At 38.2% G+C, this 144,179-nt stretch overlaps 1 long non-coding RNA gene across 1 annotated transcript; it reads right to left on the bottom strand.

Moving 5' to 3' along the window:
- Nucleotides 1–58,510: 58,510 nt before the first annotated feature.
- LOC130043197 (uncharacterized) lies at nt 58,511–130,739 on the bottom strand. Its single transcript, XR_008795330.1, has 3 exons — nt 130,626–130,739; nt 60,887–61,013; nt 58,511–58,798 (listed from the first exon to the last, which is right to left on the bottom strand). It is a non-coding gene; the product is annotated as an uncharacterized LOC130043197 (long non-coding RNA).
- Between the last annotated feature and the right edge of the window lie 13,440 nt (nt 130,740–144,179).

The following is a 144,179-nucleotide window of genomic DNA, read 5'->3' as shown; positions in this document are numbered from 1 at the left end:
ACTCTCTGCAACATCATTACAAATGGGTTGTTTTAAAATAACAGATCATTAGATTTTTATAAAAAATTATGTAACATTCCGAGTATCATTTTAAATTACTTCACCTACATATTTCAATTTCTAAAACTGCAATCTATATGACCTCTAGGAAAGAAAGCCAACCAAAAATACTGATATGAGTCATTTTACAAGATGACTTCCCATTGAAACAAATGGTTTAAAAGAAATATGACCCTATAGGTACACTATTTATACTTCTAATATACTAAATTTATTCCAGTCTCTTGTGATTACAAGACAGTCTTGCCTATATCATTCTATTATCTTTCTCAAACATAAGCTTAAGATATAATTTTTTAATAAACTTATTTTTATTAATGAAAATAAAGCCCACTGGAACGATAGCACAGCGGTAGGGCGTTTGCCTTACAAGCGGCCAACATGGCCGACCCGAGTTCGATTCCTTCGCCCCTCTCGGAGAGCCCGGCAAGCTACCGAGAGTATCTCGCCCGCACGGCAGAGATACTCTCTGCAGAGCCTGGCAAGCTACCCGTGATGTATTCGATATGCCAAACACAGTAACAACAAGTCTCATGATGGAGATGTTACTGGGCCCGCTCGAGCAAATCGATGAACAACAGGAGGACTGTGACCGTGACTATTGTAATTTGATCATAAGTGCATGAAAAACAGATTATTTTAAAAAATATTTTTATATCCAGCCCACTGGAGCGATAGCACAGCGGTATGGTGTTCGCCTTACAAGCGGCCAACATGGCCAACCCAAGTTCGATTCCTCCGCCCCTCTCAGAGAGCCCGGTAAGCTACCGAGAGTATTCGATATGCCAAACACAGTAACAACAAAGCCTCCAATGGAGACGTTACTGGGCCCGCTCGAGCAAATCGACGATCAACGGGAGGGCCTTTACCTTTACCTTATATCCAGCCAGTGATTATTATTTATTTGCTTGTGGGCTTCAGTCAGCAGTGCTCAGGGCTTTCTGTTGGCTCTATCTTGAGAGAATATTCCTGTCAGGAATCAGAGAACCAAATGCAGTTCCCAAGTTCAAACCTGGGAGCGCCTGTCACAAGGAAAGCAAGAGTCCTGCCCTTTGTACTAAGGCTCTCTTGCCAAGTCTGCAGAATCTTTTAAGTACACTTCCTTTAGAAGTTGCTCATTGAAGTAACTATTCTTGAATGGAGGTTGAAAGAATAAAAAGAGGAATCATCAGATACAATTAAAAAGTCAGTTTTCCTAATTTCTTGGTTTGTTATTTAGCTTTACGTGATTTTCATTTCATTGACAACTTTACTTGTTAAGACTCAGAAACAAGCACTCATCAACTACAGAAAAAATGAGATGCAAAAAATCAGCCTTTAAAAAAAATTCTCAAACTTCAAAAATTTTTAGTTAGCTTGTGTCATCAAAGAATTCTGCTAAAACTTAACTTGTTAATATCTAAACATGGCTATGCGGGAAAGAGGAGAAGAAATCTAAAGAATGGAGAAGAGGACTTAGTCTCATTACTCAGCAGACACATGTAATACTGATTATCAGTCACTCTTCTGGTTGATAAGCCACAACAACTTATTGAACTCTAGCAGATGGCCCAAGTATTTGATGGATAATAAAGCAATTGATTATGATGTAGAACTATGTTAATGGAACTGAAAAATGTAAATGAGGCAAGTACAGTTTATAGACTAAATAGAATTTTATTGAGTCTAGTGATCTTTGAAAATTGTGCATCTGAAATAAACAACTTTAATATTCAATTTTATTTAGTACTCATTTAAAGTAATCTTATTGTTTAGTATTTTTATATTTATAGGTATTTTTCAAATTAAAAAAAAGAAAAGTGATATAAAGGAATTAAATATTAAGACAGGAGCAGACAAGGAAAAGACATTCAAGCTTATTGTTAAGTGAGAGAAGCCAAACAGAACATAATACATTATTTCAATTTGTAGCATGCTAGACGCAAGTCAGTGATTGCCAGGATTCAGTGATAATGGGAGAAAAAATAAAGGAGTGGAGCAAAGAGAATTTTTATAATAGTGAAATTATTCCATATGACATGGCAGTGGTGGCTATATGTCATTATGAATTACCAAAGTCACATAGCTATTAAACTGTCACTGTCACTGTCACTGTCTTCCCATTGTTCATCGATTTGCTCGAGCGGGCCCAGTAACGTCTCCATTGGAGACTTTATTGTTACTGTGTTTGGCATATCGAATACATCACATGTAGCTTGCCAAGCTCTGCCGTGCGGGTAAGTTACTCTCGGTAGCTTACCAGACTCTCTGAGTACAAGTCTTAATATAAATGAGGAACTATAATATTGTATGAATAGGCACTCATTTACTATAATAGGAATACTACACTAATGCATGGTGTTAATAATAGGAAAATTGTGAAGATGAGAAGGTTATTCTCTCTATAAAACTACTGAAACATAAAATATAATTTTAAAGGAGATATTAACATATACGTAATTCAAATTATTTTTATGAAATAAGAGTATGGATTTTCCTTCCAAGAAAAAAACTAGCCTTTCCCCCCACAGATTAGAAAAGTTCATTCCCATTTTCTTCATGAATAAAAAAAATAGTAATGCATATGTATATTTGCTTTGCCTATTCACACTAATGTTCAAAATACCACTGCTATTTATCAAAAAATTGCTATTTTTAAAACAATAGGATGCCAATTTACACATAACTTTAAGCAAACCAAAATGTCTTGAGCATTGAGAACTCAGTAAGTAGGAACTTAGACCAATGATAAGTTGGAATTTTTTTATTTATATACCACACATGAATTCATGGAGATTAACAAAAGGTTGACTTTGTATAAACAACAGTTTTTTTACTAGCTGAGGTCAGATATAGAAAAAGGAAGTCTTTGAAACAATGCCTGCTCAATATTTAAAGTCCGTTGAGACAGATGGTCATGGAACAGACTGAGGCCCTTTCACCTTTTGCCTTCTTTATGTTATAGCTTCTAATTGTTCTTAACAACCCCAGATGTGCCTTGCTTTAAACTTCTTTCTCTCATCCTTTCTGACTTCACATCTTTCGTATTTCTTCTAGAAACGGTCTGTGGCATCGCCTTTCCAAATTGTGACTACAAATAATACTAAGAGTGCATTTCCAAAAGACCACAGCCCTTTATTCTAAGGCAATTGAAAGGTTTTAGCTCATTCCTAGATAAACTCCTTTTAAAAGATACTAAATAATAAATAATGATAATAATAATAAATTTCTATAAGAACTTTATTCCTATTTCAATGACAAAATAAGGTGATTACAGTATAAAATAATGATGTGACTATTTTCACATTATCTGTCTCCAAAGTTATGCATTTTTAAACTTAACTTTCAGATCTCTGTTAAATGTATTAGACATGCCAGAATTTCCAAAATCTTTTTTATTTTAAATATATTCTTTATTCTTTCCTTGACCACAAAAACTACTAGTAATGCACTTGAAGCTGAAATATTTTGTTGAATAATAAATTATATTAGTTAAAAGCATTAAAATAAAAACATTCAAATAAAAATATTCAGCACCCCCAAAAGGAAAAATGTACTTGAGATGCAAAATAATTTATTTTCTATATTAGTAGAATTATCTTAAATATTTGTACTTATAAATATAGGTTAATAATTCTTTATAAACATAATGACCACTGGATCTTAAAATTACAACAACAATATATGATAAAGCATGAATATTATATATTATGTAATTTTTGTTCTTACAGTTGACTATTCTTTCAAAATTTCATGAGTTAAAATATTCAACATTATTAAAAGCTGTCTAAAATGACAAGTGAAAAAAAGATAAAAGTAAAGAAAAAAGATAACTTTAAAAAAATATTTCAGAGAAAATAAGGTATTTCCTAAGGAAATATAGCATACCTACAAAGTATATTTTACCTAATATATTAGCAAGATAATAATTGTTCTTGCTGGAAATCTAACATCAGCATATATGTTTTTTCCATCAAAGAAAGAGCATTTGCTTCTTAAGTCTATAATTTTTGTAACTTTCCTCACAAAGCCTGCTTTTTTTTAAGTAAGTGATAATCCTCTTAGCATGAGATTTTGGTAAAGTATAATTACATACCATAACCTGAAAAACAGTTTCAAAATAAAGCTTTCATGTTTGGTCTTCTTTTTATGCATTCTTTGAAATTTATCGTAAAGAAACAAAAATTAAAAAACATTCTTTTCAGACCAGATTTCTAATAAGTATTAGACAAAAGCCCTTATCTCAATCTTATGATGATCTACAAATACAGTATCAGTTCTCTATAAAATTAACACATACCTAAGTGGATGTGAAAAACTTAAATAGAAAAGTATTAGCAAGACACACTGAATTCGAAATCAGTAGTAATGGTGGGAAAAGGAAGAAAAAAAGGGATAAGACAGAACAAAATGAAACAAAAAAAAAGACCATCTACCATAAGTAAGATAATAAAATAAGACTGATCCTTGTGAATCAGAACTTGATATGAGAAAATTACAAAATTGTAACTACAGCTAACAGCAGAAAGCTCATACAATAGTGAGTAAAGGTTTTTTTGTTGTTGTATTTTGCTTTGTAAACTTGAAACATTATAATAATACAAATAATACACCATCATAAAAACTCAAAATAATTAATTTTGGCATCTCAAACATTGAAAAATACTCCAAAAATATTTATGGCAATGACTAACTCTGGAGAGTTGAACAAACCACAGCGGTCCACCCAAACCCTGCTCTATAATACAAGTGAGTTCACAGTGACTTTCCAAGACGTATTTGATAAAGATAGACCAGGTGATTATTGAATGAGTTATACAGTTCAAAGGAAATACAAAAGAACGCTCCACATCTACTTCAGCTTTTCAACTTTGTAAAGGAAAAGGCAAGTTTAAAAATTTCTCTCTCTCTTTTTATCAAACATAGACACCTCACACCACCCACCCACACACACTAACATACACACAAACACACACATACACATACACACACGTGTACACACACACACACACACACACACACACACCTTTCTAATTAAGTGCCTTAGTCACATCAGTGCTCTGAACTATTTTCCATACATTAGATACCAGTTCTCCAGTTACTGTTGACCAGATAAGATCAACAAAGTTAAGACAAGGCTAGCTACAAATTAAGGGACATTCTGAGGTGGAAGAGGAGCTAGTCCAAATGTTCATTCAGAAAAATGTGTTGGAAAGCAATAGTCATTGAGCCAGTTAAAAGTGGTAGTCAACAGAGAAAGAACAGAATGGAGACATAGGACATAGTTCAGAGGGCATGATGGGACAAGCCTGAGGTCATTTTCTCATCAGCAAAGAACTCCATAAACTCGATAAAATGGGGAGCATGAGGCACAATACCAAGACCAAATAAGAATGGCTGGTTTTCTAAATCTGTGCCTGGGACAACTATGGTCCAGACACATATCCAAGGATAATTCTAGGTCACATTAATACTTGAATATCCAAGTAAATAGACTCAAAAGACTAAACCAAAGAACCTAAAGTCATCTTAGCAGTCAGTGAAAGACTAATCAGGTTGACTGGTTTAATCACTGTTGCTAATTGTGTGCCATTGGCAAGCTACTTATTCTCTCTTTGTCTCAAATTCTACCTTTGTAAAATAAGTATAATTACAATGACCTATCTCATAGGTAGCCAGAAGAATTAAATAAGTATGTACATAAAATATAAGAGGAATAATCAGAAGAGTTGGTTATTATTTTTATTAGTTTTCAATGTCAAAATGCACTAAAACAAAAAAAAATGCACTAAAACACGAGTTTTATATTACTTTGACCTAAAAAAAATAGCATGTTTGTATTTTACCTATTTTCAGGAAGAACACAGTGTGTTGTCTGAAAAAAAAGTGAAACTATTTCCTTGATGGACATTCAAGCTGTGGGAACCTCATGAAAATTCCCATCACAGGTCAATTGTGTGTTATCCTTTAGTGTTATTTTCAGTGAACACTCCAGGAAAAGACCATATAACTCAGAATTCAGTTCTCCAGAAAAACATTAATTGGATTTCTTAGGGTTGCTGTGGATAGAATACATTGATAACTTTTTGGCTTATAATTATCCTGCCAATCTCTGGCTGTGCTACACAAACTAGATTAGGCTTCATTTAGAGGAGGTGAGCCAAGCAGCACTCAAAGCTATTCTACGAACAAGAATCCTCATCTTCCTGTAGATAATTTAAAAAACTCTTATCCAATATATGTTTTTTTAAATTTTTTTTATTAGTGAGACATATGAGGTACAGTTGTAGACTTACAAATTTTTGTGCTTGGGTTTCAATTATACAATGATCAAATGCCCATCTCTCCACCAGTGCCCATTTCCCACCACCACGGATCCCAGTGTCCCTCCCAACCCCCATCCCCCCATCCCACCCTGCCTCTGTGGCAGGGCATTCCCTTTTATTCTCTCTTATTGGGTGTTGTGGTTTGCAAAAGAGGAAATGGGTGACAATAATGTTTGGTCTATAGTCTACTTTCAGCATGCTTCTCCCATCCTGGGAGGATCCTCCCAACACATTTATTTGGTGCTTCCTTCTCTATATAAGCTCCCTTTTCCCCTAGCATATGTGGCTGGCCTCCAAGACATGGAGTAAAATTCCTGGTACTAATCTTGGCCATTCTTGAGTGTTAGTCTCCTATTTTGTTACTTTATGTTCCCCAGAGGAATGCAATCTTTCTATGTCTATCCCTTTCTTTCTGAGTCATTTCGCTTAACATGGTACTTTCCATGTTGTACCACTTGTATGTAAATTTCATGATTTCGTCTTTTCTAACAGCTACATAGTACTCCATTGTGTAGATGTACCAAAGTTTCTTTAACCAGTCATCTGTTCTCAGACACTCAGGTTTTTTCCAGATTCTGGCTATTGTAAAGAGTGCTGCAATGAACAAACAAGTGCAGATGTCACTTCGACTATACTTTCTTGCCTCTCTGTGATAAGTTCCCAGGAGTGGTATGGCTGGGTCAAATGGGAGCTTAATTTCTAATTTTTTGAGAATTGTCCATACTGTTTTCCAAATCAATAAATGTTTTTAAGGAGCAATTTTAGATTCACAGGAAAACCAAGGCAGAGGTTTGCCATATACTCTGTTAGCCTCCCCTGTAGTATCATCCACCATAATGGTACATCTGTTATAACTGATGGATCAATAAACAGGGGGAAAATCAGGGAGATAGTAATGTAGCACTGCCCTCCCATTATTCATTGATTTGATCAAGTGGGCACCAGTAGCATTTCCATTGTGAGACTTGTTACTGCTTTTGGCATATCAAATATGCCAGGGAGCTTGCCAGGTTCTGCCGTGGGGGTAGGATACTCTCAGAAGCTTGCTGGGCTCTCCGAGAGGGACGAAGGAATTGAACCCAGGTCGGCTGCGTGCAAGGCAAATGCCCTACCTGCTGTGCTATCGCCACAACCCTGAGAGAGATAATAATAGTCATAGAAAAAATTGTTCATTCATTACATTAATAAAATCAGCATTCATTTAACAAGCATTTAATAGAGCCAGCCCTGGGGGAGGCAACGATTTGTTTTTATGCAGAGCATAAAATTGATTTTCAAAAAAGTGTTTCTCTCAGGAAATATAATGTATAGCAATCAAAAAAAAACTATTACTTTTCAATCTCACTTAAAGATGAGAATGGAATTTCCTTGTCCTCTAGTATCATAAACCATGATGCCAGAACCTGTTTGTGTAAAATAAAATTGAATGAAATTTTATAAAGATAAAATTTTGCTGGAACCAGAGTATAGTGGGTAAGGCATTTGCTTTGCATGCGGCCATCCTAGGCTCAATCCCCAAGTTCCAATAGTACTCTGAGCACTGAGTGATTCCTGAGTTCTAAGCCAGAACAACCCCTGAGCATCGCTGGGTGTGGACCGATTCCCAAACAAAAATTAAATTTATTAATAAAATTTTGCTATGGGAGCAATTTGTTTTGAAGGGAGGGAAACTTCATACAAAATGCTATATAAAGTTTTTCTCAAACTGAAATTTGCTGGAAAGAACTGTGTTAAAAAATATTATATATATTTATATATTATATCTTATATAATATATAAATATATGCCTGACTTTATAATTGTCAGTAAGTCATAGCTGGGCATGTGGGATTTCTTTTCTTTTAATCTGAGTAATACAGTCTTCTAAAAGCCAAAGGAATTACTGTTATATGGGCTGACAATATTAACATTTTAACAGTGTCCTAAGCTTCCATATAGGAAGTTAGGGTTATAGGAATATTTTCACAGCTTGCTGTTGGCCTTTTAAGATTTGAGGGTTGAAGGTTGCTACAATCATTTGCTTTTCATAATCTGCTTGCCTTTTTTCATGAGGTGAATAATTCAGGAGTCTGGAAAGCAGGGTTAAGGTGGGAGTTTTGCCTAGAGATCTGTTTAGATTACTTGCTAAGCCTCCCAGCTTGTGGTCATTGAAGGTCACTTGGTAGATAGCTAAAATTTCTATTGGAAGCTTGTCACATAATCAGGAATTAAAACCCAGCAGAGACTCTGTATCTCCTGTGAAAGGGGAGGTTGTTTTATGATTAGCTTCAGAATGTTAAATTAGGGGTTGGCAATTATGAGCCATTTTTGTAGTTTAAATTGCTCTATGGAAACACCTGTCCAGAATAGCAAAGGGAGGCATGCTTTAAAAAAAAACTGAAAAGTCTGAGTCTATGCATGAATAGTTCTTCTTTTATTATTAAAGCTTAGAAGCCACACTTAATGACTCTTGAGAAAGAATACTTTTTTGCATTCTTCAACAGTGATTCTCAAAACAAGAACCTAATTAAAGGATATCTCCTGTAGGTAGCAAAGGAAAATGATTTGCATAAAATGCTCAATTTTAAATGCCAGAAATATGTTCTAATATATTTTCAATATTTTTCCTTTTCAATAGTCCCCCTGTTTTGTGTTCTTAGAAAAAATTTTACCAGTGTCCTATTGAATTATTTTTTGAAGTGAGCAACTTTTAAGAAAAAAATCAGCTATGTGTAAAGAATATAATATATCTTAAGTAAGAGAATTAAGCCAAAAGATTATTGAGAGGATAGGAGGGAAACACCGAGTGAATTTCAAAATCATTAAAATTCTTTTGATCACAACATTACACCAATTTCTCTCCTCTCAGGCCAAAGAGAGATAAGAAAACAGAAAAGGTTGTCTGAAAAGACCAAAACTGTCAAAGCTCATTGTACAATCTGTTGAAGAGGAGAAAGATGTAACAAAAAATGAAAGAGAGGAGTTGTAGAGATACTACAGCAGGTATGGCTCTTGCCTTGCATGCAGCTGACTGGGTTCAATCCCTGGCATCACATTTGGTCCCAGAACACTGCCTAGGATAATCCTTGAGCCAGGAGTAAGCCCTGAGCATGGGAAGGTGTGAGCAGGTATGGTCCAGAAAACAAGCAAACAAAATATAATAGGTTAACTTGAAGTAACAGGGAACATATAATGAAGCTCTGGAATATTAAGGAAGCTCTGTATGGTACTATGGAAGTTATTAGTGTGCATCCAAATCATAACTGTCAGTCAACATATTATAGAATGGGAAAGTTAATTGGGGCAGAGTTAATGAAGAGATGGGGCAGAGGATCATGTACACTTGTGTGCAGTAACTTTGTGCAACAATATCATAAGCTTGTAAGCTGTTGTAATTCTATTGCCTAAATCATTGTAAAACTAAATATTAGAATAGGGTTGATGAAACAGTAGTGGGTAGGGTGCTTGCTGTGTGTGTGGCAGGCCCAGATGCATACCTGGCACATCATATGGTTCCCTGAGTCCCCCAAGAGTGATCCCTGATTGCAGAGCCTTAAGCACTGCTGGCTGTGGACCAAACCAAACCTCCTCCCCAAACAGAACACAAAATAAACAAATTGAGAGCTCTTGCTGGTGGCTAATACTGGTTTGATTCCTGGTACCAAATATAGTTCACAAGAGACTGCCAGGAGTGGCCCTTGAGCACAAATGCAGGAGCATCTATTGAGCACCACTGTGGTCCATCCCATCCCCAAATACATATAAAATAAATTAAAAACCCAAATGGAATGGTCTAAAGACAGTGTCTAGAAACATATATGATAAAAATATGTAAGATAAAATGTGAAAGATTAAAAATCTATACTCTGTGATTTACTTCAGATCAGAGGTTACCAAAGAAAATTCTAGTGAATTTAGAAACTAGTCAAAATGAAATGGGGTATAAAAAGGACTGAAAAATGATCACAATATCAATGATTTTTGGAATAATTTATCAGATTGTGTATTTTAAGTATATGTGTTAATAGTATCTCAGTAAACTTCAATAAAACTTTAAAATGATGTATTATATTTACCCTCAGGAATTCATATTCAGAAAATTAAAAGGAGAGACTTATAAACACAAATACATAGCAAATAGACTAGCATCATCTTTACAAACATATAAATAAGCAACTGGGAATAATAAACTTGTTCATTCAAAGCAATTGTTACTAATCAAGCTAAAAAGATGCTAAGAGAAAACATCTTTAGCATCTTAGACTTTTATAATATCTTAAATTTTTCTGCCTGTGATAATATATCTAATATTACTGAAATAACATTTGCACAACCTCTTTTAACCTTTGCAGAGTACATTACCCCAATTCACGTTTTCAACATACAATTAATTTTTTTAGAGATAAAACTTTTGAGTAGATTTAATTGCCAAAATAACTACCCAGGAAATGGAAATAACCTTCAATTATGAACTATGATCAAAGAGAGCTTTTTCATTTTTCACATTGTTTAATGAAATGACTTTCGTCCTCCCATCACCTTTTAAGTAACTTTGACATAACATTTTTCATCACTAATAAAATACTTTCAGTTGAATATGTTTAATGAGACAGAACCTTTGTTCAATTCTAACACAAATAGGTTTATATTTTCAATAAAGAATGACCAGATGCTAATAGGAAACTAAGTGGTCTTACTGTTTACCAGTTTTGTTTGAATGCTTCAGGATAGCTCCATGCAGCAACATCACAAGCCATGAAGGTGGCTTTCTGAAACTGATTTGAAAATCAATGACAAAGGGATATTTCCTGTCATTGACTCACTGAAAACGCATGGCCATTTTTATAGGATCGGGAGTCAAATATGTCTTTTTTCTTGTCCCACTTTCAGGAAACCTTTCCTGACTGTTCACTGAACATAATAATTTGTGGAAGGAGGAAAAGACAAAACAGATGAAAGAATGTAGAATATTTAGAATATCACTCAAAATTTTCTTGTATATGAAATATGTTTGGAAGAATTAAAAAAAAAATATTCCACCACATTTCTCCCATCCATCATCTGAAAAACATGTCATCAAGATACGGGCATCTTTTTCATGATATGTTCAAAGAGTTTGTAAGATGAAACTCAATTAAAGAAATGTTTTAGCCTTTAAAGTAAATATGCTATTTTGCCAATATGATTGATGCAAATAGTATATATGTGTAATTTTATTTGTCTTATTTTTTATTTTGTTACATTACTGATCTTATAGAAATTATTTCTAGCAATAATATGCAAATCCATTTATAATATGAAATTGTGCTTCCCGCCATAAAAAATAAATGTGCTATTTTAATATAATTAAAGTAAATGTATATACATATACAAATGTATAAATTCTACATATGTTTATGAGTAGAAGAACAGCTTGAAAATAAAAAATATATTTAATCCAACTCATCTTGTTGGGAAAGTTAAAGAAAATTTCAAACATATATGATTTCATTTTGGATATTTTTTTCACTTCCAGCTCTTTCCTTATATTTAAAAATTGTGTGGCCATGAGGAAACAAAATGGGTGAAATGAATGGAGCTATATTGATTACATTCTCAATTCACCTTAAAATACTTGCTTGACAAAATTTGATTCAATCAGTATGTTACCTTCTTCACCCACATCATATTAGCTAAAGGTTAATCATTAATTGCAGAGTGAAACCTCAGATTACTGCATGAAATTAGGGAGACTGGTTCAGACAGGTGAAAAATGAAAACAAGATTTAGTAGTCTCAGAATGAGAAAAAGAAGTGCAGAAATTAATAAGACTTATTAAATTCATTCATAATCAATTATCACTTCCTATTGAGTATTACATTTACCTAACATACGGAAGAAATTTAACTGTAATTTCATGAAAGGTAGAAACCCTACACAGCTACAGATGACTCTAAAATATATAAATTATATATTTTATAATATTTATTATTTTATAATATAATAATTATAAATATATAAATTATATATAAATATAGAATGTTAACATATTGAACATGAAAATTGAAAGGCTTTTTTACCCAACATCTAGATAAGAAAATATTTTAAGATGAGAGATAAAATGGAGATATCAGCCTGCCTAGGGATCTTGAAAAATATATAATTTGTGAGAAAGGAATTTAGTCAACAACTGGTTAAAATACTTACACACGATTCATTCAGTTAAGGAGCTTACAGTGTGACCCCAAACACACGGAAGATAGTAATTCTTTCCCCATTCATTTTCACAGCCTGACTTGAATGCTGTACCCTGATCCTTGAAAAGTTTATGTATTTCTCTCTTCTGTTTTCTTGTTTGAGTCCCATTAGTTTCTCACTTCACACTAACTGCAATGTCTTCAAATTTCCTCCAAAGTAGTTGGTACATGAAATTTAAGAGCAAGGTCTTAAATTTTTTATGATTGAATTAATTGCATGTTTCTCATTAGCTTCCTATAAGAGTTAGAACATGTCAGGAGTTTAGTACCTTTGAGAATCTCTTTCTTTTTTCCTTTCTTTCCTTCTTTCTTTCCTTCTTTCTTTCCTTCTTTCTTTCTTTCTTTCTTTCTCTGTCTCTCTCTCTCTTTCTTTCTTTTTAATTTTAATTTTATTGAATCACCATGAGATAGTTACAAGCTTTCATGTTTGGGTTTCAATCACACAGTGATCAAACACCCATCCCTCCACAAGTGCACCACCAATATCCCTGGTATAACCCCCCTTTCCCAACCGCCTTCTGCCTCCATGGCCGACATGATTCCCCATAATCGCTCTCTACTTTTGGGCATTATGGTTTGCAATACAGACCTTGAGAGGTTATCATGTTTGGTCCTTTATCCACTTTCTGCACGCATCTCCCATCCCGACTGATTCTTCCACCCATCTTTTTCTTAGTGATCCTTTCTCTATTCCAGCTGCCTTCTCCCCTTTGCTCATAAGGCAGGCTTCCAGCTATGGAACAATCTGTCTGTCCCATGTATCTACTATCCTTAGGTGTCAGCCCCATGTTATGTTGTTTTATACTCCACAAATGAGTGCATTTCCTTCTATGTCTGTTCGTCTCTTTCTGACTCATTTCACTTAGCATGATACTCTCCAGGTCTATCCATTTATAAGCAAAGTTTATGATTTAATCTCTCCTGACAGCTTCATAGTATTCCATTGTGTAGATGTACCAAAGTTTCTTTAACCAGTCATCTGTTCTAGGGCAATTGGGCTGTTTGCAGATTTTGTTTATTGTGTACAGTGCTACAGTGTACTTATAGATACAGATGTCATTTCTACTGTGCTTTTTTGCATCCTCAGGATGTATACCCAGAAGTGGTATTACAGGGTCATATGGAAGCTCAGTTTCTAGTTTTTGAAGGACTGTCCATATTGATTTCCAGAAGGCTGGACTAGTGGCCATTTCCACCAACAGTGAAAGAGTGTCCCTTTTTCCCCACATCCACGCCAGCATTGGTTGCTTTTGTTTTTTTGAATGTGTGCAAGTCTGTGGTATGAAATGATTCTCAATATTGTTTTGATTTGCATCTCCCTGATGGCTAGCAATGTGGAACATTTTTTCATGTGCCTTTTGGCCATGTGTATTTCTTCTTTGAGGAAACTTCTGTTCATTTCTTCTCTCCATTTTTAGATGGGGTTGGAGATTTTTTTCTTGTACAATTGTACTAGTGTCTTGAATATCCTGGATATTAATCCCTTATCAGATAGGAATTGATTAAATATTCTTTCCCATTCTGTGGGCTCTTTCTGTATTTTGGTCACTGTTTCTTTTGAAGTGCAGAAGCTTCTTAGTTTGAAGTAGTCCGATTTGTTTAAGTTTGCTTCTACTTGCATGGTCAGTGCTGTTTCATCCTTAAAGATATTTTTAGCTTCAATGTCGTGTAGAGTTCAGCCTACATTTCCTTCTATGTACCTTATGTATTCATGTCTGATATTGAGGTCTTTAATCCACTTTTTTTATTAAAAACTTTTTTAATAGTGAGACATCATGAGATACAGTTGCAGACTTATACATATTTGTGCTTGGGTTTCAATTATACAATGATCAAATACCCATCCCTCCACCAGTGCCCATTTCCCACCACCACGGATCCCAGTATCCCTCCCATCCTCCATCCCCCCATCCCACCCTGCCTCTGTGTCAGGGCATTCCCCTCTGTTCTCTCTCCCCTTTTGGGTGTTGTGGTTTGCAAAAGAAACATTGAGTGGCAATCATGTTTGGTCTATAGTCTACTTTTAGCATGCTTCTCCCATCCTGGGAGGATCCTCCCAACACCGTTATTTGGTGTTCCCCTCTTTATCTGAGCTCCCTTTGATTTGACTTTTTTCCTGGCATTAAACAGAGGTCAGAGTTCCTTTTTTTACAGGTAGTTATCCAGTTTTCTCAGCACCACTTGTTGAAGAGGCCTTCCTTGTTCCACTTCACGTTTCTTGCTCCTTTGTCAAAGATTAAGTGGTCGTATATTTGAGGGTCTGTGACAGAATATTCAACTCTGTTCCATTGTTTTGCAGGTCTGTGTCTAGCCCAGTACCATTCTGTCTTAATTACTAATGCTTTGTAGTACAGTTTGAAGTTGGGGAGGGTGATGCCACCCATCTTCTTTTTCCCAAGTATTTTTTTAGTTATTCATGGGGGTCTATTGTTCCATATGAATTTCAGGAGTGTTTTGTCTATTTCTTTGAATAATGTCATGGGTATCCTGATAGGGACCACATTGAATTTGTATAGTGTTTAGGGCAGTATTGCCATTTTGATAATGTTAATTCTCCCTATCTATGAGCAGGGGATGTATCTCCATTTCCTAGTGTCCTCTTTTATTTCTTGAAGTGGTGTATTGTAATTTTCCTGTATAGGTCTTTCACCTCCTTTTTTTTAGAATTTCTTTTTTTTTATTGTCTCATTTTTTTTTAAATTTTTATTAGTGAGACACCATGAGGTGCAGTTGTAGACTTATAAATGTTCATGCTTGGGTTTTAATTATACAGTGATCAAATACCCATCCCTCCACCAGTGCCCATTTCCCACCACCACGGATCCCAGTATCCCTCCCACCCCCCATCCCCCCCATCCCACCCTGCCTCTGTGGCAGGGCATTCCCTTTTGTTCTCTCTTTCATTTTGGGTGTTGTGGCTTGTAAAACAGGCAATGAGTGGCAATCATGTTTGGTCTATAGTCTACTTTCAGCATGCTTCTCCCATCCTGGGAGGATCCTCCCAACACCTTTATTTGGTGCTCCCTTCTCTATCTGAGCTCCCTTTTCCCCTAGCATTCACCTCTTTGGTTAAGCTGATTCTAAGGTACATGATTTTCTGAGGTACTATTGTGAACAGGATTTCTTTTTAATGTCACTTTCTTCTCATTCGTTATTTGTATATAAGAAAGCCATGAACTTTTGGGTGTTGATTTCGTAGATTGCCACTTTACTAAACTGACCAATTGTTTCTAGGAGCTTTTCTATACAATCTTTAGGGTTTTCTTAGTATAGTATCATATAGTCTGCAAATAGTGACAGTATGACCTCTTCCTTTCCTATCTGTATTCCCTTGATATTTTTCTCTTGCCTAACTGCAATGGCCAGGACTTCCAGTACAATATTGAATAGGAGTGACAAAAGTGGGCAACCTTGTCTTGTGCCCGATCTTAGGAGGGAAGGCTTTTAGGTTTTTGAGAATGATACTTGCCATGGGCTTGTGGTAAATGGTTTTGACTACATTGGGAAACGTTCCTTCAATGTTCCTTACCTATTTTGCTGAGAGTTTTCATCATAAATGGATGCTGGATCATGTCAAATGCTTTCTCTGCATCTATTGATATGATCATATGGTTTTTATCTTTTCTTTTGTTGATATGATGGATTATGTTGATCGATTTCCAAATGATAAACCATCATTGCATCTCTGTGATGAATCCTACTTGATCATGGTGTATGATCTTTTTGTGAATGAGTCGTTGGATTCTATTTGCTAATACTTTGTTGAAGATCTTTGTGTCTGCGTTCATCAGGATATTGGTCGGTAATACTCTTTCTTTGTGGTATCTCTGTCTGTTTTTGGTATTAGGGTGATATTTGCTTCATAGAAACTGTTCAAAAGTGTTTTTGATACTTTAATTTTGTGGAAAAGCTTAAAGAGGATTGGGAGTAAGTTTTCTTTAAAGATTTGGAAGAATTCACTAGTGAATCCATCTGGGCCAGGACTTTTGTGCTTGAGGAGACTTTTTATTACCGTTTCAATTTCCTTGATGGTGATAGGTCTGTTCAGGTATTACAGGTCTTCTCAGTTCAGCCTTGGGAGGCTATAGGAATCAAGTAATTTATCCATTTCCTCGAGGTTTTCATGTTCTGTGGCAAAATGCTTATCAAAGTACTCCCTAAGGATCCTTTGAATTTCCATAGTTTCTGTTGTAATGACCCCCTTTTCATTTCTGATTCGGTTTATTAGGGTTTTCTTTCTCCCTTTCTTTGTGAGTTTTGTTAGAGGCTTATCAATCTTGTTTATTTTCTTGAAGAAACATCTCTTTGTTTCATTGATCTTTCGATTGTTTTTTGGATTTCCATCTCCCTAATCTCTGCTCTGAGTTCTATTATTTCCTTCTTCCTGTTCGGATTGGGCTCCTTTTGTTGCTCATTCTCCAAGCTCTTACAATGTAAGGTTAGGTTACTTATGTGGGCTCGCTCCTCCTTCCTGAGGGATGCTTGTAGAGGTATAAACTTTCCTCTTAACACAGCTTTTGCTGTGTCCCATAAGTTTTGGTAACTCGTGTCCAGATTTTCATTCCTTCCCAGGTATCTTTTGATTTCCTCTTTGATTTCCTTTCTAAGCCACTCGTTGTCCAATAGTGAGCTGTTTAATTTCCAGGTGTTTTATTTAGTTTTCTGTTTGTGTGTGTGATTTACTTCTAATTTCAGTGCATTGTGGTCTGAGAAGATTGGTGATACAATTTCTATCTTCTTAATTTTATGGAGGTATGTTTTGTGGCTCAGCATGTGGTCTATCTTGGAGAATGTTCCATGCACACTTGAGAAAAATGTGTATTCAGCTTTTCGAGGATGAAGTGTCTTGTATATATCTACTACATCTCTTTCTTCCATTTATCCCCTCAGATGAAGTATGTCCTTGTTAAGTTTGAGTCTGGTTGATCTATCAAGAAGTGATAAAGAGGTGTTGAAGTCTCCCACTAGTATTGTATTGCTATAGATGTCTTTCTCCAAGTCGATGAGTAGTTGTTTTAAGTACTTTGCTGGTCCTTCATTAGTTGCACATACATTTAGTATTGTAAGTTTTTCCTGTTGTACAGATCCCTTGATCAATAAGAATGGCCTTCACTATCTCTTGTGACCATCTTCAGTTTGAAATCATTGTAGTCTGATACTAGGATGGCTACCCCAGCTTTTTTTTATAGGAGTTGTTTGCCTGTAGGATTGTTTTCCAGTCTTTGACTTTGAGCTTGTGTTTGCTCTGACTATTGAGACGTGCTTCTTGCAGGCAGCAGAATGTTGGGTTCAATTTTCTAATCCATCCTGCCACTCTGTGTCTTTTAATTGTTGCGTTTAGCCCATTGATGTTGAAAGAGATTATTGTTATGGGGTTTTTTCCATTTTTCTGTTGAAATTTGGTGTATTTGAGGGGTCTGTCTTGTTTTAAAGTAGCCCATTTAGTTGTTCTTGTAACCATGGTTTTGAGTCTATGAAGTTCCTGAGGTATTGTTTGTCTATGAAACTGTATGTTTTTCCTTCTGTTATAAAAGAGAATCTCGCTGGGTAAAGTATTTTTGGTGAGACATTTATGTCATCGAGTTTGTTCACTATATTCCACCACTGTTTTCGGGCCATGAGGGTTTCATCAGACAAATCGACTGTGAATCTTAAGGATGCTCCTTTATAGGAAATTTCTTTCTTTGATCTTGCTGCTTTCAGAAATTTGTCTCTATCTAAGGTTTTGGTCATTTTGATCAGGATGTATCTTGGGGTATTTTTATTTGGATTTCTTCTAGGTGGTACCCTTTGGGCCTCCTGAATGTGGTCGCTTATTTTCTTCAGCTCTGGAAATGTTGTAGCAATGATGTCTTTGACAGTTTCTTCTTCATCGGGGTTTTCTTCCTGTCCCTTTGGGACTCCAATAATTCTTATGTTATCCCTCTTGGCTTCATCACGATCTTCTCTTGCCTGGATTGTAAGTCTCTTTTCGATTTTCTGCTTTTTTCTGGAGAGTCTCTGGACTTCATCTTAGAGCTCACTGATTCTGTCCTCAGCAGCTGTTACTCTGCTGCTGAGGCCTCCCACTGAGTTTTTCAATTCACCTACAAGGTTTTTCAGGTCCGACATTTCCATTTATAATTTTGTTTGCATTTTCCTCATTTCTACATTCAAATTCACTTGTCTTTTATTGGCATTGGTTTCCATTGTTTCTTTTATATCCCTAAGCATCCTTAGTAGCTCCCTTCTAAATTCTTTGTCAGGGAGGTTGTCTAGCACTTCATTACTGTTGGGGTCTTCTGGGCTACCCTCTTCAATAAGTAAGCTAGGTAGGGTTCTACGTTGCTTTACCATTGTGACCTGTGTGGTTTAGACCTTCATGCTCACTATTACTATTCTGATTATTAAGCAGAATTAATTGAGATGTGTTTAAGGAATTATTGGCTAATGTGTTTCTGGTGGTTAAGCTAACCTAGTGAAAGTTCCATCCAAGAGGGTAACGTATGGTTCCTAAGGGATATGTAGGGGGAAAATAATGCAGCCATGGCTCCAGGAAGGGGCCCTGCTGCCGGGTGGGTACCTGTATGAGTGAGCAGAGGGTGCCCGGAACGGTTTGGGTTTGGGTGTGTATGGTATACCTCAATTCCAGTCCCTCACAGAACAAGGATGAAGACCGGTCATTCTTTGTGTGTCTAGTTAGACTTGCAGTGCCGAGATTATCCTCTAAACAACAGCAAAATATCCTCATTATTACTAAAATAATATATGTCTTACAAACTCAAGGTGTAAGAAATAGATTTTCGACTCATCCAGGTACCTGCCCAGTGGCAGGGCCCCTTCCCAGAGCCGCGGGTACCTGAATGAATGAGCAGAGGGTGCGTGAAACTGTTTGGCTTTGGGTTCACGCAATGTGCCTCAATTCCCGTGCTCCATAAACCAAGGATGAAGACCGGCCATTCTCAGGGGGTCTAGTTAGACGCACAGTACCGGGAAGGGGCCCTGCCGCCAGGCGGGTACGTGGATGAGTTAAGAATCTCTTTCTTACACCTTGAGTTTGTAAGACATATATTATTTTAGTAATATTGTGGATTTTTTGCTGTTGCTTAGAGGATATTCTGACCAGTCTCTGGCGACCCAGAGAAATTTTAAAATATCAAAGAACATATTTCAGTGGCTGGAGTGATAGCACAGCGGGGAGGGCATTTTCCTTGCATGCGGCCAACCCGGGTTTGATTCCCAGCATCACATATGGTCTCCCGGGCACCTCCAGGGTAATTTCTGAGTGCATGAGCCAGGAGTAACCCCTGTGCATTGCTGGGTTTGACCCAAAAAAGCAAAAAAAAGAACATATTTCATATATATGCACATATATATATATATATATATATATATATATGTTTACCTCTATGATTTGTTGCCTACTATTTGAACCCCATCATATATAGTCTGGTAATTATCGAGAATGGGTAGGGAGCTTTTTATGATGTGTCGCACGGCCACAAAAACTATCTTCTTTAGGAGTCTGTTGCCTTTTTAAAAAAGTTTTGTTTCTTGTTTTCTGAATACCATATCCAGTGGTACTCAGGGGCCTTTTATGGCTCTGTACTCAGAATTGAATTCTGGCAGTGCTTGGGAAACCAAATGCCTTGGTGGAAATTAAAAAAAAATGTTCAGCTATATACAAGACAAGTGCTTTATTTACTGGAATAGTTCTCATATATTTCTCATACAGTGAAATATATACATATGCATGTATACATATTTTCAGATATATATAACAAAGCTCAACATCACCCAAACTTTAACAACATGCTAGTGATACCCTATAGAATGCCTTAGTGGCTCCTGCCAAAATAGAACAGTCTTCACACTGTTTCCTACATGAACATTTTTTGCAAGCATGTTCAGCAGTTCTTCACAATAATCACTGTATCACTGTATCACTGTCATCCCGTTAATCGTTGAATTAATCAAGCAGGATCCAGTAACGTCTCTATTCCTCCCAGCCCTGAGATTTTAGCAGCCTCTTCTTACTCATCTCTTCCCAATGATTGGAGGCTTTTTCAGTGTCAGGGAACGAAACCTATTGTCGTTATTATATTTGGCATATTGAATATGCCACAGGGAGCTTGCCAGGCTCTGCCCATAACCGACAATACAAAATATATCATTTCAGTTGTGTTTTGGGCTAGAGCAATAGCATGGGGAGGGAGGGGTAGGGCATGCAGCCGACCCAGCCAACATGAGTTTGATTCCTCCATTCCTCTCAGAGAGCCTGGCAAGCTTCTGAGAGTATCTCGCCCACATGGCAAAGCCTGGTAAGCTACCCGTGACGTATTCAATATGCCAAACACAGTAACAATAAGGCTCACAATGGAGACATTACTGGGCCCGCTTGAGCAAATCGATGAACAATGGGAGGACAGTGCTATAGTGCTACAGTGTTTTGGGACAGGGATTGAGGTTTGGGTTGGAAACATTCCGAATTTGGTGGTGGGAAGGTGTAAAGGTGGTGGGATTGGTGTCTGAATATTGAATGTAATCAAACATTGTGAATCAATTCATAAAATTAAAAAAAACTTAAAAAGTAACATGAAGTTCATGACCAATTAAATCAGCTTAATCAAGGGCTGAATAAATAGCAGTGCTCCTACATTACTAAATAAAAAAAAGTATACAAGATTCTGTATATATTTTTTATATATTTTCTGGAAGATGTTACAATGCTTGTATCAGAATCTTAAAGATGTTTTGTCTCTTCCCCAAAACAAAAAATATTTTTCTAGACGCTTTACTCAATCAACTAATATTTATTAATCCATGTCATTTGTGGTATACGCTAGATACTGAGGAGCAGATATGAGTAATAATTCTTTTCCTAAAAGTTTGCTTCTGCACCAAGTGGAGGGTGTTTGGAGGATCCTCCCAGGAGGGATGCAGGTTGAAAGTAGACTGGACTGAACATGTTCGCCACTCAATGCCTCTTTGGCTGATCACAGCGCCCAGGAGGAGAGAGAGAACAGGGGGGAATGCCCTGCCACAGCGGCAGGGGGGGATGGGGGGATGGGAGGATGGGGGGGAGGGATATTATCCTGGTGGTGGAAAATGGGCACTGGTGGAGGGATGGGTATTTGATCGTGGTATGACCGAGATCCAAGCACAAAAATTTGTAAATCTACAACTGTACCTCATGGTGTTTCACTAATAAAAAAAAAAAGTTTGCTTCTGAACGACTCTAAAACAAATCACCATTGTTTTACAATGCCACCAATTCTGTAATAAAATCATTTGACTATTTTCTAAGCATAAAATAAGAAGAAATTGAGATGATGAGTCAAAAGTGTATTATCTGAACACTGAATGGATTGTGAAGCCCAGAGAAGATGAAATGCAGTTGCATATCTTCTGGCTCATTGGAGGATGAACTACAAGAAGTTGGAATACAGAGTCCTGATGGTTCTTGTCTCACTTCAGTACTTGAAAGGAGCTTAGTTGAAACTTTAATTGACTTCAGAGATTCCACCAACTTCTCTTAGGATACACTGTCTCCCTTAATTCTGCTCTGCATTTGTTTTGAAGCTACTCTGAATATTTTTCTTAAGTTTACTCATTCCTTCCCCATGTTTTTGTGCAACTTCTAATGATGTTCAGAAAAATATACTCTTTTGGGCACCTGGGAAGTCAGTGATGAGTGATTATTCCCCTATTTGGTGGGTCAGAGGTCCAGATTATAATATATTTATATATATATATATATATATATATATATATATAATATTGCTCACAGAGGACATATGCATAACCGTTTGAGATCAGAAAACTCCACAGTTCCCACAAGATCATTGTTGAAAGAATTGTCATTTCTCTGTTCTTTTGATGTTCTTGCTATTACTGCTGTTGGCAGTGTGGAAAGACCAAGCTCTGTGATTATTAGTTCCCAGTGTGATTCTCAAAAACCAGGTGTATTGGATATTCCTGGATATTACCAATGTTCCTTTGCTCTCTGCTGCCAGTTCTGTAAGCATATTCCCAACTTTGCATTATGCTTATAGTTACTCACACCTGCAACTTTCTCACAGGGGTTTGCCTTTGGCTACTGAAGCAGGACTGGAAGTATCTGGAGTCTGGAGTTTAAAAATATTCTTACCACTATTACCTTTGCCCAGAAGCTAGCTCAAGCCTGGTTCCTCCTGTGAGTAGATAGAATATCTGCCCTCTGGCATCAAAGCACAACAGCATGTGAGTTGCAATTTATATTAAGACTCACTCAGAGCCCAAGCTTCTGCTTGACCTGAAATCATACCCCCTCACTGATATTTTCCTTCATGCATCCTGCTTTTCCCATTTCTTTCCCATTCTCACTCTGTAAACCACCTTTACTTAAATTCTCTCACCCAAGAAATTGTTTTGGAAAACTCCATTCTAAGACATAGACTCAATCTTATTCCTATAAGTCCTTGATCTAAAGAAAAGTCTTGGTTCTCTAACTCTAGGTTCAAAGATATGCATTGTCTTGATTACTTCAATGCATTATATTCAATGCATTATTTAAAGAAATTCACAAAAATTGACAATGATCACATTGTCTCCCAAGGAGGATTCTGAAGGATGTAATTCTCAAAGTAATCAGGTAGAATTTTTCTAGATATAGATTATAAAATCTTATCAGTGGTCTTAAAATATGTGTGTGTCTTGAATGAAGTTTACCAGGTTTGATCCCTGGCATTCCACATGATCCCTCTAAATCAGGAGTAATTCTTGAGGGCAGAGCCAGGAGTAACCCTTTGAGCATCACTGGATGTGAACCAAAAAGCCAAAATAAAATTGAATCATGTGAGAATAAAATAGGATCTGGCAATGTAAATTCCATTTGTACTAATGAGAAAACCGTTCTGGCAAAGTGGTGAGAAAGAAAAAACAGATTATAGTAAAGATTGTATGAAATTAGCAAAAGTAGAGCCAGGTAAGTGTGGTTTTCCCATACCACAATCCCCACTACAATGGCATTCTATTAAGGAAGATTTATCACAAAATGAAAATTTAGAATGTAACTTGAAGAAAACTTAGGAATAAAATAAAATACTTTTGAAAATAACAAATGGATATATCGATAAATTCTAGAGAAGGGGTTTAGGAAAATAAGTGTAAATATCAGAGGTAAAATGATGACCAAGATCCTATAGTAAGGAATAATATCATAAAGAGAAAGCTACGTTTGAAAGTTAGCTTTCAAACATGATGGAAGATGAATAATGACAGATTCTGAGATTAGAGGTCAAGATGCCATGAAGAGAGGGAGATTAAACTCTTCCAAATACCCTCTTTTTTGTTTGGAAAGTCAACTGTTGGGGATTAAGAAGGAGAAAGCTAAGCAAACTCACATTTTGTAATTTTATAAATTAACATTTAAAAAAGTAATGTGAATAATCTGAACAGCAACAATAAGAAATATGAAAAGAACCATAATCAGAAGCAAAATAATTTTACTAAAGATCCAGTTGGTTTAGAACACAAGCATGATGGTACTTCTCAGTCCCAATGAAGAATTTTGACCTTGAGCAACAATGACAAATAGTATATAAAATAGATATTTTTAAATAAAATGAATGACTAGACCTTCCCTCTGGTTGTGCAATGACTAGCTAATGACCAAAGTATGATAAAATACAAAAAATGAAAGTGTCAATAAAAATGTTTTTTAAATATTAAATCATTATGTCTATGTTGAGTTGAAGGAAATATCATCAAATGGAAATTGCTAGATCAGAAAATTTCAGGAAAGTAGAGAATAAATAAAATTCCAAGGTCAGGGCAAGTTTTCCAAAAGTATAATGACACTGAAGAGAATCCCAAGAACGTAAAACAGGTTTGCTGTGAATAGATATAGACAACCTTTAAAGCTCAATGGGCTTAATTAGCCACCTGAAGAGGAAAATAGAATTGTGTGGGTAAATACATTGTAATATTTGGAAGGATAAAAATGTAAGGTATAATGAGTATATTTAGAAATACCCATATTCATTGATTTTGCCCTGAAAAAGTAGAAGAATGATATAACTTACAAAATGGAAAGAAACAGGTCTAAATGGAAAAGATTAATTCATTTGTGATGAAACTTACAAATGACAATTTCTTCCATACTAATTGGAAATACACATTTAAATATACTGGATGAGGTCAGACCTGATGTGGCCATTTTTAATAGATCTCTGGTATTAAATATATTGACCTTCTGTCTCTATGATAAGCTTCCCCACATTGTCTAGTTTTCCCACAGTAATTTCCAATTCAAGAACTTTGCTTTGATTGTCTAGGAGATGTAAAAGAAAGTCTTTTGATATAAGTCGCAACCTGGAGCACTAAATCACAAAATTTATTATAGTTACCATTGTTGGGAAATAATTTATTTTCAAAGTAGCTATATGGCATCATTTTTTTGAAGCCCATACTAAGTTTGAGAGGAATGTTGTAAAGTTTGAGCACAGAACAAAAAACACCTTGTGATGCTTAGGAAAATTATCACAACTTGGCATATATCATAATCTGCTGGATCTGCTGCAGTTAGGAGTATGCTCTCTATGTATGCATATTATTTCTCTTAGGACACTTAAACTCTAACCAAAAAAGAGATAGAAAAATGTATATCCTAAGGACTTGACGGAGTTTATTCTGCTTCAGAAACCTAGATTTTTAACTTTCCCTTCAAAGCTGGATTATTACTAAATAACTTACCTATCACAAATTTATATGGATTATAAACATTGTCTCTTGGACTGTTCCTTATTCCATAATAATTATTATGGAATAAGAAAAATATTGCTTAAAGATTAATCCTAATCTTTATTAGGAAAAGCCTCTGAGATATATCTGCTAATTTTGTAATTAGTTATAGGTATATGTCTCAAAAATATACGGTACATATGAAATTGAGGTTAAACATATATTTAAAGTATAGTAAATAATATTAAATATCTATTGACTATATATGTATATATATTTAACCCCCATTCCATTAATCAATATTTTATTTTTCTGATCTTATTTCTTATTTTATTTTCCTATCTAAATCATCATAGTGGCAATCAAGTTTCATATTAGTGAAAAAATCCCAATTTTATAAATAAAAATGATTTATTGGATAAGTACATTGCTCAGTTTTCAATTATTCCTTCATCTAAAATACAGATGATGTATTTTTCCCCGAAGGGTATACAATTATCCAATTAGATAGGGGTAGTGTCATTTATCACTTTTCTACTCAAATATTTGCAGAAACAGTTTTATCCATAGCTGAAAAAAAATTGTCTTCATCACCAAGGGTGTATCCTTGCAGTGATTGACCAAGCACAGGTGGTAGTCACCAGTACTTAGAAAAGAAATGTTTTCCCCGAAGTGAATTGCTTCTTACAAGAATATTCGTAGCACAGTGTTCCAGGCACGCAGCACCTGTTACCCACTTGTTTAAATGTCTCATGAAGAGGACAGAGAAAAATAGTTTCTGTCTCTAGACACATAAATTTAGCATAAAGCTCTTTTTGGCTATGCACACATTTGAGTTATCTTATGAAAGGCCATAGGATTTAATTTCTTGGAGATGCCTTCACATTACAATTTATTTTGTTAAATTACTTCAGAAGAAGTGGTGGGCCAGTATAAGAGAGGAGAAAGATAGAGTTTAGTAAGAACAGGGAAGGTGTAAAGGGAAGAAAGGCATTGTTACAAATCCAGGTGCAAATGGGATTTAAAAAAAAAAAGAGAGAACTCATCAGTTTTCAAGTTTACATTCGCAGTTAATTTTACATTTGCATCATGTCAAGTATTGGATCTGCTATTTCCATTTGATTATGGGACATACGGGAATAAGGAAATAGTGAAAAAAAAACAGTATGTATGAAGTTTTCATCAACTGTCCTTAAGAACAAGTTTAAGGTTATACAGATAGTACAGGGGTTCAGAAGTGTGCCTTGCATGTTGCCAACCCAAGTTCAAATCCTGAGCACCACAGATTACCAGGAATTACCAGGGTTTACTCCTGAAGCCAGAGTCAGGAATGAACCATGAGCACTGTCAAGTGTGTTCTTAACCCTTTTCTCTATCCGTTTTCTCAAGAGAGAGGAGAGAGAGAGAGAGAGAGAGAGAGAGAGAGAGAGAGAGAGAGAGAGAGAGAGAGAGAGAGAAGCAGGCTTATAGAGATTGGAACTACAGCAGTAGGGTATATGCAAAAGGAGTTTAATCCCTTGCATTACTTGACCTCCTGAGTATTGTGGAATACAGACCTGGAGGTGCCCAAGAACTGGTGGGTTGGTCCTGAAAGAACCCAGCACCATAGCCACGAGCAGCTCCCACACCCTCAGCCTCTCAAATTGAACCTCCTGACATGATGATTAAGAAATTTCTGAAGGACCACAAGCCTCCTGAGCACTGCTTGAGAGATCCCTGGTGAAAAAAAATATTAATTTTACTACACATTGTGGTGACCTCAGTCTAAAGAAGGGATTGAGTTTTTCTTTATGTGATTAGCTCTAACTTCATAAACATCAGAATTTAAAATAACCTAAAATTTATTTTAGTCCAACATTATTTTGCATACAGTAATTGACATAATTAGAAACAGGATCATTAGAATTATTTTAGAACCAAAATCACTTTATATAGATTTAGTTGCATCATGATCTCAAAGAAGCATTATCTGCTATAGAATTCGTACACAAGTGAGGAATCCCAAAGTGAGTATGTGTGAACTGTGAACACACATTAGCTTGTACACTTACATGGACAGTGAATACCCCCTCACTCTGTTCATACAAAGTAATGGATGCTGAATACATGACCTCTTCAGCATTTTATTACATTATTAAAGGGAAACACCTGTCTATACACTTTGGGCCACTGTAACTTTTAGACAACTGTTTATTAATAGACAGTAATTGAGTAGTTCTCCAGCCTTCTGGGGCTACTTTCAGAATTACAAACACACTCATAAGAAGGGAATTCAAGGTCAGCAGTCAGTGTTAATCAAGTTCTATATTTATAAAGTTTCTAGAAATGGATAACTTATAATTCTTCCTCCCCAAGCCTGCTGGCCTAGGACCAGTCACGGATTTCTTGAAAGATTTTTTTTAACACAGGGATGAACATCTAATGTGCATCTGCGGTTTTAGCTCACCCTAAGGGTTTACAGTTCTTAGTGATTAGCTAAAAACTAACACCTTGGAGTCGGTCCTAGTTTCTCTTCCTGCCAGTCTGGCTCACCTCAGGAGCAGGTGTGAAATGTGGAGCAGTATCCAAGCTTGGAAAAACTCTTCATTGTTGCCACTGTCCTGTCCAGGAACTATGGGAATGTGCAGTGATAAGAAACATACTTGTGATACTGTGCATATGTACGTATGTTTCATTCTCATTTTCTTTTCATTTCTTATTTATTTATTTATTTTTGTTTGTTTGTGTGGATGCCACACTTGGCTTTGTTCAGGGCTTACTCCTGGCTCTATACTCAGGGATCATTCCTGGTGGGGCTCGGGGGACTATGTGGGCTTCCAGAGGTTTGAACCCAGGTGGGATGTGTGCACGGAAAACACCTTGTCCAGTATATTATTGCTCAGATTCTTTCTTTTATCCCTTTTTGACAAACCTGTGGTTTCCGATTCCGATTTTGTTTTTAAGAAAGTGTTGTACTGTTTTCGGTTATTATTTGTTTTGAAAGATGACCTCAAATAAGATGTTCTTTTGGTCTGCTTTTTTGACAGGCAATGGGAATTTTGCACATATTGGATATGCAATTCAGGTATTATATACATTGACAGCTGATTTATGCACAGAATAGTGAATAAAGAAAATGTCAATATTAAACATTAAAACTTTAGGGGGCTGGAGCGATAGCATAGAGGGTAGGGTGTTTGCCTTGCACGCGGAAACCGGGGTTTGATTCCCAGCATCCCATCATTTGATCACTTGATACCCCGTTATTCATCGATTTACTCGAGCGGGTGCCATTAAAGCCTCCATTCATCCCTGTTGCATGCTAGCGTAGCCCAATGGCATCTGCTCGTTCTAGGAATATGCAGAGCCTCAAACCAATCATTCAGGGTCTTGACGAAGAAGGCTGACCATCTTGTAGGTGGGCATCCACGCAATCTTTAGAAGTCCCGTGGAATACAGTCAGTAATGGCTCTAGTCCAGCGGTCATCTCTAAACCTCATTATGTGTCCAGCCCATCTGATTTTTGATGCCTTGGCAAATGAGACAGCATCCCTGATTCTTGAGCATTGACGGAGATCGGAACTCCGAATTCTATCTCTCATTTGAATGAAGCGTGATACTCCAAGCATAGCTCTTTTGATTCCTCTTTGAGAGACCTGAATAGCGTTCTCATCCTGTTTTTGTAGGGCCCAGGTCTCTGAGGAATATGTTAATGCAGGAAGAACAGTGGAATCGAAGAGATGTGCTTGGAGCTGGAGGTTTTTTTTGTCCTCTTAGTTATTTCTTTAACGCTCTTGAAGGCATTCCAAGCCGCTCTCTTCCTCCTGCATAACTCAGGTGCCAGGTCTTTCATCATGTTGATTTCTCGACCTAGGTATATATAACTATTGCATTTGGGAGATGGTGGTTCCGTTGAGAGTGAATGGAGCATCAGGAACAAGACTGTTTCTCATGAACATTGTCTTTTTGAGATTCAGTTGTAATCCGACCTTTCCACAGTCACGCTCTAAGTTGGTTAGCATTTGTGCCGCGTGGCTGATGTTTGGTGTTATTAGAACAATGTCATCAGCAAAGCAGAGTGGTGTAGTTGCCGACCATCTATGTTCACTCCCATTCCTTCCCATTCCAGTCGTCGCCTGATGTTCTCGAGGGTGGCACTGAAGAGTTTCGGTGAAATGGTATCACCCTGCCGAACCCCTCTCTTGACATGGATGATTACTTCTTTGTAGAATGGTGAGATCCTTGTAGTGAATCCTCAATATACCAGCATCCCATATGGTCTCTCAAATACCGTCAGGAGTGATGTCTAAGTGCAGAACTAGGAGTAACTCCTGAGCATCGCTGGGTGTGACCCAAAAAGAAAAAAAAACTGTATAAATAAGGTCAAAGATATAGGGGAAGGCATTTGCCTTGAATGCAGTTAGTTGATCCTGGTTCGATTCCTGACACCACATATGGTGAGTACTGACAAGACTCACTCCTGGCAACAGAACAAGGATTAGCCTCTTAGCACCATTGGGTATGGCTCAATCTTTCCTTCCCCAACACTCCCAAATAGAAATATTTATAAAATGAATGTAATTATTCCCGTGTAAAATTTTTTAGATATTATTCAAATAAGTGATAGAATCCACACATTTTATCTAGAAATAATATACTTCCCTGAAATCTCACTAAAACATTTAAATGCCTTTAAAATTATATTTAGTTTAAATGCAACAAATATTTGGCAAAGAATAATAAAATGATTTATAGTACTCTATTTTATATGGCACCAAGTGGACATTTAGTGTATTATTGTAATGATGGATATAAGTGATCTGATAAAAAATAGAGGACTATTAGTGGTGAATCTAATGCACATATATACATATGTTGAATTTTCAATGACACAATTCTGTAAATTTTATAATGTCATAATCCCATGTAATTTCAATTAAAAAATTTGAGAAAGTTATCTAATAAAGAAGATAGTTTAGAAGGCATGGCATTTTTTCTGGATGAATTCAACCCAGGTTTGAGAATTACGGTACCCTAAGCCCTGCTAGAAGTGATCTCTGAATGTAGAGCCATAAATTGGCCCTGAGCACTGCTAGGTATGGCCTCCAAATCAAAATACACATATATGCTAAAATAATTATTTAATAGATAAGGAATCAGTAAAATAATATTATGATAGCACAGCGGGTAGGGCGTTCGCCTTACAAGCGGCCAACATGGCCGACCCGAGTTCGATTCCTCTGCCCCTCTCGGAGAGCCCGGCAAGCTACCGAGAGTATTCGATATGCCAGACACAGTAACAACAAAGTCTCCAATGGAGACGTTACTGGGCCCGCTCGAGCAAATCGACGATCAACGGGAGGGCCTTTACCTTTACCTTTATTTTGAAATAAGGGCATAGTACTGAGAGAATGGATAGAGATAATATTTGTTGTTTCTAAAGGAAGAGCACTTGGAGTGAAGTAGCTAGTTTGGTGGAAAGGTGAAGGAGGACCTTGCACGAAACTTTTATTAGTTTCTGCTTTTAAAAATCCAATAAAAATTAAAATTAAAAATTTAATTTTGAGGCTAGGTAGGGTATTTGCCTTGAATGATTCAATCCCTGGTATTCAATATGGTTCCTTGAGCACCACCAGGAGTAACTCCCCGAGTGCTAAGCCAGGAGTAACCCCTGAGCATTGCTGTGTGTGATACAAGTTATCACTGTCATCCCATTGTTCATTGATTTGCTCAAGTGGGCACCAGTCAGTAACGTCTCCATTGTAAGACTTATTATTACTGTACCCCCCCAAAAATTTATAACCCACATTCTTAAAAAATGTTTCTAAACTGTCCAAAATAACACACTGAACCTTACTAAAACATAGGTACACACAGGGAAGTATATCTATTAATCTCAAAAACAGATTGGAAATTTTTAAAAAAATCTAATTCAAGTAGGTAAAGGGGGACAGGATAAGTTCATCTCAATAACAGGTTAGAAATAAAAAAAAAACATTCTAATTCAAGGAGGTAAATGGGGACAGGATGAGAGAGAAGGTTGCTAAGGGGAATAAAAATTAAATTGATGGAAAAATGAGTTTGGTATCCTTGGTAGCAAAATGCCTTTAAGATCTAAATATTCTCTTAGATACTTTAAGATCTAAATATTCTCCAAAAGTCAAATACATTTTTAAATGGGTTATATATAAATAATCAATATTTTAGAGAAGGACTGTGTTTTTAAGTTCCTATCATACTAGGTCCATTGTAACTACAATGAAAAGAAAATTAGAATTCATGTGACTGTTTTGAAAATAAATGGACAACCACACATCTGTCAAACACTGTGGGATAATCAATTTTTCATTACTTCTAAACCTAATTCCATTTCTTTGGGGGGATGAGGTTGCTAAAATCAAAGCACTAAGGCAGGGGCCAGGGAGATAACTCAGAGGTCAAAGTTACATGCAACAGAAGCATCTAAAACTTACTCTCGTTTGTATCAACTGTCATCAACAATATAACGATGATGGTATTGTAAGAGTAGCATTGTAGCACTGTCCTCCCATTGTTCATCATTTGCTCAAGCAGGCCCAGTAATGTCTCCATCATGAGACTTGTTGATACTGTGTTTGGCATATTGAATACATCACGGGTAGCTTGCCAGGCTTTTGCAATGTGGGCGGGATACAGTAGCTTTCCGAGCTCTCTGAGAGAGACTGAGGAATTGAACCCTAGTCAAACGGGCTGGCTGTGCGCAAGGCAAATGTCCTACCACTGTTGCTATCGCTCTAGCCCATTGTAAGAGTAAAAGGTAAAAAAAGGTAAAGGCCCTCCCGTTGATCGTCGATTTGCTCGAGCGGGCCCAGTAACGTCTCCATTGGAGACCTTGTTGTTACTGTGTCTGACATATCCAATACTCTCGGTAGCTTGCCGGGCTCTCCGAGAGGGGCGGAGGAATCGAACTCGGGTCAGCCATGTTGGCCGCTTGTAAGGTGAACGCCCTACCCGAAGAGTATTATTATTAAATTTGTATTTTACTTTTTTTTTGGAAGGGGGGAGAGGATACAGCTAATCCAACAGTGCTCAAAAGCAGTGTAACTCAGAGGACCACGCAGTACCTGGTATCGAACCCAGATCTCCAAAGACAAAGCTTATTGAAGTTTATAGTTCAGTACCCTAAGCAATCTCTCCAGCCTTCCATTTCTTTTTTATTTTTTTACATCTGTTCAGATAATAGTTATTGAGTGTGCCAGGCATTGTCTATAGTTTAGAGTTAAGTGGTGACCAACATGAGGCTGACATTCAAAGAAGAGAAAACATGGTAAACAAGTAAGTAAGTACAAACTAAAAATATCTTAAAAGAGAGAAATAATTAACTTTAAGAAAATGCAACAGGAGAATAGAGGCATTAATTTCAATGTCGTGGGTCATGAAAAATCTCAGAGCATTGGGTCATCAGAATGTCACTTGGCCTAACAACAACTCCATGTAAATTCCATGACCTTGGCCAGAGAATTTCCCTCCCCCACTTTTTTCCATCTTGTGAGCAGTTTGACAAATTATCATTTTATCCCCATGGTCCAACTTAGAAAGCATTTTTTGGCCTGTTCTCTGGACTTCGTCCTCTGAGATTCTGAACTGCTGACTCTCAATTTGTTTTCATCTAGGCCTTATTTTTGCCACACTTTTTACCTAGACAGCAACCTCCTGATTTTTGACCCAGCTTACATGTGACTTAGTTCTTGCAAAACACCTCCTGGAATTCAACTTGTCTAATGACCTGGAATTGCATTTCTTTATGATTGCAAAAAAACTGCATTCTGAATAATAGTCTAATATGTCCTATTACAGAGTAAATGAGTGTTTTCTGCTTTCCTTTACTGGATCAAAATATTCCCAAATTTTCCATGTGATAGTCATCCCTTTACAGCATACAGGTTAAGTTGCCTTCAATTATTGGCGCACTTTAATCTGCAAGGGGTTTGAAAGTCTTTAACAGTGTTCACTAGAACGAATAATTATATTTTATTGTTCCCAGTTATATCACAGTGATACTTCATTTAATTAAAAATGGAGAAATCCTAAAAGTGAATCTTCCTGATTGTTCATTATATATATATATATATATATATATATATATATATATTACTCTAACATAATAAGTAGTTGTTTTTCTCAAATGTTGGAAAAGAAGGAGAGCCTGGTGTAAATAATTTCCTACAAGATATACTAATTAAAAATTCAACAAATGGAACATTCAGAATTTTATAAACTACCTATATAAACAGTCCATTACAAGTGCCTGGACCATAGCTTAAGTTACTTCCAGACATGTCATTTGTTAATGGATTTTCTAACCCTAAATTCTTCTCTTTGTTTCCACAAGAAAAGTAGTCAGGAATTAATTTAGGTTTCCCTGTGGTGTAGTGTATTTGTCAAAAAGTATAATCTTTCCCCTCAAGGGTGCTTTTGAAAATAGAAGCTACCACACACTTTCTTTTTAGAAGTTGGATCCCAGTACTGAAATGTTATCTCCTGATGTTTTGAACATCTGTTCAGTGATTTTACTACTTATTTTTCTTTCCCCACTTTTTTCCCCACTTTTTTCTCATATATGAAAATTACTTGACAAATGGGATTAGGAACCTTAGTTTGCATACATTTCGGTGCTCACATCATTAATAATTTTCGCAATATCCCATATAACAACATTTTATGCCTCTTATAGTTCAAAAATTATTTGTTGATAAATGGATGGTGTGTGCCACCTATTATAATTCATGTAAGTAACATTCAACAGAAATAAACTTTATTAACTGAAATGTTTAAACTTAAAAAAATTTAAATATATTAAATATCATTTTATGATAATATTATGTATATATATTTATATGCGTATGTGTAGATTTATGAATAGCTAGGTTTATCTTATCTGGTTTTTCATAATAATGTATAACAGAGGAAAGCCAAATGAGCTTTAAATCTTAAACCAAGATACAATGAGTAAAGGTAAATAGGATTGATTTCAGATTACAAGAAATTCTGAGAAGTACTTCTGTCAGAGTGATAGTATAAGCATAAGGTAAAGGTAAATGTAAAGGCCCTCCCGTTGATCGTCGATTTGCTCGAGCGGGCCCAGTAATGTCTCCATTGGAGACTTTGTTGTTACTGTGTCTGGCATATCGGATACTCTCGGTAGCTTGTCGGGCTCTCCGAGAGGGGCGGAGGAATCGAACTAGGGTCGGCCATGTTGGCTGCGTATAAGGCGAACGCCCTACCCGCTGTGCTATCGCTCCAGCCCTATAGTATAAGCATAGGAAAGAAATCTATAAGTATCAAAAACAACTAAATCCTTCCATAAATTGTTCAATATGAGACTGAATCAGTTACATGGTTGTAAATAGAACAGAAAAATCATTAAACGTATGACTAATCAGACAAAGATTATACTTTTTACAAAAATCCTTGTGCTCATAATCAGTATACTGCTTTAATTTGTGAATTTTAGGAAGCAAAGCAGGGGCTGGAGAGATGGCACAGCAGGTAGGGTGTTTGCCTTGCACGCGGCCGACCTGGGTTCAATTCCCAGCATCCCATATGGTCCCTTGAGCACCACCAGGAGTAACTCCTGAGTGCAGAGCCAGGAGTAACCCCTGTGCATCGCCAAGTGTGACCCAAAAAGCAATATATATATATATATATATATATATATGTATATATATAGCTATATTTATATATATGAAGCAAAGCAAATATAACTTTCATTACATATAAGAGGAAGGGAAGATTCTAGCAACCTTGGCCCACATTGTAGCTCAATCTGCAAATTAGAACATGAAGTATCCACACTCCATTCAAGTTCCTTTAAAATTAAAAACTTAACATGTTACCATTAGGTCCAGTGTAGATATAACCAGGTAACTAAATGAATTTTTATTCCTAATCTACGCCTAAAATTACTTTCATAAAAATTCTTCATTATTTAAAATTTATTCTCAGAATTAATTTATATGCCAAATATACAGACCTGTTCTCAAAGTGTCAACCAGAAATTCCAAAGTTGATTCTAGGCACCTTTTTATTATCTGACAATTTCCAAGCTATAATGGGGAAGAGGGGTGAAGGGTGGGCACATTTGCCCCAATAGGAAAGTCTATACTTCAAAATATGATTCCCATGAGATGGATGAACCTCCCTCCCAGCAGATGTGAAGTTTCAATGATTTCCCTGTGTTTCTAAGAACTGGCTTGTTACAGCTGGCACCTTCACTTGATCATTTGACTTCCCGTTAATCATTGATTTGCTTGAGTGGGTGACAGTAACGTCTCCATTTGTCCCTGTCATGTGCTAGTGTAGCCCAATGGCATCTGTTCATTCTAGGAACATGAAGAGCCTCAAAACGATCATTTAGGGTATTGACGAAGACCTTGCAGGTGGGTGGCCACACAGTCTTTTGATGTCCCATGGAATCCAGTCAGTAACGGCTCTAGTCCAGCAGTCGTCTCCAAATCTCATTAGGTTCAAGCCCATGTGATTTTTGACACCTTGGCAAAAGAGACAGCATCCCTGATTCTTGACCATCGGTGGAAGTCAGAACTCCAGATTCTTTCTCTCATTTGAGTGAAACGTGATACTCCAAGCATAACTCTTTCGATTCCTCTTTGGGAGAACTGAATAGCGTTCTTATCATGTTTGCATAGGGCTCAGGTCTCTGAGGTGTATGTTAATGCAGGAAGAATAGTGGAATCGAAGAGATGTACCCAGAGCCAAAGGTTCTTTGTTCTCTTAGCTATTTCTTCAACATCCTTGAAGGTGTTCCAAGCCGCTCTCTTCCTCCTGCGTAACTCAGGTCCCAGGTCATTCGTCATATTGACTTCTTGACCTAGGTACACATAACAGTTGCATTCGGAGATGGTCCTCCTGTTGAGAGCAAACGGAATGTCAGGAACAAAATTGTTTCTCATAAACATTGTTTTTGTGAGATTCAGCTGGAGTCTGACCTTTCCACACTCACAGTAGAAGTCGGCCAACATTTGTGCCGCTTAGCTAATGTTTGGTGTTATTAAAAAGATGTCATCAGCAAAGTGGAGGTGGTGTAGTTGCCGACTGTCTATCTTCACTCCCATTCCTTCCCATTCCAGTCATCGCATGACGTTCTCGAGCCATGTTGGCGAATAAGCTCAAGAGTGTTCGAAGACAGGCTTTCTGTGTGGTTATCTCTCTCTTGGCATTCCTCGCACAATCATGGAGGTGCTGAACCAGTCCATCGCATTACTCATCAATGTTATCAATGATGGCATCTTCCCATGTTGCCGCAACTGAGCCAAAGAGCTCCCAGTTGGTGGTAATTCTGGGAATTCTCTTCTTAAACTTTGCAGCCCTTTCTACCCACTTTGTGAAGTAGAATTTTGCACAAAGTAGATGGTGGTCCGATCCCATTTGGAATTTTGGGACAACAGCGACCATCAGGCAAAACCATCAATTGAATATGATGTGGTCAATTTTATTGTGGAACCATCCACTGGGAGACTCCCATGTCCAACATTTGTATTTGGTCATCTGGAACTGTGAGTTACCACAGATGGTCTTGGTTGACATGATGAACTCAGACAGTCTCTCACCCTGTTCCTTCCATTCTAGGCCATGGGTCCCAGTGTGGAGTTCTTTGGCTGATCTTGGTCCTACAGCTGGCACCTTAACTGATTGAATTCCTAACATTGAATAGAAAACATTTAGGACCATAAGGAAACATGCAAATCTCTTACCTTTACCCATACTATTAATTACTCCATTCATGGGCTTTGAATAGTTTCCTACAGATTCCACATGAAGGCCAAGATAACTCTTAGTTAAATACAGATTACTGATTTCCTTTTCTTATTACCACAATAGTTCCTTTCCCTACCCTGTGTAAAATAGAAATCTCTGAATATAACATATAAGGAAACTTGGTCACATTTTTGGCATTGTTATTAATGTCAATGAGTTTCTCCAGAAATCTACATTGATGTCATTTTCAGATTTAAAAGGATTCACTCTGCAAACATGAACAATATTAACAGGTTTTTATTTTATAGCCTTTGCCTAGATAGAGGATATAGAACTAGGTCCTAACTGATTTTTTTAATTGAATTTTTAGAATTTTCCGAAGGTTGTTTTTCTCCTCTATGTTCTTAAAATTCAGATAACATGTGAGAGAAACAATGAAATTTCTTTGGTGTTGGTATAGTGTCATCTTAAGAAACCAGGAATATCTTGAGCCATGGTTTGCTTAGAAACAGACTGTCCATTCCTTTTCTTACACTTATTCTATCATTCTCTGCTGAAGTCAATCATGAACAGGAGATAAAACTTTATTTTGAAGGTTTAAACTTTGGTATCACATGGATTTGTCTTCTCTTCTGCCTGTCTTTTCATGGAATCTAGAATTTCTTTGATAACCAATAACAGAGATTATTTGCATTGTTATGTCCTTGGGGCGCACGTGGCTTTTTATTTTCCCCTATCAATTTTTGCATATAATCCCCTACAATCTTTGGAATGCATAGTACCATAAAGAATTATTCTCATAATTTCTGCTTCTATCTTCATGACAAATAAAAAATGTATCTACTGTATTATAGCCAACTTCTATTTGAGGAAATACCTCAAGATTGAGTAACTGTCTTCAGGGGGATTGCTGGTCATCTCCTTCAGTAGGCAACCATTTTTTTTATAATGAGACCAATTCTAATCCCATGTCAAAAAATGGAGAATGATCAATCACTTAAAATAATGAATATATTCAGTTCTGAAGTGAGATGTATTTCATAATAATAATCATGGGATAGATGAACTGAATGAGAATTCACTGAAGCTATCTTCTTTAGGAGTTTGTGGACTTTTTTTTAAAATTTTGTTTCTTATTTTCTGAGTACCATATTCAGTGGTGCTCAGGGGCCTTTTATGGCTCTGTACTCAGAAGTGAATCCTGGTGGTGCTTGAGAAACCAAATGTTTTGGTGGGGATTAAAAAATGTTCAGCTATATGCAAGACAAATGCCTTATTTTTTGGAATATTTCTCTATACCTTAAGGAAGAGTTTTAAAATATCAAAGAACATATTTCAATGAATCAATCTAATCTTTCTAGGTTATTACCAGTACATTTGAATGAAATCGCTTAATATGTCTAATTTTGTCATTAATATGTTAAACTACATGTGTATTTTTATAAATTAAATTATCTAAAAGAAGTAAGATATTTAAGTATTTGTTTAATTTTTACCTAATAGCACAGCGGGTAGGGCGTCTGCCTTGCACGCAGCCAACATGGCTGACCCGAGTTCGATTCCTCCGCCCCTCTCGGAGAGCCCGGCAAGCTACCGAGAGTATTCGATATGCCAGACACAGTAACAACAAAGTCTCCAATGGAGACGTTACTGGGCCCACTCGAGCAAATCGATGATCAACGGGAGGGCCTTTACTTTACTTACTTTACTTACCTAACATATTTAAATATTTACACTTTTGGGTGTCTATGATAGTTTATTAAATGTATTGTTGGGAGCCAGAGTAATAGTTCAGCATATGGATCATTTTTCTTGCACACATTGATGTGGGTTGGAGTCCTGGCAATCCATATGATCTCTGAATATTTGTGGGAGTGGCCCAAAATTCCAAAATAAACAAAAAAATTACTGCTTTTGTAAACTTGACTTGGTCTTTATGACACACTTGAACATTAGTACAAAATGGAACTTCCCAAACAGAATTTTCCAGAGGTCGTATCAAGCCCAAAGTTAAATAAATCAATACCTTGACAAATTTTAGGATCACTATACCTATTAATCAGTAGTTCATATATAAAATGACATTGTGTACAAAAGCACAGATTCTTCCACCTCAATGAGTAATTTTCAATATGTATCCTAGGAACAGAAGCATTTAGGGATGATTATTAAAATTGAGTGCAGATTACTTGGCCCTTATCCAAGTGTTCTGATCAGAATCCCTGGGGCTAGAAGCCAGGAATTTGCATTTTTAATAAGCTCCCCATTTGGTTCTCCAAGATACGGAAGTTTAAGAGGCACTCATCTAAAAGCTCACACAAAATACTTTAAAACTTTATTTTGGTGGTTAAAAAAAACGGTCAGTGTGTTTTCCACGTTGAATGTTACACCAAGGTATCCATGAGGTAAAAATCAGCATATTTTTTTGCAGAGTAAGACTCCCCCAATTTGCTAAAGTAAATAATAGCAAAATTAAGAATGAGCTATAAATTGTACTAAATGCTGATTACTTGAAATCTTGAAAATGGAATAAATTACTGACTATTGCACTTTAAATGGACATTAAGAGAGTTCCAAATTACCAAAGGTTTTGCCATTTTGATAAATTGGTTTTAATTTTTTATCAGACTATATTTAAGTACCCTCCTGTAGCACATGCCAGACAGTTCCATTAGGCATTCTCAATTGCATTTATTTTCTTTAATGTATGAACTGTATAAAGTAAAGATGATTTCGAGAGCTTACTCTATTCCACTGCACCACTGGGAAGAGTGCCCCTTGGATTTGGAGATCATTTCACACTAAACACCTGAGGGGGAAAATATGGAATTGCAAGGGAAACAAAATTTGGAGTGCAATAATTTTTTATTTGATTTTGCGAATACTAGTCTAGAACAAAAAGAGAAAAATCAAAATGCACCTGGTTAAAATAAAATAATTTAATGAAGAAAAAGAAGTAAAATTGCTATCCTCTCTGCAAAGTAGAAAGGGATCTATATAATAAAGGCATTCTAGTTCTGAGTATCTAAGAGAGCATAATTAACTCCTTGGCACTATGAAATAGATTCTCCCTGCATGTGGTTCATTGCCAGTAAAGGACATGCCTGGAACCTCTGGCCAAGAAGAATTACAGGCATTTGCTGTTACTTTAAAATATTCATGTTTCAACTACAACACCGCATATATTCAATTGACAGATATGGAAAAAATATTAACTTTTTTCACCTCCCTTTCCTGGCATAAGAACCCTACGGAATTAACTCTTTCATTTAACATAACGAATAGTTTTCATCACAAATATGGAATGAGGACAATAAGAATTTCAATATATATTGTGTGTTCGTTGTTTTTTTGAAATAGTACAAAAAATTGGAGCATTTACTTAGCTACATCAATATGATTTATGTAGATTTATGCTTTTATGATGAAAACCCAAACAGAGTACCAAAAATCATAGCATGGGTAGGCATTATAGTTCATCTGGGCACACACCACTTTGCTCAAGCTTGAAACTACAGGTACACAAAAGTAATGGGCAGATCTTTGAGGATTTTACAGACTCAAAATTAATTAATGTGTTAATTCAAATTAAAACCCTATATGACTGATTCTTATATTTTAAGAACAAAGATTATGATTCAGATGCAAAACAAATCTAAAAATATGGACATTAAACTCACCAAAACAATTTTTATAAAATTTATTTTATTTCTCTCTTATTGAAAGAAATTTTCCTCCAATTTACATTATAAACTGATGCAATTTCAGAATGTGCCATTTATTTATTGCACTCTTAAAACTCAGTATTGAAAGGTGTAGATAGTTAGCTGAAGGACTGGAGTTCATGATTTAATAGGGAGCCCTGAGTTTGATCCTGTCCTACGCACAGTGCTCCAAGCACTGCTGTGTGTATCCTTCCCTCAAAGAGGCAAAAATAAGGAAGAAAATTTAAAAGTTGCATCATGTTTTTGTCTGTTACATTACTAGTGCATCATTGTAGATACTGGGTTCTTTGCATATCAAGAATAAAAAAGTGAAGATCTGTTTTCTACATAAAGTATATTTTCGAGTGCACCTCTGACTTATATATAGCATTGTCCCTGACATATGTATAGAAGGATAACATTCTACATTTTTTTAAATCCCTCCAACTCATTCTCTAAATGCATTTCCTTCATTCCATGCTTTGGGTCGATTAAATTGCCTGGGATTGTTTTGTCTAAATACCCTTGCAAATTGCTTCCTCCGTGTCACCACCAAATTTCAGCATATAAATTAACAACAAATGTACAATCATTTACTCTTCACATGTCAGAAGCAAGAATAGTACTTTGCATGTGGCAGGAGCTTGCCATGCTTAATTTGAACTAAACTATATCCTGTAGATATCTATACATGCCACATTGTGATTGGAATTTTTATCATTTGTGTTACTAATAGAACAGATCCTTTTTGAAATTTTTCTTTCTATTATACTTCTAATGAAACTTGTTTTTTTATGCATGCCATCACTAAGTTATACCTACCAATGAGATTCATCGCTAAAAATATAAAGTTTGATGATTCAAGGAAGTGTTGCATCTATTTTCTTTCTTATATGGTTATTGCTTCCTTTCATTAAAAAAATCGCTTGACTCAAAATGTAGTATTGGTCACTGAGAATAAAAAATTTAATAGGATGATCAACTTGACATTGTGTTAGGACGTGACTGTTTTCAAAGCTCTGTGTGGATTATTTTCTTTAGTGTTTATAAGAACCACTTAAAATATATACAACACTAACATCTTTATTTAAAGAAGAAATTTTCACTGCACGTAAAGTGAAATATCCTCGTAAACTATATGATAACTTTATATCAATCCATTGTAAACTGAAAGGTAAATTTATATCCCCAAAAAAGTTATGTGGGAACAAAGAGATAGTACAGGGTTTAAGAAACTTGCTTTTCATATGGTTGACCCATCCCAGCATCAGATATGGTCACTCCCAAAAGCACCATTGGGTATAGCTCAAAAAATCCCTGCCAAGGAAAAGTCATTGAAAAATACTTTATCTTCAAGATCTTTCTTCATGATCCTTGGTACAGAAATTTTTTTCATTAAAAAAAATAAAACACCTTGAGATAGAACTAGTAACTTTCACACTTTAATGATTACATTTCAGTCAAATAATGGTCGAGTACCCATCCCTCCACCAGTGCCCATTCTCCACCACCAATGTTCCCAGTATCCCTCCCACCGCCCCCGCCCCATCCGCCCCCCTCCCTCTGTGGCAGGCACATTCCCTTTTACTCTCTCCTTTTGAGTACTATGGTTTGCAATACAGGTAATAAGTGGCCATTATGTTCGACCTATAGTCTACTTTTAGCACACATCTCCCATCCTGAGCGAGCCCTCTACGCATCTTTTGCTTGGTGATCCCTTCTCTATCTCTATCTATCTCTATCTCTATCTCTATCTCTATCTCTATCTCTATCTCTATCTCTATCTCTATCTCTATCTCTATCATCTCAGCTGCCTTTTCCCCCAGTATGTGAGGCTGGCTTCCAAGCTGTGGAGAAACCCTCCTGGTCCTTATCTCTACTATCCTTGGGTGTTAGTATTCCATTATGTTACTTTATATTCCACAAATGAGTGCAATCATTCTATGTCTGTCACTCTATTTCTGACTCATTTCTGACTCATTTCACTTCTTTAAATTCTAACCTTCCTAGATATTTTAACTTTTCTTTCCTCCAAAGAACATCTTTTTTAATGTAGAAGGCCCCTATCTCAAGATCTCATTAAAAAATGCAGATTACTACTCTTCAATTCATTAACTACAAATAAATGTGATAAATTAATAATTAAATTAAATTTTTCAATGCAGGCAGAACAATATGAAATTCCAATGCCAATATTTCTCAGGTTTATTAGCCTAGTTTCCTTCTATGGAAGACTCACAAACACTAGGGAATAAAGGATACATTTCCTTCTAAGATATTGCAGTGGACCATTAATCCTATAAATTTGGGAGAGAGAATATACATCTTACTGTGCTCAGGATCAATCAATGCAGTGCTCAAGGGACCATATACAGAGAAACCAAGTGTCTGAATTATCACTCTGTCCCATCAGATTGCCATTTTAATGGCTATATTTTTTAATTAGTGTCTCGTTTGCCAAGGTGTCGAAAATCAGATGGGCTGGAGACGTAATGAGATTTAGAGACAACCGCTGGACTAGAGTCATTACTGACTGTTCCCACGGGATGTCAAAAGATTGCATGGCCACCTACCTACAAGATGGTCAGAGTTCTTCGACAAGACCCTAAATGATCGGTTTGAGGCTCTTCATGTTCCTAGAATGAGCAGACGCCATTGGGCTACACTAGCACACGATAGGGATGGATGGAGATGTTACTGGCGCCCGCTTGAGCAAATCAATGAATCACGGGATGTCAAGTGATCAAGTGAACTTTTTAAGAAAGAATGTTAATTCTAAGATCAAGCTGCCAGCTAATGTGGTTTCTGAGGTTTTCTGGTCTCTGAGAACCATAGCATGGGTAGGTATTAACCTGGGAACGTTTTCACCTTCCTTAAAGATGACCACCTTCTCTCTTTACCTTTCCAAGCCATATCTCAGTGTATAATTTGAATGTGCGAAAAGAAACACCTCTCTGGTATCTCTTCTTAAAGGTACAATAACCTACTCGGATAAGGATGCCACATTTGACCTCATTTATCCTAACTTCAGCTTGTAAATTTGTGGAGGAATATAGCATTTGATCCATAGAAATAACTTCAGTTTTTTTTATCAAAATAATATTATCACACAACAATTCCTCTATTTAGATCATCTTGTGTTATTTGAATTTGATAAAAACTGAAACATTGTATTGTTGTATCCTAAGCATGAGTTATAGCATAGTGGATAAGAGAAGAGTAGAGTATGCCTAACAAATTTTGAATTCTAGCTCTGTATTTCTCATGTGCTGTGAACAATTTATATAATTATCCTGTTTTAGTCTCCTTATCTTTAAAAGAAGAAGAATAGAAATAATCTGCATAAAGTCATTGTAAGAATTAAGTAAAGTAATCCTTAAAGGAATTTAGTGCCTGGCATATCATAAGAACATAGTGTATGTTACTAATAATAATATAAAATGATGCTTAAAATATAAATTAATTTTTAAATAAAAGAGCATGTTTACCCAAATTTAAAGATTAAAAATTACTTTGCATAATAATCACGATACCCAATATAAATATTACAATCAGTACTTTGTTTAACTTATATTCTTAGCTAATAACAATCTGAATCTTTATTTATTTGAGTTTTGGGTCTCTTTTTGGATCTTCCAGTACTAAACTGGTTTCTGTTCTGCAGTCCAAATTCTTTCACCTTATAAGAACATGAGTGAATACTGCACTGTGTGTTTGCATGTCAGATTGCAGTAAACCAAAAAGAAATGGGAAGACTTGCCAGAGAAAAAATTATTGAAATCATTTTCTATTGTATTTTTGACATTAAAATTGAAGAAAAAGAAAAATAGTGACTGAATGATGAGTGCATTGTACAGTCACTTAAAAATATTACGGTAGTAAAGATATCAGAGACAATAACTCAGCATTGAATAAAACTTAGTGTGATCATTGTGACTGGAGCGATGGTACAGTGGAAAAGGCACTTGGCTTGCAGTTGGCAAACCTGGGTTCAATTCCCTAGCACTCCATATGGTCACCAGAGACCCATCAGGAATAATCTCAAACTTCAGAGCAAGGAGTATGCCCTGACACTGCTGGGTGTTGCCCCAAAGTGAAAGAAGAAAGAAAGAAAGAAAGAAAGAAAGAAAGAAAGAAAGAAAGAAAGAAAGAAAGAAAGAGAAAGAAAGAAAGAGAGAGAGAGAGATAAAGAGAGAAAAAGAGAGAAAAAGTGAAAGAGAGAGAAAGAGGGAGGGAGGGAGGGAGGAAGAAAGAAAGGAGGGAGGGAGGGAGGGAGGAAGAAAGGAAGGAAGGAAGGAAGGAAGGAAGGAAGGAAGGAAGGAAGGAAGGAATTAGTATGACGAATTACATATACTGACTAAGTCTGTTTATGAAGGTACCCCAGTGATATCTTAGCAGACCTGACCTACTTCATTTCATAAGGTATAGAAGATGAGTAGACCAAAGGAAAATAAAACTCAGAGGTAGAAAAGTAGATAGCTAAGTAGAGAATGGCATATGATTTGCCTCAGAAGGACAGCTAAACTATATCTATAAAATGTCTTAAGACTTTAGAGGACTATTCCAGTAACAGAAAGCATCCCAAAAAATTAGAATGAGTTAAGCCTATGAGGTGTAGAATGATCTAGACAAATGGACAGAAATCATGAGTTCATGGCTGACTGGGAAAACATCTGAAAACAATATCAGAAGCAAAAAGGTCAAAATTCCTCACTATTTTAAGTGTATAATGGCAATAAGGAAGTGAGGGGATATAATATGATATATGTTAGACCTAAGTGTCCATTCAAGTAGTCACATAATGCTGTGAAATTTTAAATAAAATTTAAAATTTATCACCTATTCACTTCAGCTGCATTTTAAGAGTTCAAGAGTCACATGTGAGGCTGAAGATATCCCAAGGTTAAGGCATTTGCCCTGTATCCTGTCGACCGTGTTTCAAATCTCTGACACCACGTTGAGTCCTGCAAGCACTGCCAGAGCCAGACACAGTAACAACAAAGTCTCCAATGGAGACGTTACTGGGCCCGCTCGAGCACTCCTTAGCACAGATCCAGAATTAGCCTCTAAGTACTGCTTGGTGTGGGGGAGTCATATGTGTTTAGTGGCTATTATATTGCAAATTAGATGCCTTTACCATTAAAAGTTCTATTAAACAATAGCATATCAGACTTTTTAAGTACTGAAAGCCTAAACTTTTATTTATATGTAGATCATTTTTCTTCCCAATGAATTGTAACTACTCTTGCCCTGAGAATTCCTTCATCATATCTGTGATACTGTCAGAATATTTTGAAATGCTTTTACAAATATCAAACTGTATTTCTGAAAAGTTCTTTGGGGGGGGATGTCTACATTACATGTATGTCATCTTTCAAACATTAATTGTCCCTGATTCCAAAGACAGTGAGTGAAACATACTATTTCTTTATAAGAATTTGTAGATCCGGGGCTGGAGAAATAGTATAACGGGCAGGGCATTTGCCTTGCATGCGGCCAACCTGGGTTCGATGCCCAGCATCCCATATGGTCCCCTGAGGCCGCCAGGACTAATTTCTGAGTGCAAAGCCATGAGTAACCCCTGAACATCGCCAGGTGTGGTCCAAAAAGCCAAAAAAAAATTTGTACATCAGCTTTTCTATGCCTTTAGAAAATAAGAGTAAATACCTACCTTGGCCACCTGAGAAGTTTCTGTTCAGTCAATTGTTAAGAACTCTGAACAGTGTAGACCTTAAGCTAGACCACAAATTCCCAATTTGTACAGAAATATAAATGAAAGATTGAAATTAGCAGCATATCCTTTTTATTTTTTCCCAGTGTCGTTGAAGTATTGTTGACATATAGTCCTGTATAAATAGCATATATATACTTCAATGACCACTTTTATATATTGTAAATGATTAGCAAACTGTGTAATATTTACTATAACATATAGATAACAACACAGAACTTTTTTTCCTAGTAATAAGAACTCTTAGTCACTACTCTTTTAACAAATTTCAAATATATGTTTAGCACTGTTAACTGTAGTCAACATATAGTACTTATTTCCCCAGTTCTGATTTATTTCATAATTTCATAATTTATTTCATAATTTTCAGCTTATTCTGGACCATCTGTATCCAAGCATATCATACCATCTAACCCCCTTGCTCTAATAGCCTCAATATAATCTATTTTTATGACTTCAGTTCTTTGCTTGTCATTTTTAAGATTCTGCATATAAGTAAAGTCAAAACAATTGTTTTTGTCTGACCTCCTTTGCATAACAGCAGGAATCTCTCTTCTTCATAATTGAATATTTCGTTATATAATAAATACCGGGCTGGAGCGATAGCACAGCAGTAGGGCGTTTGCCTTGCACGCAGCCAACATGGCCGACCGGAGTTCGATTCCTCCGCCCCTCTCAGAGAGCCCCGCAAGCTACCGAGAGTATCTCGCCCGCATGGCAGAGCCTGGCAAGCTCCCTGTAACGTATTCAATATGCCAAACACAGTAACAACAAAGTCTCCAATGGAGACGTTACTGGGCCCACTTGAGCAAATCGAGCAATAAATACCGGAGCTCTGCTCGGGGTGGGGAGGGAAACACAACCTGCCCACATGGCAGAGTCTGGCAAACTCCCCATGGCGTACCCAATATGCCAAATACCAGTAACAATGATGGGTCTCATTCTCCTAACCCTGAAAGAGCCTTGAATATGGCACTTTTTAAAATCACAGGGCTAGGACGAAGGAGACGTTACTGGGGCCTGCTCGAGGCAATCGACGAATAACAGGATGATCGTGATCGTGATCATGATAATAAATACCATAATCTCTTCATTTGTTTGCTAATGAACATTTAGCCTGCTTCCATGTGTTTGTTAATGCAAATGATTCTAAAAGTACTTCTTAACCTGAGCCTTGTATCCATGACCCAAGAATAGAATTCAGGAAGCTCATGCGTTTAGAAGTAAGGGGGGGGTGGGATGGACGGAGGATGCATTGAATTTTCACCAATCTCTCACTACCTTATCAATTGACACAAAATAATAGTAAAGCTTTATTTATTATTCTCTGTGGTAGAGATTCATATTTTTATAACAGTCTTAAAAATGCTATTTTGACTATTTTAGAAGTATGGTATATAACACTACCAGATCATCTTATTAACTACTTATTAAAAGTCATAATATGGTCCAGTGAGATAATTCAATGGAAGTATGAATATGGGAGTCTTCGTTGATTGTTGGCACTCACTGTCAACCAACACTACTGGTAGTGACCTCTGAGTATCAACCTAGAATTAGTCTCTGAGTACTGCTGAATGTCACCCAAACATTTTTCAAAAGCACACATATCGACATCTTGGAAAGAGTTAAAGGCAAATACAAAATTAGTCTTTTAGAATTATCATTATATATTCAGCTTTTAACTCCTATATAATGTATTTTTTTCTTTTTGAGGGGTGGGTCACACCTGGTGATGCAAGGGGTTACTCCTGGCTCTGCACTCAGGAGTTACTCCTGGCGGTGCTCAGGGGACCATATGGGATGCTGGGAATTGAACCCAGGTCGGCCGCATGCAAGGCAAACACCCTACCCGCTGTGCTATCTCTCCAGCTCCCTATATAATATATTTTTGTTTTAAAAAATTTTCTTAAACAGATTATACAGATCTCCTCAAAGGGTCGTGTGTATCCATAGTACAAAAATAACTGGCAATCTGAGTTCAGATAGATTGAAAAAAAGGAGAAAATATTCAGATAAATAAGTTTTTTTTTAAGGAGCAGAATGAGAGTTTCTACATCTTTGGAGGTAAAATGATGAATTCATAGTTTGCATTTTAAATATAAACCCACTTGTTTCAGCTGGCTTGAATCCAGCATCAATATGCGTTTGCACAACCAGTGTCAACAGACATCATAATTAGCTGTCATTTCATTGCTGTCCAATGAACATGTTTATTAAGCAATAGAGAGTAATCTATTCAGGTAAAGTCAAATAACAGATTAGACTTCTAGCTATTATAGCCTTTTTTAGGACTAAACAGTAAATCATCACTTCTTAAGTAACCCTAACTCCTTTTAGACCAGTTCCTTGAGCTATAAAAACAACTCCCTAGAGAAAATAAATGCACCAGAATAGGCTGAAGGCCAAGATCCATTATGTTTGCTGAATGCAGAGCTAGTATAAGCGTCCCCAGAAATTTTTTATACCAAATAAGCTCATGGAAGTTGATTGAATTTTATAGACTTTCTTCAGTGTTTTATGTCTATCTTTATCCTATGTCCTCTCACTCCATAAGCACTGACATTTCTCTTCAGAATTATACAAAATCTCACTTTCTTTTTCTATGAACAAAAATTTCTTTTGATATTTTGCTATTTAGTCATATACACACAAATTTTTATTTATAATTTTTAAAAGTCCAGTTGCTCAATGACTAAATAGTAATCTAAAAGGTATTTGAATTTGCAGATGAGTGAGTCAAAATTGACTCTCTACATCTTTGTATAAATAAAAGAGAAAAATTAGAAGAGGGGAGAGACAATGAAAACTTTTGTTTTGACATATTTGAATATTAATTCCACTTTCCTCTATTAGTATATAACTTCCCAGTAAGATATATACTGGATTCAGCTGAAGAGAAGGACAACATGGAGGGCGGGATCCACAGATCCCGAAGGAAAAAAAAAAAACAGGTTCCAAAAAGAGCATAGATCATCGGGACGCCCCAGATGGGGTAGGTACCACATCCCGCTTCCACCAGATGGAACCCCGGTGACCAGAAGCCTCTACAACCACAGCTCGAGTATGCGGGAACTTGGACTTTTCCTCAAAACCACGCGGCCGCTCATGCGGCTGCGCGACATCTCTCTATATACAAAGTGATCCATGGGAAGTAAACCACCCAACGTTTTTCTCTGAAAATCATAGTTAAGTTTGGAGTACGGCCACAGCCCCAGAAACACAAGGACTTAATGCATAACCCAGCAGCTTGGAGCAGAAAAGTGAATGGGCTATGCGTTAATCCAGGCCATCATGACTGTCTGGAGGGGAAAGGGTGTTGCCCCATTCGCCCTCTCCTCTCTGGAAAGAAAGATGGCGGCCACATGGGAGCCTTGTGGACAGCAGGTATGAGCCGGGGGTGTGGGGGCGACTAAAACCTCATGGGAATGGGGGCGTTCTGGTCCGTCCTTCACGCCCTAATGAGGTCACCAGTTGCCCCCTGCAAGCGGTTCTCCAGCACGGCCACGGCCACAGAAGCACAAGGACTTAATGCAGAACCCAGCAGCTTGGAGCAGAAAAGTGAAAGGACTATGCGTTAATCCAGGCCATCATGTCTGCCCGGAGGGGAAAGGGTGTTGGTCCCTTCCGCCCTCCTCCCTCTGGAAAGAAAGATGGAGGCCACATGGGAGCCTTGTGGACAGCAGGTATGAGCCGGGGGTGTGGGGGCGACTAAAACCTCATGGGAAGGGGGGCGTTCGGTCCATCCTTCACGCCCTAATGAGGTCACCAGTTGCCCCCCGCGAGCGGCTCTCCAGCACGGCCACGGCCCCAGAAGCACAAGGACTTAAAGCAGAACCCGGCAGCTTGGAGCAGAAAAGTGAACGGACTATGCGTTAATCCAGGCCATCAGGTCTGTCCGGAGGGGAAAGGGTGTTGCCCCAGTCGCCTTCTCCTCTCTGGAAAGAAAGATGGCGGCCACATGGGAGCCTTGTGGACAGCAGGTATGAGCCGGGGGAGTGGGGGCGACTAAAACCTCATGGGAAGGGGGGCGTTCCAGTCCGTCCTTCACGCCCTACCGAGGTCACCAGTTGCCCCCCACGAGCGGCCCTCCAGCACGGCCACGGCCCCAGAAGCACAAGGACTTAATGCAGAACCCAGCAGCTTGGAGCAGAAAAGTGAAAGGACTATGCGTTAATCCAGGCCATCATGTCTGCCCGGAGGGGAAAGGGTGTTGTTCCCTTCCGCCCTCCTCCCTCTGGAAAGAAAGATGGTGGCCACATGGGAGCCTTGTGGACAGCAGGTATGAGCCAGGGGTGTGGGTGCGACTAAAACCTCATGGGAAGGGGGGCGTTCCGGTCCGTCCTTCACGCCCTACCGAGGTCACCAGTTGCCCCCCGTGAGCGGCTCTCCAGCACGGCCACGGCCCCAGAAGCACAAGGACTTAAAGCAGAACCCGGCAGCTTGGAGCAGAAAAGTGAACGGACTATGCGTTAATCCAGGCCATCAGGTCTGTCCGGAGGGGAAAGGGTGTTGCCCCAGTCACCTTCTCCTCTCTGGAAAGAAAGATGGCTGCCGCATGGGAGCCTTGTGGACAGCAGGTATGAGCCGGGGGAGTGGGGGCGACTAAAACCTCATGGGAAGGGGGGCGTTCCGGTCCGTCCTTCACGCCCTACCGAGGCCACCAGTTGCCCCCCACTAGCGGCTCTCCAGCACGGTCATGACTCCAGAGCACAGAAACCAATTTCTTAACTATCTGACTTTCAGTAGAAATACTTCCAGGGTCAATAAGTAAAATAGCAGAAATCCAAAACCAACATATAATTCTTGAACCCAGCTATAGAAAGCAAATCAGTTCACAATGCTTTGTCAGCATGTCTGATTTGGGGGTGGGAGGGTAAACTCTAAATAATAGTGGTGAATCTTTTATTGAAACAATGAATCTAATCAAAGCAGATAGAGTGTTAACTAGAATTCATCTGCCCCACAGGGACTGGGAGGGGTGGGTGGTGGGGTTTTATTGGGGTTCTTCATGGTAAAAAATAAGTTTTGGTAAAGGGAAATGTGCTTGATATTTGCATGACTGAGACCTAAACCTGAAAGCTTTGTAACCTTTCCCATGGTGATTCAATAAATAAATTAATTAAAAAAAAGATACATACTGGCCAAAATTAATCTGTCACTTACCTTCTGTTTAAGATGGCACAGAAGGTAAGATTAAACTGCTTCTACCTCCCATAACTGAGCACCTTCTCTCTCTTTTCTCTCTTCTTTCAACAGTAGTTGACACTAATGCTCGTGAGTCTTCTTATTTGGGACTCAACTTGATTTCTTTCTTTCTTTTCATTTCTTTTTAATCGAATCACCGTGAGATTGTGAGATATACAGTTATAATGTTGTTGTTCATGACAATCAGTCATACGATGTTCCAACACCCATCCTTTCACCAGTGCACATTTCCCACCATCAATGTTCCCAATTTCCCTCCTTCCCTCTTACCCACCTCCCACCTCTCACTATCCATCCCTAGATTCTCTCTCTCTATATATATATTCTGTCTCTCTATCTCACTCTCTCTTTTTCTCTCTTCCTTTTAGATACTGCTGTGGTTTGCAATACTAATATGGCTGTTGAAAGGATATCACTTTGCCTCCTTTCACACCCAGTTTGTGTTCAGAGTGAGCATTTCCAATTATCATTGCCACAGTGGTCCCTACTATTGAGACTAGAAAAGAGGGAATTAATCTCTGAGAGTTGAGATGGTGTGACTATTCACACTTGTTCAAACTTACTTTATCACCAGCCAAGGTATCATTTGTGTTCATTGACTAACCTATTTAATTTTTTTTATTTCATTTTAACACCATGGTTTAAAATGTGTTCATAATACAGTTGTACAGGCTTTTGATGCTCCAATCCTACTCCCACCACCTAAATGACCTTCCCTCGACAGTTGTCCCCATATTTCCAACCGTTACTCCAAGCCTCACCCTTTAGCAGACACACAATAATTTGTTTTATATTGCTTGTTACAACCAAATGTCTAAAAGAACTATCAAACATACTTCAGAAAAAGAATATTTATGAAAATTTTTATATCTTACTATGGGATTATTAAGTCTTTATGTGAGGATTTTCTAAACTGTCACTAGTTGAGCCTTCAGTGTTATTGTTTCCATTTGTCGGATTTAGTTAGCTTCTCTGTTGCTTTGATTTACCTATTTTTAACAAGAAAATATTCTTTACTGATACCACAATGTTAAGTTACATTGTTAAAATTCAAGACTTCAAGGCATTGTTTTGTTGTTAAAATGAACTCAAAGATTCTGTAGACAAAAATATATACAGAAGAAATAATGTGAAGTATAGATGAGGGAAAGAAGAACATCGGGACACTCACTGTTGAGAATTAGAGGTAGGCACAAAATCAGAGTGAGAAAGGAATTTGAGCATGCTAACCTTGTCTAGCATGCAGAGTTATCAAAAAACTTTGTTGGCAGAGCATATACAATTTTGAAAAGCAGTGAATTGCTCATTTGGAATATTTCCATCCTCTGTCCTGCACTTCTGTTGGGAAAAGGAAGATGTAAGTAGCAGATGTACAGAATCCAAGTATAAGTTTACCAACACCAAATCTGAAGCACACGACATAAAACTAAACATGGTATAAGAGCTCAAACACTAACTAAGGGTAGATTTAGTTTTGTCTTTGTTACTTTGATTTGACAGTAAGATGAAGAAGGTAATCTCTATGAGTGTTTATTAAACCATGTTCATCAGGCTGAATCCTGGCTGCTATCTGCTTTTTCTAAATAAAGTTTATATATAAATCAATTTGAAAGACTGTGTCACTCATTAATGCACTGAACGATTGGATGTTTCTCCACAATAATATGTATATGGACTAGTTGTGACAAAGTGCTGCAGGGGTGGAAATCTTTTCTGTTTGACTCTGCTGGAAACGTCTGATGAATCTTGGTCTATCTTAAAAGACTATAAAGTCTTTTTTGTGATGAAATCAGAACTGTGGGACACATCAAACCACTGCCTACAACAGGAAGATGACTCCACTTCTCCCTATAAGGTCTAGAGGCAGAAGTACATAAATGGAGATAAAATGTCAAAAGAAAAATTTTTGTGAGATTGGAGAGCTAATAGAAAAGGTAAAGTGCTCATGTGACCAATCTTTGTTTGATCTCCTAAACATCTCTAGTAGTTACCCCTGAGCACAGAACAGGAGTGAGCCCTGAGTACTATTGGGTGTGGCTCAAAAGAAACAGAAAAGAAAAAGAGGAAAGAAAGGAAAGAAAGAAATAAAGAGAGAGAAAGAAAGAAAGAAAGAAAGAAAGAAAGGAAGGAAGGAAGGAAGGAAGGAAGGAAGGAAAGAAAGAAAGAAAGAAAGAAAGAAAGAAAGAAAGAAAGAAAGAAAGAAAGAAAGAAGAAAGCCTCTTCGTAATTTACTTGGTAACATTTTTGGCTGACCCACTCTTCAGACTCTGGGCATCACTTCTCTATTTAAGAACTAATTAATTGGAAAGCACCACTGAAATACTAAAAAAGAAAAATCCCTAACTGACGCCTGAGTGATGGGTGCAGGCAACATTGATGAAATTAGCTTGCCCTGAAAGAAAAACGGATTTGATTTGAGCACACGCTCCATCTTATATTGCAGTGCATTGACTTTATTATCAATAGTCTCTGATAGGAGAGTGGAAAAATGAAATTTTTTAGTCTTCTCTTAACCCAAATCTAAGTAGTGAGTGATAGAACCAGAAAAACCTTTATGCAGCATCTTATTCTACTCTGCTCTTTTTCCTCTTCCTTGAAGATGCCAAATACACTGACAAAGATGTCTTTAAAAGTTCTACTAATTTGAGCTACTCATGTGCACTGCTTGTATGTTTTGTTGTTTTCATTGTGTAACAATTACAATTATTAATACCATTAAAGAGGTACCCATTAACTTGCCAGTTATTTTATTTTCCACCCCTGTGGAAAAGTTCAAGGCAATATGCAGAATAGTAAGTATATAATTCTTAACAGCAATGACCTCTGTTAAAATCCACATTTCTTGGTCTGAGAGATAGTATTGAGGTTAAGACACTTTTCTTGCATGTGGTCAACCTGGGTTCAATTTCAGGCACCCCATATGATCTCCTGAGCCCAGACAAAAGTGATTCCTGAGTATAGAACCAAGAATAACGCCTGTATACTGCCAGGTGTGGTCCAAACACAACAACAATAACAACAATAATAAAGTTCCAGATTTTTTTTCTTATTTTTTGGCTTCTGGGGCATATCCAGTGGTGCTCAGAGACTATTCCCAGCTTGGTATTCAGAGGTTTCTCCTAGAGCTAGTCGGGGTACCATCTGGTGACAGGTGTCTAGCTTGGGGTTCCCTCATATAAAGGATGTGCTCCAGCCTTTGAGCTATCTCCTAGCTCAAGTTCCGGATCCTTGTACTAACTGTGCGGAATTTTCATAAATTGACTACTTCTAGTTTTTGTTTCCTCATCTGTAAAATGAGACTAACAATAACTTACACAATTCATAACATCGCTGTGGATATTAGAAAGTGAATATGAGATGAGAAACACAATGTTGTGGCCGGAAAGATATTACAGTAAAGAGGACTCTTGCCTTGGCTGACCTGGTTCCATTCCCACACTGGCTATGGTTTCCGAGCCCCACCAGAAGGGATCCCTGAGCACAGAACCAAGAGTAAGTCCTGTACACTGTCAGTTGGGACCCCAAAACAAAATAAAAATTAAAACAAAAAATCCAAGCAAATACTAATAAAACCACTCTTGGTGTTTGATGGACTGCTCCTAAAACAAAGAAAGCAAAAAATACTTCTTTTGAGTTCCTAGATAGCAATTTGGGAGCGTTCTCCCCCATTTTTCTTCTTCCTACCTATCTACCTTCACTTACTCTCCTCGACAAATCACTCCCCAAATGCGAGAAAGTTAGCTGGTAGAAAAATATTTCAGGACCTTTCTTCACAAAACCAACCACAATTGCAGAAAGTCCTGATTTAAATATAAAACCAATTGAACATGTGAAAAACTACGTATTTGGATCCAGAGGAATGGTTCAATGAATAGGTGCTTGCCTTGCACACAGGTAACCTGGGTGATATCCCTGACACCCCATGTGGTTCATCTAACCAGGAGTGAACAGAGTGCAGAGTGGCCCTATGCATCAGAGTCCAGAGCTGGGAATAAGCCCCAAGCACATCTGATGTAGAGAAGGAAGGAAGGAAGGAAGGAAGGAAGGAAGGAAGGAAGGAAGGAAGGAAGGAAGGAAGGAAGGAAGGAAGGAGGGAGGGAGGGAGGGAGGGAGGGAGGGAGGGAGGGAGGGGAGTATGTTTACTTTGATTTAAGAAAGGGAAACAGCTTTAAGGAATTTTGAAATGAGAATATCCTAAAAATAAGGTTTCTTTAAAAGTCTTAGTGATATATTTCCTTTATTCTGACAGCAGTTTTTAGGTTCCAGGTGTTTTGTTGTTGTCTTAATTTAAGATATACCAGGATAACACATTTCAAAAGTAGAGCTTCTATAAATAACTTTAATAACAAAACCCAAGTCATTTCATTTCCTCTATGTATTAATTAGCTTTCCATTTTTTTGATAGGGGAATTTAAAACATAACAACTTTCAATGTTAAACTAATAAGAATATATCTACATATTTCTGGAAGTAGTCAACCCTGTTATCTTCCACTTAAAGCTCAATTATTCAAGAATGTTATAGATGACTATGGGTCTTTGGGGGAAAATCAGCAAGACTTTAAGTGCCCATTAGCTAAAGCTAAATGGTAGCGAAACACCTAGAAAAGTGCACATAGTATGTACCCATATGAGCATAAATTAATTCACCACACTAACTCTGCTAAGATAAAATATTAACAAAATATTCTCCATGGCATGAAAAAAGTATACTGAAAAATAACAGTCCTTATGCTATGATATTTGTCAAATAAAGATATATTTCACTATGTTTACTGAGTGTTAGCTCAGAAGCAAGGATTACTTAAAATATTTACATTATTGAGAGGTGTCTATTCTGTAACTTGGGTGGGTCATTGCTATATCTGTATATATTTGGGGGGATTTGTGGTTACAGCTGGTGATGCGTAGGGATACTTTTTGCTCAGCACTCAGGAATCACTCCTGGTAAGACTCGGGACCATAAAGGATATCAGGGATCAAACCTCAGGTCGAATGCATGCAAGGCAAAAATCGTATCACTTTACTAACTCCCTTGTCTCAATTACATACATTTTTAATGATTGTATTTTGAAACATTTTTCAATGGTAGCATTTTTAATAAGCAACCAAGAATGTCTGACATAAAAAAAAATAAGAATAGGACGGCAGAGGTAACTTAAGTGATGGAGCGCATGCCAAGCACGTAGGAGACCCTGAAATTGACCTGGGCACTGAAAGCCTCTCTAGCACTTTCAGGTGTGGTCCTCATGGCACCCAGTACTGCTGACCTAGCCATCAAACTGCCATATCCACACTGCCTCAATGGCTTTGTTCCCCAGAATTCCTGGGGTAGCCTCCATGTAAAAAGAATAAAAAGAGGCTTAGATATTAATCAATTAATAGTGTGTGTGCATGCATGCGTGTGTGTGTTGTATGTTTAATACCTAGAATGCTCAAGAACTGTCCTTGATGTTCTAAACAGATTGAATAAAACAAATATACTTTTTCTCCCTCTCAGAATTCATAAAATTCAGTTGTGGAAGCATAAAATAAAAATGTAAATAAATATTAGTGTGTAACTATGGAGAAATAACTGTTGACATTTATAGTGGAGGGGGGGTCGCATTCTAGACTTGGCACTGAGCCAAGTGTTTTGCAGGGGTCATCTGCCTTAACTTTTCTAGCAATCCGTGAGGGTAAGAACATTCTTATTTCTCATTTTACAGGTGAGGAATCTGATTATTAGAGAGATGCACTCTCCAGCCCACAAACACAGCTGGAAATAGCAGCACTGGGACTCAAGTTCAGCTTTGACAATACCACTCTTACTACATTTTATAAACTCAGCAGAGACTCTAACAAATCAGTGCCTGGCTTTGAATTGTAGCTTTATCCATTCCTTGCTTGGTGACCTGGTGCAAATATCTTCAAATCTAATAATAGAAATAGGTTTCAGATGGTTAGAGGTAATCTTGTAGAGTAGAGTCATGGAGTCAAATGGAGACAGGGGGAAAGTCTGCATGGCAGAGGGATACTGGCTAGCATAACACAAGGTTCATTGCAGTCATGGGAACTAAGCCTGAAATATGAGAGAAAGTAGATAGTGGTGGATCTAAAAACCTTATTTTAATGGCTAGCAAATACTAGAGATTGATAGAAAAAACAGCTTGACTTAATATATTCTATATTATTTCCTTATTATTTGTCAAAAAATCATACTTATCTTAAATGATATGGTTCTATGTTTTAAATATCAACACAATATAAAGTAAGTACTAACGCTCTTTTGTTTTTGTTATGGAGTTTTAATTACAGTATGGAGAATAATTCAGTGCTGGCATTCAAATACTTTGTAAGCAAAGTAGTTACTTTTTCAGAAACAATAAATCATACTAAATTTTCTTCTTATACCACACTTCTCTTCACCTCTAGCAAATGATATGGGAGGAAAATATCAAAAGATGAAAACTGGTAGAATTAGTTTACCAAATAAGTAATTATTCTAAAGCATTTGTTCTTTATAAGCAGGTTGACTTGATTAATAGTCAGTAGACATAGGAAGATTGTCTTTGGCAAGCAGTAAAATATCCCAAGACATATATTTTCCATGTTTACCTATATATAGCAGCTAAGTAAATACATTTTACCTCTCTCATGAGACAAGACTTTGGAAAATAACTCAATGTAGTTAGGATGTGAGAAAGCAAATTGTCTATATTCTCATGGTTTTCCCATCATTCATCTTTCAGAAGTCTTTTTTTTTGTCCTATTGCAAAATGATAGTTGTCTCTCTAAATGTTATACACAACTCAATGTATGAGATTAAAATTCTAAATTTCACCTATAAATTCAAAAAAAATGAAATAATATTATGATGTGGTCTTTTTAAAGTACCAAATATTCAACACACTTTGGAAAGTGGTTTCTGAAAAATAATCTTGGCTTTGGGCATTTTATTATTCTTGTTTTATTTCATTTCACTGCAGTAAAATTTTATTGTAACTGTAGAAATTCCAAAATTATGAGTTGAGAGAAATATTAAATACTAGTGATTACAATGCAAGATGCAAGGGTGTCTTATGATGTTTCTCTTCTGGGCAGCAGCAGAATGGCCAGAATCTCACTCTCCTTTTTGCTCCATCTTCTCTCACCTGAAATCCTATTTAAAATAATTAGAGTTAAATGGGACTGGAGCAATAGCACAACCAGTAGGTGATTTGTCTTGCACGCAGCTGACCCAGGTTCGATTCCCAGCATCCCATATGGTCTCCCTAGCACTGCCAGGAGTGATTCCTGAGTGCATGAGCCAGGAGTAACCCCTGTGCATCGCCAGGTGTGACCCAAAAAACAAATTAATGATAATAATAATAATAATAATAAAATAGAGTTAAAAAATCTGTGTATGAACTAAGGGAAATGAGCACATATTATTTTTTATAGATTGTATTTGGGGGTAGGTTGGCAGTTTGTAATTGAGTAAGTTAAGCAAAATAAAGTATCAACATGTTCATGTACTACAATTTAGGCTCCAAAGTGAAGTAAAGGTGGTCCTATCCTGGAGCTAATTTTATCACAAGATCACCTTTTGCAGACGATGTGAATGAGCCATAGTTCCAAAAAATGCGCTTTGGAAATTGAGACCATCACCTTTCTCTCCGGGAAGCAGAAGAGACCTATTTGAAGAAGAACTGGTTCCCTGAATTGATATATATTTTTTTTGGGGGGGACTGTGGTAACCCTACGACTGACCTAACATCAGAGAAAGGAATCTTCTTCCCAGTTTTTAAAACAAAAATACTGTTCTCCCAAAGACCCCATCTGACTGTGTTCTAATTAACTTCAGAAATTGAGCTCCCAGCATTGTAAGCTATTGGTCAGTTTTGGATGAAGGAACAGGGCAGTGAATCCAGTTAATCAGGATAAGTTCATCATGCATTGACCCAGAACCTTTTTCCAGAGCAGTTTTGTGAGCTTAACAGCTGGGCAAAGAGCATCAAAGTCTCCCTCTCGATACACTGCCAGCTTTTTACTTTGTATTTTGTTTCAGAAGGGAAGGGACTAAATCATCTTATGTACAGTGTCTTGAGTGGAAAAAAAAACTTTAACATCTCAGATACTTAGGAATGAAAAAATGGCAATGCAATATGGATGCTTTCATGAGTATAGATGTTTCCATGTTGCTGTATTTTGCTGACGATGTTGATTCACCAATTTGACTTTAATTTCCCAAATATGAAAACGAAAAAAAAACTGCCATTTACTTGCTTCGACTCATGCTGTGAGGATTTAATGAGGTAATAACATCTGTTAAAATTTAAGCTTATCCTTCCTAAAAGTTTATATATCTTCAGGCAAGTCAGTTAACCTTTTTGGGTCTCAGTTTCTTGCAAAACGGTGATGAGAATGTTTCCGTACACTCATTTTAAAGGTGGTGGTGAGTAGCTGAATGTTTTTTCACACACATCTAATTAAATGTATATATATAATATATTTTGATATGTACACATATCAAAAATGGTATACTTTTGATGATTTATAAAAATAAAAATACACTTTGAAGCTAAAGAAAATTCTGTACAGAGTTTGTGGGAATGGTTCAAGTCATTTTAGCTGAGTTTTGTAGACATTGAGTTCATGCTACTTCCAGATGTGAAATAAAGTCAGTTAGGTTATTTTTACCAGGTATTTTGGGGTATAATGTGAACATCCATCAACATTTTGAACAAATTATATATTTATATACTAAAATATAAACTTTTTCTTTAAGCATTGGCATCTTGGTTCTTTCCCTGTTATGTTTATTTAAAGAATTTATTTAAATATGCTCAGTGAGAGAATCATTAGGTCTTCAAATCCAGGTCACTGTGCTACATAGGCTATAGGATGCGGGGATATCATGGGTCTTGCAATCACTGAAATATTATTCGTACCCTTGCTTAGTGGGCTGGAGTGATAGCACAGTGGGTAGGTTGTTTGCCTTGCATGTGGCTGACCCGAGTTCGATTCCTCTATCCCTCTCCAAGAGCCTGGCAAGCTACCAAGAGTCTCATCTCACCCGCATGACAAAGCCTGGAAAGCTCTCCATGGCGTATTCGATATGCCAAATGCAGTAACAACAAGTCGCACAATGGAGACGTTACTGGTACCTGCTTGAGCAAATCGATGAACAACAGGAGGACAGGGCTACAGTGCTATGGTGCCACCTTTGCTTAGTTTTCCTTCCTTGTTCCTCCATCTTTGCATTTACCTGGTTCATTTTGGGTTTGGGCATCACTCCTCCTTTGACACCTTGCTGGTGGGATGCTGCAGACTTGGTCAGCATATACCTTCCATTCCTGATTCTTTTTGAGCCATGACTTGCATTCCACTTCTGCCTGTGACAAAGATTTAATCCTGAAACAATATCCTAAGCATTAGCCCACAAAATCACAGTCCTGATATGCCAACCTACTTCCATACTGGTTTTTCCTACTCCAACTAATGATATAAATATTTCCTACTCCAATAGAAAATACTTATAAATACTTATAAACAGTAATATTATATATATTATTATGGATAATAATTATGAATGTATATTATTTGCCTTGCAAGCGCCAACATGACCAACCTGAGTTTGATTCCTCCGCCCCTCTCGCAGAGCCTGGTAAGCTTCCGAGAGTATCTCACCCACACAGCAAAGCCTGGCAAGCTACCCGTGACGTATTCAATATGCCAAACACAGTAACAAGTCTCACAATGTTACTGGGTCCGCTCGAGCAAATTGATGAACAATGGGAGGACAGTGGCAGTGATTATATATATTATATATACTGTTTATGGAGATAAGAAGCCAGCAATGACTTTCTAGAGCTAATTTTAAGGTATTGGCAGGCTGTATTCCTTCCTGAAAATTTGAGGGCTAGCACAGTAGTATAGCAGGCTCTTGCTTTGCACACAACTGACTTAAGTTCTCCCTGGTACCACATATGTTTCCCTGATCCCCGCCAAGAGTTATGTCTGAGCCCAGAGGCAGGAATAAACCTTGAGCACTAGCAAATATGAACCCTCAAAGCAAAAGGAAATGGAAAAGAACAGAAAGCTTCTTTGATTTCTTACTGTCTTGTTTAGGCCAATGCTTGTTTGTGTCCTGGAACACATCATATTGCTATTTGCTTGTAGGTCTTTTGCAAGAAAGTGAAGTTCCAAAGAAAGGTGACTAATGCATTTCAGTTATTCTGCAATTCACATAGATGCTGTATAACAGTTTAACAAGGCAATGAAGGAGCCCTCCCAGAACTGGTGAGAATGCAGCCGAAGAGAGCTAAAGATTCCGGGCAACACATACACAACTGCAGCGGGAATCTGGAAGCATAATGGAGTAAAAATTCCAAAAGTGATAAAGATTGGATGCAGAACTAAGAGACAGGCATCACCCATTAAACTTCATCTTGGAATAGTTTAATGCAAGTTCCTTGTTATTTTCCCCATTCACACTCCTACAAAATGCTGGGCATACAAGAGGACTTACTGTATGTTTTCTGACTGAGAGATTCTCTAATTCTGGCTCAATATAACTAGGCCAAAAATAATATAAAATCCATAAAAAATGTATATTCTTCTAATGTCATTACATTAAATGACACATTCACAGTCACGGTCCTCCCGTTATTCATTTATTTGCTCGAGCGGGCCCAGTACTGTCTCCTTCGTGAAATTTCTTGTTACTGTGTTTGGCATATTGAACTGTTAATATTTTTATTTTATTTTATCGGTTCAGGGTTCACAAGTTCAGGGCTTACCCCTGGCTCTGCACTCAAGGATCATTCCATATTGTGTATTGGGGATGGAATCTCAGTACATTCAAGGAACACGCCCTACCCACAGTACTATCATTCTAGCCCCTAGACAGTGCATATTGATTGGCTTCCTACAAAAGAGGTATATCTGTATTTGCTGATGAGCAATGATAATAAAACTGTGAAGTAAAATCTTCTCTAGAGCTTTGTAGTGTTGACAGAGGAAATAAGAAACATATGTGCAAACATCAGTGAAAATAATTTACTGTATATGATTGTGCATATATAAATATATGATTCTATATACCTAGATCTTGTATGGTGATAACTGTACCCAATAACACCCTGGAGTGTAGGTCAGAACACCACAAAAATGGATAATAGGAATAAGAGATATGGTTTCCTTTTCAAATCTATTCAAATTTCCTACATTGCATAATATTCATGTAGTTGTTCCAGGGAGCAACTCTTATTAGAGGGTGGTTCTATAAGAGCACACTTAAGGAATTTTGTTTTGTAGATGTGACATACTAGCATGGATATCCTATGTCTGTTGCCATTTCTCTCCTGTTGTCCTGCAACACTGGAAAAGTAACCTAAAGAAAGGCCAACAGATGTGGCAGAACTAAGAAAATCACTAAGACTGGAACAATAGTTTAATTTATGCCTGAAGTCTTCTGTATCTCCATGTTTTTCAAGTACTTTACCTATCTTTTATACTGTCTAAATTTCTATTGCTTGATACAAAACATGATCCGATAGTAAAGGAAACAGTACCTACTCCCCATCCTCACATATTTTCTAGCTTATTTGTTTGGCAGGAATCTTTTGAAAGCCTCATACAAAAGAAAGTATTAAGGTCACATGTATTGGCTGGGAGGTTCTCTAAGAGTTGGAGCATATGATTTGTATAAAGGAAACCCAGGTTTGATCCTAGGTACCACATAATTCCCCTACTGCTGCCAGGAATAACCCCAGAGCACCAAGTTGGGAAGAATCCTTGAGTTTCACTGAGTGTGGCCACCCCCAAAACAAACCAACACTCATAAGAATCTATAAGAATAAGTATAACATATGGAAGAAATGCTAATAGTGGTAAGATAGTACTGAATATTGATAATGATAATACTTAGCAGTATTTAGGTGAAATCTATAGGTGAAAACATTCCTGTATAAGAACAGCCTGAGAGAGAAAGGTGATATCTGTACAGTAGTTATTGAAGTACTAAGAATGTAATGATACTCACTGCAAAGAACAGGAGTATTGAAGAATCAGGAGATGTTGAATTGCTTCGGTCACTCAATCAGTGGTCATTATTGACTGAATAATGTAGAATTTGTACCAATGTATTACTTTTCATTGAAAGCAAATGTGATTCAACAGCATAAATATAAGAAAAGTAACAACAGGTGGTGCATACAACTCAAGACATTAAATTTCCCTGAGTCACTGAAGCCAGATGGCATGCATTTGAGATTTCTTAAGAAATTGAAGATCAAAGCATTTTAGATGCTAACAATATGGGCAATATATCACATAAAACAATTATCAAACTTAAGGAGATTGCCAACTTTATTATATGGAATTATTAAAAGCACAAATTATTCAGTCAATTTAATTCAATGCAACGAAACCTAACATATTGATTGTACATCACCAAGGGCAAAGCACTTTTCTAGGCGCAAGGCATTCAGAAGTACTTAATGAAGGTCATGTTCCTACATAATCTTACAACTCAGAAGGTTGCTGGCATTCTCAGCAGCAGTCTAATATACATAATGCAAATAAACATTTATAAATCTGGTAATATTTAAGAAATTCTCAAAAATATGTTTTTTATTTTAAGATGAATCGGCCAAGAATGAGAACTAGATAACTGAAACCATTCTAGTTAGGTTAAAAGAAGGGATATTTTCATGCTTTCAGAGTTCAAGGAGGACTGGAGGGGATAGAGTCATAGCACAGTGGGTAGGGCATTTGCCTTGCACGTGGCCAACTTGGGTTCAATTCCCAGCATCCCATATGGACCCTCAAGCACTGCCAGGAGAAGTTTTTGAGTGCATAAGCCAGGAGTAACCCCTGTGCAACGCTGAGTGAGACCCAAAAAGGAAAATAAATAAATAAATAAATAAATAAAGAGTACTGGAAGAAATATATCCATATATCCTAAACTGATTCCCCTGAAATGGCTTCCAGAAAACACTCTAGAACTGCCCTTCTTAAGACTCTGGCTCTGCCATGAGCTGAGGATGAGAGAAGCAGGAGGATTCAAACTCCAATGACAAGTGAACTCTTTCGCAACTTCTTCCAGTAAAAAGAATAACCTCCACCCACCCCAACACACACACACACACACACACACACACACACACACACACACACACACACACAATAAAGCTTTCTTTTAAAACTAGAAGTCCCAGACATTGGAAAGCCTAGTATAGATGTCTTAGAAAATAATAAACCCCAAGATCATGCTTGTCAAAAAAAAACTGAATAGGAAAATGGCATCATCCTCTGAATGTCCATTTCTACATTCCAAACTTCAGTGATGTACCTAGAATGAGTAGCTGTAAGGGAGTTTAGGAAATGAAGACTTTGGCAGTTCTGTACCATAACATGTAACATATACAGCATGGTAGGATATAGGATATTACAAAGTATAGGAGAAAAGAGGATAGCAAAAATTATAGGACATTTAGATCCATGAGATAGATGGTAAGGCACCTGCCTTACATGCAGTGCATCTAGGCTCAAACTCTGGCATTGCAGATGGTCGCCTGAGTTCCACCAGGACAAATCACTGAACAGAATCAGGAATAAGATTTTTAAAAAGGCATATATTGTAAAAAATATATATGCACGCGAAAGGGTGATGTGTGTTTGAACACTCTCTGGCGGTTCTTTTGCTGCCCACATTTGGTGCTCTCAAGCCACTGTGTATGAACTGGATCGGGATGGCTATTGGCAATAGGCAGGTGAAGTAAGGAATGAGGGCCAGGCTGTTCAATATCAATTGCAGTTTATTCCAATCTCCTCTCCATTCTCCTGTGATTCCCCTTCTTCTTCTCTCTCTGGAGCCTCCAAGCCTGCTTCTTGCTCTGATGATTCCCTGACTGTCTTTTTCTGTTTCCAACTCTGACTGCTGATTCTCACTCTCCCCTCTGATCATATGGTCTAAGTTTATATACCAATCACATAGGGTGGTGATACAAAGGTGAGTTGAACATTAACAAATCAACAAAGAGAGGTAAGACCACCCCTCCAGGGGATTAACTCAAGGATAAAAATCTCATCTAAAGAGATTACTCCAGATTACTAGGAGATCCGCTCAAGGGCTGGATCCCATCCAGAGTGTGTGCTTTCTTCTTTTCCTCAGCTAGTAAGGTAAGGTAAAGGTAAAGGCCCTCCCATTGATCGTCGATTTGCTCGAGCGGGCCCAGTAACGTCTCCATTGGAGACTTTGTTGTTACTGTGTCTGGCATATTGAATACTCTCGGTAGCTTGCCAGGCTCTCCGAGAGGGGCGGAGGAATCGAACTAGGGTCGGCCATGTTGGCCGCTTGTAAGGCAAACGCCCTACCTGCTGTGCTATCGCTCAGCTAGTAATCCACTTATATATTTGTAGTAAGTCTACTCCTAATATTTCTAGCAATGTCATTCTGTATGAGCATAATAAGAGATATATCAATTTAAAGTTTGGTTCTTCCTGAGGACATCTCACTATATATTCCAGACCAGAGTCCTCAGGCCAGGTTAGTCTTCCTAACCCCAGCAGAGTCTTAATATCATCATTACTTCTGGATCATGACAGCATTTATCCATGACCATGCTCTCAATTTGTAGTTAAGTATTGTGGCCTAGTCCATTTCAATGCCAGGGTAACTCACAGCTTGCCCTGTGTTCATTCAGTCCCTCGTCAGCACCCTGCTTTAGGGGTGCTAGGAAATAACAGCAACTGAGTCATGAAAGCAGATGCCCACGAGTAAATATTATTCAGAGTTAATTAACTCCCAAGTTACAAAGCATAATATTAACTGTCTTCCTGTGTCCATATAGAAACAACATTGCTTTAAGGTAAACTAAGTTTCCTGTGGCAAGGCTGAAAGGACAAACCCAATGTTATCCTACAATATATGGTCTAAACTAAAAAGAAAAACAAAACAAAGGACCCAGAACGCAGTTGGAATAATTGCTGAGTCAGCCTGTTCACAATCTCTGTCTTCTTATTTAGATTATCTTCCCCGTTATTTATAACTAAGTAATTTTTTAGTCTACTTCCATTCACAAATAGATCCCAAAGCACTAACTATTCTACTTTTTTATTATCTTCACCATCTACCCTACTATTGAGGACATAGCATTAACTATCCTTCTATTTTTTTTATCTTCATCATCTACTCTACTATTGAGGACATAGGAGTCAGCATGAGTTTTATTAACAATGAGCTTCATTGACTAGACCAATAATCAAATGGTCAATTTATATTAGTTCTATCTCAAATGCCTAAATATATGCTCCTTTCACCTTTTAAACAATTACATTTCTTTTTTTTTTTTTTCCCTTTATTTTATTTTATTTTTTTTAAAGTTGTAGATTTACAATTTTTTGTGCTTTGGTTTCAATTATACAATGATCAGATACCCATCCCTCCACCAGTGCCCATTTTCCACCACCATGGATAATATCCCTCCCACCCCCATCCCCCCATCCCCCCGTCTCTGTGGCAGGGCAATCCCCTGTGTTCTCTCTCTCCTTTTGGGTGTTTTGGTCTGCAAAAGAGGCATTGAGTGGCAAACATGTTCAGTCCATAGTCTACTTTCGACATGCATCTCCCCTCCTGGGAGGATCCTCCAAACATCCTTTATTTGGTGCTCCCTTCTCTATCTGAATAGCCCTTTCCTCTAGGATACCCGGCTGGCCTCTAAGTTATGGAGTAATCCTCCTGGTGCTGATCTCAGCTATTCTTGGGTATTAATCTCATACTTTGTTACTTTATATCCCCCAGATGAATGCAATCTTTCTATGTCTATCCCTCTCTTTCTGACTCATTTCGCTTAGCATGATACTTTCCATATTGTACCACTTGTATGTAAATTTCATGACTTCATCTTTTCTAAGAGCTACATAGTACTCCATTGTGTAGATGTACCAAAGTTTCTTTAACCAGTCATCTGTTCTTGGGCATTCAGGTTTCTTCCAGTTTCTGGCTAACAATTACATTTCTTTACCAATAATCTAGTAGATTCTTTCTCTTAAAGAAAATCTTCCATTTGTCCTGATTTCCAGAATTCTCTTTCTAAATGAAAATTTTATCATGTCCCTTCTTTGGCTAAAATCCTCCTCAAACTCCCAATTTCCTGTGGAAGTTTATAAGAAGTCTAAGTCTTGTCATGGCAATCAGAATCATCTCCAAGAAGACAGTAACCTGCCTCTTAAATCTCTCTTTCTTTTCTTATATTCATTTAATTTCTAATGTAATGTAACTCTGCTTTTTCATCACTCCACAAGAATTAGATGTACCCATGTCTCTGTCTCCCTTCATTGGTGTTTGGTTTTTCCAATCTGGATTGCATTTTCCCAAATCTAATAAACTTTTATTCATTCTTCAAAAGCCAGGATAAATTTTCCTTTTGTAATTTCCCACACAGATTCATCTTTACTTCTTCTTTATCACTAACATATATTTTTAACATAGCTATTTGTGTGCATTTAATAATAGACACTTTTTTCCATATTATATGTTCTCCTCTAAACTAAAAATGCTTTAAAAGGCAAAGATATAGTCTCATTCAGAGTCATGCATCCCTCATCTTTTCAATCTACCACAGAAATTGGCACATCAGAGTATTCAATAAATCTTTCTTAAATAAACCCATGAGGAAAATATAAAAGCATTTTTAAAAATTTAAATTAAAGTATCCAAAGACTTAAAAATAGATCTATGTCCACCCATTGGGAAAAAAAATAAGATCCTTCTTTTCTTACATGACTCCAAGAGAAAAATTTAAAGAGGTTAGAGAAATAGGTGTAGTGCTCTTTTTAAGATCTGCTGAGTTTCTAAAAAATATAAATTTGGCAGTCTAACTTTAAAGACTCAAAATGAGCACATAGAAGTTTCTTACAGGAAGTATTGGCTCTGTACCCAGAGTGAGCCAGCAGAATCACAGAAGTCTATAAACAGTTTTTCTTGTACTATGTAGTTGTTTAGTAGCTAGATGGCTATACGGAAAGTTATTGACTTTCATGTAAAATCTAAAAGGAAGAAAAACCACTCAAATCCAGAGAATTTATTGAGTTCAGAGACAACTAAACTCAATCTTGTAACAACTCAAATAATTATGAGGACAATATAAATATTTAATCTAAAATATTCAAATAATTATAATGAAATAAATAATTATGATGAATAATTTGAAATACATTTAAAACATAAATACAATAAGACAACTCTATGCATACAATTGGTCCCATAAGAAAAATTCAACATTGTGTGATATTGTATGATGACTTCTTTTCTCAAATTACCTTTGCCTGGGCTGAAGCGATAGCACAGCGGGTAGGGCGTTTGCCTTGCAAGCGACCAACATGGCTGACCCGTTTGATTCCTCCACCCCTCTCGGAGAGCCCGGCAAGCTACCGAGAATATCTTGCCCACATGGCCAAGCTTGGCAAGTTACCCGTGATGTATTCGATATGCCAAACACAGTAACAAGTGTCACTATGGAGATGTTACTGGACCTGCTCGAGCAAATCGATGAATAACAGAAGGACAGTGACAGTGACAATGACCTTTGCCTAATAATTAATTCATTTAAATTGAATTATCACTGGCATACAAGTTTATAAAATTTCATCAGTTTAGCTCCAAAACCACAACTCCACATATGTATAATTCTTTTCATTTGCTCCACTAGAATTCCAATGCAGAGAGTGAACACAGTTACTGAGGCACTTGCCTTGAATACAACAGGCCTAGGTTTGATCCCTGAACATTGCTAAAAGCCATCAAAAAGCTAGGATTATGCCTTGAGCAACACCAGGTATGGTATGAAAGACAGACAGAGAGACAGAGACAGAGAGAGACAGAGAGAGAAAAGAAAGAGAAATTCTAGTCTTATCTCACCAACAGAAAAATACCCTTCTTCTCATTCCCCCCACCTAACTCTCCTTTCTTTTTGGTTTGTAGCATCATCATTTTCACAATGTCTAGAGGTTAGTTTTATTATTTTTTATGCTAGTTTGTTTGGAGGGTTTTGGTGGTGTTTATATTGCTATTAGTCAAAACATCCAGTCTTTCATTTTCTTATTTATTTCACTTGGCATAATAATCTCAATATCCATCTGTTTTGTAGAAAAGGCACACTTTTTATCTTTTTAATGACAGTATTGTATTGAGTACATGGACCAGAACTTCTTTATCCAGCCATCTACTGGTGAACTTTCATGTTTATTCCATCTTTTAACTAGTGTGAATGATGTTTCTATAAACATATGGATGCAAATATCCTTTGAATAGCATTTCATGTACTTTGTATATCTGCCTAGGAGAGATATTCCTGAATTATATGAAATCTATATTTACTTTCTTAAGGAATCTCCATACTACCTTATCTAGAGGCAATACTAATTTATATTATCACTAACAGTATACCAGAGCTCTTTTTTCTCTATGCCGATTAATATTTTTAACCAATATTTTTAATATAAACCATTCTCACTAGTGTGAGGTAATGTCTCAATCACAATTGTGTCTGACCCAATATAATTATGGTAGCCATTCATGTTAGAGAATTGTTTTCCCCAAGTATGTCTAGGGCACACCCACTAGGGGATTTGTGGTTAAAAGAGTATGAAAAATGAATCTAATACATTGTCTTCTGGGAATATCACAAAACAATTTGCAGAGTAAGTTTCTGAAAAGTCCCATTAAGTGATTTTTTGTTGTTACTGCTGTTTGTTTATTTTTTATTTCTTTTGGGGGTGAGGGTGGGTCACACCTAGCAGTACTCAGGGCTTACTTTTAGCTCTGTGTTCACTTTTAGATCTGGGTTCAGGTCTCTCTCCTGGCAGAGTTTGGGGGATCATACGCTATGCCAGGGATAAAGCTGGATTCTGCTGCATGCAAAGCAAAAATGCCTTGCCTTCTGTACTATCTTTTAATCCCCCAAAAAGTGTTTTAAAGTTAATATTTCTCAGGCACATTCTGTTACTCTTCTTTTAATTTAACAACTATTAGTATCCAGTAGGATAGCAGAAAGTTAAATTGTTGGTCCTGTGACAACTACCTACTTCAGGTTGATCCCTTCAATCCTACCATGACCATAAATAAAATGAAATAAAATAAGCTATACTGCACACAGAATGATTTCCTCCATACAGTGACTGCCAAGATATTGTACCTTCATGCTAATCTCCAGAGACCTATGATTATTACCTTCGATGGCAAAAGAAATGATTAAATTAAGATAATAAATGAGGAGATTTTTCTAGATTATGAATATCTTTATCTTTATAAGACAGACACACAGAGTTCAAGGGGGTGGTGAAGATAAAAGCCAAGATTGAATACTAAGGAAACACAAAATTGGAAGAAGAATAAACCTCTTCCCTAGAACTCCTGAGGGGTGTGTCCTGCCAACAAATCTAATTTCAGACTTCTGACCTCCAGTACTGAATGAAAATAAATTCCTGTTGTTTTAAGCTATCAAATTCATGGCAATTTGTTACAACAGCCACAAGAAACTAATACACTCCAGTTGAACAAACTGAGAGAAGTACTAAGCAATATCTTGCCAACAACCTTCATAATGTTCCCAGAGTAAGGGATGTGACTGTCACTTCCATTTCTGGTTGCAATTTTGTTTAATAACCTGCTATGGTCCTTCTTGAATCTATTTATATATAATGGCCTATATAATATCTTAAAGCAATAAGTTTCATAAATTTATTATCCACTGTAAATAGCATCTTTGTATATAGACTTTTTATGGTACAGTGTATTTTCATGATGAATCTATTTGTTCCTTTTTTCAGCTTTTGCTTAATATTTCTATCATTAGCTTCAATAAAGTAGGAGGAGGTGATACTGACCTCTGCTAAATACAACAAAGGTCAGAGAGGAGAATATGAAACTATTAGACCATATTCATGAGATGCATAAAGGACAGTTTCTTTTGCAGTTAAAAATCTCTGTGGAAAGTATTCTGTTGTAGTGTGAAGATTTTCCTTATCAGAGGAAGGGCTAGTGGCAAATATTCATCATGAAACCATTTCTATAGGAGATGACCAGAGGCAAATTCATAGAGAATCTAAATTCAGCACAGGGACCCACCTATGTCAAATAATAGGAAACATTTTATTTGTCATTAATAGAAAAATAACTATCATTTGATCAACATTCCATAGTTTTTTGTTTAAAAGAAAATTCTTAAGAATTAAGTTCATAAAAGCTTCTTTTTGCTTATTTTGATTCTTACATTCCTCCCACTTAAAGATTTCAGTGCACAATTTTTAAGTAGTAATTTACTATAAATAATTAGAATTTGGATTCTATACTATTAAGTATCACATAGATACAATAAAGCAGAGTCTATAAAGCTTTGATTTTTAGGCCTCACTTAAAAATATAGGACATTTAGGCCAGAGTGATAGTACAGGGGTTAAGGCACTTACTTTGCATAAGGGTGATCCTGGTACAATCTCTGTCAATGCAAGAAATATCTGAGCTCTGCCAGCAGTACAGAGCAAGGCATAAACTTTGAATTCTACCAGTATTGCCCCAAAACAAATAAATAAATAAACAACAAAAAATGTAGGACATTTACTCTCAAATTTTAATAAGTGTGAGAGTAAATAAATCACCTAGAGAATAAGTCAAAAGATGACTATAGTCGTCTTCTATAGTGTCTCCTATAAATGGTACCCTTTGCATTGGTTAAAACATTGGTCATATCAACAGAGGTCAACAAAATATTTTCTGGTTAAGAATGAAAAATTCAAATACCTGGTGTTAGTGTTACTAAAATATTGAATACATAAATCTGCTCAATATATTATCTTCATCTAAAAATATTTCAATATCCACCCCCAAAACATCCCTTTTATATGTTTTTGTGTTACTGAAAGAAACTTATAGACTAAAAATTATCAACATAATTGTCAAAATAATCTGATAACTACTCACGTGCCAACACTTTTCCAAGTGCTTTTTGCCCACTAATATACATAATTTTCATAAATAGATACCTTTCTGCCCAGAGCGGTCTCCAAGTGAGAATTAAAATAGTTGTAATGATAATGACCTTGTCCTCAAATTCTTTGGGGTTTACTCAGGAGGGCAATTTATGTTATCAGTAGAGGAACAAAAATACTCTAGTTGGTGAGACTAATATAGCAAGATTGTATGTCTAAAATTATTATTAACACTATTATAAATCAAAGTAATAAAAAAAATAGAAAGCTATCCAGTCCCTCAGCAATCTAGCAAACTACTTCTTTCTGCTTCAGTTCTTGTCATTTCCTCTGCTGAGAGCTTCTTTTATAATCTGGAGTTTCACATATTTTATTATTTTACTGCTCATCATGTATATTTGCCCCAATTATATCCTTCAATCCTTCAGAGCAGAGAGGGACTACGTACTAATTGCCCCTGACATTTAGCTTTGAAGTCTGATTCCTGCTAGGTGCCTAATAAGAATTGGGTACTTGACTACTTAGTAGCTAAATTAATCTGTTGAACAAGAGTATTTAAATGACTCTGTTCTATTAATTTTTTTTTTGCTCTTTGGGTCACACCCGGTGATGCACAGGGGTTATTCCTGGCTCCGCACTCAGGAATTACTCCTAACGGTGCTCAGGGGACCATATGGGATGCTGAGAATCGATCCCAGGTCGGCGACTGTGTTCTATTAGATAAATCTGAGTTCTCAACCAGTCCTGGTTTAAACTATTCTAGCAACCTTACAACATTTCTTTGTACTTCTGCTCTTTCCTCTGTAAAATAAATGTAAATATATCTAATTCAGAGTGTGTTATGATGGTGAAAGTATAATATGTTGGAGCTACAGAGATAGTAAGTGGGCAAGGTGCTTGATTACATAAAGTCAGTCTTAGTTCAATTCCTGGCACTGCATATGGTTTCCCAAACAACACTTGGATTGCTCCCTATTCACAGAGCCAGGATTTAGCTTTCAATGCACCCGGGTGTGCAATCCTCAAACAATGTGGAATATGAAATGCTGCAGTAAGATTTGGAAAATCGTAAATTTCTCATTATTGCACAAATAGTATAACTATTATAAAATGAAATGTGATATATCTGTATTACAAGTACAATGATTAAAAAGGGATAGGTCTGATGATGCTAAATCACAGAATAGTTTCTAAGGATTTTAAAGTTAAATATGTAATAAAAATGGAGTTAAGAAAAGAAATATTGAAGGAAGAAATAATGATACTTGGAACAGAAAAATAACTAAAATAATGATGCTGAGAAATAATGGTAGGGTCATTGAACAGCAATCAATTACTAAGATTTGATGTAGAGCACAGTGAAAGGTTTTAGGCCATCAAATAGCATGTGAAGTATTTTTGACATAGGTGAGAATAGGATCTTTGAGGCTGGAAGATATTTGAGGTCAAAGAGAACAAATAAGACTGCAGTAATCCAAGATATCCTTATAGATACCAGAGGGCCATCCCTTACAAATGCTAATAAACCAAAGCTAAATGAGTTCACTTAGGCAATTTTGGGGGGAGTGTTTAGTAGCACTTGCTGAAGAAAAAGCCACTTATTGACTGAAGTTGAAGTAACTAGAAAAACAACTTTACTTGAGAATGCCTCAAAGTGAGTTAATGGCCAATCCCAAAGGGGAGAGGAGTAAGCACTTTTCAAGCATTTGCTGATCAAGACGTTTGCATATTTGAGCTCCTGCACATCAAAGAGGACTTCCAGCTGGGTTTGCTTACCCCTTAAAGAAGTTCTTGAATTTAAGGACAGAAGTTCCTGCAAGTGGAGATTTTCCAATAGTTAGAAGTTGCCTTCAGACCAATAGAACTGTTTTTCCTATTAGAAAATGGTGCAGCTGGAATGTTATTAATTGAATAAAAATACTTCCCATCTGGAGCCCAAGTGACCTTCATAAGGGGTGATTTAAAAAATTGGCAGGTATCAAAATTCAAATGTGAAGGACTTTGTAATTACCATGAAGGATCTGAATTCAAGGGTCAAAAGTCCCCTCAATGAGAGGTCAGATTACTAAGGTCAGGATTTCCAGAACTAGGTCACACGGGTGAAAATGTTCTGCCTACAAGATTTCAATCAGAGAGGGAACTGAATTGATTCCTATGTATGAGGAGGTAGCAAGAAAGATAAATGGACCTAGCTACCAAGTTTAAGAAATGTATGTTTGGAACCACCTAAATATAAGCTGGTTTAGTTAAAAGTTGACAAATTTCCAAGCAGTAAGGTAGTCCCCATGAAGAATTCAGAGTATAATTTTTATTGTTTGTGGCACAGTCATGACCTAGATAGAAGATAGAAGATCACTTTTCCTATCTTGTGCTTAGAAATGACTATTGGAGTAGAATCTTAAAAGTGTTTCATTCTTTCTGTGTCACAGAAAGATTGCATTCATCTGGGGAACATAAAGCAACAAAAAGGGAGACTAACACCCAGGAATGGCTGAGATTAGTACCAGGAATTTTGCTCCATGAATGGAAGGCCAGCCACACGTTCTAGGTGAAAAGGAAGCTCAGATAGAGGAGAGAGCACCAAATGAAAGGTGTTGTGAGGACCCTCCCAGGGTGGGAGAAGCATGCTAAAAGTAGTCTATAGACCAAACATGATTGCCACTCAATGCCTCTCTTGCAAAACACAGTACCCAAAAGAAGAGAGAGAGAACAAGGGGGAATACCCTGCCACAGAGGCAGGATGGGACGGTGGGGATTGCGGGTGGGGGGGGGATGCTGGGACCCGTGGTGATGGATGACGGGCACTGGTGGAGGGATGGGCACTTGATCATTGTATAACTGAAACCCAAGCACAAAATTTGTAAGCCTATAACTGTACCTCATGGTGTTTCACTAATTAAAAAAAAAAGTGTTTCATTCTTTGGGCTCAAATGCCAACAGTTTTCTAGATTTGTCTTTCACATATTTGCAGAAACCAAAATGAGATTTTAATCACTAACGGTATTATCTTTAAATATAGATAAATGCACTTAAAAGTTTTTATATGTTTGTTGCTGTTGTTGTTCTTTTTAATTTACCCCCACCTTACTTCCATAATAATTTAGAAGAGAAAAAAAAAGAAAGCTTTTTTTTTTATTTGTTTTTGCTTTTTGGGTGATAACCCGGCAATGCTCAGGGTTACTCCTGGCTCTGCACTCAGGAATTACTCCTGACGGTGCTCAGGAGACCATATGTGATGCTGGGATTCAAACCTGGGTCGGCTGTATGCAAGACAAACGCCCTACTCGCTGTGCTATTGCTCCAGCCCCCCCAAATCAAGAAATCTTAATGTTGTCATTCAACTTCATTTTATGCTTCTATTATGAAAGATTTAGTAATAATTTTGACAAAAACAATCTTTGCAATCAAGCACTAGCAAAATGGATATTTATGATAAAATGTTAGATATATATAGCATTGAAAAATAAACTGGATAAAAATTAATCATACAAGCCTTAACATTTTTATATTTTTAAATTCACAGAATATTTTAATGCATATTATTTTATTTTATGCCATGATAATATATAATACAACTGCACTGCACTGTCCTCCCGTTGTTCATCAATTTTCTAAAGCTGGCCCAGTAACGTCTCCATCGTGAGACTTATTGTTACTGTGTTTGGCATATCGAATACATCACAAGGACCTTGCCAGGCTTTGCTGTGTGGACGAAATACTCTCGGTAGCTTGACGGGCTCTCCAAGAGGGGCAGAGGAATTGAACTCGGGTAAGTTGTGTCAGCCGTGTGCAAGGCAAACGCCCTACCCACTGTGCTATATTTTCTGTAATGGCTCCAGCCCATTACACATAATATACAAAGCATACATAATCAAGTTAACTTGGTATAATTTTTTGGTATAATACTCGATTTGCTCGATTTGCTCGAGCGGGCCCAGTAACGTCTCTATTGGAGACTTTGTTGTTACTGTGTCTGGCATATCAAATACTCTCGTAGCTTGCCGGTATAATACTCATTCAAATAAAAAGACAATGAAAGATATTTCCAATTTTAATATGTGAATTTAATTAGCTCCAGTAAGTTTAGATAGATCATCCAATATGCACTTCATCAAAATTAAGTTCATATGACCTGAACTTATATCATTAAAGTGTTATCACCATTGGATCTTCTTGTCTCAAAAATGTACCCTGCACTAAGCACAATATTGAGGATGTGCATAATACAGAAAGGCAGTAAAGATGCTAAGAACTAATTTGATTTTCCTTTCAAGACAGTCTTTTCAAGATTGTTCTCAGGAGAACTAAGGATTATTTTTCTCAACTAGCAATATCCAATTTCCTCCTCTAAACAACAACAAAGAAGTTACAAAAGTTAGATTTGCATTTTGTAAAATTATTTCCTCAAAAAGTCAAAGGATGGGGGTATGTTGCGGCCAGCAGGTCAATGTGTACCTGTTAGACGAGTGTATCAACAGCCTGATGGTGCCTTCAGACTTCCAGATACCCCAAAATTGCTGCTGTGCCTTTAGCCAGACCCCAACAACTTGTGGCAAAGTTTACCAAGAAAGTAAACAGTCGAAAGTTAGGTTTGTGGGAAACACACCCACAAACCACCTCCGGCTCAGCTGTATAATTGGAGACAAGTCCTCTCTGGTTCCTGATCTAACTGCTTAACGGCCATGATCCCAGAGACTCAGAGATAAATCTCAGAACCAGCAGCTTTTGGCAGAGATGTTTCCAGTTCCCGCAATGGGTTACCAGTGCCGGACCCCCCCAGGGGGGAAGGGTGTTGTCCCTCCACCTGCTCCCCCTTGGTGGCTGGGTGGCAACCATTCTTCAGAGGCCATTGGACAGTCAAGTTTGGACTTCCAATGATGACACACATGGGACCTCATGGGATGGGGTGGAGCTGGCCCTTTCCTCCCCACCTCAATGATACCCCGAGTCACCACCCACGAATGGTCTCTCTGGTTCCTGACCAAGCTGCTTAATGGCCATGATCCAAGAGACTCAGAAACAAATTTCAAAATCCAGTGGCTTTTGGCATAAATGTGTTCGGTCTCTGCAGTAGGTTACAAGTGCTGGGCCACCACAGGGGGGAAAAGGGGGTTGTACCTCCACCTGCTCCCCCTTGGTGGCTCAGTGGCCATCATCCTCCAGAGGCCATTGGACAGTCAGGATTGGGCCTGCAGTGATGAGACACTCAAGGCCTCACAAGATGGGAGTGGAGCCGGCCCTTTTCTCCCCACCCCAACTAGATCCCGAGTCACAGCCAACAAATGGCCTCTCTGGCTCCTGATCAAATTTTCTATGGTTGCGTTTTCAGCAGATCTAAGTGTTGGGGTAAAATCCCAAATAATAATGGTGGGTTTGGTGTCAAAATATTGAATGTAATCAAAGTAGAGAGAGAGAGTAATGTGGAAATCATCTGCCCCACAGGTAAGGGGAGGGTGTGGGATGGGGAATATACTGGGGGTTTTGGTGGTAGAAAATGGGCACTGGTGAAGAGACAGATGTTTCATCATTGTATGACTGAGATTTAAACCCGGAATCTTTGTAATTGCTCTCACAGTGATTCAATAAAAAATTATAAAAAAAGGTGGGGGGAGTCAAAGGAAATTGTACTAAAGACATAATAAAGGAGTTGAGGCAGTTGCCTTACAAGTGGCTAGTTCTGACTAGATTCCTGCCACTGCTTTTTGTTTTTTGAAGCCTGGCAAGCTACCTGTGGCATATTCAATATGCCAAACACAGTAACAACAATTCTCAAAATGGAGATGCTACTGGGCCCGCTCGAGCAAATCGATGAACAACAGGAGGACAGTGTTTATTTGTTTGTTATTTTATTGAATCACTGGGAAATGAGCAGGTAGGGTATTTGCCTTGCACGTGGCTGACCTGGCAGACGCAGGTTCGATTCCTCCACCCCTCTTGGAGATCCCGGTAAGCTACCGAGAGGATCTCGCCCTCACGGCAAAGCCTGGCAAGCTACCTGTGATGTACTCGATATGCCAAACACAGTAACAAGTGTCACAATGGAGATGTTACTGGGCCTGTTCGAGCAAATCGATGAACAACGGGAGGCTAGGAGAGTGACACAGCGAGAGAGTTAGAAGATTTCATGTTTGGGTTACAATCACACAATGATCAAACTTCCATCCCTCCACTCTGCCACTGCTTTTATACCTCCTGAGCAACTACCAGGAGTGATTCCTTTGCAAAGGGTTCCAAATAGTTACTGAACACTGCTAGGTATGCCCCCAAATTTCTCCTCTCTCTCTCTCTCTCTCTCTCTCTCTCTCCTCTCACAAAATGTGAAGTCTAAAGTAAATGTGTGACTATAGACCCACTGTTCCCATTATAATGAATGATAATGCATCATGACTTCAAAGTATACACTCTGATTTTTCTTACCTCCGTTATAAACATATTGGATTATAAAAATTGCATGTTATGTTGTTATGATCAATTTAATATTTTTAAACAACAGGCGGGGCTGGAGCGATAGCACAGCATTAGGGCATTTGCCTTGCGCGCAGCCAGCCCAGCTGAGCTGGGTTTGATTTCTCTGCCCCTCTTGGAAAGCCCAGCAAGCTACTGAGAGTATCTTGCCGGTACAGGCAAAGCCTGTGACGATGTATTAAGTATGCCAAACACAATAACGACAAGTCTCAAAATGGAGACATTACTGGGCCCACTCAAGCAAATCCATGAATAGTGTTTGGTTTTTTTTTATTTGAATACAACAGTAAAACTTTGTATTGGTATGAACAAATAGTATTTGACCAGATTGTCCTAAAGATGAAGATCTTCTGTGACAGTCCCTTCTTCAAATGATTAGAAGCATTCTAAAAGCTGGGCAATTATCTTTAAAAGACATGTTAAAAAATGATGTTACTAAGATTTTTGAGACTGAGATTTTCTTGGAGTAAAATCAAACATTTGATGTGTACTTTGTTTCAAGAACAATTTGGGGGTCAGATGTCCACTGATAATACTTAATTCATTCAGGATGTGTTTGACCCAACGTAGTGAAAAATTGTAACATTTTCTAAAAATGTATTAAAGCGATAGCAAAACAGGTAGGGCATTTGCCTTACACGCGGCCGACCTGGGTTCAATTCTTCTGTTCTTCCTGGAGAGCCCAGCAAGCTACTGAGAGTATCCCGCCAGCATGGCAGAGCCTTGGCAAGCTCCCAATGGCATATTCGATACGCCAAAAACAGTAATAACAAGTCTTAAAATGGAGACGTTCCTGGTGCCCACTCGAGCAAATCAATGAACAATGGGAGGACAGAGCTACAGTGCTGTTGAAATGAAGACACCAAATCAACCATACAGCATACTTAATGTTTCCCCCAAATTTGCATTTAATTACATATATTTTAAAATTATTTTTCTAAAATTTATTCTTAACACTTCAACCAAGTGAATCTTATCAATCTATAAAAATACCAGCATAGAGGTTTTTTCCTTGGGAGTTTTATGCAAGTATTACCATTGCTATCAATATTTCACTAGTTTTATGTAAATATAGAAATATTTTACACATATTCATCATGCTTCCTCAACTAGATCTTAGTTTTATCAAAAACAGGGAAGAGAACAAGCACTAATTCACCTGCTGTAAACAAGAGAATGTGCTACACAGTTTTCACCCTCCATCCCAAATAATTGTTGAATATACATTGTCAAAGCTTTGTAATTATTGATTAACTTCCAAAGTGCAGGAAAGTATTGGGGTTGAAAAGTACTTGCATATTTAAAAATAGTATTTCAAGTCATTTTCTTCCATAAATGCTATCAGGCTGATTATTACCCACTAATAAAGGTCTAAGATTAGCTGATTTTCACATGCATGGAAATTTTAGTCTCATTTTAATGAAAGCCAGCAATTCAGAGAAAATATCTTGAAGTAAGGCTATAACTTAAGTTTGACATGTTTTATAAGTTATTTTACTCTTCTCTTTATCCCTTTTAGAGAGATTCAATATGAAAGAAAATATTTTCAGTGAAATTTCTATCAACTTATATTATTAAATTATAAACTATATACTAAGTTGTATACTAAACATATCTGGATTCAGATTCTGACTTCAACGTAAGTCAGTTATTTGAATTAAAGACTAGTTCTTCCATCCGTAAAATGAAGATAACAATATGTATCTCAGATGTTAATTTGAGAATTTTTTTTAAAAGCAATGCTCATGAAATGCCTGGTGATGAGCAAGTTTTCTATAATTACTATAATTTTATTAGGGCATTTGCCTTGCACGTGGTCAACCCGGGTTTGATTCCTCCGCCCGTCTTGGAGAGCCCGACAAGCTACTGAGAGGATCTTGCCTGCACCACAAAGCCTGGCAAGCTACCCGTGGCATATTCGATATGCCAAAAACAGTAACAACAAGTCTCACAATTTGTTGTGAGATGTTACTGGGACCCCTCAGGCAAACTGATGAACAACGGGAGGACAGTGCTACAGTGCTACTCATAATTTGTCTTTCCCCATTTCCCTAAGAAGTTCAGAAAAATAAAATCAGTCTATTAAATTACTGGGAAAAAATGAAATAGATAACTTAGACAACCTCTTTCCTCTCACTACCCTAGTGTCTGAACTACAGTTTGGATTAGTTTATCAGATCAGAGACCACACTTACATATACCAATTTCCCCTATTTCTTTTTCTTACCCATATTTGCTAATAAAACCTTTTCCCATGCTTTGTTCTGGATCAATATATTAATAGAGATCAAGTGATCATGTACCAAGAGTCCTAGTCATTCCTTTTGTGCCAGTTAGAGAGGATTTGCTATTGCATTCTTACTTTCTCCCCACTGATGGCTACCTCAGGAATATCTGCTTTTAGCAGATGGATCTTCTGAAATTCTGATGCCAATTCAGAGGAAAATTGATAAGTATAGAATACCCAAAACCAATGCTCAGACTGGATTCAGAGGACGAACACTCAGGGAGCTTTGGAATTAAGAAGGATGTGGTAACTGCACCATGTGAGAAGAAAGAAAAAGGAAAAAAGAGTAGAAAGGGACTTAGTACTAAACATGTGGAACTCTTTGTAGCATTGTAGAAATAAAAATAAAGACATCTAGTGACTTTAAGATAAGTTTTATGTTCATATTTGAGATTTTTTTTTAATTTTAATTCTTTTTTACCTGCCAGGGAGTTAGTTAAAAGGGATTTGCACGTGGGAGGCCCAGGTATGGCACATAGTAGATTACTCTAGGTGGAAGTAGCTTTAAATCACTGCTGTCCTTAGGGTTTTTTGTTTGTGAACTGAAACAAACAAATAAAACCCAAGTTAAGAGCATGTCTAAAAAGATTAGTAGCACTGCCGCACTGCCCTCAATTTGCTCGAGCGGGCACCAGTAACATCTCCAGTGTGAGACTTGTTACTGTTTTTGGCATGTTGAACAGCTCACGAGTAGCTTGTCAGGCTTTGCCGTGCGGGCGGGATACTCTCGGTAGCTTGCTGGGCTCTTTTAGAGAGGAGGAGAAATCAAAGCTGGATTGGCCACATGCAAGACAAACGCCCTACCCACTATGCTATCGCTCCAGCCCAAAAGATTATGAAGTAGGAGAAAATTATTTTGGTATATAGATATGCATTGTAGTTTAATAGGAACATTTTTGTTGCTCAAATAGCTAACTAGCTTAAATCCTAGGTTCCACCGAGCAGCAACGACCATTCAATCAGTTTTAAACAGTAGCATTCATTCAAATTTTAATATTTTCAGTTGTCCTACAAAACTTTTAAATACTACATTTTTTTCTTTATCTACTTCTCTGCATCCATGTTGAACCTTGAATTCACAAACACTTCAAGAAGGTAATATTTTGCTTTAGACTTTTGTATCTTGAGAATAGACAGTCCCAAGGAAACACAGAGTATATATACCTTATCTTAAGAGAATTCTAGACAAGCCTTGCTTCCTCTTTCTTTTCTATTGGTCTCTTCACAAATGTTGCACTCATCTTTCAAAGATCAACTTTATCTACTGCCAGAGTACTATAGAGTATGTCACTGCGAAATCTTGTTTTGGCATATACTATTTTGAGCTGAAGATAATTAAGAAAAATTGGATGCAAGAAAATTGTCCTTCTCCAATTTGTCTAAAGGGAAGACATAAATTTGTAAAGGTGTTTCCCCTCTGCTCTTTGCCAGGCAAGGCAGAAGTTAATCACTGAAGACAACTGTAGACCTTTATCAGCTCAGCAAGGGCACCAGGGGAACTTATGGAACAAATCTGATTAACTGGTCCTTATCTTCCAGTAGTTCCTTCATATATTAACCTTCCCACAATTTGGACCCCTAGAAACGAAACTTAAACTCCTTTTTCTATGACTTTTCATTTTAACAACAACAAAAAAGTATTATCTTTCTTTAACTGCACGAGCTCAAATTTTTATCACACATGTGAATTAGAACAGAGTTATTTTATGTGTATGTAAGGTAAACATGTTAAAAACTTCTGTTTGTTTTTTTTTTAATTTGATTTTGTAATCTAACTCATAAGGCCTCAAACAATGAGCCTAAAGTAAGTACAAAAAAAATTTTTTTCCTCCATTATAAAATTCCTTTGGCAGCTTAGTACATATGGAATAAAATCCTAACTTATCCTATAGGAAGCCCTTTTCAACTGATAGCCATCCTGACTTTTCAACTACCAATTCCCAACACACTATAGTGGGCCAAACAAAATGTTTTCCTAAACTTAAGACAATTTACCTATGGGGCTGGAGAGATAGCACAGCGGGTAGGGCGTTTGCCTTGCATGCGACTGACCCTGGTTTGATTCCCAGCATCCTATATGGTCCCCTAAGCACCACCAGGAATAACTTCTGAGTGAGTGCAGAGCCAGGAGTTACTGTGCATCGCCAGGTGTGACCCAAAAAGCAAAAAAAAAAAAAAAAACCAAACAAACAAACAAACAAAAAACCCAACAATTTACCTAGAACCAAGGGAAGAGAATTTCCTAGAGCATTTCCTTTCTCTAGAATATTCTTCCCTGGGAAACTATTCTGCTATCTAAACATGTTAAGTGTAATGTTTGCTCAGCTACTCTAGGTAGTATTAATGGTGGAATAATAATATTTTAAACTTCCATTTCTCATAACAAAAACACAGAAAATTCTTATTAGTATCATATGCAAATAATAAATTAGGGGTTATAGAATCTAAAGGAAAGTTGTCACACCGTGCTCATGTTTAAGTTGTTCCTACTGTGTACACCTATAAATGTTTGTGCAACTTCATTGTACTATCAGGAAGCATTGAAATGTATATCTCAGTGTATCCCCCTGCAATTCTAATTAGATTCCTTATTTAGACTACAAACAATGCCAAATAGGACTTGGTATTGTTTCTGGTATTCAAAAATCTTGGTAATGTTTTCTGAATAAATAAAGTAAATAATCAATTAGAAGTTCATTAATTTAAGGAAAAAATAAGTCAGAAGCTAAAATACTGAGAAGTTTACACTCTTTACCAGATTCTACAAAGATCATTCAGAATTATTTAATGTTTTATCAAAACTTTATAGTCTTCCTAAAATTTAACAAAATCATAACATTTTAACCACATAAAAAAGTCTTCTGAACTTTCTAGGATTAAGTGATAACTGAAAATTAGTTGTGTAAATTTTTGAAGTGCTATAGCTTATATAACAATATAGAAAAATCCAAGAAATAATCATATGTATGGGTTAAACATGGCCAACTAGTTCTTTTTATATGAAATAAAAACCTAGAAGTCTTCTATTTTATTTATGCGCTTGCTGGATGATAAACATTCTCCCTGTTCTGTTTTGTGCTCTTCTATTTTAGCCTCTTTTGGAGGCAAGTAGGACATAAGATCAACCTACCTTTATTAGAAAGGACATTTCATTATCAGTAGGCAAAAAATAGTCACTAACTCTATATATCTTAATAAATTATAATCGCAGGAAAACATAGATAAAAGTAACTTTAATTTTAATAAAAGTTAACGAATTTTGTTTTGTTTGAGTTAGGGGTCACACTCAGTGATGCTCATGTCGTACTCCTGGCTCTGCACTCAGGGATCACTCCTTAACATGCTTGGGAGTCCACTTGGGGTGCCAAGGATCTACATCAGGTCAGCCACGTGCAAGGAAAGCAACTACCCATTGGACTCCTTCTCCAGCACCAATATGTTTGTAGTATACGTAATTTAAAAAACTCAGACCACTGTTTTCTAGCCACAATAAAATTATTAGGAATGACAGAATTCATATTTTATGATTATTGGATCATTTTCCATACTTTTCCAAAGAGATAAATGTTGTCAGTTTAAGTGGAACTACAGAAAATCTGCAGAGAAAATGTCTTTTCTAACCACGTTATAATCATGGTTGTATCATAATAGTGTCTAAATGAGAGGAATATACTCAAATCACTGCAGGACCAAATTAGCAAATTGAATATTTTTTGTGTGTTCACAGAATATCAAATTAAATCATATAACCTCAAGAGAGCCATTCTCCAGTACACAAAAGCATCACGTAGGATGAATCTCTGATCTAAAGATGTAATTGGACATGGATGAAGAGGCAAGTTGAAAATATCCCAATTCTTCTCTAATTTAGCCTAGACCAATATAATTGGCCTCTAGCCTTTAAAAAGATAGAAATAATGATTATCCTGAATCTTTCTTTTATAAAAATAATTTGCAGAGAGAAAATCACTCTGAAATTGCCAAGTTTTCAAGTTGCCAGGTTTTCTCAAGACAAAAAAGACCTTGAAACAAAGCTAACTCCTATAATAAATATAGCTAATACTCCTATAAAGGTAAAAAATACTGGGTACAAATATTCAGCTTATTTTCTCCCAAAGTTCCACTGAAATTATTGCAGGTGACTGAGATGAGGTGGGAATCAAGGTATCACTGTATCACTGTATCACTGTCATCAGGTTGTTCATCGATTAACTTGAGCGGGTTCTAATAACATCTTTATTCGTCCCAACCAAGAGATTTTAGCAGCCTCTCCTTACACATCTTTCTCAAAGCTGCTGTATTGGAGCCTCTTTCAGGGTCAAGAGAATGAAACCTGTTATTGTTACTGTTTTGCGCATATCAAATACACATTGGGTAGCTTGCCAGGCTCTGGATTCAAGGTATAGCCTCAAAAAGACAATCTACCAAGGTCACCCTAGAAGTTTCTTGGAGGGTTAGAACTGAGAAGATTATTTTTTTAGGGTTAGGGCTGAGCTGATTAATTCCTCATTTTTGATATGAGAAACCAAACCACAGACTTTGCACCTCACGAGCTTCATGAAAAAATCATTAAATTGCACCCGAGTCCCATTTGATCTACATGGCATGGAGTTTAATTTCTAACACACAAAGATTTTTCAGGGAACCATGGGCTCAGGCTGAAACAAGTTGCTGCTCTTTATAGGAAAAGGAAAATTGGTCCCAACCTCTGTCTGAGTTTTTTTTCTTTCATGGTCCATTGTTTATTTGAGAATTATGAGGGGAGAAAAAAAGAGTCAGACATAGAGTAGAAAATGTAAGCTTCTTAAGAGTGGAAGGAGCTTTCAGTGAATGCAGGACATATAATGTGTGTTGTAAAGCAAAATATTTTGAGTATACTTGAAAGACAGAGATGAAGGTGATGTACAGGATGGGGAAATACAAGACTCTCTCTCTGTAAAGTTATTTTTTAATGTTTTCCCAAGAATTTTGTTGCTGCCATGATGTTGAGGATGAACATTAGGAACTGTTAATTCTGTTGTTGCTTTGGTGCTATTGTTATCTGGGAACCGTACCCGGCTATGCTCAGGTGATTTCTGGCTCTGCACTCCGAAATCACTCATGGTAATGCTTGGAGACCATACTGGATGGCACGGATCAAACCTGAATCAACTGTGTACAAAGCAAGTACCTTACCTGCTCTACTGTCTCTCTTCAGCCCCTGTTAATGATTTTAAAAAAAAGTTTTAATCTGGCATTTGTCCCAGTGTTGGATGTTGTTCTCCTAGAAGTTTCTAGGGTCCAGAAGTTTCTCTGAGCCTGGAATTCTGCACCCCAAAGACTTTCCAGGATCCTCAGAATGGTCCTGTGTTTCAGAGGTTTTCATTTTTTGGAATTTGCTACTGGTTCTGGTCAGTGTCTTTCCCAATTCACATTATCAGGAGCCTCATCTCCCCCTTACCTGCAACAAATTGGCAGCAAGGGTGTTCAAAAGAGAGTACATTGATAACAACATTATCAAAGGACCTATTGGAAGAAAATTAAACCACATAGAAGTGCACCTAAATTGAAGAAACCATGCCCTCATAAAATACAGACTTGAACAGTGTTATCGTCCAGGAAAAACTTTCCTGCTAGGTAAAGATTCACTGAAATTATAGGCAAAGTAAATACCAATTTGAAAGAAGAAATAAACTGTGTCCTTGGGCGTATTTGGAAAAACAAAAAACTATATAGCCATACCAAACCCAGATAACTTGGTTGCTACCAGAAATGTGTTTGTATCATGATGACGAAAAAACCTGAAATGCCCAAGAACTCAATATGACCAGAGTTAAGCAACAACAGTATTCTTCTACCACCCCTCAGGGTCAAAATAAAAAAAAGAAAAAAAAATAGTTTACCAGATTCTAAGCTGTACTGGTAGAACACAAGTGGAAACCATGATGGGCCTGTCAGAAACAAAGAACAGAGGGCTGGAGAGAAAGTACTGTGGGTATGGCATTATTATTTCTTTTTTACACAGCCAACCTGAATTCTAACTTCAAGCACCATAATTGCTTCCCCAAGCACTGCAAGGTGTATTCCCTGAGCACAGAGTGGGGAGTAAGCCTTGAGCACTGTAGATGTGGCCCAATTCATCCTGCACCCCCTTCACACACACACACACACACACACACACACAATTTGAAAAACAAACAATTGAGAACAGAAAAGGAAGAATGTGCTGGCAGAAGAGATGTGGTGCAGACTCTGCTATTCCTGAACTGCTGTCTGAGATGATGCAAGTTCCAGGCACACATAGACAAGGAGGAATAGCCTGGTTTCTCTCTTCATCCCACCTGGGGAGAAGGCAAAGTTTCCACACCCCTCAAGGCTCTTCTTAGGCTAGATGAATTGAACAAATTAACATCAGACAGATTAGAAAGAGGAAAAGAGTCAATTCTATTAATATGTATGGGGATTTACATGAGTATAAATTGTGAAGTAAATGGGACAAACCATGAGTTTTTATTCTGAGATAAGGTACTGCAGTATCAAAATGAGAAAAAGAATGTCTTTGTGATCAGGAGAGTGTCTTAATATCACAAAATCTAGTTTCTAAATGTTTGTTCCAGGGACTGGAAAACTGCCTGCACAGCGGGCAGGGTGTTTTTGGCCTTAGATGTGGTGAGTTTCCAACCCCTCTTATGGTCCCCTGAGCACTGCCAGGAATAACTCCTTAGTAAAGAGCCAGGAGTAACCTCTGTTGCATCACCAGGTGTGACCCAAAAAGCAAAATAATAATAATAATAATAATAATATTAATAATAATTCAAAAAATAAATGTTTATTCCATCTGAAACTAAAGCATTTTTTAATTAAAAAATATTGAAATCACTTCTGATGATGTTCTTAAATATAGGTAATCTACATGTTAAAGTGTGGTGACAGTTACTCCTAAGGCTCCAAGGTTTCCATTGACTTGACTTCATAACAGAATAATTCATATTGGAAAAATATCTATTCTAGTTATCTTGGGAAATACTGCCTGACAATTTCTGGGAAACCTATTTTACAATTCAGATCTCCAGTCTTCTACCTTCTTGTGACTGAATAACACTGTACACCACTGTCCTCCCATTGTTCATCGATTTGCTCGAGCGGGCCGGGTAACATCTCCTTAGAGAGACTTATTGTTACTGTGTTTGGCATATCGAATACGACACAGGTAGCTTGCCAGGCTTTGTGTTATTTTTGTTTATTTGTTTTTAATTTTTATTAGTGAAACACCATAAGGTACAGTTGTAGACTTACAAGTTTTTGTGCTTGGGTTTCAGTTACACAATGATCGAGTATTCATCCCTCCACCAGTGCCCATTCTCCACCACCAATGATCCCAGTATCCCTCCCATCCCTCCACCCCCCACCCCGCATCCCATCCTGCCTCTGTAGCAGGGCATTCCCTTTTGTTCTCTCTCTCCTTTTGGGTGCTGAGGTTTGCAAAAGAGGCATTGAGTGGCAATCATGTTCAGTCTATAGTCTACTTTCGGCATGCATCTCCCAACATCCTTTACTTGGCGTTCCCTTCTCTATCTGAGCTGCCTTTTCCCCTAACATTTGTGACTGGCCTTCAAGCCATAGAGTGAACCTCCTGGTACTTACCTCAACTATTCTTGGGTGTTAATCTCCTATTTTTTTACTTTATATTCCACAGATGAATGCAATCTTTCTATGTCTGTCCCTCTCTTTCTGACTCATTTCACTTAGCATGGTCCTTTCCATGTAGTACAACTTGTACGTAATTTCATGACTTCCTCTTTTCTATGGGCTGGACCGACAGCACAATGGATAAGGTGTTTGCCTTGTAAGTGGCCGACATGGCTAACCCCAGTTCAATTCCTCCAACCTTCTTGGAGAGCCCGGAAAGCTACCAAGTGTATATCGCCTGCACTGCAAAGCCTGGCATGCTCCCTGTTATGTATTTATTATGCCAAAAACAGTAACAAGTCTCACAATTTGTTGTGAGATGTGACTGATGCCAGCTCAAGCAAACTGATGAACAATGGGAGGACAAGGACAGTGGCATCTTTTCTAACAGCTGTACAGTACTCCATTGTGTAGATGTACCACAGTTTCTTTAACCAATCATCTGTTCTCGGGCACTCAGGTTTTTTCTAGACTTTGCCTATTGTTAATAGTGCAGCAATGAACATACAAGTGCAGATGTCATTTCGACTATACTTTTTTGTCTCTTCGGAATATTCCCAGGAGTGGTATAGCTGTGTCAAATGGGAGCTCAATTTCTAATTTTTTGAGAATCATCCATACTGTTTTCCAAAAGGGCTGAACCAGTCGGCATTCCCACCAGCAGTGAAGGAGTGTCCCTTTCTTTACACATCTGTGCCAACACTGGTTGTGGTTGCTTTTGTTCTTTTGGATGTCGGCCAGTCTCTGTGGTGTGAGATGATATTTTATTGTTGTTTTGATCTGCATCTCCCTCATAATTAGTGATGTAGAACATTTTTTAATGTGCCTTTTAGCCAATCGGATTTCTTCTTTGAGAAAGGTTCTGTTCAAGCTTACCAGGCTTTGCCATGCGGGCAGGACACTCTCGGTAGCTTGCCGGGCTCTCCTGAAGGGACAGAGGACTCGAACCCGGGTTGGCTATGTCCAAGGCAAACGCCCTACCCACTGTACTATCACTCTAGCCCATGACTGAATAAACTCAGATAATTGCCAAGGCAACCTTAAAAATATGGTTCCTGCTAAGTGGGCCAGAGCACTAAGCAGTTACAAACTATATCTGAAGTCATTCAGCTATATAAATACTTGTCAGGTGGGGTTTGGTAGGGAGGTTTAGGGAACACTAAAGGACAATGGTGAAGATATACTGGCACTTCCAAAGGTGGGGTGGTGCTATAAAGTATGCCTAAAGCATAAATATTTACAATACTGTTAACCAAATGACTTCAATTCAAAAAAGGAAGAAACTTTCTTAAAAGCAGTAAGGACTCCTCTGAGCAAACAAACATTGTAGAGCAAACAAAACCTCATTCTCTCTCTTTTTTTTCCCTTCTAGTAGGGAGAAGAAAATCTGTTTGCACACCTCTCTCTTTACTATTAAGTGCATCTGTTGTTTTTCACATGTAAAATTCTTGGCAGTAAAAACCTATATATGTTATTTTTACCCCAGGACACTAGGTAGACTAAGAACAGTTTACTTGGAAAAATTTAGAAATTTAAAAATGAACTAAAGTGAATAAATAATGAACGACAACCTCAAGAGAAAACATTTCACATACATAATTGTAGCTTCTTTTGCATAATTAAATAATAGCTTGCTTGAAAAAGAAAAAAAATAACAACTCAAGAAGAGAACATGCATTAAAATGGAAAAATTTAGACAATTATAATTCTTAGAAATTCAAAATATGATTGGGAAATTTTAAAAATTAATTTTCTGGAATATAAATCAAACATTTTAATGTAGATTAAATAATCAATATTCAGATATTTTGAGGCCCTCCCGTTGATCATTGATTTGCTCGAGCGGGCCCAGTAACGTCTCCATTGGAGATTTTGTTGTTACTGTGTCTGGCATATCCAATACTCTCGGTAGCTTGCCGGGCTCTCCGAGAGGGGCGGAGGAATCGAACTCGGGTCGGCCATGTTGGCCGCTTGTAAGGCGAATGCCCTACCACAGATATATATATATATATATATATATATATATATATAGAGAGAGAGAGAGAGAGAGAGAGAGAGAGAGAGAGAGAGAAGCTAAATACTTTAGGAGAGTAAAAATTGGTATCTCCATTTAAGAACTGGAAGACCAAAATCAAGACTCTTAATTTGGTTTACTTAAAATCCCAAGTTATGAAAACTATCTCAGTCTAATGTCCTCCTTAGCTTTTTGTTTGTTTTTTAAAAAATATCACCACTAATCTTGATTCCTTTTCCATAGCATCATTTTCTTAGCTAATCTTATACTTTAGTTTTCTTGCCTTCCTATGCATGTATTTTTTTTTAATTTATCTAATTCATATCATGATGTTGCACACAGAGGTGAAATAATACACTTGTTATTGTTTTTTTCACACAGGTCCTTTCTTCTTTCCATTTTGTGACAGATGGCAAAATTTGTATCCTTTCTAAAATACCCAGATAGTATCCCATTATATAAATATACATCTTGATTCAATTGTTTGTCATCAAAAGGCACTTTGGTTGCCTTGATATTTTTAAAAGCATTGGAGTAAATTTAGGGGTGATACAATTTGTATTTATATTTAATACTCTGCAGCTAAATACCAACAATGGTGGTTGAAAGGATCACTTGGGATGGGAGATACGTGCTAAAAGTAGAAAAAGGGTTCAAGGGTTAGGCTATATTCAGGATTTACTCCTTTCTCTCTTCTTAGATATTACTCCTAATTCCTGGTCACTTGGCAGTGTTTTGGGGACCATATGTGGTCCTGAATATGAAACTGAAGTCAATCAGTTACAAAATCAAGCAACTAAAATTGTCAACTATCTCTGTGGCCCCTATTTCTAACTTTTTAAACAGTACTTTAGAATTTCTTGGTCTCCACACCCTTCAAAAACTTATTTTTGTATTTTTGACACAAAATAAGCTATTCTCACAGGTATGAGATATAATTATCCCATTACTGTGTATAACTAGTGATACTGAACATTATTGATAATTAGTGATACTAGATATTTTCTTATACACTTATTAATGATTTGTATGTCTTCTTTGGAGAAGCATTTGCTTAAATCTTCTAAACATTTTTTAAATAGCTTGGTGATGTATTCAATATGCCAAGCACAGTAGCAACAAGTCTCACAATGGAGAAGTTACTGGGCCCGCTCGAGCAAATAGATGAACAACGGGAGGATAGTGCTACAGTGCTACAGTTAATATATATTAAATATTAACCCTTTCTCAGATGAATGACGCACAAATCTTGTCCTACTCTGTAGACTATTTTTCATTCTCTTTCTGAATAAAAAAGTATGATTTTGCTCTATTAAAACTTTTCATTCTTTACATAAGGTTAATTATTTATTTTTACTTTCATTTCCTTTTAGTGTGATTAAGTCCTCAGAGATATCTTTAATTCTAATATTATAGAGTGTTTAACCTATGTTATATTTATATGCTCTATGGTTGGTATATAAAATCCATTTGATTTAATTTGTATATGGTGTTAGAGAGTAGAATAGCCTAATTGGATTTTTTGCATGTGGCAGTAGTTTCCTCAACATTTATTGAATAGATTCTCCTTTATTCATTGTATGATCATAGATCCTTTAACATTCATTATCAATAAATGTGTAGTTATATTTCTGGTCCTTAAGTTCTAGTCCATTGATCCATGTGTCTATTTATATTCCAGCACCATACTATTTTAATTACCGTCCCTCCATAGTATAATTAGAAGTTAGGTAATATGACGCTTCCAGTTTTCTTTTTCTTCCTCAGACTTTCTCTAGCTAATAATGATCTTTTAACATTGCATATAAAATTTAGTACATTTTGTTTTATTTTTTTTAAAAAGTCTTTGGAAATGTTATCATTATAACATTAATATGTGTATATTGCTTTTACTGGGGGACCCATTGTATTTACTAGAGAAATAATCCAAAGTTCTGACCTTCATCGACAGTCAAGAATCAGGGATGCTGTCTCGTTTTCCAAGGCATCGAAAAATCAGATGGGCTGGACACATAATGAGATTTAGAGATGACCACTGGACTAGAGCCATTACCGACTGGATTCCACTGGACATCAAAAGATCACATGGCCGCCCACCTATGAGATGGTTAGACTTCTTCGTCAAGACCCTGAACGATCGATTTGAGGCTCTTCGTGTTCCTTGCCATTGGGCTACATTAGCATGTGACAGGGATGAATGGAGACATTACTGGAACCCTCTTGAGTGAATTGATGAATAAGGGGATGTCAAGTGATCAAGTGATATTGCTTTTAAAAAATATAAAATCAAAAAACAAAAGTAAACTGAGATTTTTATTATGTTTATTCGCCATTTGTGTACATGGAATGTCTTTCTATCTCTTAATTTCTAGTCCTGTATATTTTAACAGTGTCTTGTAATTTTCACTATAGAGATCTTCAAATTTCTTTAGTTAAATTGTTCTTAAGTATTTAATTCTTTTGGATATAGTTGTGAATGTGATTACTGTCTCAATATCTTCTTGTTTGTTATTTGCATATTGATTTTGTAACAAGCCACTTTGTTGAACATACTGTTTCTAATAGCTTTTTAATGGGAGTATTTAGGTTTTCCCTAGCATTTCATATATATATATATCTATATATAGATATATATAGATATATACACATATATGTTTAATTATATATGTATATGTGTGTTGTGTGTCTATGTGTATGTATAAAATCATATCAACTGCAAAAAAAACTTATCTTCTGATCAAGATTTCTTTTATTTCTTACTCCTGTTTAATTGTTCTGACTAAAATTTTTAATACAACATTAAATAGAAGTGATAATATATAACCTTGTCTCATGTATGGTTTTGGAAAAATTAGCCTCTGTTTTTCACTGAGTATAATATAAACTGTGTGTTTATAGTATAACACCTCTATTATACTAGGATATGTTTCTTCTTTCCCCATTGTGTTGGAAGTTTTTAACATAAATGTTTGTCAAATCTAGTCAAATGCTTTTTCTAAACTACTATTGATAGTATCACATAATATTTATTTTCCCCTAATTGATTTTGTATAACACATTAATTTATTTAAATATGTTGAACTTTTTGTGTGTCCCAGAATAAGCCTTACTTGATTGTGATACATGATATTTTTTATGCATTGGTGAATTCTATTTCCTAGTATTTTGCTGAGATTATTTGCATCTGTTTATCTGAGATATTGGTCTGTGGTTTTCCTATTTACTGATGTTCTTTTCTGGGTATTAGGGTAGTTGATTGAGTGTGTTAACTTTGCCTTAGGTTTGAATAAGCTTACATTGGTTCCCAATACATGAGAATCTTGCAGATCTTTCATAGATGTGCATATATTTATGTATATTGTTTATGTTCTGCTCTGTTTACCTTGCTTATCTCACTTCTGTGAGACTGGACTTTAGGACTCTCTTTTGAGTAATATGAAGCTAAACACCAGGATATTGGTTGAATGTCTAAGGGTTTGTAACACTGAGAAAATGAGAATAAGAGTAGGATGGCATAGTTTAGAAGGCAACAATCTTTCATCTTTACCTTTTATTATAGTTTGTACTTTTTATTTCTGTCTTTGTTTATGCACTTAAAGAAGATCCTCAAGTAATTTATTCCATTCAATATCTTCTTACTATAAGGTTAGAAAAAAACTAATTTAAAACCCTATTGAAGGACTGACATTGAAAACTGTGTCCTTGGACCTATTTTCATTATACTCTACTTCAGTTAAAGTTGCAATTTCCAATGAGAGTGAGAACTTATTGTATGCCTGTCTTATTTGAACATAGTCTAACTACAGACTAATTTAAAGTTCCAGAAATAGTGAACCTAAGGCAAAATGAATGGTCAAATGTAAGTGTGAGGTGGCATTCATCACAGCAATTTAGAGTTAGGGGTTTATGAATACCATTAAAAGTAATAAAAATAAGAACAAGCTATCTATTGATGGAGGTAATGCATGCTCATTTGTTTCTTTTTGTCATCAACTGTTGCTCACAAGTAAGCATGTATTCCTCTACATTTTTCAGTCTTCCTTGCAAGACTTTGCAATGACATGACTAGTTTCTAACAGATAGGATGTGGGAAGATGAAATGTAAAACCCTGCCATGTCTGGCCTATAAACTCTTTCTAGGCAATCCTTCAGATATCTTTCCCTGTCTCAGCAACTTGTAAGCCAGGTGTTTAAAATACTTAGCTAGAAAATAGAGGTAACCCCTCTGATCTAAATTGGGCTGTGATGTGAACAAGAAATAAGACTTTGTTGTGATAAGCAATTGAGTTTTGGGCGTTATTTTTTTTTTACCAGTCATTGTTAATTATAGCACAGCAAGTAAAGTGTTTGCCTTGCATGCAGCAGACCCATTCAACTCCTCTGTCCCTCTCTGAGAGCCCAGCAAGCTACCAAGAGTATCCCGCAGGCGTAGCAGAGCCTGGCAAGCTCCCCATGGTGTATTTGATATGCCAAAAACAGTAACAACAAATCTCACAATGGAGACATTACTGGTGGCCGCTCAAGCAAATTGATGAGGACAGTGTTACAGTGCTACCTAAGCCATTGGTCCTCAAATTTAGCATGCTTCCAAATCTCCATGAAATCTTGATTAAACACATTACTTAGTGCAACAGTAACTAAGAACACATGTTTTTGAATGCATCAGCCCTGTGTTCATCACCCATACACCCTGAACAGAGAGAAGATCCCCCAGAACCCCAATATCATAATATGTGACTCCAAAACCAAAAAAACACATACAAACTAAAATGAACATACAAAAAATAAGAAAAAAATCATAGTTGATTTAATATTAAGTGTTCTATATACTAAAATTCAATCACACTGAAATGCAAATGGAGGAAATATGGGTGATGCTAGATTTCCAAGATGTAGCACTATGAGGCATGCAGAGATGATTTCTGGCAGCCAAAGAAGCAATGACTTCAAGTTAACTTGATATGCAATTTCAATGGCAGAGTAATTATTATCTAGGAAACCAGAGGGCAGAAATATCAGCCTCCTCTGAGGTCACCCTATTGAGTAAAAGCACAGGTCAAATTGCGGTTGAAAGTATCAGAGAGGAAACACAGCCAGACACTGCAAATAATGGTTCAGTCGTATCATGGGGACCTCATGTATCGGGTCTGATCAGTGCCACAATCTCATACCTATCTGCTGGTCTTTTGCTGTTCTGAATAAGAACTCTTCATTTCCAAATAGGAGCAATAATAAAACGTGAAACTGCCAGGGGAGTAGAAATACCCAATAGGAATCTCACAATTTTATGTCAAGAACATTGGCAGAAAACGAATGCATTTCTAATGACCTAGGAGTGACAGACTCAACCCTAGAGGTTAAAAGCAGCAATTAGACAGAATTCAATTTTCTTCTTTTATTTTTCAGATATAAAAAATGTGCACCAAATTGATAGATTTTTCTATAACATTTTTCACAAGAGTGATTTTTATGCTGTTGCTAAATTTGTTACTGTTCATTTTCAAAAAGTTACTTCTGTACATACATACCTTCCAACAGCTTGTGACATAAGCTAGTCTTCATATATAAACATGTGTATAATATGTTTACCTTCATGGTTTTATTTACAAATATTTTATTTGTTAAATGACTCACCGGATTTTTTGCACATAAAGACAATATAGGATCTTACTATAATCACTGTACCCGTGATGTATTCGATATGCCAAACACAGTAACAACAAAAGTCTCCAATGGAGACGTTACTGGGCCCGCTCGAGCAAATCGATGAACAATGGGAAGGCAGTGACTGACAGTGACTGACTATAATCTCTGTATCACCGTATCACTGTATTTGTTGTCCCATTGTTTATTGATTTGCTTGAGAAGGCGCCAGTAGTGCCATTCGTCCCAGCCCTGATATTTTTGCAGCCTTTCCTTACTCATCCTCCCCAGTGCTGACGTATTATTGGAGGCTCTTTCAGGATCAGGGGAATGAGACCCATTATTGTTACTGTTTTTGTCATATAGAATACACCACAGAAAGGAAAATTGTGAAATGTAATAGAAGTTTAAATACAACATATATATATTTCAAAGTTTCTCTATAGTTTTTGACTGTGTGATAAAATCATGAGAGAATTTCAGCTTTGTTTTAATAAAATTAATCTAATGACAGTGTGAATACTAAGTCTGGAAAAATGATTGATATGATATTGATATTAATAAATTGTGTGGGCCAACCAAAGAGAAAAATCAAGAGGACTAAATTTGACAGCCTGTGCTTTTTTTTGCCATTTGGATTTCTTCTTTGAGAAAATTTCTGTTCATTTCATAGCCCCACTTTGGATGGGGTTGAATGTTTTCTTTTTGTGAAGTTCAGCAAGTACTTTGTATACCTTTGATATCAATCCCTTATCAGATGGGTATTGGGTGAATATCCTTTCCCATTCTGTAGACTGTCTTTTTATTTTGGTTACTGTTTCTTTTGAGGTGCAGAAGCTTCTTAGTTTAAGATAGTCTCATTTGCTTATGTCTGTTTTCACTTGCTTGGCCAGTGGTGTGTCATCTTTGAAGATACTCTTAGCTTCAATGTCGTGGAGGGCTTTACCAACCTTGTCTTCAATGTACCTTATGGATTCCGGTCTAATATTGAGGTCATTAATCCATTTTGATCTTACAATTGTACGTGGTGTTAGATAGAGATCTGAGCCCACTTTTTTGCATGTAGCTGCACAGTTTTGCCAGCACAATTTGTTAAGGAGGCTTTTCTTGCTCCACTCCACATTTCGTACTCCCTTATCAAAGATAAGATGATCACATATTTGGGGGGAGGTGTCAGTATACTCAACCCTGTTCCATTGGTCTGGTACTCTGCCTTTGTTCCAGTACCATGCTTTTTTAATTATTACTGCTTTGTAGTAGAGTTTGAGGTTGGGGAGGTTGATTCCTCCCATTTTCTTTTTCCCAAGAACTACTTTAGCTATTCCTGGGGGATTAGTGTTCCATATGAATTTCAGGAGTGTTTGCTCCATTTCTTTGAAGAATGTCATGGGTATCCTTACAGGAATCACATTTAATTTATATAATGCTTTGGAGAGTATTGTCATTTTGACAATGTTAATTCTCCTGATCCATGAGCAGGGAATATCTTTCCATTTCCTTGTGTCCTCTTTTATCTCCTGAAGTAGTGTTTTGTACTTTTCTTTGTACAGGTCTTTTACACCCTGAGTTAAGCTGATTCCTAGGTACTTGAGTTTCTGGAGCACGATTGTGAATGGGCTTGTTTTTTCATGTCACTTTCTTCTCTCTCATTATTTGTATAGGAAATCCGTGGACTTTTTGCTATTGATTTTATAGACTGCAACATTACTATACAAGTCTATTGTTTCTAGGAGTTTCTGGTAGAGGTTTTAGGGTTCTCTAAGTATAGTATCATATCATCTGAGAATATTGAGAGCTTGATTTTTTCCTTTCCTACCTGAATACCCTTAATATCTTTTTATTGCCTAACTGCTATTTCAAGTACTTTCAGTACTATATTGAACAGCAGTTAAGAGAGTGGGCATCCTTGTCTCATCCCTGATCGTCAGGGAGATGCAGATCAAAACAACAATGAAATATCATCTCACACCACAGAGACTGGCCCACATCCAAAAGAACAAAAGCAACCGGTGTTGGTGTGGATGTGGTGAGAAATGGGCCCTCCTTCACTGCTGGTGGGAATGCTGACTGGTCCAGCCCTTTTGGAAAACATTATGGACGATTCTCAAAAAATTAGAAATTGAGCTCCCATTTGACCCAGAATACCACTCTTGGGAATATATCCCAGAGAGACAAAAAAGTACAGTCGAAATGACATCTGCACTTGTATATTCATTGCTGCACTTTTCACAATAGCCAAAGTTTGGAAAAAACCTGATTACCCGAGAACAGATGACTGGAAACTTTCGTACATCTACACAGTGGAATACTATGCAGCTGCTAGAAAAGATGAAGTCATGAAATTTGCATACAAATGGTTCTACATGGAAAGTACCATGCTAAATGATATGAGCTAGAAAGAGAGGGACAGAGATAGAAAGACTGCACTCATCTGGGGAATATAAAGTAATGGGAGTTGAACACCCAAGAACTGTTGAGATAAGTATCAGGAAGTCTGCTCCATGGCTTGGAAGCTGGCAGCACATGCTGGGGAAAGGGCAGCTCAGGTATAGAAGGGAACACCAAGTAAAGGAAGTTTGGCAGACTCGTTAAGGATGCGAGATGCGTGCTGAAAGTAGACTATAGACCAAACATGATGGCTACTCCATACCTCTATTGCAAACTACAACACACTAAAGGAAATAGAGAACAAAAGGAAATGCCCTGCCATAGAGGTGGGGTAGGGGGCTTGGGAGAGTGGGACAGCTGCTAGGAACATTAGTGGTGGAGAATGCGCACTGGTAGTGGGATAGGTACTCGATCATTGTATAACTGAAACCCAACCACGTAAGTTTGTAAGCCTGCAACTGTACCTCATGGTGTTTCACTAATAAATAAATAAATAAAAATAAAGTTGAGAGCCTGATTAACAGGGACAATGATGAATCTATAAGTACCAAAATGTATGCCAGAGCAGCTTGCTTGGAGTGATGGGCTATTACAGTTACTGAGTTTAAAATTCCAGTGATGCGACTGAAGCGATAGTACAGTGGGTAGGGTATTTGTGTTGTATAAAGCTGACCTGGGTTTGATCTCAGTCATTCCATATGGTTCCCTGAGCTCTGCCAGAAGGGATTCCTGAGTGCAGAGATAGGACAAAAACATCACTGGACGTGACTTAAGCTCATCCCACCCCCAAATAATGCACTGCACTATAGCACTGTCCTTCCATTGTTCACTGATTTGCTCGAGCAGGCGCCAGTAACGTCTTCATTTTGAGACTTCTTGTTACTGTTTTTGGCATATTGAATACACCATGGGTAGCTTGCCAAGCTCTGCCGGGCGGGTGGGGGGACCCCCAAATAATATAAATAAAAAAATAAACTGCCAATGATAGGGGTCTGGAGGAATAATTCAGTCACTTTGAACAGCTATATTGGAGGATAAAGATGAGAGTTAAGAGCTTACTATCAGTGGTGCCCCACATGGCGAATTCAATCCTGGCAGTTCTTCTATTTGTTATCCCTGATCTCACATGTGTTGCATTATATCCAGTGTTTATGAGCACTACAAAGATAGAGTGTTATGCCTAGTGAGCGCACCAACTTTAAAGAAAAGAAAGATGTTTGAGCACCATGCCAAGAAGTATCACTCATCAAGCACTACACTACAACCAGAATGTATAGTACACAACTAAACAATGTGACTCCAACTGTAGAATAACACTGCTCTGTCCTTCCTGCATAGCCTCAAGTAGTTTAGGTTTATTGGGTTGCTCCCATCACAGAGCTCCCATTCCTCTGTTTATTTGTAACATTCTTTGTGCTCTGTTGACTTGTGAATATTACTTTTCTCTTTTCCCTAAGTCCTTTGCAGGCTGGAGCGATAGCACAGCAGGTAGGGCGTTTGCCTTACACGCGGCCAACATGGCCGACCCGAGTTCGATTCCTCCGCCCCTCTCGGAGAGCCCGGCAAGCTACCGAGAGTATTCGATATGCCAGACACAGTAACAACAAAGTCTCCAATGGAGACGTTACTGGGCCCGCTCGAGCAAATCGACGATCAACGGGAGGGCCATATATATATATCTCTCATATATTTTCCCTAAGTCCTTTGCATAGTTTATTCAGAGCAATAAACTATTTTTGTATGGACACAAGAAGACACGCTTTTGTAATGTGACTCTCAGTGATATTTCCCTCCTGGGCATCTGCTCTCTCACCTAAGCCTCAGCTGCTTTTACTTCCTAGCGCCCCCCAAAGCAGGGTCCCAACGAGGAACTGGATGGAACCAGGGCAAGTGGTAAGCTATGTGCTACCCTGCCATTGAGATGGGCCTGGCCAAAGAGCCATAATACTTAACTATAAATTAAGAGCTTGGGCATGGAGAAATGCTGTCATGATCCAAAAAGTAATAACTAGATTTGGACCCTGCTAGGGTTAGGAATGATTAATCTGGCCTGAGCGCTGTAGTGTGAGTCTGTGGCAAGATGTTCCCAGGACAGCTGCCCTACAAGCCTTAATGTTATCTCTTACTTTGTCCATACAAAAATAGCTAGTATTGATATGTTGATAGTTATTGGACTGAGAAAAAGAGAAAAACACTTTCAGGGGTATTTTGCCCTTGGTCAGTTAGGAAAGGCTTTGGAATATCCTAGGTAGTGTTCCCTTTGAACTTGGTGGGCCCTCAGGAAGGGTTTTCTTATGTTGATTTGGCTACCTGACTCCGGGCAGTGTCAGCCTGGAGAGATAGGGGAGTTGGAGGCAAGAGAGCTGGAGAAAGGAGAGAGCACAGAGCAGCATGATGGACTGTGGAGAGGCCAGCAAAGGGGACAGAGAGAGAAGAATGTAGAAGAAGAATACAGGAGCAAGCACGTGGAGAGAGAGAGAGAACCCAGTCTGTGAGATGGAGCACGAAGAGATGAGCAGGAGAGGCAGGAGAGACAGAAGGAGACAGGAATGAGGGGCAGTGTGAAACTAGAAGGGGGGCTTAGAGAAACTGGGGCTGGCGTGTGGGGAGAATGGAATAAACTGCATCTGATCAATCAACCGGCTTGGCCCTAGCTTCCTCCGCTTCCTCCGCTGTCTGCCCCAGGACCCCTGCTGCCCTCCCTGCACGGGGGGGGGGGGGGGGGGGGGGGGGGGGGGGGGAGCAGCCCAGGCCCACTCCAAACTTGGTTGTCTAGGGACAGAGCCATTGGGGCCTCCCCCTGGCTGCCCTCAAAGATTTTTTACACCCAACAAATATATGTTCCACCAAACACTATGGCTAAGGGTGTGATTCCAGGTCATCACAATAGTAGCAACAGCAGGATAAGCAAATTAAGTGTCAGTGGTATACATTAGGAAAGGGCGAAACAGGCCAATGTTAATGTGTAGCCTGATCCCAAAAGAGGGTTTGGTGTGAGTTTTAAAGATTTGGAGAGAGAAGAAAAGCACCTGCCATAGAGGCAGGCAGGGACTGGTGGCAGGTTGAGGGGTGGGGGTGAGGTCCTGATGGTGGGAGGGAGCCTGAAAACACTGGTGCTAGGAAATGTACTAGTGGAGGGATGGATGTTGGAATACGGTATGACAGAAACCTAATCATGGAAAGCTTTGTAAGGGTCTATCTCACACTGATTCAATAGAAAAAAATTTTTTTTAAAAAAAGGTAAAAATTTTAAAAATAAAATTAAATTTGAAGTCTAAAAATAAATTTAAAAATATAAAGATTTGGAACGTGGATTAAATCCATGAGTGTGATTGAAACTATCAAATAAAGGACTAAGATTAGAAAGGAAAGAGGTTGATCATTTTGGACAAACGTTACCAATTATCTTCATTCACTAAAATCAAACACCAAGATTGATGCAGCTTTAGGGAACATGATATCAAATGTGACAGAAAGAGTTAGATCTAGGATTTCCTATTTGTAGCCATGCTTGAGAGAATATATATGAATTTTTTTATTATTTTCTCAGATAAATTGTAGCTCTGACAGTTAACTAGGTCATGTGACAGAGTCAGTAATCAAATTAGACAACTATTAATTCCCAACTACTCCTGGAATCTGAATTATTCACTTGGATTTGCTAGACCACCTTCAATTTGATTTGCTAAACCACAGACTACATAGATCTGTGACCTTGTCTTCTGGCTAAACTATGTTTAAGGGTAGCAATTTGCTCTTACTGTGCTTGGTCTTTAATGGAAATGATACAGTTTTGGTAAATATTATAGGAGAATAAAACTTTTATCAGTATTCACAGCCATTTGCAAAAATAATTAGGAAATTCAAAGAGAGAGAACCAAAAATTAAGTATGTTTGTTTCAGGGCCAGTTATATGTGAAGAAGGGAGAGATAGTGATGATAACAATGATTTACAGAGTCTTAAATAACAGTGAGTCAGTATCCTATTGCTACCAGAAATACATGTTTCATGGATTAATTTGCTATTATTCTCAATTTACAAATGAGTTTATAGAGAAAGGTTAAGTCAGTTCTGGCAAATCATAAAATGTCAGCAAGAGATCAAAGCCTTAACTAGCTTACTATGAAGAGCTCCTAGTCTGTAACCTAATAGAGAGGCTCCAAACTTCCCTAAAACTTTAATTCTCAGAGTAGGACTTATCAAGTTTCCTCTGGTTAGTTTTATATCACCAACTCAGGAAACATGCCATTATAAATAAGAAATAGCTACAAATGATACCGCTGTCTTTTAAAAAAAAATAATATGTTAGATCCATAGAGACAATACAGCAGGTAGAGCCTTTCTTTGCCTTGCACACAAATCTGGGTTTTATCCTCAGTGTCGCAAAGGTTCCCTGAGCCTGCCAAGAGTGATCACTGTGTGCAAAACCAGGAATAAGACTGGGTGTGACCCCCAAACAAACAAAAAATGAAGCAAAACCTTATGGATACTTCTTTATTAAGAACCAAGTGGGAACTATTGATGGGTAGACTAAACATATCCTATATATGTTTGCCTTCTACAGAAATAAATATTTAGAGGTTTCCCCCATTATCTCAAAGCAACACACTTCTATTTGACATAATTTGGTAGTTTATTTTGGAAATCTGGGAACACCATCGCTATTAATTTATATGGAATATGTTTTGAGTATGCCCAGATATTCCCCTAAATAACCAGCAAATCTTATCAAATAGGATTGAGTTTTGGGGGAGGCTTTAGTAGAGAAAAATCTGTTCCGCATCATGAATAAATACAGAAAAAATATGTTTACTTGTGTTTTATCTTAACACCTTTCAGATAATTTAGTGGATTGTACCTTCCCCTGGTGAGAGCTTTATTAAATATTGATGTAAAATGTTCTTTTTTTAAACGACAGCCAGGAGTAAGTCTCATTGAAGTTATATTGCAGCTCCTTTTCTTGGCCTCAGTGCTGCCTTGAAACAGACAATGAAGAGTTAACCTGAGACCCAGACAGTCCCCTGCAGATCAGTAATGAGTGAGAGCTGCAGCTGAATGTCAATAGCTCCTTGTGAACTTGGATAACCCAGCTGAGCCCTCAGCTTGCCAGAGCTGGAGGAGGTAATCAGCTTGACCCAGGTGACCTTCCTGAGCTATGTTCTGCCCTGCCTGGAGAAGCTTCTTTGCATATGACTCTTAACGTGCAGTTCAGTTGAACCCCTTTTGGGAGAAGTAAACCTGAGTCAGCCATAGAGGAAGCTTAATACAAGTTAGTCAAAACTGGTTACAGGTTGCACAATGTAATAGGTACTTTAGAAAAAAAATAGAAAACACATCCTGGAAACCACAAAAAGATTTCCAGGAACAGCTATGACATCTGCCCTTCCATCATTATTAAAATAAATTGAAGGTTATATAACATGTCTGTCAGCACTTCACATTGTTTCGTAAAATTGCCTTTCACCAAGTGCTTCTACCTTTCTGGGTTTGGGATATTGGTTGACTTTTGCTTTATTGTTTACTTGTCACTACTTTCATTGCATAATTCCACAGATGCCATACAAAGTTTGAATTACAGATTAAGCATATATACTTTAAATTATTATTGTGTTCCTAACAAGCATTTTATCCTGTTCCATACAATACTTTTTTAAAAAAGGAACATTCCCTTATACGCCTAACTCTCTGGATCACAAACTGAGTGAATGCTAATTACCCTATAAAACTGCACATTTTGTATAACAATAAAGAGTTTAATGTACCTACTATAATAGCAAGAAATAATTATTTGAATATAAAGTATAACCTATTGTAAACTATGCAAATCCATAAATAAACCCCATGAAAAAATTATAATTTATATTCCCAAGAAAATGGGGTTTATATAACAAAAAGTGTCAATTGATTTATACTCATGTAGTGTGAAAAACTGTGACTCAAAGATACTATCATTACCCGAGAAGCTAGTAACTTCATTTTTACCTAACAGCAAAATTATAACTACACGTAGTTATTATATATGTTCAGTCTTCAGTACTGACAAATCCTTGATTTGGACTAATGGATTTTGCTTGTAAAATATTAAATACTATGTACAGCAATTTTCCTCCATTTTTATAACTATTTTAAATTCTAACTCAAGCATTGCATAAAAGGTGAAATCTTCATCAAACATTATCAACAACTGTCTTTCAGTTAAAGAGATAAAGAAATATCTAAAGAAACAAGGAAAGTTGGAAACCAAAAATCTGTGGTCAAATACTGTAAAATGTTGCCTTCCTGAGAGAAGCACATATGGATAGACTACAAGTGTGTGTGTGTGTGGGGGGGGGGGGTGGGTGCCTGCTAACAATTCTATATTAAGCTTAACGTTGTACTCTCAACTTGGTCCTAAGAGAAACAACACAATTTTGAACCCTAAAATGAGCTGAGATAACAGATGGTAAAGATTACTTGAGGGAGATGACACCTATATATTTGACCACAACTGTCAAACACACACAGGGAAAGACTATATAACAACTGCACTTTACCCAGACTTGTCTGTTTCCGGCACAAGCATCTTATAGCTGACAGCTTGAACATCTCTGAACAAATATCTTAAGTGTGCTGTTCCCAAAGGAGCTTGATTTTTCAAAACACATGCTTGTGCTCAAGCAAAGTTCTGATAACCAAGTAAAACTAATAAAATACATTCCTTTTGCAGATTCTGAAAAGCCTGTTATGACCAGATCACAGGATAACTAGTTGTTTTAGGAAAGCCAAAATTTGTATTGAAGTTCATCTCTACAGTGTCACATTTGTGGCATGTTTGTTTCTTCCCTAAAACACTCCTTTTTATAAAGATGTGGAATTAATTTTTGTGAAAATGAATATGAAGAGTGCATGCTTTATCAAATAAGATCACCTCACAACAACACAGAAATACTTCTCTTTATTTGAGGCATTTCTCTCTGCCTTTCTGTCTCTCTGTCTCTCTGTATGTCTCTGTCTCTGCCCCTCTGTCTGTCTGTCTCTGTCTCTGTCTGTCTCTGTCTCTGTCTGTCTCTGTCTCTGTGTCTGTCTCTCTCTCTCTCTCTCTCTCTCTCTCTCTCTCTCTCTCTCTCTCTCTCTCTCTCTCTCTCTCTCTCTCTTTCTCTTGTTCCTCTGTCCAGCTCAGCCAGCACAACCACCCACACTTCCCTGAGGGAGAGGAGCTTTGTCAAAGATTTCCTGGTAAATCAAAAAGTACTTTGTGGGTAGTAATAGTGTGTGCTGCAGCAGAAGGAGACCTAGTTATGCTGTGTTCTCCAAAATGAGTACTTTGCTGGTCCTGGTCAGTCAAACACCTCAACCCTGAAATAAAAAATAGAAGCTTACATAATTGCTCTAGTAACTAGGGTGAATTGAAAATATGTAACACTCAATTATTGCATACCTCTGTATTCTGGAATCAATACATAATTTTTACAGATTTGTTGAAAAAATGTACTTTGGGGGCTATACTTAAGGAGGCTACAAACTATGTTAGACACTATGTGCTAAGTGGTATGTGAAGAGTAACTGTCCCATCTCATAGACATTTTAAGGACCCTACTTGAGCGAAAGCAGACTCACTGTCAAACTCAGTGATAAGGGGTGGAAAGAAATTAAGATCTGGTGCTCAATCTCAAGGAGTTTCCACTCTAGTAGGGAGAAAAAACAAGTACTGCATGCACTTGATCCTTGAACTATATGTCCCCACGTTTAGTTTAATGACTCCCCCCACCCCACTGTAAAAAATATGTATCATAAAGTAGTATAAGTGTCACAAAATCTTGAACCAAGGAGTCATAAGTATTTAAAGATGAGAGAAATCAGCTTTGAGTCATGAGGCAAAGAATTTCAGCAGAAATAACATGAAAGCAGGCAAAGGTGGCATGGGAATAGGACAGTGAAGGTACTACATGCCACTTGAGAATGAGCATACAAGGTGATGTCACTTAGCCTAGAAAAGGGAGAAAACAAAAATGTCTAAATGTTTGAGAAACAATTATTTTACATGTGTTTATTATAGACATTGCAAATATTCACAGAAGAAACAGATAATCAAATGATTTCTCAAATACCTATCACCTACACTGAAGGATCAACAAAATTTGTACATTTTTATTTCACCAACTTTGTCTTTTTTTCTTATGAGTTTTAGAAAAATTATATTCCAGATATATATCATTACTCTCTTCTGACTTTAAAATGTATCTCTAAAAATACGGGCACTGCCTTATGTCATCATAATGATATCATCACAAGCAAAGTTAATGATTATTCTGAATTGTTAAGTAACAACAGGTCATTAAATTTTTCCATTTTTCTAAAGTGGCTCTTTTTGTAAGTTTCGATTATTAAATTGGCAATATTAGTGGGGTGAAAACTGTGGGGCGAGGAGGGGTTAGGCCCACACCCGACTGTGCTCAGGGCTTATTACTTTGACTTTGTATTCAGGAGTCACTTCTGGAAGTGCTCAGGGACTATCTGTCGTGCCCTGGAGTACCACTGTGCAAGGAAAGATGGTGACCTTAATTCCTGTACTGTCTTTTGGGCACATGTGAACATTTTTTTTTTTGGAAAACACATGGCTGTATTGAAGATTTACACCCCAAATATTTATACAACAAAATTAAATCAAAAAGGAAAAATTATTCAAGGAAAAGCTTTGATTGTTTACAAAAATACATACACACACAGAGAATGCCTACATGTGGTGCTGATGCTGATTCAATGCTGATGCTGATGTTAGCATTAATGATGTTGGCAATGACAATGATTACAACAAAACCCACAACTAAACATGAGGGAACAGCACTCTGGATCTAGTGGTTCTAAAACTAACATGAAATATTATAAATTGTGATACATGTGCGACTTAGTAGCCTTATGAATCCCATCATGATGATGATGAATGATAATTACTGCCACCTACATCTTCCCGGCCCACCTCCCTCCAAGACCTCCGGGTTTCCCCAAAAAATTAACACAGTTCACAATACACCCAGCAATCCAGCCCCAAACTATGTGACTTCAGAAGTATTACTTAACCTCCATGAGTGTTTCCCTCCTTATCTATATCATGGGAGACATTCTAACTATCTTTACGTTCATAAACCACCTAAAAGATCCAGTGAAGTAAAATATACATGATTGTATAAATTGTAATATAATTCTAATATGTTCAATTACATTCAAAATTATATCATGTCCCTTGATGACTTTTGAAAACCAAAAAGAAAGCACGGTAGGAAAGGGTTTTTTGTTTAGTAATTAAATTACTAATAATTTTATTTCTAGCCTTTATATCCACTTTTTATGTTTCTAGGTGAGTTTTGTGACTTTAGTATCACATCGTCTTTAGGGAACTTTGAGTTCTAAATATGACAGACATGATTGGGTAAATTATTACAGGGAAAACAGTACCAGCTGAGATCAGTACAATTACAATACAAGTCCATTTAAATAGATTTTTTTTCTACACAGCAGTTTTACCAAGAGCTATCCATTTAGTATGTTATGTTAATTTTTAGCAAAAAATTATTTTAATTAGAAGGTATGCAATGATTTCAAGGAAATAAGTCATATTTAACGCCCACAATATCAAGGGATTGTTTCTAGAGTTTTGTCAGCTTTAGAAGCTAGATTGCTGGGTGTATTGTGCACTGTGCCAACTTTTGGAGAAACCCAGAGGTCTTGGAGGGAGGCGGGCCAGAAAAATGTAGATGGCAGTAATCATCATTCATCATCATCATCATCATCACAAGATTGTTTACAAAGGAGAAAAATCCAATTTTAAAGAAAATTGCTAACTTACTGTGCTTTGCAAGAACAGATTCAAACCTGAATTGCTTGTAATTTAGGGGGTAAAACATGTGAACATTTTTTAAGTCCACTGCCATGCAACAAAATTGGTTGATATGCCAAAGACAACAGAAATACGCAAGGGCCCTTACTATGTCTAAATCCGTATTGACTTGTCCTAAACTTATCATTAGTAGTCAGCTTAGAATTAACTCTAAATAGATTCTTGAAAAATTAAATAAAGCTTTTAAAATAGGGTGACAAATAAGCAATACTTGGTTTTAACATAGTTCTAATGGTTCTAGGATATCTATTGCAAAACCCTTTTTAGATAACAGCAGATAAAGGAAAAGCTTTGGAATCTTGAAGAATGTGGAGAAGGGTCATACTTATCCTTGAGCATCTGAAGAAGCTCATATCAGAAGAGACTAGTAAAAAAGCTAGATTGACCAAAACCAGGATGGATAAAATGCCTCCAGCTATGATTAAGTGATTATTTCAAAAATATCTATTATTTTTGTTTCTTCCAAATAAGAGTGATAATAATACTTTTTTAAAAAGAAAATATATCTCCCCCGCCTTCCCTCTGTATATATTTATTCAGGAACTGAGAGTCTCTCTCTCTCTCTCTCTCTCTCTCTCTCTCTCTCTCTCTCTCACACACACACACACACACACACACACACACACAGAGTTGAATTTGGTAGTCACACACTTGGTTTTGGTTCTCTCCAGAATTCACATATCTGGGGGCTGGAGCAATAGCACAGCGGGTAGGGTGTTTGCCTTGTATGCGGCCGACCCGGGTTCAATTCCCAACCTCCCATCTGGTCCCCCAAGCACTGCCAGGAGTAATTCCTGAGTGCAGAGCCAGGAGTAACCCCTGTGCATCGCCAGGTGTGACCCCCGCCCCCCAAAAATATAGAGTTCACATATCTGTTCTCTGTGTACATGTGCTTGTCCCAAGTTGTACTCCTTTAGCTCTGGTGCTTTCAGAATCCTGGTTGCAGTGCCCACCAGCGGTTCTCATGCACAAGCGCACTAGATGTTGCCTCCTGACCACAGTGACTGCATGTCGTTTACAATGGCAGTTCTTGCTGACTTGTACCCTACAGTTGAGGTCCTCAAAAACTCCTGGTTGTCTCCTCTCTGGAAAGAAAGATGGCGGCCACATGGGAGCCTTGTGGACAGCAGGTATGAGCCGGGAGTGTGGGGGCGACTAAAACCTCATGGGAAGGGGGGCGTTTCGGTCCGCCCTTCACGCCCTACCGAGGCCACCGGTTGCCCCCCGCGAGCGGCTCTCCAGCACGGCCAGGACTCCAGAACACAGAAACCAATTTCTTAACTATCTGACTTTCAGTAGAAATACTTCCAGGGTCAATAGGTAAAAGAGCAGAAATCCAAAACCAACATTTAATTCTTGAACCCAGCCGTAGAAAGCAAATCACTTCACAATGCTTTTACAGCATGTCTGATTTGGGGGGGGGGGTAAACTCTAAATAATAGTGGTGAATCTTTTATTGAAACAATGAATCTAATCAAAGCAGATAGAGTGTTAACTAGAATTCATCTGCTTCACAGGGACGGGGAGGGGTGGGGGGTGGGGTTTTATTGGGGTTCTTCATGGTAAAAAATAAGTATTGGTAAAGGGAAATGTGTTTGATATTTGCATGACTGAGACATAAACCTGAAAGCTTTGTAACCTTTCCCACAGTGATTCAATAAATAAATTTAAAAAAAAAAAAAAAAACTCCTGGTTGTGCTCTAGTACAAAATCACCTGTAACATCAGGGCTGTTGGTCAGCAGAGTTACCAGACACAATCAGCTGAGCCTCCAGGGTTGTGCTCAGTGCTCATGATGGCACCAGGAATTGAATTCACTGTCTCAGACTTGCAAGGCAGGCACTTTCACCACGGAGTGATTTCTGGTCCCCTAAGTAAAAATATTTCAATAATATTCTAGGTGAACTTTTCTTGGACAAGACTGTGTATTTTCAGTACCAAAGGGAAAAATGGGAGGAGAGAGAATTGTATTGAGGGAGAAAGGTATTGATCATTCTTGCAAAGGTTCAGCATTTTATAATTTGAGGCACACTTTGTATCTGGTTGCTTTTCTTTATTATTTATTATTTACAATTGTTGAAATGTGTAGGATGCATAGTTTGCTACATCAACACATGAAGAAATTGAGGTGCAGAGTAAATTGAGGTACCTTGATAAGGTCTCAGAAATGGTGATGAGGGGATTTAATCAGAGGTTAACTTTCTGAAGGTAGCCTGTCCCTATAGGTAAGATGAGAAAGTAAACTTCAAACAGTAACAATTCGCTCCTCACATTAATTTTTATAGATCCTTCACCTTCATTTTGAAGCTGTCTTCAAAGAAATAAATATACCTCTAATTGGCCCTAATTGGCCCTTTATATTCAGGGGTTCTGCATCTGTATGTTCCATCAAATAAACAGACTATTTGATAGCTGTATCTGTACTAGATTTGTATTAACACTATTTCTTGTCATCGGTCCATAAGCAATATCATATAATACCTATTTACATGAGCATTTACAGCATATTAAGTATTTTAAATCATCCACAGATGATTTAAAATCTGCAAGGAGTTTTGCATAAAATAGTATGCAAATACTATCTTATTTTACATTTTAAGAGACTACTGTTTTTATTTTTTATTGAGATAACATTAGTTTACCAAGTGTATGCATTCTAGGGATACAATTCAGAGCTCTTCAAAATATAGGTTACTACACTACACTGCACTGACCACCCAAGTGTCTCTTCACCAAAGTCCATTCGACTGTAGCATCCAAAAATTTTATACATAGGGGTCCTTTAATCAATTTCTTTAGCCATGCCAGGGGACAAATGCATTTCCTGCATCGAGTTAACCTCTACTAGCAACCAGTGATTCAAAATTATTTTAACTCTTTCAGGGGCCGAGTTATAATACAGAGGGTAGGGTACTTGACTTGCACGTAGCCAACCCAGATTCAAACCCTGTAACCCTATATGGTCCCTAGAGCCCACCAGCAGTGAACCTTAAGGACAGGATCAAAGTAAGGCCTTAGTACCACCAAGTTTAGAACAAAAGCAAAAAAAAAAAAACCTTTTTGTTATACAAGTTACATAACAAAATAAATTCCACTAAATTTTAAATTTATATACATTTTAACATTTTAACAATTAAAAGTTGTGTATCTTATAACTTACATTAAATATATACATGGTCAAGACATTTGAAATCTTTTCAATTTGTTCTGAATTTTATAAGTATAAACAAAAACCAAACATTAATATTACATTATTGTTTTTTACATTAGATTATACTATGAAAATTTTAATGCACTTAGATGTAATATTAAAATAAAATGCTTTGAGTAGCAATTAGTTCTGGTTTAATTATTTGAAGACAATTTATCATCAATCATTATTATAGATAAATATTTATGCTTCTTGCATTATTAACATAGGAGCTACGTTTATTTAGCTTTCTATTGGTTATCTTATTTGGGGAGTTGGTTTTGTTTTTCATTTTTAAGATAACTACAAACTTGTTGATGCTCAGGGCTTCTCCTCTTGTGTGCTTAGAAGTCCTCCACGGCACCTCAGAAAACAAAGTGGTACCATCTATTTTGTTCAATAAAAAGTACCTATTTTGTTCAACATATATTCTAATTTGTGGCACTGCCTAAATTTCTGAGTCTTTCAAAAAGATTGTCTCTTAAACTATTTTATTATAAAGGATTTATCTAATATATTAAAATGAAATTGTTTTCTGCATGTGACCTTGAGGAAAAAAAAACACTGCTTAAAAGTCAAGTGCTGGGCTGGAGCGATAGCAGAGCAGGTAGGGTGTTTCCCTCCAAGTGGCACACCCGGGTTCAATTCCCAGCATCCCATATGGTTCCCTTGAGAACCATCAGAAGTAATTCCTGAGTGCAGAGCCAGGAGTGACCCCTGAGCATCTTCAGGTGTGACTCAAAAAGCAAAAATTTAAAAAAAAAAAGGTCAAGTGCTATTATTCCTAAAACTTAAACTGATACGGGTATGCATAAGATTATTCTGGGTTTTCTTACATTTAAAAGGCTCAGAAATTAAATTACTGGATTGTATGGATTCTTTCCACTTGTAAATCCAGACAGCCTATGGCTACTAACTATATTTGGTTCTAAAATCTCATTGCAGAAGTTTCTTATTGAGATCATGCTCTTCACACAGTGATTTCTTAGGACACTCCACTAATGTAGTTACTAATTTTCATCCTTTATTTCTTTCTACAAATGGAGTTAGAGTGAGGAAGGTTCAGTCAGATCTAATCTCAAGGTCTTTAATCCACTTTGAGTTAGGTTTTTTTTTTTTTGGTAAACTGTGAGATATGGATCCTGCTTTGATTTCTTGCATGTGCTTATCCAATTCTCCTAACACCATTTATTGAAAAATCTATCTTTATCCCATTTCATGCTCTTAGCTTCTTTGTCAAAAGTTAGCTGGCTCTATATGGTTTTATATTTGGATATTCTATCCTGACCATTGGTCAGAGAGTCTTTATTTCAGTGCCATGCTGTTTTGATCAATGACTTTATAGTATAGATTAAAGTTAGGTAGAGATGCCTCCCAGATTATGGTTTTGACTGTGTAAGCTGTTTATGGTTCCACAATACTTTATAATTAACTGTCATAAGTCCTTAAAGAATGTTGTCTGAATCTGGATAGTGACTGCATTGAGTCTATATAGTTTAGGTAAGATAGCAATTTTGACAATGTTGATTCTTCCAATCCATGAGCATGATATGCTCTTCCTTTTCCTAAATATTCTTCAACATTTTTCTCGAGTGTATTGAAATTTTCATGGTACAGGTCTTTCAGCTCTTCTGTTAAATTGATTTCTAGGTATTTGATGCTTTTGGATACTATTTTAAATGGGGTAGACTTTTACATCTCTTTCTCCTGATTCATTAGTTATATATAAGATTGCAACTGATTTTTATGAACTGACATTGTAGCCACTCACTTTGTCATATTGGTTTACTGTTTCTATGAGTTTTTGAGTGGACTATTGGGTCGTCAATGTATATCATTATATCATCCGCACTGTAGAACTGTAGCACTGTCCTCCGATTGTTTATCAATTTGCTTGAATGGGCACAACGTCTCCATTGTTAAACTTGTTGTTACTGTTATTGGCATATCAAATACGCCACAAGGAGCTTGCTGAGCTCTGCCATGCGGGCAGAATACTCGCGGTAGCTTGCCAGGCTCTCCAAGAGGGACAGAGGAATTGAACCCGGGTCGGCCACATGCAAGGCAAATGCCCTACTCTCTGTGCTATCACTCCAGCCCAATAGAGATAATTTGACTTCCTATTTTCCAATTTGTATCCCTTTTATTTCCTTTTCTCACCTATTTGCTGTTTCTAAAACTTCTAATACAATGTTAAGTAAGAGGGAGGACAATGAATATCCTTATCTTGAGCCTGATCTAGAAGGAATGCTTTCAGTTTGGGACTACATTAAACTTAAAATTTTCGGATCCCGGAGGAAAAGAAAAAAGAAAAAACAGGTTCCAAAAAGAGCCGAGAGCACCGGGAAGTTCCAGATGGAGTAGGCGCCGCATCCCGCCTCCCCCAGATGGAACCCTGGTGACCAGAAGCCTCTACAAACACAGCTCGAGTATGCGGGAACGAGGACTTTTTCTCAAATCTGCCGGACTACACCTCCCAGGTAACCTCTGATCCCGGAAGTCATGCCCACAGCCCGCCCCCCAGCGCCATCTTTGAAACGTTCAGAATAAGAGAAGGAACACATGGAGGGTGCGGGATCCCGGAGGAAAAGAAAAAAGAAAAAACAGGTTCCAAAAAGAGCCGAGAGCACCGGGAAGTTCCAGATGGAGTAGGCGCCGCATCCCGCCTCCCCCAGATGGAACCCTGGTGACCAGAAGCCTCTACAAACACAGCTCGAGTATGCGGGAACGAGGACTTTTTCTCAAATCTGCCGGACTACACCTCCCAGGTAACCTCTGATCCCGGAAGTCATGCCCACAGCCCGCCCCCCAGCGCCATCTTTGAAACGTTCAGAATAAGAGAAGGAACACATGGAGGGTGCGGGATCCCGGAGGAAAAGAAAAAAGAAAAAACAGGTTCCAAAAAGAGCCGAGAGCACCGGGAAGTTCCAGATGGAGTAGGCGCCGCATCCCGCCTCCCCCAGATGGAACCCTGGTGACCAGAAGCCTCTACAAACACAGCTCGAGTATGCGGGAACGAGGACTTTTTCTCAAATCTGCCGGACTACACCTCCCAGGTAACCTCTGATCCCGGAAGTCATGCCCACAGCCCGCCCCCCAGCGCCATCTTTGAAACGTTCAGAATAAGAGAAGGAACACATGGAGGGTGCGGGATCCCGGAGGAAAAGAAAAAAGAAAAAACAGGTTCCAAAAAGAGCCGAGAGCACCGGGAAGTTCCAGATGGAGTAGGCGCCGCATCCCGCCTCCCCCAGATGGAACCCTGGTGACCAGAAGCCTCTACAAACACAGCTCGAGTATGCGGGAACGAGGACTTTTTCTCAAATCTGCCGGACTACACCTCCCAGGTAACCTCTGATCCCGGAAGTCATGCCCACAGCCCGCCCCCCAGCGCCATCTTTGAAACGTTCAGAATAAGAGAAGGAACACATGGAGGGTGCGGGATCCCGGAGGAAAAGAAAAAAGAAAAAACAGGTTCCAAAAAGAGCCGAGAGCACCGGGAAGTTCCAGATGGAGTAGGCGCCGCATCCCGCCTCCCCCAGATGGAACCCTGGTGACCAGAAGCCTCTACAAACACAGCTCGAGTATGCGGGAACGAGGACTTTTTCTCAAATCTGCCGGACTACACCTCCCAGGTAACCTCTGATCCCGGAAGTCATGCCCACAGCCCGCCCCCCAGCGCCATCTTTGAAACGTTCAGAATAAGAGAAGGAACACATGGAGGGTGCGGGATCCCGGAGGAAAAGAAAAAAGAAAAAACAGGTTCCAAAAAGAGCCGAGAGCACCGGGAAGTTCCAGATGGAGTAGGCGCCGCATCCCGCCTCCCCCAGATGGAACCCTGGTGACCAGAAGCCTCTACAAACACAGCTCGAGTATGCGGGAACGAGGACTTTTTCTCAAAACCGCGCGGCCGCTTACGCGGCCGCGCGACATCTCTCTATATACAAAGTGATCAATGAGAAGTAAACCACCCAATCTTTCTCCCTGAAAATCAGAGTTAAGTTTGGAGCATGGCCACAGCCCCAGAAACACAAGGACTTAATGCAGAAACCAGCAGCTTAGAGCAGAAAAGTGAACGGACGATGCGTTAACCCAGGCCATCATTTCTGCCCAGAGGGTAAAAGGGTGTTGCCCCATTCGCCCTCTCTTCTCTGGAAAGAAGGATGGCGGCCGCATGGGAGCCTTGTGGACAGCAGGTATGAGCCGGGGGTGTGGGGGCGACTAAAACCTCATGGGAAGGGGGGCGTTCCGGTCCGTCCTTCACGCCCTACCGAGGTCACCAGTTGCCCCCCACGAGCAGCTCTCCAGCACGGCCACAGCCCCAGAAGCACAAGGGCTTAATGCAGAACCCAGCAGCTTGGAGCAGAAAAGTGAAAGGACTATGCGTTAATCCAGGCAATCATTTCTGCCCAGAGGGGAAAGGGTGTTGCTCCCTTCCGCCCTCCTCCCTCTGGAAAGAAAGATGGCGGCCACATGGGAGCCTTGTGGACAGCAGGTATGAGCCGGGTGTGTGGGGGCGACTAAAACCTCATGGGAAGAGGGGCGTTCTGGTCCGTCCTTCACGCCCTACCGAGGTCACCAGTTGCCCCCCACGAGCGGCTCCCCAGCACGGCCACAGTCCCAGAAGCACAAGGACTTAATGCAGAACCCAGCAGCTTGGAGCAGAAAAGTGAAAGGACTATGCGTTAATCCAGGCCATCAAGTCTGCCGGAGGGGAAAGGGTGTTGCCCCATTCGCCCTCTCTTCTCTGGAAAGAAGGATGGCAGCCGCATGGGAGCCTTGTGGACAGCAGGTATGAGCCGGGGGTGTGGGGGCGACTAAAACCTCATGGGAAGGGGGGCGTTCCAGTCCGTCCTTCACGCCCTACCGAGGTCACCAGTCACCCCTCACGAGCGGCTCTCCAGCACGGCCACGGCCCCAGAAGCACAAGGACTTAATGCAGAACCCAGCAGCTTGGAGCAGAAAAGTGAACGGACTATGCGTTGATCCAGCCCATCAAGTCTGCTGGAGGGGAAAGGGTGTTGCCCCATTCGCCCTCTCCTCTCTGGAAAGAAAGATGGCGGCCACATGGGAGCCTTGTGGACAGCAGGTATGAGCCGGGAGTGTGGGGGCGACTAAAACCTCATGGGAAGGGGGGCGTTCCGGTCCGTCCTTCACGCCCTACCGAGGTCACCAGTTGCCCCCCACGAACGGCTCTCCAGCACGGCCACAGCCCCAGAAGCACAAGGGCTTAATGCAGAACCCAGCAGCTTGGAGCAGAAAAGTGAAAGGACTATGCGTTAATCCAGGCAATCATTTCTGCCCAGAGGGGAAAGGGTGTTGCTCCCTTCCGCCCTCCTCCCTCTGGAAAGAAAGATGGCGGCCACATGGGGGCCTTGTGGACAGCAGATATGAGCCGGGGGTGTGGGGGCGACTAAAACCTCATGGGAAGGGGGGCGTTCTGGTCCGTCCTTCACGCCCTACCGAGGTCACCAGTTGCCCCCCACGAGCGGCTCTCCAGCACAGCCACGGCCCCAGAAGCACAAGGACTTAATGCAGAACCCAGCAGCTTGGAGCAGAAAAGTGAACGGACTCTGCATTGATCCAGGCCATCAAGTCTGCCGGAGGGGAAAGGGTGTTGCCCCATTCGCCCTCTCCTCTCTGGAAAGAAAGATGGCGGCCACATGGGAGCCTTGTGGACAGCAGGTATGAGCCAGGAGTGTGGGGGCGACTAAAACCTCATGGGAAGGGGGGCGTTTCGGTCCGCCCTTCACGCCCTACCGAGGCCACCAGTTGCCCCCCACGAACGGCTCTCCAGCACGGCCACAGCCCCAGAAGCACAATGACCTAATGCAGAACCCAGCAGCTTGGAGCAGAAAAGTGAAAGGACTATGCGTTGATCCAGGCAATCATTTCTGCCCAGAGGGGAAAGGGTGTTGCTCCCTTCCGCCCTCCTCCCTCTGGAAAGAAAGATGGCGGCCACATGGGAGCCTTGTGGACAGCAGGTATGAGCCGGGGGTGTGGGGGCGACTAAAACCTCATGGGAAGGGGGGCGTTCTGGTCCGTCCTTCACGCCCTACCGAGGTCACCAGTTGCCCCCCGCGAGCGGCTCTCCAGCACGGCCACGGCCCCAGAAGCACAAGGACTTAATGCAGAACCCAGCAGCTTGGAGCAGAAAAGTGAACGGACTCTGCATTGATCCAGGCCATCAAGTCTGCCGGAGGGGAAAGGGTGTTGCCCCATTCGCCCTCTCCTCTTTGGAAAGAAAGATGGCGGCCACATGGGAGCCTTGTGGACAGCAGGTATGAGCCGGGAGTGTGGGGGCGACTAAAACCTCATGGGAAGGGGGGCGTTTCGGTCCGCCCTTCACGCCCTACCGAGGCCACCGGTTGCCCCCCGCGAGCGGCTCTCCAGCACGGCCAGGACTCCAGAACACAGAAACCAATTTCTTAACTATCTGACTTTCAGTAGAAATACTTCCAGGGTCAATAGGTAAAAGAGCAGAAATCCAAAACCAACATTTAATTCTTGAACCCAGCCGTAGAAAGCAAATCACTTCACAATGCTTTTTCAGCATGTCTGATTTGGGGGGGGGGGTAAACTCTAAATAATAGTGGTGAATCTTTTATTGAAACAATGAATCTAATCAAAGCAGATAGAGTGTTAACTAGAATTCATCTGCTTCACAGGGACGGGGAGGGGTGGGGGGTGGGGTTTTATTGGGGTTCTTCATGGTAAAAAATAAGTATTGGTAAAGGGAAATGTGTTTGATATTTGCATGACTGAGACATAAACCTGAAAGCTTTGTAACCTTTCCCACAGTGATTCAATAAATAAATTAAAAAAAAAAAAAAAAAAAAAAAAAAAAACTTAAAATTTTCTGGATAGCGAGAGAAACACGGGCTAAAACTAAACAATACCAGAGAGGGAGAAAATATTCACATTCAACACAGTGGATAAATGGTTGCTATTCAGGAGTTATAAAGTAATCACAGAGATCAACAAAAAATCTCAAAGCCCTGTTAAAAAATGGAGAGAGGAAATGAACAGACACTTCTTTAAGGAAAACCTAAGGATGGCCAACAGACACATAAAAAATATTCATTATCATTTATTATTAGGAAAATCCAAATCAAGACAACAATGCGATGTTATCTTATACCAGTGAAAATGACACTTATCCAGCGGCGCCTGGATTCCCGCCTGAAGCCCAGCGGGGAGAGTGCCCGTCCAGCTCACCGGGACAGCCTACCAGTCCATCGCCCCTCCCCTCCAGGTGGGTGGGGGCGTCCAGCCGGGAACCGCTCCTGCCCCCCAGCCGTGCCTCGATTCCCGCCTGAAGCACAGCGGGGAAACTGTCCACCACCTTTCCTCCATTCCAGGATTCTGGGTGAGAGTGGCCTGGGACAGGCTAGGGGTGTGGCCACCAGGAAGGGGGCGTGGCCTCCCAAAGTGGGCGTGGCCTTCTCACTCACATCAAGCATTCAGGACTCTCATCCCACAACTTGCCACCTAATACCAACCAAAAATTTACCACCTCTTCTACTAAAATCCAACAACATCCCACTCGCCTACTCCATTTCCAACAAAGACCTGTTTGAAAATAGCTGTATAAGCTCAGTACCAAATAGCACCTCCTCCAAAAGTTTCACTCAATGTCGGTTATAAAACAAAGAATAACGCCTGATTGAGAAGAAGGTCAAACTCAGAAACGTAGAAGGGTGCCTACCATCGACCAACCTTATCCAAAATCCTTTCCAACCATAAGAGGGAACAGTATGATCTGCGCCAGATGGGAACCAAGGCCCATTTTTCAGCAATAAAACTGAACGGCTCCTGGCAGTCTCTCCTCATTCAACCAGGTACAGCCTGCCCCCACGGCTTGGGACTCCCCCAGGGCATGCACAGCTAGCTCCATCCCCTAGAAGAGCCGGTTTTCTCCCTTGACCTGCGCAGGACTGGAACTGAGGCAACATCACATCTTGCGGCAGCAAAGCTGAACAGATCCGGGAACTCTCTCCTCACTCAACCAGAATAGTAACAGTGAACGTGAAGGACTAAAGCACACTGGTCACAATGGTAAAGCAACGCAAAAGCCCACCAAATTTTCTTATTGAAGAGGCTAGCCCAGAAGACACCAACAGTATTGTAGTGTTAGACAACCTCTCTGACAAGAAAATCAGAAGGGAACTACTTAGGATGCTTAGGGAACTAAAAGAAACAATGGAAAGCAATGCCAATAAAAGACAAGAGGACTGGAAGGCAGAAATGAGGATAATGCAATAGGAAATGTCGGACCTGAAAAACCTGGTAGGCGAATTGAAAAACTCAGTGGAAGGCCTCAGCAGCAGAGTAACAGCTGCTGAGAACAGAATCAGTGAGCTCGAAGATGAAGTTCAGAGACTCACCAGAAAAGAGCAGAAAATGGAAAAGACACTCACAGTTTGGGAACAGATGGCAAGAGAAGATCGTGATGAAGCCAAGAGGGGTAACATAAGAATTATTGGAGCCCCAGAGGGACAGGAAGAAAACTTTGATGAAGAAGAAACTGTCAAAGGCATCATTGCTACAACATTTCCAGAGCTAAAGAAAACTTGTGACCACATTCAGGAGGCCTGAAGGGTATCAGCTAGAAGAAATCTGAACAAAAATACCCCAAGACACATCCTGATCAAAATGACCAAAACTTTAGACAGAGACAAAATTCTGAAAGCAGCAAGATCGAAGAAAGAAATCTCTTACAAAGGAGCATCCTTAAAATTCACAGCTGATTTTTCTGATGAAACCCTCATGGCTTGAAAACAGTGGTGGGACATAGTGAAAAACCTCAATGAAATAAATGCTTCTCCAAATATACTTTTCCCAGCGAGACTCTCATTCAAAATAGAAGGAACAACACACAGTTTCACGGACAAATAACAGCTCAGGAACTTCATAGACTCAAGACCATGGTTACAAGTACAACTAAATGGGCTACTTTAAGACAGGACAGGCCCCTCAAATACACCTAATTTCAACAGAACAATGGGACAAAATCCCATAACTATAATTTCTCTCAATGTCAATGGGCTAAACGCACCAATTAAAAGACATAGAGTGGCAGGATGGATTAGAAAATTGAACCCAACATTCTGCTGCCTGCAAGAAACACACCTCAATAGTCAAAGCAAACACAGACTCAGAATCAAAGGCTGGAAAACAATCCTATAGGCAAACAGCTCCCATAAAAAAGCTGGGGTAGCCATCTTAATATCAGACCACATCGATTTCAGAGTGGAGAAGGTCATAAGAGACAGTGAAGGTCATTTCTTATTGATCAAAGGATCTGTACAACAGGAAGAACTTACAATAATAAACGTATATGCACCTAATGAGAGACCAGCAAAGTACTTAAAACAACTAGTCATAGATTTGGAAAAAGACATCAATAGTAACACAATACTAGTGGGAGACTTCAACACCACTTTGTCACCTCTTGATAGATCAACCAGACTCAAGCTTAACAAGGACATAATTCATCTGAGGGAAACAATGGAAGAAAGGGACTGAGTAGATATATACAGGACACTTCATCCTCAAAAAGCTGAATACACATTCTTCTCAAGCGTACATGGAACATTCTCCAAGATAGACCACATGCTGAGTAACAAAACATACCTCCATAAAATTAAGAAGATAGAGATTGTATCAACAATCCTCTCAGACCACAATGCACTTATAAGTAAATCACACACACAAACAGAAAACTAAATCAAACACCTGGAAATTAAACAGTGCGCTATTGAACAACGAGTGGCTTAGAAAGGAAATAAAAGAGGAAATCAAAAAATTCCTAGAAATGAATGAAAATGAGGACACGACTTACCAAAACTTATGGGACACAGCAAAAGCTGTCTTAAGAGGAAAGTTTATAACTCTACAAGCATTCCTCAGAAAGGAGGAGCGAGCCCACATAAATAAACTAACCTCACAGCTTAAGAGCTTGGAGAAGGACCAACAAAAGGAGCACAACCCGAACAGGAGGAAGGAAATAATAAAATCAGAGCAGAGATTAACGAGATGGAAACCCAAAAAACAATCCGAAAGATCAATGAAACCAAGAGCTGGTTCTTCGAGAAAATTAACAAGATCGATAAGCCTCTAGCAAAACTCACAAAGAAGGGGAGAGAGAAAACCCTAATAAACCGAATCAGAAATGAAAAGGGGATCATAACAACAGAAACTACAGAAATTCAAAGGATCCTCAGGGAGTACTTTGAGAAGCTTTATGCACCGGAACATCAAAACCTCAAGGAAATGGATAAATTCCTAGACTCCTACAGACTCCCAACGCTGAACCAAGAAGACCTGGAATACCTGAACAGACCTATCACCACCAAGGAAGTTGAAATGGTAATAAAAAGTCTCCCCAAGCACAAAAGCCCTGGCCCGGATGGATTCACTAGTGAATTCTTCCAAATCTTTAAAGAAGACTTACTCCCAATCCTCTTTAAGCTTTTCCATGAAATTGAAATATCAAAAACACTTCCGAACAGTTTCTACGAAGGGAATATCAAACTGATACCAAAAGCAGACAGAGATACCACAAAGAAAGAGAATTACAGGCCGATATCCCTGATTAACACAGATGCAAAGATCCTCAACAAACTACTAGCAAATAGAATCCAACTACTCATCAAAAAGATCATACACCATGACCAAATAGGATTCATCCCAGGGATGCAAGGATGGATTAACATTCGGAAATCAATCAACATAATCCATCATATCAACAAAAGAAAAGATAAAAAGCATATGATCATATCAATAGATGCAGAGAAAGCATTTGACAAGATCCAGCATCCCTTTATGATGAAAACCCTAGCCAAAATGGGTATAGAGGGGACTCTCCTCAACATAGTTAAAGCCATCTACCACAAGCCTACAGCAAGCATCATCTTCAATGGTGAAAAACTGAGAGCCTTTCCTCTAAGATCAGGGACGAGACAAGGATGCCCACTCTCTCCACTGCTGTTCAATATAGTACTGGAAGTACTTGCAATAGCGATTAGGCAAGAAAAAGATATTAAGGGCATTCAGGGAGGAAAGGAAGAAATCAAGCTCTCACTATTCGCAGATGATATGATACTATACTTAGAGAACCCAATAACCTCCACCAAAAAACTCTTAGAAATAATAGACTTGTATAGTAAAGTTGCAGGCTATAAAATCAATACCCAAAAGTCCATAGCTTTCCTATACGCAAACAGTGAGAGAGAGGAAAGCTACATGAAAAAAACAATCCCGTTCACAATTGTGCCCCAGAAAATCAAGTACCTAGGAATCAGCTTAACTAAGGAAGTAAAGGACCTGTACAAAGAAAACTACAAAACGCTACTTCAGGAAATAAAAGAGGACATGAGGAAATGGAAAGATATCCCCTGCTCATGGGTCGGGAGACTTAACATTGTCAAAATGGCAATACTACCGAAAGCATTGTATAAATTCAATGCAATTCCTATAAGGATACCCATGACATTCTTCAAAGAAATGGAGCAAACACTCTTGAAATTTATATGGAACAATAAACCCCCGCGAATAGCTAAAGCAATTCTTGGGAAAAAGAAAATGGGAGGAATCAACTTCCCTAACTTCAAACTCTACTACAAAGCAGTAATAATTAAAACAGCATGGTACTGGAATAAAGGCAGAACTGCAGACCAATGGAACAGGGTTGAATACACTGACATCTCCCCTCAATCATATGATCATGTAATCTTTGATAAAGGTGCAAGAAATGTGAAGTGGAGTAAGGAAAGCCTCTTTAACAAATTGTGCTGGCATCACTGGAAGACTACATGCAAAAAAATGGGCTCAGAACTCTGCCTAACACCATGTACAAATGTAAGATCAAAATGGATTAAAGACTTCAACATCAGACCAGACACCATAAGGTACATTGAAGACAAAGTTGGCAAACCCTCCATGACATTGAGGCTAATGATATTTTCAAAGATGCCATGCCACTGGCCGAGCAAGTGAAAACAGAGATAGATAAATGGGACTATCTTAAACTAAGAAGCTTCTGCACCTCCAAAGAAACTTTGACCAAAATACAAAGACAATCTACAGAATGGGAAAGGATATTCACCGAATACACATCTGACAAGGGGTTGATATCCAGGATATACAAAGTACTGATTGAACTCCACAAGAAGAAAACATCCAACCCCATCAAAAAATGGGGCAATGAAATGAACAGAAACTTTCTCAAAGAAGAATTCCAAATGGCAAAAAAGCACATGAGAAAATGCTCTACATCATTAATCATCAGGGAGATGCAGATCAAAACCACAATGAGATACCATATCACACCTCAGAGACTGGCCCACATTCAAAAGAACAAAAGCTACTGATGCTGGCGTGGATGTGGTGAGAAAGGGACACTCCTTCACTGTTGGTGGGATTGCCGACTAGTTCAGCCCTTTTGGAAAACAGTATGGACGATTCTCAAAAAATTAGAAATTGAGCTCCCATTTGACCCAGCGATACCACTCCTGGGAATATATCCCAGAGAGGCAAAAATGTGTAGTCGAAGTGACATCTGCACTTGTTTGTTCATTGCAGCACTCTTTACAATAGCCAGAGACTGGAAGAAACCTGAGTGCCCAAGAGCAGATGACTGGTTAAAGAAACTTTCGTACATCTACACAATGGAGTACTATGTAGCTCTTAGAAAAGATGAAGTCATGAAATTTACATACAAGTGGTACAATATGCAAAGTATCATGCTAAGCGAAATGAGTCAGAAAGAGAGGGATAGACATAGAAAGATTGCATTCATCTGGGGGATATAAAGTAACAAAATATGAGATTAATACCCAAGAATAGCTGAGATCAACACCAGGAGGATTACTCCATAGCTTAGAGGCCAGCCGGGTATTCTAGGGGAAAGGGCAGTTCAGATAGAGTAGGGAGCACCAAATAAAGGGTGTTTGGAGGATCCTCCCAGGAGGGGAGATGCATGTTGAAAGTAGACTATGGACTGAACATGTTTGCCACTCAATGCCTCTTTTGCAGACCACAACACCCAAAAGGAGAGAGAGAACAAAAGGGAATGCCCTGCCACAGAGGCAGGGTGGGAGGGGGGGAATGGGGTGGGGATATTATCCATGGTGGTGGAAAATGGGCACTGGTGGAGGGATGGGTATTTGATCATTGTATGACCGAAACCCAAGCACAAAGATTTGTAAATCTACAACTGTATCTCATGGTGCTTCACTAATATATATATATATATATATATATATATATATATATATAAAATGACACTTATCAGAAGCACTGGGAGCAATCTCTATTGGTGGGGATATGGTAAAAAAGAAATCCTCATCCACTGCTGGTGGGAATATTGTACGTTCCAACCTTTATGAAAAACAGTATGGAAGATACTCAGTAAACTCAGAATTGAACTCCCATATGACTCAGCCTTTCTACTTCGGGTGTCTATCCCCAGGACAGAAAAACATTCATTCACAAGTATGTATGCACACCTTTATTTATTAGAAAACTCAGTACAAGAGCAAAGATTTGGAATTAACCTAGATATTCAGTGTCAGAGAAGGTGATCATGGAGATGTTGTATATATGCACAGTGGAGTACTACATAGTGATAACAAATAATGTAATCATGCAACATGCAGCAACATGGATCGAACTGGAAGACATCATGTTAAATGGAGTAAGCCAGAAAAAGGATGATATAAACACAGGATGATCTCACTTACATGGGATATTTAGAATAACTGACTGGGGCAATACAATGTTTTAAAAGGGGGAATTCCTTGATCAATCTTGGCTCCAGAGTAAAAGAATGACAAGGAAAGAAAGAGTGGAGGAACAGGGGAGACAAGACAGATGTGAAGCATGGGGGCCAGGTCAGGGAGTCAGGTACAAAATGAGGTGTAAAAAATGATAGAGTTAAGTATCCAAAGCACAGAGTCAACAACACTAAATCACTTGATCACTTGACTTCCCACTAATCGTCGATTTGTTCGAGCGGGTGCCAGTAATGTCTCCACTTGTCCCTGTCGTATGCTAGTGTAGCCCAATGGCATCTGTTTGTTCTAGGAGCACGAAGAGCCTCAAACCAATCGTAGCACTAAATAAATGGACCCAAATTTCAACAAACAAGCTTGGAAAGGTGCTTGTGGAGAGTGCAGGTTGGAGGTGGTCCAGGAGAAATGGGAGGAAATATGGGAACATTGGTGCAGGAAAGTTTACACCGGTGTTGGGATCAACACCGCAATATTGTATGTCTAAAACTCAACTATGAAAAAGTTTGTAAATTACTGTGCTTTAGCCAAAGCAAGTGGAAAAATAGAGGAGGGTGGGGGGTGGAAAGGTTAGTGCCAGGGGAGAGGTCATTCACATTGAAAACATTTATTAAAGGAAGTAAAATAATAGAGGTTATTAAATTGATTGGAGCTGTTGCATTTCAAAATTATCCCAAAAGGAGCTTTAGAATGTTCAATTTTCTAAAATGGGTTTTGAATATAGTGCATGGAGGTGGGGTTCAGGTAGCAGCAAGCTTGTAATTCCAAATTTTTTTTAAAAAAATTGGAATTTGGGAGGAATGCTGAGAACTTTGCGGTGATTAAGTGTTATCCATTTTACCACTGCCTTAATCAGGGTTCTTGCAATAAATGAATGTTTAATAAAAGCTCAGGATGGATAAATACGTGGGTTTGGGGTTTCCTTGGGGGGAAAAGTAAAAGCTTTTCTAGCATATGACACCTTCTGTGCCAGCAGCTCTTAATTCCACCTCCCAATCCTTCTAGACCTCTTGAAAAAAAATCATGGTGCTCTTTCTAAACAGCAAAAATGTCCTATCATTCTTGGAACTAATCACCTTCCATGACTAACATTTACCCATAAGAGTCATCAATCTAAATTCTGCAGAAGCCGAGAAAACCCCTTTCCCTGAGAACCCAGCTTCATTTCTTTTTTTTTTCTTTTTGGGTCACACCCGGCAATGCTCAGGTTACTCCTGGTTCTGCTCTCAGGAATCACTACTGGTGGTGCTCGGGGACCATATGGGATGCTGGGAATCGAACCCAGGGCAACCATGTGCAAGGCAAATGCCCTACCTGCTGTTCTATCACTCCAGCCCTAGCCAGCTTCACCTTCACACACATACAACTCTAATCACCTCCATATGCTTTAAGATGCATGGATCTGAGTATTCTGTGCATGCTTTGGTACATGTTATCTCTTCCAGTGCCTGTTCAAAGTTCACTTCTGAGACGCTCTCCTTGAAATCTTACTCCCTCCAGCCTGATTGTCTCTGTATCTCATTCATATTTTGCCTCTGGTATAATGAGGTGGGTTTCCTTGGTATTCTCCCCTACCTTCTAAAAATCCTGGGTTTCACTCCCTTTAAATCTAAGGTACTCAGCCACACCAGGCCAGGTATGCAGAGGATACAAAAACATGCTGGGGGTAAAAAAGATGAGGGAAGGAGAGGATGGAGATTAAAAGAAATATAGGAAGGAAGTGAACTACAAAGAAGAAAAAATAAGGAAAAAATATCTCTATTATTTAAAATTTTTTCTCTAGGCTCTGTAAGGTAGAAAAGTAGTCTGAATAGAAAATAATATTCATATTTTTAGAAGCCTACTAAGCATTTTAAGGAACTATCTTTCATATTTTCTGACTTATTCATAAGGCTTGATAGCAATAATTTTGATACAATTCCTCTTGAATGATTACATGATTTAAAAAAAACAAAAGCAACCATTTTCTAATTAAGGCCTGCACTTTGAATTCAAAGAAAGCATGATTATTTCCAAGTTTATTTAAATCCAAGATTAAGAGATGAAAACCTGGCTCTCACTAATAGAAATGACAGAATTCTCACTCTGAAATCAAATATTTTGTTTAAATACTAAGTGAAAAGTTAATTACCTGGCAGTTTTTGATGTGCTTCAGGGTGATGAGATCATTCTACTTGATTTCCTCTTTACCAAAGGCTAAAGGCTCTTAACTCTCCATGGAGTTTTACTTATGAGCAAGCATTACTAAACCAAACAGCTTTAAGAAGTATAGAATTTTGATGCATGTGATATTTTTTAAGTGGGGTTTCATTTAAAGAGCACTTATGTTTGAATGTTCTGTCATAATATGCAAACACAATATTTTGAACAAAATACAGATAGTCATGCTAATGGTAAAATCTACCATTGCAATATGCATAACCAAGGAATATGGGGGGTAGGTGAAGATTTAATGCTGGGACATGGAGGGAGATGCACGATGCACAAGAAATTAGCCAGAGAGGTCAATAGATGTTCCCTTTACCCTTTGCACACTCCCACCCTTTTCTAAATTGCTTCGGCTATAAGGGAATTCAAGAAAATAAATAAAAGCAACACACACCGTTCAGGGCAGAGCACATTAGTTATGGGAGCCCAAATGTGCAAAGAAAAATAAAGTGCCTTGCTTTGATTGTTCATACATGAAAGTCTTGCTTTAGTTGTAATAATGCCCTTCACCCATTTGCAACCTTTCCGCTTATAAACACAGAGCTTTGTAATCAGGAAATCTGCCTCTCTTAGATCAAGAAACTCTGCCAAGGTCATCATCCTGGCCAAGGCCTCCTAGCACAGAAGAGCAAACCTGAGGCAAAATTGAGTACCCGAGTCCTAAATTCCCAGTTAGTCAGACCATTAGACCATATTGCACCATCAGAGCAAAGACAAACAGGAGATTCTGTTTGCCTTTAGACCAGCCTCTGTTTGTTTAGAAAGCTGTTCGTGGCCTTTCTGAAACCCTGTTGTCCTCATTTCTTTTCTGTTTGCAACAAGTATTTCTATCTTCCTTTCCCCTTATCTAGCCAGTTTGTATAAACTCTCTCATCCCTGTGTTTGAGATGAGTTTTATGAGCGATTAAAAAGTAAAATAGAATAAAATAGCAGGTTCTAAGGTATCTGGATCGCATTTACAATAGGGTATTGATTCATCTCTAATAATGATAATACTATAGAAGTTCGAGTGCAGAAAAGAAAAGTGCCAGAAGGTTAATAGCTCAATGGACTACCTTGTAACTTCTGACCATGAGTGAATGCCCAGCTCCAACATTGGGTGCCAAGCCGCACTGCTGTCTGGGACCCCACCAGCACAGAGTGTGTGATCTCTGGCATACAGTCAGGAGGTTGCCAGCACCACATCTAAATATGTGTGAACACCACAACTGGTTTTGTCATCCACAGCAAGCACCAAAGTGACTTCTGGCAAGGACTAGAACCACAATGTGTGCAAGCAACACAGTTACAAGAGTGCTGGACCCGGCAAGCCTCACAAGAGCACACACATTAATGGTCACTATAACACCAGTAACGAAAGGAAGGGGAATAAATTTAATTAAAGACAAATCATTAGTTACGATCATTTCTTTAAAATCTTCAAAGAAATCTAAGTTGTTTTCAACACAGAAAAACCATTGATGCTCCTGGCATATTTTCAAAGAATCTTAAGGTAGTGAGAAAGAGATGAAAATGAGTTATCATTTGATTACATGTCTTTTAACTCAAATGAAATTATGAAAATGCTCTCGAATTATGGTACCTATCCATGAAAGCTTATATTTTCAAAATGTCTGTGTAACTAAATACCTGTGTCAGGAGCCTCATAAGATGAACCCACAATCTACAACTTTAAAATACATGACATGAATCATAAGTACGTGCATGGGATATCACCATTAAGTAAATTGTGACCTCTATGAGAATTATTACCAAGTGTTGCAACATCAGGCGGAAGAAATGTGAGGTGAGGGGGGATACAATCGAATGAATTAATAGTAAATAAGATTACATTACAAAAGATGAATTTCAAACAAAACTATAAAGCCTGTAAATAAAACAGAAAAAAAGCTAACAAAAACTAACACATTGTGACTCTTAACACAAAGGAAATCAGGTTTATTTTAGAGGAGGTTGAGAAGGTCTACAAATTGCTATTGAACTTTGAAAGTGAACCCAAAGTATCTAGGAAGATTTTAAGAGCATTATCCTTGATATAGGAATTGAGAATTTATCTGAAACCTATTATTTAAAGCTGTTCTCAAATCCATGCATGTCTCTAACATAATGAATATATAATATTTCTCTCAGAAATAAGATCCACAGGGCTGGAGTGATAGTATAGCAAGTAGGGTGCTTGCCATGTGTGGGGTCCACTCAGATTCAATTCCCGGAACTCAGTACGGTTCTCTGAGCACAGGCAGGAGTGATCCTTGAGTGCAGAGACTCAAGTAAGCCCTGTTCCCTGCCGGGTGTGGCCCAAAATAAAAATTTAAAAAAATTTTAAAATAATAAAACCTATTCTTGTTGAGATAAAAGTATTTTCGAGCATTTTCTTCTATAATTATCTTTGGATCTCTAAGGGCTCCTTTTTTTCGGTTTCAAAATTCTATGTCTCTCCAAACAGGAGTGGATGAAAAGGGTAGCTCAGTCATCAAAACACTCACCTGGTCACCATGCCAAACTGGCCCCACAGCCAAACAAGCCCGACCTCTAGGACCTTGCCCTTGCGTGTCTGAGCTCTGTGGTTCTCAGCTTCAGCCTGAGTTTGGTGCTAGCAGCCAGCCACAGTGACCTCTTGTGAGTAACCTGGCGGTGAGCCCTCATCCAAGGGTGGGGCTGGAGCCTCACAGTCCCGCCCGTCCATTGCCTAATCCTTCTGACTCCTGTGGAACCTAGAACAAATCAGGATGGGATGACTCTTACCTTAAAAGGGGATGTGGAAGGAGGAAGAGGGAAGAGAGCCAAATAGCCCTAAGGTAGGGAAAGTTTGTGGCCTTCTTCTCCCCTCTTAAGAGAATCAGGACACTTCAGCTGGAGATAGTTACTAATCCAAGTGCCCAAAAACAGATGAGAGTGGATAAACAACTTGTGGTCTCTGTACACAATGAAATCCTGCCGTGTGCAACGATTTGAACGGAACTAGAGGGCATCAGGCTGAATGAAGTGAGTCAGAGGAAGAAGGACAAACAGCAGATGATCTCACTCATACCTGGAATAGAAAGCAATATAGAAAGAGAATAGATAATAGCCAATGAAAACAGACCCCTAGATTCTGTCTGGAGAGATGAATCTCCTAAGGGGAGGGAGGGGGCCAGAGAAACTTAGAGACAGTAGAATACTGGTACTCTGGTGGTTGGTGAGGTGCAGTGATATTGTGTGCTCAAAACAGTAAATCATGATGTTTCAATGAAAAAGAAGTAAAGATAGAATTTTTGTAACAGAGAACCAATAATTAGCTTTAAGTTTGTCTAACAAGAAAGATCATAAGGAAAGAAGAAAAAAATCCCAGTCTTTATAGAAAATTTAAGAAAACCTGGATTCATCATTGTAATACAGTTGAAGTGAAAGGGTGCAGCGCCAACTGGACTAATTCATTTAGTTGGCCACTTTAAATCTTGCCCACTAGAAATGTATCCATAAAAATAGATAATGGCATGACTGGGGTTAGGAGATAGTAACAGAAAGCCCCCAGCCAGACTTCAGACAGACTTTCTCTCTCTCTCTCTCTCTTTCTCTCTCTCTCTCTCTCTGTCTCTCTCTCTGTCTCTCTCTCTGTCTCTCTCTCTCTCTCACTCTCTTTCTCTCTCTCACCCCCACCCCTCCCTTGTTTCTATTTCTATTTCTAATTCTCTTACATCCAGACAGAGAGCAGGACCAGGCAGGGTTCTTAATCTCAGAGATCTTATGCGCATGTGGTTGGAGAGCCAGAACAACAGTGAAACATGGGATGCCCAGCAACAAGGTAAAGGGCACAAGTCTCTCATCCATGCACACACGGCCATGGCCACAGGCTAGGAAAAGCCGGGGTGACAGGGAACTGCAGAGGCACAGTCTTAAAGAGTAAAGTCCCAGAGACAAGATCTTAAACTGGGAAAGCAAACAGTGGACAGAGAAATGTGTAGGAACAAGACCAGACCATGATACGGAGGAGGCGAGCAGATGATGAGGGACAGGACTTGGGACCTTATACACTGGATCAAGGATCAAGGGACGGGACAAATGACATTGTGCATGAGTCAAAGGAGAGGCCTGCATATTAGGGAATGACTCAGACTTATCTAGTTATCTAGTACACTAAACTCTAGCTTCTTAAGCTTCTCAGTTTTATAGACAAATCTTTCACACAATTCTTAAGAACCCACAAATATCCCCTTCTATGCTAACAAAGTCTACAGGTTTTTACCAACTCACGTAAGAGTCATTTGACTTTTACCCCTTGATTGTCTGATAACTATTTTCCACCTGCTGAGGACAGGTTCCAACAATTCTAAGTAAAAGAAGTGGTATAAAGGCAGGAGAGAGAACAGGGAGTACAGCCTTTCACAAAGATGCCCCCATTTTGATCTCTGGCAATACATATGGTTCCCTATGTATTGCTAGGAGCACGGAACCTTGAGCATTGAAGAATATCACCTTAAAAACTCCCCATGGAAAGTTAAGGAAAGGGGAGGGGAGGAGAAGGATGGGAAGAAGGGAAGGGAAGGGGAGGGAAGGGGAGGGGAGGGGAGAGGAGGGGAGGAGAGGGAAGGGAAGGGAAAGGAAGGGGAGGGAAGAGAAGGGGAGGACAGGGGAGGGGAGGGAAGGGGAGGGCTGGGGAGGGAAGGGGAGGGGATGGGAAGGGATAGGATAGGAGGGGAAGGGAGGGGAGGGAGGAAGGGAAGAGAAGAAAAGATAAAAGAAAATAAAACAAAACAACCCCCTCCCCAAAAAGTGTAATATTATGAAACATGGTGAATGTGACCTCTCATAGAATTTACTTTTGTGTCCTCGTGTTCTACATGCTTGGAAGTCAAATAAACACACAATAGGCAATTATGCAATCATAAACAGAAATTCCTTATCCAAATAAATCTGGACACTGCCTCTTAGAATGTACACACCTGAAGAACCAGTTGGTAAAGCTTTCAGTTTTCAGAAGGCATGGAGAAAATTAGAGGGGAAACCCTTGATTCCCTAATAGTATCCCATAACAATCACTTCTTGGCAGCTTCTAACAATCCTTGATCAAATTCTCTGATAGAATTATCCAAATCAATTCTCTGATTTGCATTTGCCTTGAGGAAGCAACTGCTACTGCAACAAATGAAGAAGAAAGTTTCATCATTCATTTTCCTGACTCAAAAGCCAGTGGAAGGGACATGCCTTTCTACGTTAGTATCCTCTCTTCTCCCCTCCTTCCTTCGATCTTTGTTTGTTTTCTTGGGGAGAGCTTAGACCTTAATTCGATTCCCAAATGAAGATTGAACTAAAGCATCCTGTACTTTTTCATTTCCTTCATTGAGTGTAAGGGCATGAAGAGCCCTTGGAGACTGATTAACTGCTTGCTTGATTGATTCATTTATTCAGCCATCCATTTAGCAGGCATTTGTTTAGGTCTTGCTCTGTAATAAGGATTGTGTAACAGCTGAGATTCAAAGACAAAAGGATATCAGTTTTTGCCCTGGGGAAGCTCAGGGTCCAGTAACAGAGACAGACATGAAAACAAATGTTTGGTATACAATCATGACTCACACATTAAGGGACACATGCAATAAACATTATGTGTCTTTATTTAAGAAAATTATATATTACTCTGAGATTTCCTCCTTCAAGGCCTCTGACAAGTTCAATTTCAGTCATTACTGAGATACCCTTCTGCTTCATCCCTGTGTCATTCAAAGGTACCTTGTTTTCACAGTTCAGGGCATGTTAGAAGACCACCTGAATCTTGGTTTCACATAAGTTATTTATGGATGTCTGGCCAAAACTTAGTCTGTTAGTTGAGTCTGGAAGATCACTAGTTTCATAGTATACATAGGTTACTGGATCCTTGAGGACCCAAAAGTTCAGTTTCCTAGATAATAGGTAACCGACCCTAATTTGTCGTCCCATTACCTTACAGGTTCCACCTAGTAGGACTTGCTTGAACCTGTGAATAAAAACACAGATATTCTCAGGCCTTACTAAATCATCTATCTTTCTTGATATGTGAAGATAAGCTTTCTTCTACCCTCTTCTGAATTTCCTCTATCCTTAGCCCAATGTATCATCCCTATGAGATGCCACTTTTAGGGAACAAATTAATATCCCAGTGATTATTCTGACCCCTTAGCTCCTAGACTGAATATTGTAGTACCTGACTGACTCATAAACCTTCTCCTAATCCCAAGCCATCATCAGAATATAGTGTGAGCAAGTGTGGCAGGAAGGAAGCAACCTCTGAGGAATGTGTGACTCAGAGAATCTGGTGTGTCCTATGGGTCATGAGAAACAGGGAGCTATTCATCATGTGCAGTGGACTTAAGATATGGGTGGCTGGGGTCCAAAGAGAAGATTATTGAAAATGGAGAAAAATGAGAGAATAAATATTTTCCAGGGAATGAGGCATTTCTTTAGGATATATGTGTATATGTATGTGAGTAGCAGGAGGCTGACGTGAACAGGAGATGATAACAAGAGATGAAGATGGAAAAGAAAGAAAGAGTGGAAATACATTATAAAGATATTTATAGTAAATTAGGTGGGGGAGTTAAAAAGTGAAATTTGAAGGGATTTTAATATTGCTTAATACACTATATTATAGTATAGGGGGGAAATGGGCATTAGAGTCTGATAGATATAGCTTAAAATCCCAGCTCCTTTGTTTTCTTACCATATGACCCCAGAAAAGCTACATTATTCCTCTACCCTTTTTGTGAAAATTCCGTGAATATATATGGAAATATATAGATATGAGTGTGTGTGTGTGTGTGTGTGTGTAGCATTTGCACAGCAATGAGCACAAAAATAGTAACACATCTTTTTATCTTAACCAGCAATATACTTGAAAATAATTTTATCTCATTATATTCAAAATAACCTGTAGAAGTGGGTCTAATAGGAACCAGGATGTCATTGGCAGCTTGTAGAGGCATCTGAAGATCAACATTATAAGTGCTCATTGGAACAATCTTACTGGCAGACATAAATAAGATTCAATGTGACACTGTGGATGATAATGGCCCCAAAGGCCAAAGGACCTGAACATCAGGACTTTTGCAGGGCATTGATGATTTCACCATATGTCAAGACAGTGTCTGGCATTCAGACACTACCTGTCATTTTGTTTTGAAATTCCCCCAAGAGAACATGATAAAAATAAAAATGAACAATCAAATGAAAATGGCACATTAATTTTCAGGGCTTACCACAACAAAAGATTGCAAACCAGGTGATTTAAAACACTAGAAATGTATTCTCTGAAGAGTCTTCAGATCCAAAATCAAGTTTGTCATGCCACCTAACTTGTTCTGGAATTTTGGGTGAATTCCTTCCCTGTCTCTCCCTAACTTCAGTTGGGAGCCATTAATCCTTGTAGCTTCTTGGATTGTCTCTGTTAATACACTGTGTCCCCCACCCCACATCCATGTGTCTGTCTCTCCTTATAAAAAACAATTTGAATGCACTTAACATACTTATTTCTAAAAAGTTCACATTTTTAAAGAACAGGTTAGGACATTTATATATCTTTGTGGTGAACATATTTCAACCTCTAAGTGATGTTAAAGAAATAAAAACGGGCTTAGAGTTGTGGTTATGGTACAGTTGCCTCTCAGTGATCTGATATGTTATTTAAAAAGTCCAGAATGACTCTATTGGATCCTTTCTAAGTCTAAAAAAGAAGTACACGTAAGAGTGAAAACTGAAGTAACTAATTGAAACCGTGTGTTCAAATCAAAACTGCAGTTTGAGGAACTAGAGATTACATAACTAATAACCTAAGCCCTTACTAACCCTGGCTGCATTAGGAAGCCATGCTTATGAAAGAATGAGCTCTGTTTGAACAATTTCTTCAGTCGGGCAGAGGATAGATCTTCTTGTGTAACTGGCATTTCCCACACCTCCTGTAAAATGGACTTTGATAATTAATATTTGGAAGAAATAACATAAAGTATAAAAAACAGAAAGTTTACTCTCTAATTTAATATTCCTAATAATGGTTTGAGTTTTGACTTAAGAAAGGAAACTGTTATTAAAAATCTTCCCCTAGGGACCATCAGTACAGCTTCATAGTTTGCATACATGCTCTGCATTAAGGAAGTTGGGTTCAATCTGGTACCACCTGGTTCTCCAGCATCATAAGGACCAACCCCCTTGAGCACAGATCTGGGAATGATCCCCAAGCACTTCAGTGTGTGGCTTCAATTCCCCCAAATAAAATAAAATAAAAATTAGTAAAAATCTCCCTTTTAGTTTATTGTGAAACAAAGATCAATGCTAAAGATCTTTAGTTTACCATCTAGGCTCACATTCACACTCATAACTCTTAATGATCGCCATTGGCTGCAGTAGGACAGAGAGTGTGAATGAGATTTTTCTCTGAACACAATTAATAGAGAGTCACACCTGCAATGTGGCTCTGTTTTTGTAATACATCACATAGTAAGGAAGTCCTGCTTGCTGAAATCTAGCCAAATAATCCCATATCATGTTCCCTCATCCTTGCATGTCTTATGATTTGATTGTATATGCTAATGAGGATCACCTACTAGAATTTTCTCCAAACCTAACAAAACACAAAAGTTGGTAGATCTTTAAAAAAGTCCAGATGGGAAGAAAGTTCCACTATGGACATAGGATGAGAAGAGACTTGAGATATAGAGAACATAGAGCAGAATAATATGCTTTGTCAGTGATTTAGTACCTGTAGCACTGTAGTACTGTACTCCCATTGTTCATCGATTTGCTCAAGCAGGCACCAGTAACGTCTCACAACAAATTGTGAGGCCAGAGCCTGGAAAATGCATGTTGAGCCCAATCTTGGAAAGGCTTTGTCTCCAATATTGAGAATTTTGTAATTTATTGGTAGTAAAGAACCACAGAAAAGTTTATAGGGAGGTGGTTAATCTTTGAGTATGTTTTAAGACACTATCACTTTAACGAAGCAGAAAGTGGTCTGGATAGGAAGAACCTTCTTTTGCTGACACCATCTGTGAATTCATTGTGAAAGTCATTGCAAGGGGTAATGATGACCTGCATCAACATAGTGGTTTTTGGAGAGAAAGGAAAATATAGATCTGAGAGAGCACATCCCCAGAAGTAACTGGTCACTGGATATAAAAATGAGATTTCTAGCCCTAGCAAAGAGAGGAAAGAACGTGTGAGGAAAACTGTGTTCTATTTTGGATGTGTTGAGTTTGAGGTGACTTCAGGACAACCCACTGAAGATGTTCTCTGGGAAGCATGAGGTCACTATCTCTGCTCTGGCATGTTTATAAAGAAGGTCCCCAAGGGCACAGACTGCAGCTCTGTGTCCTTTGCTGAATTCAGACGTCCTGCACTATGTTTACTGAACACATAGTGGTTACTCAGTAAATTCCAGTTAAGATCTTTACATAGCATCTTTCGTCAAACACTCAACAAAGTCATTACTAGCTCCACCTCTCTACTCAACCGTAGATGCAAGAAACTTGGAATTCTAACATCTTTAATGGAGCAACATTTAACCAGGGCATTCTCCTAAAAGGAGTTCTTTTCTGTTGGTTTTTGTGTTGTTGTTGTTGTTGTTGTTGTTTTAACTGAGGAGTAAAAAGCAATATAGAAATGTTCTTGTCGTATGTTCCATATATCTAAGAAAAGGGAGTTTATTTCAGAATCCTGAAGTTCCAGATGCCTGCTTTCCTTAGGCTACTTATTTTTTTTCTCTTGCTAGCTGATGTATTAACATCACCCATTGCAGAAGTTTCAAGGACTCTGTTTTAGAAGAATTATCAGAAAAAGTCTTTGCTACTCATGAAATGATGGGGTGGAGAGAGAACATAGTGGGTTAAATGCCAAAAGCAATCATGTGTTTAAGATATGCCCTTGGTTGGTAAGCACATAAAAATAATTCACAGGAGGGAGTTGACATGGAGCCACTCTGTATCCTTACAGCAATGCCTTCTGACTTGAATTGAAAGGTAAAAATACGAATAGGGCAGAGGTAAAGACATAACATGATAGGCAGTCATGTGGCTAGGCAGTGCCTCACCCCATTATCCTACCCCACTTGAAAAGGGAAGCTCATTTGCTTTTCTTTAAACTTAGGCAGGGCGGACAGCGGAAGCATTCTGCTCCCAAATCCTATCTTTGACCCTGTCCCTAAAGAGAATTTCTGCCCCTAACCTTGGCTAAATCACTCACCCTCTGCACAGTGGCAGTTTGGACTGTAATTTTCTCTTCTTCACACATCCCTTTTTCTATTAAGTCTCTAGTCTCTGCAGCCTTTTTTAAGCAATCACATACAAATTACAAAAAATACCTATGTATTGTTGAATGATGTCTCTTTCCTACTGAGAGAAGATCCTCCTCTTAGGCTAACAGCAAAATGTGTAAGTGTAGGACCCGACTCACTTGTGCTCAGATGTTAAGGAAAAATTGAAGGTCACTTTTATTGTGCTTCGCCTTGCCTTCCAGGAACTCCTGATAAGAAAAAGACAAAAGGACAAAGACACAATTAACTTTTAATTTCCCATCTATGTCACAATTGAAAGAAACAGAGAGATGGGTAGATTCTCTTCTAACATACAGTGGAGAATTATATACTAAATATCTTATCTGAGTTAACATATCAGAGATAAGCAAGCATGTAACTATTTAAATCTATATTTATAGGTAAGGTCCTAGCTCTGAGCATGAATAAATTTCACTGACACATTTTCATATCTAGTATCATTCCAAAAATATTTCAGCCCTAAAATAGATGAATAAATAAACAAATGAAATACATCAATTTTCTCATTGTAATCGTTTTCTTCCCAAGAAATCTAACATTTTGGAGGTGTATTAGACTTTACTTAACTTAATGAGTGACAATATTCTCAGGTGTTTGCCACCAATGCTTCCTCCATATTTTGATATTCTACAGGAATACTAATTTTAAACCCTAATTTTAAAAAATATTATTTGTTTCATGAATCTAGATCAATAATTATACTGGAAAAGACTAAATGAGCAAGCTACTTAACAAAATATGTAAATTGCATCTATGTATATGAACAATGATTTAATTTTCCAGAATACCTCACCCCCTAAGTAAAACTTAGAATCAAATGATTAACACTTTGAAATATTAGATTTTAATACAAATTTTGAGAGGGCCTGAGAGATAGTACAGTGTTTAGGGTATTTCTCTTGCTATGTCTGACTGGTTTTATTCTTGGCACCACATATGGTCCCCTGATCATTGAGCCAGGAGTAAGCCCTGAGCACTTCCAGGTATTGCCCAAAACTTGAAAAAAAATTTATTTACTGTAAGCTTTTCTTATATAAACTTTTCATCTTTGTTTATAGCATGTCTTTGTGCCTGCAAATTTATGATTACAAGCATAGCATACTCTTGGCTTCAGAAAAGTCCAGTTCAGCATTAAGATGTAAAAATATATATTAATTTGTTATTTCTTTTTTGTTCTATGAATATTTTATTTTACAAAAGTACCAGTTGTTCTATTCCAGCTAAGTATAATCTGATTTCTATAACAAAGATTGATTACTCAGAAGCTTACCTATGTATAAAACATGTTTTATTCTGCTGTAACTGTTTCAACATGCAGAATGACTACTTAATAGTAATACACCCTTCAGGAAAAACATGTAATATCAGCTTAGAGTTGACAAGCCAACGCTTCAACTGGCTCTCAAACTTGAGTATGCCTCCCTCGAAAAATGACATAAAAGCTACATAATAATTCCATTTAATCCTTAATCAAAACAGTTCGGGAATTCACCATAAAGTAAATCAATAACCTAACATTGAACTTTATAGCACAGATAATACGTATATCACATATAATCTCAATTTTTCATTTCAGTTCTGAGATGCCTTTGCATTGAAAACATTAAATGCTCTTTTAATGTCCTATGCTAAGTTTCTAACAGAAGAAATGGAGATAATACTTAAAATAGAAGAAAGGGGAATTTGGAAAGCTCTAAGAGTAATTTAAGTTTTTAAGCAAGAAATCTGACTTCTGACGTATAACTTTTTGAGGGGCTGGGATACACCCTGCAGTGCTCCAGGGTTACTGATGGCTCTGCACTCAAGAATTACTCCTGGTGATGCTCAGGCGACCATATGGGATGTCGAAGCATAACATTTAAAAAAAGAAAAATAAATAACCTTAAAATGTTTCATTAAAATATCAAATGTAATAGTCCACTGTAGAAAATAACAGACACAAAAAGTGTCATCTGTAATTGCAAATAACTGATAGACAGACCCTATTTTATTGCTTGAGTTTATGTCCCTGGAAAATTTAGCTATTGAAGTCTCAAATAACAGTACCTCAGAATATATCCTTATTTGGAGAATCTTTATTAAGATAATTAAGTTAATATGAGGTCATTTGGGCAGCTCCTAGTACAGCATGTCCTTATGAAAAGAGAAAACTTGCACAAAGAAAATGGGAACAAGAAACGTAAAGATCTGGGAGAAGCTGCTTGCATACCAAGGAAAGATGTTTAGAACTGATCCTTCCCTCAGACTGTTCAGAGGGAACCAATCTTGCTCACCTAGGAATTTTGACCTCTAGCCTCCAAATTATAATACAATAAACTTCTGTTGTCTCCAGTTTTCAATATTCTTATACTTGTGGGCTTGTACACATCTCCAGACAGTTGAAACTCACCATAAGTGGCCCAGTCCATGAAACTTCATTAGCGGAGTCTTCACGAATTAACATACTCTTCACCATTTTTTCTAAACTTTTAATGAAATAATAAGTACATAAATATATTTATTAGAATAAGTTACTATTTTATGCCTATATAATTACTTTAATATATATATTGTTTCATAGCTGATTTCATTTTAAATATTGGAAGAGACCCCTACATTTTTTTAAATTTTTTTATTAGTGAAATACCATGAGGTACAGTTATAGACTTATAAATTTTTGTGCTTGGGTTTCAGTTATACAATGATCAAGTACCCATCCCTCCACCAGTGCCCATCCTCCACCACCACGGGTCCCAGCATCCCCCCGAACCCCATCCCCCCGTCCCACCCTGCCTCTGTGGTAGGGCATTCCCCCTTGTTCTCTCTCTCTTCTTTTGAGTACTGTGTTTTGCAAGAGAGGCATTGAGTGGCAATCATGTTTGGTCTATAGACTACTTTTAGCATGCTTCTCCCACCCTGGGTAGACCCCTACATTTTAAGAGGAGGTGATTATAGTACTAATAATGAAAAGGTTTACATTAAATGAGAATTTATCAATTATCAAATATGATTTATGAGTATTTTATGTACACTAATTTAAGCTTTAGCACAGCGGGTAGGGCGTTCGCCTTACAAGCGGCCAACATGGCCGACCCGAGTTCGATTCCTCCACCCCTCTCGGAGAGCCCGGCAAGCTACCGAGAGTATTCGATATGCCAGACACAGTAACAACAAAGTCTCCAATGGAGACGTTACTGGGCCTGCTCGAGCAAATCGACGATCAACGGGAGGGCCTTTACCTTTACCTTTACCTAATTTAAGCTTTATGGTTTTTGAAACATCTTTTATGGGTATCTTGTATTCTGTTTTATGGACATATTGTAGGGCATTTTAAGTATGGCCTATTATAAAATATTTAGATTTATTACATTTTTTCCATTTGAATGAACAACCTTAATTTATAGCCTAAGAAATATGTATTTTTTCTTAAAATAATCTGTGGGCTTATAAAACTCATAGGTGTTTAGCTGCATATATACATATCTTATTTTAAATTACATACATTATACATACCTATAAATCAATATAATGCCCTTTTGTGTGTGTGTGAAACACCATGAGGTACAGTTGTAGACTTACAAACTTTCATGCTTGGGTTTCAGTTATACAATGATTGAGTACCCATCCCTCCACCAGTGCCCATTCTCCACCACCAATGATCCCAGTAGCCCTCCCACCCCCCTAACCCATCCCCCCCACCCTACCCCACCTCTGTGGCAGGGCATTCCCTTTTGCTCTCTCTTTCATTTAGGTGTTGTGGTTTGCAATAGAGGTATTGAGTGACCATTGTGTTCAGTCTATAGTCTACTTTCAGCACACGTCTCACATCCCCAGCAAGTCCTCCAAACACCCTTTACTTGGTGTTCCCTTCTCTATCTGAGCTGCCTTTTTCCCCGCCGCATGTGCTGCCAGCTTCCAAGCAGTGGAGCAGACCTCTTGGTACTTATCTTAACTATTCTTGGGTGTTCAACTCCCATTCTGAATATAACTTGCTTTGAATAACCTAAAAGTACTTTTATTTATAGAGTTAAATATGTGCACATAAATATAAAGAAAAAGAGAGAGCAACATCATCTTTTTATATAGTTATCCCAACTTAATCATTTTTTGTTCCCAGCTGAAATAAAAGGAAGGACCTATTTTCCTTTACTCTTTTGGGTTTTTTAAAAGCATCGTGAGTTTGTAGGCAAACACTGATATATCATTACATTAATTTAGCTGTCTTTAACATCTAAAAACTTGAACTTTACAAATATATATTTTAGTCCTTCTACATTACTTTTTCAGAATTCCTTATTTCTTTTCTTTCAATCTGAGAATTTCTTCCTAGATTATGCTAATGATTTTCTAATTTCCCAATGACGTGCCAGTTTAAAAATTAACAACAGTTGTTCTTTCTTTGGTTGCCTCAAACACGAAATATCTCTTGTATTGATCCTGGGGCTATATTTCTGATGACCTCAATGTAATAGAACATCAACACAAAACAAGAAATAAGACACACTGTGCCCTAAGAAATAAGGTAAGTACAATCATGAAGTTGATGTGTATTCCTTCGTTGTAGACCCTCTATGTAGATTCTTCTTTAGAAAGTTCAGCTAAGGAAAATAATAGACAAGAGAAAGAGAGTGGTGAATCGGTTTTTTTTTTTTTGCTTTGTTGGGTCACACTGAGCGATGGGCGATACTTATAGGTTATTCCTGTCTCTGTACTCAGGAATCACTCCTGGCGGTGCTCAGGGGACCATATGGGATGCTGGGAATCAAACCCAGCTTGGCCAAGTGCAAGGCAAATGCCCTACCCGCTGTGCTATCGCTCCAGCTCCAACAATGTTCTTCTTGCCTGACATTTTTCACTTTGTATCATCTTCTTTCCCACACTTCATCTTTCTTACTCTTTTTCCCAGGATTCATTGTTACTATGGAAACTTAAAGATAAGTTTTTTTCTGGATGCCTTACTTGATTTTCTACTCATCTACTATATGGCTCTTTTTTCATATACTAATATTGTACTTTGCATAAATCATCCATATGGCACTTGTTGAAATGCCCCTCAATTATTTGCTCATATATCTGTTTCTAACAGTAGACTGTGAACATCTTTATATCTTAGTAGTATCTTTTGTCTTTGTATTTTCAGTATCTGGTCCCAAAGGCTCAAGGCTCCATGTCATTCACCATAAGGTACTCTTGGATGAAAGGTGCATCCAAATGTTTACTTTTGGATCTAAGCCTAAGTCTTATGAAGTTTCATGGATGTGAAGAGTTAGGTCTTTGAAGGAAACAAATGTATGTGTCAAGCACAGTAGAATGATAGATAACTCTAAGTGAATCCTAACAGGCTTAGTCATGTATCCATATAGTATCTGTGCAGGTGATATTAAAAATATCAGCTATCTCCATATCTAAGGCTGGTCTCACATTTTTATTGTTGTTGCTTTTATTCATTTATTGTTTTAACTTTTAGTTTTTTTATTTTTTAATTTTTTATTTATTTTATTTTATTTATTTAATTTTTTTTTTGCTTTTTTGGTCGCATCCAATGATGCACAGGGATTGCTCCTGGCTCTGCATTCAGAAGTCGCTCCTCACGGTGCTCAGGGGACCACATGGGATGCTGGGAATCGAACCCAGGTGGGCCCCGTGCAAGGCAAATGCCCTCTCCTTTGTACTATCACTCCAGCCCCTGTAGTTCCTTTTAATCTGCAAAACAAGAGTTGTGACTTGATCTCCAAGAGACTGTGCAGTCTCCAAAGCCTGTGTTTTCTCATTCTGCTTGGGCAAGACT

This window comes from Sorex fumeus, unplaced genomic scaffold (genome assembly GCF_029834395.1).
Source record: "Sorex fumeus unplaced genomic scaffold, SorFum_2.1 ptg000115l, whole genome shotgun sequence".
Classification (NCBI taxonomy): domain Eukaryota; kingdom Metazoa; phylum Chordata; class Mammalia; order Eulipotyphla; family Soricidae; genus Sorex; species Sorex fumeus.
The sequence above is the reverse complement of the archived record's forward strand: the minus strand, read 5'-3'. Positions and strand labels throughout refer to the sequence as shown.